Source organism: Muscardinus avellanarius, assembly GCF_963383645.1.
Source record: "Muscardinus avellanarius genome assembly, chromosome: 1".
Taxonomy (NCBI): domain Eukaryota; kingdom Metazoa; phylum Chordata; class Mammalia; order Rodentia; family Gliridae; genus Muscardinus; species Muscardinus avellanarius.
In genome coordinates this window covers 223,122,324-223,266,502 of record NC_137786.1, presented here as the reverse complement: position 1 = coordinate 223,266,502, position 144,179 = coordinate 223,122,324, and the positions used below count along the sequence as shown (strand labels likewise).

Genomic DNA, 144,179 nt, shown 5'->3' with positions numbered 1-144,179 from the left:
TATGTTTCAATTCCAGTGTTAACAATTTTTAAAGCTGGGACTTTGGAACAGTTAGTTAAATTTCCCAACCTTACATTTATAAAGGAATGAGGGGATGATAATGGTTTCCTCATATAACTGAGGAAGATTTAAAGGAGATGCTATACACAAAGTGCTTTGCACATTGTCATGTAACATATATGCGGTATGTAAATAATGATGTTACACATTTGCAGAGCATTGGTAATACCTTGCCATGAAAAACACTGACCACAGTGGGTAAAATCTGTGTTTAATACCACACTGCTCACCCCTTGTAGGCAAACTACAGTTTACCCTTCTATTGGCATTTTCTTCTATTCCTCATGACCCTACCTTTGCATAATAGTCCTCTCAATGAAAATAACCATTCATGGAGAAGCCCAGGGAGATGCTCCATCCCTTTTATTCTGTCATACCTCTATTTAAGTTTTCTCCTTTTAGGTATATTAGAATAGATAATTAACTTGTATTGAGTTCCAGTTCCTTTGAGACTTATAAAATCTATGAAATTCTTATCACTTGAAAAACAAAACCTGAACAACAACAACAACAACAACAACAACAACAACAACAGTGCTTTTAACTTACCCAGAGCCACACAGAGAAAGACAGGGTACACACTGACATGGTGTTTCCCCTGGAGCTCACACTGGAAACCAGGAAGAAGACTACCTCAAAGAACTGAATTTAACACTTGTTAATCAGAACAAGAAAATCACATCATCTGGTAGTACCTGTTCTAACAAAGGTTATTTTTTTTATAATAAACTAAAAACAATTTTCCATTCAAGATAATTTAAAGACACCTTTTTCTGTTGAGAGATAAGCTTCATTGTCAGAGGTCTTCTCAGAAATATCATATGCCTCACACTTTCTCTAAGAATATCATACTGGATAAATTAAACTTTTTCTTCCTTTCTTCCTTTTTTCTTCCTTCCTTCTTTCCCTCTTTTTTTATTTTGCTATTTAGGATTGAACTCATGGATATTTTTTCTCTGAGCTGCACATTAGCCCTTTTTATTTTTTATATTTAAAAAGAGTCTGTATCTCCAGCCATTTTTCACATTTCTTATTTTGGAAGAGAGTTTTGTTAAGTTGCCAAGGCTAGCCTCAAACTTGTGATCCTCCTGTCTCAGCCTCACAAGTGCTGGCTCAAGCCTGCACCACTGTGCACAACTGAAAATGTAAACTTTTCTTGGTGTCTTTTATCCCTTAGAATAATATTCTTTGCTAATTCATTCTCTTGCCTCAGCTACTCTTGAGATATTAACAGAGACTGTTTCTTTTGATAGTAGTTGCTTGTTTATTTGATTTAGGTTTTTTCCTTTTGTATATTTTGAATTCTTAATGGATCTTTTGTCACTAATACTATGAAATTATACTCTTCTCAGTGAACTCTCAGTAGTTTCAGAAATTGAAATAGAAAGATGATAAAGATATTTCAAGGGATGCTCTTTCTTTAACACTTATGCATTATAATGTAGAAGGCTATTGGATTCATTATAAAAAAGAAATAAAATTTCCTATCCTTAATATCGGATTTATTTTATTTTATTGGTACTGGGTTGGAACCCAGGGGTTTTTCTACCTCCAGGTTATACTCCCAGACCTATTTTATACTATATTTGGAAACAGGGTCTCGCTAAGTTGCTGAGAGCCTCACTAAGTAGCTGATGGTGGCCTCAAACCTGTGCGATCCTTCTGTCTCAGCCTCCCAGGTGCTGGGATTACAAGCATGTGCCACCATGCCCAGCTTTTTAGGATTTAAAGCAACTTACCTAAGAATTTCAGCAACAACATCTTGAAAGAATTCAAATTTCTCTGTTCCAGAATTTTTTATATCAATTCTGGATTCCCAGAGTTATAGGTTGCTGAAACCCCTCAGGATTTCATAGCTTGGGGAGAACCTAACAAGACAATTAAACAAATTGTGTGTTGAAAAATCAGGTATTTTTAAATAAGAGAGAGAAACTTTTTGGAGACTCCCATGAGAAAAATAATAATGTTCATTCTCATTCTGTCTTGAGAATAGAAAGAAATTTGCTTTTACTACCCATCCTGACAGTGACAATGACTAAAAAAATTCATCAAGTAGACAGCAAAGAGCCCACTGGCATCATTAATATAGCTGAGCATGCTGAAGCAGAGGAATAAATGAAAAATAGCCAACATACACAGAAATAGCAGTATGGAAGGACATGTGTGCTTTAATATACAAATAGTTACAGCATGTACAAATAGCATACTAAGCTAAATTATAGGTACATATACATTATGTATTCTATAATGATTCATATGTGTACATCTATATATTAAAGCAAATATATCCTTCCATGCTACTATTTCTGTTACATTTTGGCTGTTTATTATTTGTCTAACCAAGTCCAGTCCGCAGTCTTCTAACCTTTTCTTAGCGTATGCTATTTGTACATGCTGTAACTATTTGTATATTAAAGCACACATGTCCTTCCATACTGCTATTTCTGTGTATGTTGGCTATTTTTCAGTTATTTCTCTGCTTCAGCATGCTCAGCTATATTAATGATGCCAGTGGGCTCTTTGCTCTCTGTCTACTTGATTAATTTTTTTAGTGGTTGTCACTGTCAGGAAGGGTAGTAAGGGGAAATTTCTTTCTATGCTCCATATCTACATAGATAGCACAACATGTACTTAGACAATGGCTCTTGATAAGTCTCTCTCTCTCTCTCTCTCTCTCTCTCTCTCTCTCTCTCTCTTTCTCTAACCACTCCCTTTTCTTGTACCATCAGGGTTAACAGCGGTCACAGCCCTCATAATTCTTAGGATTGTTATATAATTCCTTGAAATTGTATTATACATATTCATTAGTACTTATCCTTGAATTAAACAGTCCTTAAATGACCCACTGTAGATGGCCATATCCTACCTGGTAGAGTCATGAATGACACTGGTTCTTGGAGTAGTCCCAGTAAATAAGCACTCAAAAGAAATTGGATGTTTATATATTTGAAGAAACATGAATGGTGAGAAATGAGACACTGATAATTGATGTATCTAGGGGCATTAAGCCTGCCTAAAAATGATAGCTAGTGGTATTGTAATATGATGGCAGATGTAAGGCAGTGAGAGATCAATTTTCTATGACAAAAGGCATAAATATAGAGATTATAAATATCATGCAGTGAATCATCAGTATTGAGATGTAGGCCTATGGCTATCCAACTAAAAGGCCAACATAGTTCTCATTTATGTGCTTTTGGAAAAAAAACATAGTTGAAAGACAATGCTGTGGCCTGATTTCTTGCATTGCAGAGTTGCAGATCAGTTAAATGCTTGACCGTAGTGAATAAAGGATAAACATCCTTTGATAGAAAATCCAAAATCCAAAATGCTCTAAAGTCTGAACCTTTCTGAGTACTGACATGACACTACATTGCAAAATTCCACACTTTGCTTCATGTGATAGGTACTTATGAAAAACCATGGTATATGTACACAATGGAATTTTACTTAGCCATAAAGAAGAACAAAATTATATCATTTTCAGGGAAATGAATAGAACTGGATAAGATTTTGTACGTGAGGTTAGTCAGTCAGTCACCAAAAGCAATTAAAAAACAATCAGATGGTCTCCCTAATACGCAAAAGCGAGGGAGAAAAAGGGTCTAGATGAAGAAGGAGAAACTTTAGAGCAAATAAGCCATGTAACTTAGGGGGGTGGAAAGGGGAGGAGGGAAATTCTCTAATGTGCATGATGTACATTCATAAACATATCAAATTAAAATAAGCCAAACATGAGAAGGAAGGAGGGCGGAGGGGATGGGGTGCAAATTGAGGAAGGGCTAAATGAGTGATGTGTGCATGTATACCTCTACCATCTCGTATCCCATTAAGATGTATCACTACCATGCACCAATAAAAATGCAGAGAATATTACAAATATTGTATAAAATTACCTTCTGCTATGTGTATAAAATAGATAATTTCATGTTTAGAATGAGTCTCTTCCTCAAGGTGTTTCATTATGTATATGAAGATATTACAAGTAAAAAAAATAAATTACAAAACACTTTTGATCCAAAACATTTCAAATAAAGGATACTCAATCTAAATTTAATGGGATGAGGAGAAAACTAATCAGAAAATGTGAGGTCCTGAGACACAGGAGGGGAAAATTTGAAAATAGGAAGACAACGCTGAGAATTTTAAATTCCAAATACTACTGAGCTGCATTTTAGAAACAATTTTTTCCCATTATCTGAGAGAATATTTCTGTTTGAAAATGTCTTTTATTGACTGTACTTAGTAGGTTTGCTCACATGCTGATACTATTCACTACAATGCCCAATCTTAATCCCATGTTGCTTTGAGGTTTCTGGTAATACTTAAAATGTAATATGTCCCAGTTTGATGTGGAGGTATACACTTGTAATCTCAGTACTTGGGAGGCTGACAAAGGAGGATCTTAGGTTCAAATTTAGCCTCAATAACTTAGTGAGACTCTCAGAAAGAACCAAATCCTGTTCATGTCCTCCAGACATGTGTTGAAACAAACTGGTGAAATATTGTAAATGAAATATTAATTTTAATGTGGTTACATTTATTTACAAGGACCATATTCATCAGAGATTTGGAATTTAATTTGACAGACTTAATTCCTGGGGAAATGGTAAACTTTTCTAGACTGTTAGCTAAATATTGAATTTAAAGGGCCTACAGTCTTTGGGATCAAAACATCAGACCAATATGACATATTATTGAAAAAGAAGTCTGAAGGCACAAGAAAGCAGACATGTTGTAAACTGATGTATTTTGTGTATTGGGATATAACACTACCTAACCATCATCCTTCCCACCTCTTAGTTTTCTTATCCTAAGATTTCAGGGACATTCACTGTTCTAAGGTATTACAAAATGCAGTTAGGGAAGTCACCAGTATCCTTTTAAAGCTCTGAAGAGGATGCCATCAGTAGGCTAGAGATGCTGGTAAGAGAATCTACAAAGAAGTGAGATTCCCAGAACAAGAAAAACCGATTGATTACAGTACACAATTGTCAGAAACAAGAGAGGTGGAAGTATTATTTAAATACACCACAAACTTCATGTGGCAATCTGTGTTTTTTTTTTTTTTTTGAGGACATCTATGGCATTTCCTAAGTTTAAAGTTTCTTCAGGAATGCAGTAGATGGAAGAAGAAAAGGCACGATTTTTCTTGTGAACAAGAAACATGTTATTTATACTTGGAGAGAACACAGCTCAAGTTGTCTTAATATGGAAATACAATCTCAAATAATCATCTGACCTAAGTCAGTTTAGAGCCACTGAAGCTGTTCATTGAGGGGGAAGCCAGTTTGTCTTGTTGGCAAAGGCATAGGCATTTCATCTCATCAATTTGATTCCATTTGATTCCAACTTGGTGTGTGCTTCTTGGGGGATCCGGGAGAATGTGATCTCTTTCACATGAACGAGGCCAGTAGAATCTAATTTATTTGCCCATAAAGTGCAGAATGTAAGCCCGTAAGTGGGTCTGCATCAAAGTCTTAAAGTCTTCCTTTTTGAGGAAGAAACTATGTGGTATTTATGATTCTTACTTTTGAGCCACATTTTGTATTAAAGTTTTAGATCATGGTAAGGAGTTTGAATTTTATTTTGATTTTAATACTTGAAGAGTAGAAGGAAGAATATATGTTATGTGATTTAAAGTCACTTTGGCTGTCATGAGGATAATATATTCCAGGGAACAAAAACCTGGGCAGTGGTACTAGTGAGGTCATAGAGCTGTGGTGGTGCCTCTGAAATTGTCTTGAAGATGGTTGCAAGTGGAAGACAAAAGGGAAGAGACACCAAGTTTGTTGACTGCAAACATAGTTTCCATCGTTGCTGCAGGGGCTTTTTATAATGAGAATAGTATTTTATTTTAATAATCTGGGGAAGCAAAGAAGTTTGCCATCATCCTCGGTGTGAGTCAGTTTATGGACTTGATTACTGAGTAATTTCTCTGTAATTGAGTTTCAGGAGTAGACATTGAAATGGGACATAATTGTCTTCACACTGTTCATTACTCAAGATCTACTTATTTTTCTAAGACTGATTTTTCAGTCTTATTCTAAATTTCTGATCAGGCAGTTAGTTTCTGCTCAAAAACTGTGCAGTCATATCTGAAACCACAATTCCTTTTATATTCAAAGAAGACAATCCAGAATACATCCTGGTAGTCTTCACCTGTACACTTTAGACCTAAATTTGTATCCCTAATTCTACTGCCCAGAAGAAATAATCAAGCTACAGTAGTGAGGTAGTGAGAAGAGACAATAAATGGATTACTTCATTTTGAAAGTTTTTAATAAATAGTAATGTACACACAGTGATTAGAATTTTAAAAATAAAAGATTGTTCATAATTTATTGACATGAGAAGAAATAAATGTAAAGAATTATGCTTTCCAATTAGTCCCAGCAAAATTCGAATTTCTACACAGAACAGGAAGGGATAATTAACACTGATGACACAGGACACTGATATATTCCAATAAAGGAAAAATAAGGTATCCAGTGAAGAATAAAAGTTTATCTTTTCTGATAACAGCAAATGTCCACTCAATTTGGACAATTTAAGGAGGATGTAAAAAAGACATCTTAAAGAGATGTCAAACAGAAAATGGGATACTACAAAGAATAGATTAGAGCTTTAAGACATCCATATGTAGAAGAGTGAAATTAGACTCTTACTTCTCATCTTGCACAAAAAGTCAACTCAAGATGAATCTAAAATCTAAAAATTAAGAAACTTTTGCACTTACCAGGAGAAAATATAACACCAACTTTCCAACAGACAGAAACAGTAGAGATTTGCTCAATATGATTTCTAAAACTCAGAAAATAAAATTAAGGATCAACGAATGGGATGGAATCAAATTAAAAAGATTCCATGTGGCAAAGGAAACAATCAGAGTCTGAGGACAAAGGCTACAGAATGGGAGAAATCTTTTTTAGCTACTCCTCTGAGAAGAGAACCAAAATCTAGACTATAAAGAACTAAACACACACACATACACACACACACACACACACACACACACACACCCACCTCCAATTGGTAATTGAACTGTATTCAATACTTCTCAAAAGAGGAAATACAAATGGCCACCAAATATATTAAAAATGTTCAATTATACATCAGAAAAATACAAATCAAAACTAAACTGTGATTCTACATCACTCCAGTTAAAATGGCAATCATGAAGAATACAACCAATAGTAAATTCTGGAGATGAGGTAGGAAATAGAAACTCATAAACTATTGGTGGGATTATAAATTAGCACAGCCACTATGGAGATCAGTAGAAAGGTTTCTTAAAAAACTTTGAGTTGAATCACTAAATGACCCAGTTATACCACTCCTTAGTCTTTTTCCAAAAGAATTAAAGTCAGCTACAATAGTGATGCATACATACCCATGTTTATTGCAGCATAATTCATAATAGCCAAATTATGGAAACAACCCAGGAATCCATCAGCGGATGAGTGGATAAAGAAAAATGTGATATGTAGATACAATGGAGCCTTTCTTGATCATAAAGAACAAAATTATGTCAGTGGAAGAAAAATGGATAAAATTTGAATACATTATGCCAAGTGAGATGATACAATTGCAGAAATTTAAGTGCTGTATGTTTTCTCTCATATGGGAAAGCTAGAGAGAAAGTAAGAAACATAAGGGGCTTTAAATGATGTGGTGAGAGAACTATAGACTAGTGAAGAAAGGCTATGGGCTGGAGCTGGGCAGGAGAAAACGGAGGTGAGCAAGGAGGATTGAGGGAAAAAACCAGTTCAAGTAATACTATGGCAGTACATGAAGGGATTACTATAAACTTAACTGACATTTTCAGGGAGAAAGACCCCAGTGCTTTATTTATGCATGCTTGTATTGGACCTCACCGATTGTAGTGCACTCACAGAATTTATTTATTTATTTATTTATTTATTTATTTATTTATTTATTTATTTATTTTGTGGTACTGGGGTTCCTGGAAACCCTTCTACCTCCGGGCTATACTCCCAGACCTATTTTTTATATTTTTATTTGGAAACAGGGTCTCTTAAGCCAGTGAGGCTGCCTTCGAACCTGTGTGATCCTCCTGTCTCCGCCTCCCAAGCACAAGTGTGCATCACCATGCTCCGCTACAGAACTAATTTTATAGCCCTGAAAATGTCAGCTAAGGAGGGAGGGGGGAGCAAATGGGGAAAATTGGGTAAGGGTTAAGTGGGTGATATGTGCATGTATGCCTCTACCATCTTGAACTCCATTAAGATGTATGACTACAATGCACTAATAAAAAAATTTAAAAAATAAAACAGTAAAAAAAAAAAGAAAGGCATCAGAGAACACCTTATTGTGATTATTAAGTTGATATAGCCATTGGCCCAAAAAAAGCTGCTAGTTTTTTAAAGTCAAATTACCCATGGCCTAAATTTGCTGACTAAACCTCAAGAGAAAGACTGTGAAAATGTTGGTGCTGTTTTGATTCCTTGCATTATAAATTTGAGAATTTTCTTTTGTGAAGATCCAGAGAGTACAGGTTCTCAAAGGCATTGGAGGTCCCCCTGGAATTTTATAATTATTTTAAAACAAAAGAATACAAGCCAGAAATAAAGAAACCAAGAGAAGATAGGGGTGGGACCATAATGAGCAATTTGTAGTTATTATAAAAACGTGTTCAGCCTATAGAGTGTACATTTGAAAAGTAAAGGGAAATATCAAAAGTGGCAGTTTTACAGTTTTCACTTGACTACAAAACATTACAATAGCAACAATCCCATTCCTCTACAATAATATAACATTAATAACCTACACAATATTGAATGTTCAACGTATAATAAATAACAAAAGATGCCAGACATTCCTCTAAGATCCTTAAATCCAGTATCTTTATCAAATCTAATCACAATCTTATTAGTAATCTATTCTTACAGCTGAGACAGTCATTGTATTACAGATGAGGAAATTGATTCTTATTCTAGCTCCCTCTGGAGTAGAGGACAAAGTTCCTCGGAGTGCTTCAACATAAAACACAATTTGCTGCTCCAATGGGAACTTCCTCCCTCATAAATATACTCTGTTTTCAAATGATTTATTTTCTGTGTATGTATTTGTGGTCAAACTGAATTTTGTGACTCTTCCTCTTGATGTTTCTTGTTCCTGCCAGTGAAGAGTACAGGTCAGCCATGGACCTCTAGGTAGGGGGAGAAGTATAGGGCAAGAATCAGTCCTCTTAGGGTTCAGTGCCATCAGTAGAGCAGGCCAGTGTGTGGATTTTGTTGCCTTGCCTCTTGAGGGTCATGGCAGTATGTCCATCCACACATTCAGCAGGTGTATAGAGTCTGCTGCTATGTGACAGACAGTCCTGAGCACTGCTAGCCATCAGAGGCTCCGCAATCAGCACAGCATGCCCCTCTTGACTGCCATGTTCTAGGCCACAGACAGCAAACGAGGTGTTTAAGTGAGCTATGTGGTGAGCCATTCAGTAAGTGCTCTGCAGAAGGATAAAGCAGGGCAGGATGGCAGGGAATGCTGGAAGTGTAGAAGGATGGGTCTGGATACCCAGGTACTCACACAATCACTCCATATAAACTAAACTCAGCAAGCACGATTCCATAATCTTCATGTCTATTCCATATGCCCCCTATTAAAGAATAAATAGCTCACGAGTCCCTACACATGATTTATGACTCATGATGTGACTCTCTGTGCTCTTTTTCATAATAGTAATCTTCCAGGGACTTCCACATATAAATTGTGACATTCTAAGTATGAAAACACAATTATTATAATAAAAATAATATGGGGTCATGTAACATGGTATATGCCTTTAATCCCACTACTTGTGAGGCTGAGAAAGGAGGATTCTAGCTTCAAGGCTAACCTTAGCAACTCAGCAAGCTCTTCAGCAACTTAGGGAGATCCTGTTTCAAAATAAACTATAAAATAAGAAGGGTTGAGGGTGTAACTCAGAGGTAGAACACTCTGGGTTCCAACCCCGGGACCAAATAATAACAACAACAATAACAATAAACATTATATGGTTAAGAAATAATAACTGATAATAATTAACTGGTAATAATATTATTTTGTTTAAGTAAAACAACTTAAAGAATACAAGTCTATACACACATTAGTGGAAAGAGAAAATTTTATGTAAAGAATATACACATAAAATGAAAAACTATGTTGCATTTTATTTTGTTTAACATTTCATATATGATGACAATGCATGTTTAATAATAATAAATCTGTTTATTTGCATCAATTTCAGCATTCAAAGAATTTTGAAGAAACTGGGAGTTGAGTTCAAGTAGCCCTAGAAAATATGAGAGTTCCTCACAGAGCAGAAAAGCCTAGTCTATACTCATCATGCAGGTTAACTTGGAACCTGGAAAAAGGATGCAGTCAATATTAGTCATAACACACAGTAATCTAGTAGAAAAGGGATCCAACAGGATAATTCCAGCATTCTTGGTTCAGTCAGTGTGCCACAAAATAAAGTTATGCAAACTCTTCCTTTTGTGCTGACAAGCAATTTCCCACTAGTCAGAATTTTTAAAATACATTTAGTAATGTGTGTGTATGTGTGTGTGTGTGTGTGTATTTATTATATACATGTACACATATGTAACAAAATAGTTACATAAAATCAGCTGTTTCATGTTAGTTTAATAGAAGTAGTAAATCATCTTTCCAAAGAGAAACTTTGATTGCAAATGGTAAAATTGATAGGACAAATTTATGTTTAAAATATCTTCAATTCACAAAACCTGAACTGTAACTATAGAAAAGAAATAAAACTTCTGTTTGAAGTTTTCTATTCTAGTTCTTATAGAAAAAGCAACCAACTTCCATACCCAGATAGTGTAGACCTGGCTGGCCCAAATGTAAATTTTATTTTATATTATGGACATGAAAGTTGTCTCAACTTTATTTGGTTGTCTGAAGTTCTGCAACATGGTATTTTTCCTTTTGACATTCTCCAATATTTCATAAAAATTATTCTCTTGGTTTTCTTTGGGAGGAACTGGAAAGATAAAATGGAACCAATTTTTTTTTTTTGTATTTAGTCAGACTGTGACATTTGGTGAGCACATTACCAGATAAGCAAGTGATATAAAATGGTTAAATTAATGGAAATTTTCTTAAGATGTTACAAATATTTGTTTTTGTGAGGTGTCCCTTCCAAGTTTATTTCAAGAGATCTAAATGAACATAAAGAATATATATACATATATATATATACACACACATACAGAATATATATATATATATATATATATATATATATATACACACACACACACACACACACACACCACACATACTTTTTACCTGCTACATTATAGAATATCTAAGTGTCTAAGAATTGTTTAGATTTACAGAAAAAAGTACTTTGTAAATTCATAGTGAAGGATATCTATCAAAAGTGCTCTATCAACCTAAATGAGATTGAGCATCCCATAGTACTCTCCCTGAGCTCACACACTGTGAACTTGAGAGGGTAGATAACAACTTAAGTGAAACAAAATCCAACAAACTAACAAATACCCCACTAGGAATTACTAGACTCCATAAGTGTTTAGTTCCACTGGGTGACTATGTGGGGAAGCTAACAGCTCTGTATTTATCACATTTGTTAATCCCAGTAGAAGCATAAAAAATGGCCTTCATGCTTGTGGTCGTATGCTCAGTATGGCTTTTCTAAAGGCCTCTTTGACATCTTTGTTTCTCACGCTGTAGATGAGAGGGTTGAGCAACGGGTTGATGATGGTGTAGAACAGGGCGGCTACTTTGTCTCTGTCCAGCGAGTAGCTAGAACTGGGCCTTGAATATACAAAGAGCAGGGATCCATAGAAGAGCGTGACAGAGACCAGGTGGGAGGCACAGGTGGAGAATGCCTTGCGCCTTCCTGAGGCTGAGCGGATCCTCAGGATAGCCAGGAGGATGTTGCAATAAGAAATGAGGATAGCCAGCAGGCAGGAGAGGACTGTGAAGCCCACCAAACTGGAAAGGATTTGCACGTAGACCCGGGTGTCTGTACAGGACATTTTTACCAATGGTAGTACATCACAAAGAAAGTGGTTAATGACATTGTTACCACAGAAACTCAACCGGAAAGTGTTAGCTGTGTGGGCGATGGCATTCAAAATCCCTCCTATATAGGAGCTGGCCACTAGCCCAGTGCAGAGAGAAGTGGACATTGTGCTTGAATAAAGCAGCGGGTTACAAATGGCCACGTGGCGGTCGTAGGCCATGGCTGCCAGGAGATAGCACTCAGTGTAAGCTGCCAGGCAGGAGAAGAAAAACTGCGCCCCACATCCAGCCAAGGAAATGCGCTTGTCTTCTGAAACACAGTTGGCCAGGATTTTAGGGGTATACACAGAGGTGTACCAGAAATCCAAGAAGGACAGACTGCCAATGAAAAAGTACATAGGTGTATGCAGCCGGGAATCAATCCGGATTAAGATGACCAGGGTCATGTTTCCTGACATGGTTGCCAAATAGAGCATCAGAAATATTCCAAATAGGATGGGCTGCCAGCGGGGGTCTGTGGAGATGCCCAGCAATATGAATTCAGTCAGGACAGTGCGATTTCCAACCTCCATGTCCACAAAGGGGAAATCCTGATTATCATTAAAAGGAAAAAGACATGACTTAGAAAAACAGCGTGTCAATTGAGTCCTGTGGACATTTATTTTGTACTTTCTAAAATTAGTAGATTTTTTTTTTGGTGGTACTGGGGTTCCTGGAAGCCCTTCTACCTCCGGGCTACACTCCCAGACCTATTTTTACATTTTTATTTGGAAACAGGGTCTCTTAAGACAGCGCGCGCGCTGGCTTCGAACCTGCGGGATCCTCCTGTCTCTGCCTCCCAAGCGCGGGGATTACAAGCGTGCGCCACCATGCCTGGCTAAAATTAGTAGATTTTATTTGTGACTTTGGAAGCCCACTGGAATTGGAATGAAGATCTGATTTTAAAATGAAGGCTTCTATTTATTAACTGTTTACTGCAGGTCCAGTTCCTTATGATACAGGTGAGAAAAATAAAGTTCACAGAAAGTAATAGTTTCCTACAAGTTTTTCTGTAAAAAAAAAAAAAAAGGTTTTGTGTTGAGTAGAGAAGACACACATGAGAACACCCAGATCAGTTTGGTACATATTATGTATAATTTCCATAAGCTAAAGAAAACTTCTTGTGTGCCAAAAATTGTGATGGTATTTATAAGAATATCAATAGGTTGTTCTTATATTTCTAACATATCTTAACACACAGAGAGATCAGGAATCTTCATGTGCATATTCTGAGGCTCCAAAATCTCAGAAGAAAGCTAAAAAGAAGTCTTCAGTTAAAAACATGAGTTGTTTTTTTAAAAAATGTAATTTTTCAAGTAAATGTTTAAAAAAATTACCTTTTGGGCCTTTGACCTAGTATCCAGTAGATGACTCTGCCTCTTAACTATTAAAACAGATAAAGAAAGTTAAAACCAAGAGAGGATTATTATTTATATCAGAGTTATCTAAACATTTATCTCCCACTGTTTGGTCTATCATTCAAAAACTTGCCAGACAAATATTTTAAAAAGACCTAAAAAAATGAAAAAAATTTAAGAAAATAAATGATTTCCTGATCTGATACAAAAGATGAAAAAAAAAGAACACTCATATCATAATAAAAGTATCAGAGTTGTCACTTGCAGAGAGCCCAGTGAGGTAAAGGATGGATGCTACAGGATCTCATGCAGATCTTGAGAAAGCTCGATCAGGGGACCCACAAAGGCATAGATCTCCCATGATGTATGTTTAGCATTTCCTTCTTTAAAAAATTATTTTAGGATTATTTGGATCAATATGTATAATTGGTATTTTATGTATAAGCATTATAACTAAAACTGATGGGCAGCGGCTTGTGAGAGACTCAGACAGCAAAGATTTTTTCCCAAGGATAAAGTTTGGGCCAAAGATTAAGTTCAAACTGACCTTAGTTTGGGCCAATGTATAAGATTAAGTTCGAGTCAGCCTTGTGAAGTGAGACAAGGCATACTTTTTATGATTATTTAAATGTCTGGCACCCTGCCCTGAACTCTGTAAAAGTAAAACTTTTCCTGTCCTTGGGGGTCCTGCTCGCATGGCTATCTGTGCCTTTGCTTTCTGCCAAAAAAGAAAATATAAAAATTGTAACAAATCCTGAATAAAGCGGAGAAGCTTGAACCTGGTCTCGTGTGACAGATCTTCTCTCATTTGACCTTGGCTCTCCTCTCACCAACACACGAACCTCGACTCATGCTAGGGCTGGACCCCAGCAGATGAAAGAGTGGTTAACAAAGAAGCTGGGTGCCCTCGTACATGCTTGTAATCCCAGCATGTGGGAGGCTGAGACAGGAGGATCTCAGTTTGTGGACAGCCTCAGCTACTTAATGAGGCCTTTTGCAAATCAGTGAGATCCTGTTTCAAACTAAAGAATAAAAAATAGGGCTGTGGGTGTAGCTCAGAGGTAAAATGCCCCGGATTCCATCCCCAGAATCGCAGAAAAAATAATAATTTTATGTAGATCTAGGAAAGATGTTTCAAAATGCATCTTTGTGCTGGAGGAAAGGATTAAGGCCAAGAGTCTTAATCTCTCTTCTAAACAAGAATTTCTATTTGCATGACAATTTATCTTCACTGGGAAGTCCAAAGGCAAGAACTTTTCAAAATATGTATTGGGTAGGGCCCCAGGCCGGACTGTGCGTAGCACGCCAGACTCCTGGAGAAACCGGGCCCAGTACCCTGAGTCCCGGGCAGGGGTCACGTGGGGCACGCCAGCCGGGTCCCGGGTCGCGGGATCTGGGCTCCAGGCCGGACCCCTGGAGAAACCGGGGCCAGTAAGACCCTGGGTCCTGGGCAGGGGTCGGGCGGGGCACACTGGACCCCGGAACAGCTGAGGCCTGGGTCGCAGGACTCTGGGCCCCAGGTGGAGTAGTGTGGAGCACGCTGGACCCATGGGAAAACTGACCGGGTCACAGTGCTACTGACTGCCTGATCCCACTACCTCCTCAAACCACATATACTGTCTTCTCTTATTTAAAAAAAAAAAAAAAAGGAAAAGAAAAAGAAAAAGGAAAAATCTCGGAGAGGGGTTAAGAAGGCCGTGGCGGATGCCAGGACACTGGAGATGCAGACAAAACTTATCCAAATGCACTGGAACTTATGGAAAAATTCCCCATGAAGGAGGACTGCTGTTTCTCTACATTGTTAAGAATCTTGGACATCAACTGTAAGGAGAGAGTTTAGTGGAGACCAAGGAGAAAGGTGGTGTTGAAAGTGGTCTCCGCAATGGCAGGGGAGACTTGTATTCAGGAGAAGCAGAAATTGGATCCTACCAACCTTATTTTTTTGGAGAAATTACACCAAATGTCGCATGCTACCGTCACGCATGCTTAGGAACACTGGACAACATTCAGAGTGGAAAAAGAGCTTGGGAAAGATTTGAAATGGTGGAGGCAGTGGCAATGGCAGTGGCCAGTACTCAGGGGAGGCAGAGATCTGATACATTACACCTGGAACCTTTGAAATAATAACCCCAGAGGCAGAACCCTACCACCACGCACCCTTGAGAACGTGGGACAATTGGTTGGGCGAAGAGGGTGCTCGGATTGGAGCCTGCCGAGGGGTGAGGCTGGTGATGGACACAGCAAAGCTGGGATTGGAGCATGCTGTGAGGCAAGGCCTGTGCTGGAGCCTCTGAGGCTGGGATCAGAGCCTGCCAAGGGGTTAAGCCAGTGCTGGGGCCAGTCAGGACAGGATCGGAGCCTGCCGTGAGGCAAGGCCAGTGCTGGGGCCTTCGAGGCCAGGATTGGAGCCTGCTGAGGGGTTAGGCTGGTGCCGGGCCAGCAAGGCCGGGATCAGAGCCTGCTGTGAGGCAAGGCCGGTGCTGGAGCTTCGAGAGAGTGATCGGAGCCTGCTGAGGGGTTAAGCTGGTGCTGGGGCCAATGGCTAACATTGGAGCCTGCCGTGAGGCAAGGCCGGTGCTTGGGCCTCCGAGGCTGGGATAAGAGTCTGCTGAGGGGTTAGGCCGGTGCTGGGGCCAGCGAGGCCAGCATCAGAGTATGCCATGGGGCAAGGCCGGTGCTGGGGCCTTTGAGGCCAGGATAAGAGCCTGCTGAAGGGTTAGGCCGGTGCTGGGATCAGCAGCCAGCATTGGAGCCTTCCGTGAGGCAAGGCCGCTACTGAGGCCTCCAAGGCCAGGATCAGAGCCTGCCGAAGGGTTAGACTGAGGCTGGGGCCAGCGAGGCAGTCATCAGAGCCTGCCGTGAGGCAAGGCTGGTGTTGGGACCTCCAAGGCCGGGATCAGAGCCTGCTGAGGGGTTAGGCCAGTGCTGGGGCCAGCAAGGCTGGGATCGGAGCTCACCGTGAGGCATGCCGGTGCTGTGGCTCCCGAGGCCGGGATTGGAGCCTGCTGAGGGTTTAGGCTGGTGCTGGGGCCTCTGAGGCCAGGATCGGAGCCTGCCTAGAGATTAGGCCAGTGCCAGGGCCAATGGCCGGCATTGGAGCCTGCCATGAGGCAAGGCTGCTACTGGGGCCTCCGAGGCCGGGATCAGAGCCAGCTGAGGGGTTAGGCTGGTGTTGGGGCCAGCGAGACCAGAATCGGGGCCTCCCATGAGGCAAGGCCACTGCTTGAGTCAGCGAGGTCTGAATAAGTCCACCGGGTAGCCAGGCCACTACTGGGGCCATCAAGAGTGGGATCGGTACTTGCAACGCGGCATGCACAGAGAAATATCACAGAAAATAAAAATCAGATGCTTCCCCTAATCAGCAAAAACTAGGAGGAAAGGGGCAACAGGAAGAGGTCGAGCTATAGAAAGGGCCCTATAGTGAAGCAACTAAGGTGACCAATCAGACGGTATGGAATAGGTGAGGATGGAGCCTCTTTAAAACGCAGGAGTTACATAAACAAATGTATCAAAGTTAATCACCAAACAAGCATGGGATGGAGGGAGGGGGAGGGAATGGAATGGGGGCTGGATGAGGGCTAATTGGATGATGTGTGCTTGTATATCCTCTCAATTCTTGTACTCCAATGTGATATATGATTACAATGCACCAATTAAAAAAAATAAAAAAAATAAAAAGACTAAAAGAAATATGTATTGGGTAATAAAAGTTTCCTATCTCTATTTTAACACAAAAGTTAAGAGAAAGTTTGGAAAGGGTAGGTAAATACCTTAGATGAAAACTAAAACACTCCATTAATAGATGCAAATATTTTAGTCAGGGTTCACTTCTGTGCACAATAATTAGATCACATTATATGTTAGTATCCATGTTCCTGTATTTAAAACAGAGAGAAAATTTCATTCACTATTCAGTGATCTATAAATTATTGTGCTCCAAATTTCCTCAGAAGACTTGGAATGGAACTATCATATGAACCAAATATACCATTTTTGGTGAATTACCAGCCTAGAGATCTGTCAACCTATTAATGGATTACAGAACTGGTATATATACACAATGAGATCCTATTCAGTCAGAAAGAATAACAAAATTATGAAATTTACAAGAAAATGATGAAACTGTAGAATATTATGCTAAGTGAGATTAGCCAGTCTCAAAAAGTAAAGAGTTGTATATTTTTTCTTTCTTATGTGGGAGCTAGGTAGAAACTGGGAAGCACAAGGTATTTCAGATAAAGGAGAGATTCTCATGGAATGGTGGAAGGTCTTTGGAAAAAGGAGGGGACTTGATGCATGAAAACAGTTAAAATAATGCTAGATGTGTATCCAAAATTATCAACAACAATCTCCATAACGTGTGCTAGGCAGAGGGGTTGGGAGAGGGGGCGGGATGAAACCCATAGGAAAACACAAGGGCTGTTTGCATACATGTTGCTCTCACTCTGAGATTTATTATGAAATATAATTACAGTGTAATTATATATAAATATGCTTTTATTATGTATGGTACATAAGTATCATTATGCATAATAAAAATACGCAATATATAATTATATAATATATAATAAGTATATATAATTACACTGTAATTATATATAAATATGCTTTTATTATGTATGGTATGTATTATTATGCATAATAAAAGTATACTCAAAAAGAGCCATAATTCCTTTCTGACTTCAAGGTGGATTCTGGTTTTCATTCTTGAGTTCTGCATCATCCGGTGGTTGGTTCTCAGGAATTGGTTTTGGTAGGCAGTGAATTAGAAGCTTAGATTTCATAGTTGTCTCTAACTTTTGGAATCCTGCTGCTCTCATGTAAAGAAGCCTGTGTTAGTTTTCTGGTTGATGAGACATCTAGTCTCTGTGTCACCCTAGGTGACATGGAGCTGGCCCCCTAACTTGAGGAGCAACACCCAATGAGGTAAGAAATAATCAGACATAGGAGCAAGCCCAGATGAGGGTGTGCAGGTCTGGAGCAGGCAGAATTGTATAAATGCAGTGGTGTTTGGGTTCTAATTCTCATTCTAGTACATGTTAGCCTTGTATCTTGAAAAAAAAATCTCTTAACTTCTCAACCTACAATCTTTACTTTCAAAGAAGAAAGGAATCTTTAAAATTGTATACATAAGATACATAGCTCTGCCAATACCTAACAAATGGTAGCTGTTTTTATTCCAAAGGAGAAAAATGATGGCTGACTAATTAATGAAATTAGTAAAGAAAGAAGGCCGAGCTTCCACAGAAAGGAAGAAAAAAAAAAAAAGCCAGATGGTGATGTCATTAAGAATCCTGGTTTACATGTTTTTGCCAACTTTTTGTTAATAAAATACTTAAAACTATGTTTGTATAATTTAAATATGCAATAGAGTATTGTTATCTATAGCTTTCTTGGTGTACATTCAATTCCCAGTATTTATCTTTCTCTGAGCATCTGGGCTTTTCAACAGTCTTCCCATTTACAAAATCCCCAGCTTCTGGAAATCACCAATTTACTTTCCATCTCTATGATTTCACAGTTAAGTGAAATAAAACAGTATATTTCATTTTAGTCTGACATATTTTATTTAGAAAATTCTCTACATGTTCATCTATGTTGAAATGTTTTGTTTTTTGTTTTACTGGGGATTGAACTCATGGTCATTATACCACTGATATACATTTTTATTTTTGAAACAGGGTCTTGCTAAATTACCACATTTGTTTAATTTATCATGTTTAAAGCTGAATATTCAATCTTTATTTCCAAAACAGTGATTTGTTCATTTTCTGTATCAGTTATTGAAATTCTAGCATTTCAATTTGTCCAAGCCCCAAATTGGAAAGAAACCTACTGTATTTATCACCTATTTGCTCTGCAATAATTCAAGAAATCCCTGTAGCCCTACATCTGAATTATAGCCTGATCTGGACTCTTTTAATCACTTGCACTATTTCTAGTCTGATTTAAACCAACATTTTTTTGCTCGAAATATTGCAATAGCTTTCTAACAGAAATACACCCTTGCTCTCTACAGTCTAAATACATATAGCATATGGGATGATACTGAAAACAGAAAGTATTACGGTTGTGTCACTCTGGTATTTAAAGTCTTGTATAACTCTGAATTTATTCTAAGTAAACATCATGTTCCTTATAATGACTGAGAAGTCATTATAAGGCTTATCGTACAAGTTCTTATGTTCTAAGATTCTTCTTAATTCTATTCTAGACTTGCTGGTATTACCACAGTTCCACAAACATGGCAACTCTACCCCAGTGTCAAAGACTATCAGCTGACTTATTCTACCTGAAATATTACTCTCCAGATATTTGTAAAGCTTATCTCCTCTTCTCCTTTAAGTCTTTTTCAAATGTCATTTTTTCTGACCAAAGTTCATGCTAATAATTCCATTTTAAGCATCATACACTTTCTATTTCCAATCTTCACACTTTTTCTCTACTTATATAGCACTTTCTGTATACAGCACTCTCTTTTTTTATCTTTGGTTGTCTTCTAGGTCTTATTGAATTGACTACTTCTTCTGACCACGATGCAACTTTTCTCAGGTAGAAGAGTTGTCTGTTTCGTTTTCTGCTTTAATCCAGCATATAGAACCATTCCTTATATCTAAGAGACCCTCAATCAGTATTTCCATAAGAAATAATTGGGGAAGTTTCTTTATATCTTGAAATTGTTTGTCTGAAATATTATCTACTTCTAATCTACCTCAAAATACTTTAATTAAATATCTACCAGACAATGGCCTTCTTCACACAGTGTACTGTATGACAGTACAGTACTTCCTAAGCAGGAAGGATAAATAGAAGTGGTCAGGTTCTCTCCCCCGACCCCATATTCTTCCACTGCCTACGTGAATATGAATGATTTAGCATAGCTACTATATTGAATTTTAAATTGTAGATGAGGATAAGCTAAGCCATTAGATGGAATCTGATTTAGAATGGAGTGTGTGTGTGTTTATGTGTGTCCATGTGTGGGTGAAAAGCCAGACTCCATTTCCCTTCTAATTGCAACTGAGAATATAGAGAGGCTAAACTGCTCTGCTGAGCCTGACCCTGGGTGCTTACCTTTGGTCAGAAAGGCCGGTTCCTAGAAGTGACACCTGTTCTCTGCTCTCTGGAGTTTCGGCATGCATTTGTTGTTCTCAATATGTTTTGCCTCAACAGCCCTTGGAGAGTTCTATCACATAGCTGTGTGAAGTGTTGTACCTCAGTCTCTAAAGACTCAATTAGAGTTCACCAAGAATTTGAAAAATTATATAATAATTAGGATATGACAAAATAAGCAATACTTTAAAAAAAAAGTTGACCCAATGGATATAACTCACAATATAATCATTAAGTATGTCTTATGATAGAAATTCTCCAAGTGATAGTAATTAGATTTTTCTTGAATTTGTCTGTGGTCTGTACTTCTATTCCTTGTTATATGGTTTTCTCTCTCTACAGGCTACAATTCCTTGTCTCACCCATTGGGAAATTCTTATCTATCCTTGGTGCTGTGGGCTAAGGTATACCCCCTTCCAAGGGGCACTAAACTCAAATGCATAGTTCCTATAAATGTGACTATGTTTGTATACAGAACTTTTAAAAAGACGACCAAGTTAAAATGAGGTGGTTGCACTGGGCACAGAGCAAATATCTTTTTTTTTTTTTTTTGGTGGTACTGGTACTGGGGTTCCTGGAAGCCCTTCTACCTCTGGGCTACACTTGCAGACATATTTTATACTTTTTTATTTTTGGAAACAGGGTCTCTTAAGCCAGCATGGCTGGCTTTGAAACTGCATGATCCTCCTGTCTCCGCCTCCCAAGCGCAGGGATAGAACAAATATCTTGATGTCCTACTTAGAAGAGAATATTTTGGCATACACGGGGAAATCAGGTGTGTGAGCACTCAGCGGAAAAGAGCATCTTAGGATGTAGCAAACAAGAAGCACTGGAAAATCAAGGAGAGAGAGGTCAGAGGGTTCCACCCCTGCAGGTTCTTGACTTGGACTTCTAGTCTCCAGAAAGAAATTCATTTCTACTCTTCATGCCACACAGTTGCAGTGTTTTATTATGTCAGCTTGAGCAAACTAATACATTTGATTACCAACATTAGAGTCTTATATACTGATACAATCTTATTATATGGAAAATAGTGCTAAAAATAGAAAATGTGATGTAACCTATCAATGTTTCTAGTATTTAGTTAATTCTTACATAAAACTGAACAAGCATATAAATAGTCACAGAATCTTACTTGACATGAATAATTTTCAGCCAATAAAGATATTCACAATTAATCTTACCTTAAATAGAGAGGTTATTGAAATCTTTTTGTCTATTTTTCTGTATCTATTTTTTATGTTACATCTCCAGTTCTGTCTGTTTCGTCCAACTGTTATATTATTTTCTTGATTATTCAATTATTGGGAGAAATGTTCTTGAAATTTAATAGAGACTCTGAGTAAAATATTTTTTTCCTGCCTCTTTTGTTAGGGAAACAATATCTTTGAGTTACAGCAAGTATAGAAAGTAGAAAAAATAAGCAATACTTGTTGGAAGGGGCACTTTTATGTATGTTCACTGGGTACTCATTACCAACTTGTCCTGGGTTTAGTGGGACAGAACACTCACCCACCTGCACACACAATAGTTTACAAAAGTGGTCTTACAAATTGTCTAAAAGGAACAACAGAAGCCAAGTTTTTGTTGCTGGATGATCCTTCAAGGCTAGGAAATCTGCACAGGGTCTATGGAGGTTGCAGTGTATTTGTCCTCCATAGCAGAGGAGGGACAATACAAATATGCCTGTGCTTTTTGTTTTTATACCTTTGTTCTACACGAGCCACTAAGATGAACTATTGATAGATATTTTGGACCCATAAGGGACTTAAAAGAGCTGGGATGTTTTGCACAATTCCTTCATATATTACCATGTTGCATTTCTAGTGTGTTTACTGTTGTTCTCAAAAACTTAAAGCAAGGAAGGGAGAACCAAGGCCACTCTGAGACTTTGTTATATTACTTAATTTTTTTTAATGATTTCCTCTCTTTCCTAACAAGAGGAATAAATATTCATAGAGTTGAAAGTTCTGGGTTTCAAAAATTTCAGAGTTCTTGGGTTTCTCAAAGTTCTGGGTTTGTCAAGTCCCATGGGGAAATATCCTTCTTCTTGTAGCTTCATTCCTCATTGGCTTTGTAAGCTTGATTATCATTGTTAGTGAGACATTTACTCTGAGCTCCTTTAGTAGAACAATGGTGTTGATGATGTCTTTCCTGAATATTTCCACTTGAGAAGTTGGCATGTGATAGGCAATAGAGCTACCACTCTTGCTGTTTTTTATACTTGTCTTCAATATCCTCGCCCCACTCTGCTTACTCTGCCTCCTCGTCCTTTATCACTGTGCCATGTTGTGCCCATGGAGGGCCACCTTAATGCCGTCTGTACATGTGGATATGTGGTGACAGCTGTCACCTTGTGCTATGGCTAATTTCTCTTCATTTACTCCTGACTAAGCACTGTATGTGCCCTCAAATGAAATAAAGTGGTGCTGGTGTTCTTGTTGTGATGATCCTAGTGTTAGACCCCCGATATATGGCCAAAGAAACAAAATAGCAAGGATTCTCTGAGAAAAATGTTAGAGCAATGTTTTCTTTAATAAAACATTGACAATCAATTATATTTAACATTACAGATTCTCCTTAAATCATTATCAGGCTGTAGTTTCAGAAATTAATAAAATAAAACCATAAAATAATTATAATGTGGGGACCAATCTTTTGCTTTTTAAATCAGCACTTGCATATTTTAATAAGTTTTAAAATAATAGCTAATGGAGTACTTAGAAAAAAGAAGATTTGTTGAGATGATAAGCTAATTCAATAAAGTAGCCAGATTCAAAATCGACTTATAAAAATTATTAACTTTTCTATATTCCAATCATGAATCTTTTGGGGAAAAAATCAGAAGAATATTCCACTCAAAATAGCCTAAAATATTTAGGAATAAATCTAACCAAGGAAATAAGAGACCTCTACAATGAAAATTATAGAACATGAAAGAAAAAAAAATGAAGATCATAGATGGAAAGAGCTTCCATGTTCTTGGATAGACATAATTAATGTTATAAAAATGGCCATACTAACAAAAGCTGTCTACAGATGCCACACAATCTCTATTAATATACAAATGTCATTCTTCAAAGAGATAGTAAAAATGGTCCTAAAATTCATGTGGAAGAATAAAATACCCAGAATAGCCAAAGCAATCCTGAGCAACAAGAACTATGGAGAAGGTGTTACAAGACCTGATTTGAAATTATGCTACAGAGCTATAATAATAAAAAAAACATGATACTGGCATAAAACAGATACATAGACCAATAAAATAGAATAGAATATATAGAAACAAATCCTCTCACTTATAGACAGTTGAATTTTTACAGTGCAATTAAAATCATATGCTGGAGCTGAGCGTGGTGGCTCTCGCTTGTAATCCCAGCATTTGGGAGGTTGAGACCTGAGGATTGGTCCACGGACAGCCTCAGCTACTTAGTGAGGCCCTCCACAACTTAGTGAGACCCTATTTCAAAATAAAGAATAAAAAATAGGGCAAGGGGTGTAGCTCAGAGGTCAAAGTCCCCTGGGTTCCATCCCTAGACCCACAAAAAAATTAAAAAAATAAAATTAAATTAAAAAAAAAGGAAAATCATATGCTGGAGAAAAGACAGCCTTTTCAACAAAGGGTGCTGGGAAACTTGATTATCCACATATAGAAGAATGGAATTAGATTCTGATTTTTCCCATTGCACAAGTATCAACTGAAGATGAATAAAAGACCTAGAAATTAGACCATAAGAGTTTTTAATTATTAGAAGAGGACATTGGGCCATCTCTCCAACATATAAACACTTATAGAGACTTCCCCACTTAGACCCCCCAAAGATCGGGAAATAAAAAAAATTAATAAATAAGATGGCATTAAACTAACAAGCTTCTGTGCAGCAAACAAAACAATAAAGTTTCTGTAAAAAAGAGTCACAGAATGGAAAAAATCTTTGCCACATTTCTCAGATAGAGGACTTATATCTAGAATATACAAAGAATTTGAAAATCTAACATTAAACAACAAAGAACACAGAAAAAATAGACAATTTGACTGAATAGACACTTCTAAAAAGAAGAAATCCGAATAGCCAGTTAATATATGAAAAAGAATTTAACATCATTAGCAATCAGGGAAGTGCAAATCAAACCATACCGAGAGCCCATCTAGCTTTAGTTAGAATAACAATTATCAATCAAGAACACTTATTGGTTGGAACGATAAATGAAAGTGAGATTATGTGAATGAATGTGAGGATGTGGGGAAATAGGAACCCTTATAAAATGTTGATGGGACTGCACACTAATATAGACACCATAGAGCTCATTGTGGAGAGTCCTCAGAAGACTGGTATGAATCCACCATGTGATTCAGCTACAGCTCCTGGGTAGATTTAAAAGAAATTGAAGTCAGACTATTACAGAAATGTGTGGCTATTATGTTTATAGTATCACAATTCACAATAAACTATGCAATGTACACAAGTGAATTAAAAACTGTGGGGATGTAGATTGAAAAAGAAAGTAGAGATTTCAATAATCTCTTTAGGAGAAGACTGAAAATCCTTATCGGTTGAAAACTATAAATGAAAAGTGAGATTATGTGAATGAATTTCTATGCTTGTTCAGCTAGAAGACTTACTTGTGTTATATTTTCTATGTTTAGCACTCTTTCATATGAAATAAAGTTGCATCAATATAAAAGGCTCTAATGTTGGTAATGAAGTGTATTAGTTTTCCAGAATTTCTGCAACAAAATAGAACGAAACCACATACCAGGTTGCCTTACCAATAGAATTATTTTCCTTGCAGTTCTGGAGGCCAGAAATCCAAGTGAAGGGGCTTGTTACCGGGATTGTTGCAATATCATTAGCAATCAGGGAAGTGCAAATCAAACTAAACATCTAACTTTAGTTCAGTGACAGTTATCAAAAATATACCCAATAATAAATGCAGGGGTTGTCGCTTCTGAGTCCTCTCTCATTGACTTGCAGCTGTCTGCTGTCTTGCTGCATCCAAAGATGCTTTTGTTCATGAGTACTCACACAACTGTTGTCTCACTGTGTGCCCTAAAATTCTCTTTTATTTAGCTCCAATAGTTTATATATCTGCCTTTAGAACAGTACTACACTGTTTCAATTATTGTAGCTTTATATGGTTTGAAATCAGAAAATATACATCTTCTAACTTTGTTCTTTTTCGAGATCGTTTTGGGTATCTAGAGTCCATATTCCATATTAGGATAGATTTTTTTCTGAAAAATAAATATATAAATATATGGTAGTTTCACCTAAAAAAAAAAAGAAAAAATATTCTCTGGTAAGAAAGAAAGCAAAAAGAAATATTGAAATGTTATCTTTAAGTTATCAAGCGCTTGGTATCAGACAAATGAAACTGTTATGTGAGATTATCATTTTTAATTTTGGATAAATTGCTATAATACTAGATGTCAACCACTAAGCCAAGCATGGGAGGGAGGGATGGGGAGAGAATGGGGTGGGGATCGGGTGGGGGTTGACTGGCAATGTGTGCATATATGTCTACAAAAGTTTTCTTTGTATCCCACTATGATGTATGAATACAGTGCACCAATAAAACATTTTAAAAAAAAGAACATCCAGATATTTGATTTAGGCCTGCTCAACCACCTCATTTTAATATAATCATATCTTTAAAAGTTCTGTCTCTGAATATAGTCACACTTATAGGAACTAGGCATTAGAGCTTAGCTGAGATTTGGAAGGGGGCACACTTCAGCCCACAACACCAAGGATAGATAGAAATTTCCTAACGTGTGAGACAAGTAATTATAGATAGAATTGCTATCATTTCAAGAATTTCTATTATAAGACACACAATGATTATATTGTGAATTAGAGCCTTGTGTCTACTTTCGATGGAATGCTACTCATCCAACTATATCTTAATTAATATATCATCCTACAGTTCAAGGAGAACTCTAATTAAGTCTTTGGAGACTGCTGCACAGATGCCATACAGGTATGTGGGAAGACTCTCAAAGGGCTAATGAAGAAATGCATATATCGAGTCCAACACAGGCATGTCTAAGTACCAGAGAACAGGGAAAGAATGTCACTTCCAGGAACTGGCCTTTCTGACCAAAGGTAAGCACATGGGTTCAGGCTTAGCAAAGCTGTTTGGCCTGTCTGTATCCTCAGCTGAAATGGAAGAGAGATAGAGACTGGCTTGGCTTTAATGGATCATTGTGTGTGTGTGCACACACACCATTGTAAATAAGACTCCATCCAGTCATCTGTCTTGTCCTCATCTATAATTTAAAAGCCTATCTGATGTTATGTTGAACCATCCACACTCACTTCGGAAGTGTAAAAATCAGGAGAACAGATAGTGACCATGACATGCTTTTGGCTCTAGTGCTCATTCCGCTCTGTTTTTCAGACCTCGAGGGTATGATGTTCTCATTTCTTGGTACTTATTTTCAGGTGCCCAAGGGTCACATTATTTCCATAGTATTTTGAGTGCTCTTGTGAGAAAATAGGAGAGGACTGCCATGGGGCAGGATACATCTTGATAAACCAAGGTATGTAAGAGGCTTTAGCATAATAAAATTGGACACTTTTATGCCTATTATTTAATTCATATGTTAATTGAAGCTTTTTATTCAAATTCTAGATGATTTGAGAACTTGAAAATGAATCATTTTATTTATTCTTTTTTCTTAATAGTGATACACTATATGGTGCTAGGGAAATCTATGGGGTAGAAATTTTTTAACCAAAGTAGTTTGAGATGGGATAGAAGTAAACAATAGTTTAGACAAAGAACTTCAAGATATAGAAGAAATCACCTATTATTTCATTGCAGAAAAAAATATGCAGTGATTAGAGAATCTGTATAAGCTTTTTGTTTCCTATGACTTTATTTTTTTAGGGAAACAACACTGAGTACACAAATCTTGATATGATATATGGTGCTACTTCTTATATTATGTAAAAATATATGTGAATATAAACATTCCTAATCTGCTCTACTACACGATACTGTATCATGATGCTATCTATTCTTTTATAATAGATTCTATAAGATATGTTAATAAATTGCAATCAGAGAAGTTTGGTGCTTCAAAAAGGTTCAGTAATTTCTATATGCTTAAAGTTTGTTCTGGGAAATGATTCTCCTAAAATTACACAAATGTTGGCACCAGTATCCCAATTACAGGACTTCTTTATCCAAGGCAATGAACTTTGCATTGCTAGGTCTATCACTACTTTGTCAAATTTATAAGAAAAAGTTGATGTTGTCACATGCATTTAAGGTTAGCTTTTGTGAGACAGGGATCCAATCTCATTCCTCTGCATAAGGATATCGAGTTTTTCCAAGACCACATATCAAGTAGACTCTGCTTTTCCCATTAGTTATTGGTGATTTGTTAAGGATTATGTGCATTGCCGGGGTCCAGCCCTAGCAAGAGTCGAGGTTCGTGTGTTATTGAGAGGAGAGTCTTTGGCTTTTACCAGTATTTTAAATATAAATAGATTTGCAAATAAAAATTTATCTTTAGAGGGGAGATTGAGAGCAATGGCCTTAAGGCCTGTTCTCCAGGAAGGCTGAATTTGGCACAATCTTTCCTATCTCAATGTAGCATTTTTTTTTATTTTTATTTTTGTGGCACTGGGGTTCCTGGAAACCCTACTACCTCTGGGCTACACTCCCAGACCTATATTTTTATATTTTTATTTGGAAATAGGGTCTCTTAAACCAGAGCAGCTGGCTTCGAACCTGCGCAATCCTCCTGTCTCCGCCTCCCAAGCGCGGGGATTACAAGTGTGTGCCACCACGCCCGGCAATGTAGCATTTTTAATGTTTCTCATTTCCCTCTTCATTTGAAGACTGGTTGCAACAGGTGACACAAGAATGAGTGATTCCATAATTTATTCTTTGATCACATTAATTATTCACCAGTTAAAGCTTAAAATTCTGTAGGTATAAAAGCTAAAATCATCGCCGGGCGTGGTGGCGCATGTTTGTAATCCCAGCATTTGGGAGGCTGAGACCTGGAGGATCGCAGTTCCCGGACAGCCCCAGCTACTTAGTGAGGCCCTCTGCAACTCAGTGAGACCCGGTTTCAAAATAAAGAATAAAAAATAGGGCAGGGGGTGTAGCTCGGAGGTCAAATGCCCCTAGGTTCCATCCCCAGACCCGCAAAAAATAAAGAATAATAATTAAAAAAATAAAAGCTAAAATCAATATATCCTCTCCCCAATTTTGTGATCTGGTGATGCATTCAGCTTTATCAAGGTACCTGTCTCCACCTGTCTTTATTTAACCTCTCTTATATCCTTTAGCTCACCAGCTTCTCTGCATGTGACAACTCTGATACTTTTATTATAACAGAATTGCTTGCCCCTCTCTCTTTATATGAAATTGGTATATTATTTTGTTAAATGTTCCTCCTCTTTTAGGGTTTATTTAAACATTTATTCTTCTTGGAAGCATTTGAATAGCAGATCAGATAATACATTCTATTCGTTATTTACTTTTTAAAAAATGAATCTAAAAAGCATAATATTTTACTTTGTCCACTTATTTTCATTTTCCTTGACTTACATAAAATAACCTTGATAAGCACCTTAATAAGATTTGTGTCCTTGATGGAGTTGTGGTAACATAGCAGAGAAAGTTTAATCACTGAGGTGATGGTTATAACTCAGTATTTTACAAGTTATTGCATAAAACCTTAACGTCACAAAATAATTCTACTCAGGCTAAAGCAAACTCTGAAAATAAAATTCATATTGTGCACATGTATGACATCAAAGCAGTATATATGTACTGTGGGGCTCCTCAGATTTGTAGGATTATTGTAATGAAATAAATATATGATTATTGTGGTTTTATTGAAGCCCTAAAATGATGTTGAGAAGTGTGGAGAGAAAGGTCATATAGCTATTGTAAAGGCAGCTTCCAGAGGTAGAGGGCAAAGTCTTTATACAGCTCATGTTAATAAGAAGAGATCTATTATGTAATAATGGTTAGAAAAATGCAAGACTCTTCACTACTTCAATTTGATTTGATTATAATGTCATACTATTCCTTCCTGAATAGTATCACTTACGTTTGAAAGATAAGGATACATAAATCTCACTTTTTAACAAACAACAACACTAGATATAGAGGTAGCGGTCTTGATTCGGCATGCTAGCTATAATGTTCACTTTGGTTTAGTTGGAAGGTAAATGTTTATAACATTGAAATAACAATCATCAGCTGGGTGTGGTAAGTGATCAATTTCATCCTTTTGATGACTGAGTAAAATTTCAATTTGAGAATATTTAACAGTTTTGTGATCCATTTATCTGTTGACAGGCATCTAGGCTGGTTCCATAGTTTGGCTATTGTGAATTTTGCTGCTGTAAACATGAGTCTTCCTGTGTCACTATAATATTATGACTTCAAGACTTTTGGAAAGATGCCCAGGAGTGGTATAGCTGGGTCAAATGGTGGTTCCATCTCCAGTCTTCTAAGGAACCTCCACACTGATCTCCACAGTAGTTGTACTAATTTGCAATCCCACCAACAGTGTATAAGAGTTTCTATTTCCCTACATCTTCACCAGGACTTATTGTTGTTTGTATTCTTTTCAGCTGCCATTTTAACTAGAATTAGGTGGAATCTCAGTGTAGTTTTGAATTATATTTCCCTGATTGCTAATGATTTTGAACTTTTTTTATATTTATTGGCCATTTGTATTTCTTCTTTTCAGATGAGTCTGTTCAGTTTAATTTGATGGCACTAAATTAAAAAGCTTCTCTTTTGCAAAGTTAAGTATAAAGAGTCTAAGGAGAAAGAATATAGAATGAGAGAAAATCTTTGCCAGATAATTATCTAATAAGAGGATAAAAACTATAATACACAAAAAACTTAAAAAAAAATTAACACCAAAGAAACAAGTTACCCATTGGACAAATGGACAATTGAACTGAAGAGATCCTTCCTAAGGAAATAATTCAAATGTCAATGCTTTAAACACATATTAGGAAAATCATATATTTAAAAATGACTAGTATATTTCATTGTATATCTCCTTTAGCTTTCTTCTAAGATTGTTTTGTTCCTTCAGCATATGAACTTGAAGGATTTGTAATGTCACTGCATTAACATTAAAAATTGGAATCTTTTCAATGTTTGGCATCCACATACCAAAAACATGTCCTAATCATGTATATAATCTCATATAACCTGGAGGAAAGTTAGAAACAAAGCTCTCTTAAGAAAAATATATTTAAAACTGAAAATTTTTTCTTGAGAATTGAACATAGAGGCATTCTACCTCTAAGCTCCATCTTTTTTTTCCTATTTTATTTGTTTATTTTGAAAAAGATTCTGGCTAAGTTACGGGTGAGGCATCTCACTAAATTGCGGAGCTAGCTCTGAACTTGTGAGCCTTTAATTTTGGCTTCTGTAATACTAGGATTACAGTTATGCACCAAAACACCTGGTTTTAACTTTTTGATTCAAAAATTATTGTTAGAGAGCTACAGCATTTCTGTAGTTAGCAGAAAATGGAGGAAAACAATTCAGACAGTGGTAATAGATTTGCTGGAAGCATGTTCCTTCAATTAAGAAAGTGATGTGTGCATGTATGTTTTTATCACATTGAATCTCATTATGTTATATAACTACATTGCGCGCACACACACATATGTATGTATATATATGATAATTCTGGCATAAATTATGAGCTACACTATTCACCACCCCTATTAATTTGAACATGCTACTTACGTGCTTTTTATTTCAGTGTCATCAATGGTAACAAGAGGATCATAATGACACCAATTTTGTATAGATTTGATGAGAACTGAAATGAGTAAGTAGAGAACTTGAATAGTGACTGGCATATGTCAGGTATCATGCCATATGTAATTTTTATAATTGAACATATAGCATCAGGAGAAGTATTTTGGTGTTCATATATATGCCATCATAATTCTTGATATGTAAATAGTTTTCATTAACTTATGGAATGCTGCTAAATTTTTTGTATGATGACCTTGTACCAAACATCATGCTTAATGTTCTCATGTGTTTCTTCATTTTTAACCAGACAATCTATAATAAAATATTAGCAATATTTCTTTTTTTGCTATTAATAATTTTTGCTGTTTAAAACCTGTCTAATAAGGGCCTGTCCTGTATTAAATAGTAAATGGACACCCTCATTTTAAAGTAGGTCTGACATCAATTACAATATTTTTCCAAAGTCAGAGATGAAGTTGTATTATTATAGAGGGAAAAAATAAATATCTACATGCCTCCCAGTAGTTATTAACTTAATTGATACGCTATTTATTTCTCTTAATAGAAAATATTACTAAATTATTTCTTTTTTTTTCTGAATGGTATTCAGGCTTTCTCCTTTGAGGACATGGAAGTCGGAAATCACACCTTCCTAACTGAATTCATCTTGCTGGGTATCTCAGCAGACCCTCGGTGGCAGTTAACCATATTTGGAATATTTCTGACACTGTATTTGCTAACCTTGTCAGGAAACATGACCCTGGTGATCTTAATCCGGATTGATTCCCAGCTGCATACACCTATGTATTACCTGATAGGCAGTCTGTCTTTCTTGGATTTCTGGTACACATTTGTGTATACACCTAAAATTTTGGCCAATTGTTTCTCAGAAGACAAGCGCATTTCCTTGGCTGAGTGTGGGGCACAGTTTTTCTTTTCTGCTTTTGTGACCTTTACCGAGTGCTATCTGTTAGTAGCCATGGCCTATGACCGCTACAATGCCATTTGTAACCCACTGCTTTATTCAGGTATCATGTCTGCTTCTCGTTGCATCTGGCTTGTTGCTGGCTCCTACATAGGAGGGATTTTGAATGCCACAGCCCACACAGCTAACACTTTCCGGTTGAGTTTCTGTGGTAACAATGTCATTGACCACTTTCTTTGTGATGTACTACCATTGGTAAAAATGTCCTGTACAGACACCCGGGTCTATGTACAAATCCTTTCCAGTTTGGTGGGCTTCACAGTCCTCTCCTGCCTGCTGGCCATTCTCATTTCTTATTGCAACATCCTCCTGGCTATCCTGAGGATCCGCTCAGCCTCAGGAAGGCACAAGGCATTCTCCACCTGTGCCTCGCACCTGGTCTCTGTCACGCTCTTCTATGGATCCCTGCTCTTTGTATATTCAAGGCCCAGTTCTAGCTACTCGCTGGACAGAGACAAAGTGGCCGCCCTGTTCTACACCATCGTTAATCCATTCCTCAATCCTCTCATCTATAGCGTGAGAAACAAAGATGTCAAAGAGGCCTTTAGAAAAGCCATACTGAGGATACGAGCATGACAATGAAAGTTACCTTGGGTACATACTGCAATTTACAAATTATTGACTTGGAGGCATATTTGTACACATTTCTTTATTTCATCTAAACATGAAAACTTAGATTTTGTTGGTATTATTTTCTTGTGGGCTAAACTTTTTTTAAATTGCCCTATTGTAATCATACATCTCGTTGAAGTTCAGAGTAATAGGGAGATGCATGCACATAGCACTCATTGAGCCTTTCCCGGGTTCCCAACACATTCAATCTCTCTCCCCTCCTTCCAGTGGTCAGAAAAGTGACTGGTTTTGATACATTTGTGTATGTACTCATGTCCATTTCCTCCTTCAAGTCTTCCTCCACTCGCCCACCTTCCTCAGTTAAGTGTTCTCCTTCACTTCACTCAGGTTTCCTTTATGTCCCAATTTTTCCCTAGCCTTAGCACATGAGGGAGAAATCTAACCTTTCACTTTTAGTGACTGACTAATCTCACTTAGTAGAGTATTCTCCAGTGCCATCCATTTTACTTTTGCTCTTCTTTATGGTTGAATAGATTTCCATTGTGTACATATCCCATAATTTCGTAATCCATTCATCTAGGTTGATGGACATCTCGGCTGATTTTATAACTGGGCAATTGTGAATTGTTCAGCTATAAATATAGATACGGTAGTTTGGTTTTTAATCCTTTTGGGTAGATACTCAGGAGTTTTATAGTTGGGTTATAGGATAGGTTCATTCCCATTCTTCTGAGGATTCTCTACACTTTTTTCAAAAGTGGGTACACTAATTTGCAAACCAACCAGCACTGTATTACAGTTTCTAGTTCTTCACATCTTTCCCAAAATTTTGTTACTGTTATTTTTTTAATGATTGACATTCTAATTGGGGTTAAATGAAATCTCAGAGTAGTTTTGATTTGAATCTCTCTGCTAATAATATTGAACACTTTTAATATTTATTGGCCATATATATTTCTATTTAGTTTACTTGCCCATATTTATTTATTTATTTTGGTGGTATTAGGGTTCCTGGAAGCCCTTCTACCTCTGGGCTACACTCTCATACCTATTTTATATTTTTATTTGGAAACAGGGTCTCTTAAGCCAGCACGGCTAGCTTCGAACCTGCGCAATCCTCCTGTCTCCGCCTCCCATGCGTGGGGATTACAAGTGTGCGCCACCATGCCCAGCTACTTGCCCATATTTTGATTGGATTATTTATTTTGCTGGTGGTGAATTTCTTAAGTTCTCTGTATACTCTAGATAGTAGTCCTTTATCCAAGTATTAGCTGTAAAGTATCTTCCTTTTTTTTTTTTTTTTTTTTTTCGATTCTGGGGATGGAACCCAAGGGCATTTGACCTCCGAGCTACAGTCCCTGCCCTGATTTTTTTTTTCTTTATTTTGAAACGGGGTCTCACTAAGTTAGGGAGGGCCTCACTAAGTAGCTGAGGCTGTCCATAAGCTGTGATCTTCTGGTCTCAGCCTCCCAAATGCTGGGATTACAAGTGTGCACCACCATGCCCGGCTGTAAAATATCTTCATTTATTCGGTCAGTTTTCTCTTAATGTTCTTTATATTTGCTGCACAGAAGCTCTTAATTTTAATGAAATCCCACATATTAATCCCCACTTTAATTTACTGTGCATTTGGGGTCTCATTCAGAAAGTTTTAGCTATGCTTATATGTTGGATAATTGATCCTATGCCCTCTTCAAGTAACTGCAAGGTCTCTGATCTAATTTTCAGGTCTTTGATCCATTTTGAATTGACTCTAGTGCAGGGTGAGAAAGTAGGGTTTATTTATATTTTCTGCACATGGATAACCAGTTTTGTTAACATCATTTGTTGAAGAGGCTTTTTTCCAGTGTATGTTTTTGGCCCCTTTGTCAAAAATTAATTGACTCTAAGGATGTAGATTTGTTTCTTTTTTATTTATTTATTTATTTATATTTTATTATTGGTGCATTATATTCATATATCATATTGGGGTAAAAAACTTTGTGCGTACATACATGTACACATCACCAATTTAACCCCTACCCAATCCCCACCCCATTCCCTCCCCGTCCCTCCTTCCCTTGCTTGGCTTAGTGGTTGACTTCGATATGTTTAAGTACTTTGTGTGTTTTAGAGAATTTCCTTCTCCCCCCCTCCCATCCCCTCATTTAGGTTGTCTTGTTTGCTCCTCTATAGGATTTCCTTTTCATCTATAGTTCCTCCTATGGCCCATTTCTCCTTAGGGAAAGCATCTGATTTCTTATTTTTTGTGACTGCTATGTGCCTGCTTTCATGCCAATATCATTCTGTTTTTATTACTATGGCTTTGTAGTATTGGTTGAAGTCAGGTATTGTGATGCCTCCTGTATGGCTCTTATTGCTGAGAACTATTCAAACAATTCTATGGTTTTTGTTGTTTCAAATAAACGTAGGAACTGATTTATTTCTATATCTGTGATGATTGACCATGGTATTTTTTAATGAGGATTGCACTGAATCTGTAGATCACTTTTGGAAGAATGGCCATTTTATGTTTATTCTACCGTTCTAAGAGTATGAGAAGTCCTTCTACCTTTTAAGGTTTTCTTCAAAAATTTTTAACTTTAATTTTTATTGGTGCATTGTAGTTGTATATTTTAATGGAGTACAAGATAATAGAAGCACACATGTACAAATCACTTATTTAGCTCTTGCCCAGTTACCACCCCATTCCTTCCCCCTTCTCTTCTCATGTTTGGCTTAGTAATTGACTTCAATATTTTTGTGAGTGTACATCATGTACATTAGGAAATTTCCCTCCTCTCCTCTCCTTGTTTGCTCATTATAGTTTCTCCTATGACCTGTCTTCTCCCTAGATTTCACATATTAAGGAGAACATCCCATTTTTTACTTTTTGTGACTGACTAGTCTCACTGTAACATTCTCCAGTTTCATCCATTTCACTGTAAATGACATCATTTTGTTCTTCTTTATGGCTGAGTAAAATTCCATTGTGTACGTATCCCATAGTTTTGTAAGCCATTCATCTGTTGATGGACATTTTGATTGGTTCCATAGTTTGGCAATTGTGAATTGTGTGGCTACGAACATAGACACATATGCATGCATTAGTTTGATAATTTGGTTTCCATTCTTTTTGGTAGATACACAGAAGTGGTATTGCTGGATCAATGGTAAGTTCATTTCCAATTTTCGGAAGATCCTCCACACTGTTTTTTAAAGTGTTTGCGCTAATTTGCAATCCCACCAACAATGTATTCCAGTTCTCACTTCTCCACATCCTCACCAGATTTGTTGTTTTTTGTGTTTTAAATTATTGCCATTCTAGTTGGAGTTAGGTCACATCTCAGGGTAGTTTTGATTTGCATTTTTTGAATGCTAATGATGTTGAACATTTTTACATACATTTATTGGCCATTTGGATTTCTTCTTTTGTGAAGTGTCTATTTAGTTCACTTGCCCATTTTTTGATTGGGTTATTTGTTTTAGCAGTGAGTTTCTTGAGTTCTCTGTATATTTTATTTATTTTTTTAAATTTTATTTTCTTTTTATTTTTTGTGGTACTGGGGTTCCTGGAAGCCCTTCTACCTCCGGGCTACACTCCCAGACCTATTTTTATATTTTTGAAACAGGGTCTCTTATGCCAGCGTGGCTGGCTTCGAACCTGCATGATCCTCTTGTCTCCGCCTCCCAAGCGTGGGGATTACAAGCGTGTGCCACCACGCCCGGCTTCTCTGTATATTTTAGATATTAGTGCTCTGTCGGATAAATAGTTGGCAAAAATTTTCTCCCATTCTGTGGGAAGCTCTATGTTGAGGTTCTTGATAGTTTCCTTTTCTGTAAAGAAGCTCTTTATTTTAATGCAAATCCACATATTAATTCACCTTTAGTTTCTTGTGCCTTTGGGATCGTGTTGAGAAAGTTTTTACCTGAACTTACGTGTTGAACTCTTGTACCTATGCCCTCTTTAAGAAGCTTCAAGGTCTCTGGTCTTATTTCCAACTCTTTAATCCATCCTGAATTGACTTTTGTGCAGGGTGAGAGAGCATGGTTCATGTCCATTTTTCTGTATATGGTTAACCAGTTTTGCCGACACCATTTGTTGAAAAGGCTATCTTTTTTCCAGCATATATTTTTGGATCCTTTGTAAAAAAAAATAAATTGTCTATAAGTATGTAGGTTTGTTCTGTGTCTTCTACTTCACTGGTCTATGTGTCTGTTTTTGTGCCAGAACCGTACTGTTTTTATTATTATGGTTTTGAAGTATAGTTTGAAGTTATGTATTGTGATGCCTTCTGCATGGTTCTTGTTGCTGAAAACTACTTTGGCTATTCTGGGCTTTTTGTTGTCCCAAGTGAAATTAAGGATTTTTTTCTTTCTTTGGTTAAGCTGGATAATGGCTTATCTATCCTGTTTGTATTTTTGAGAAACTAGCTTTTGGTTTGGTTGATTATTTTTTATATTTGTTGTTGTTTTTCTCTACTTCACTAATTTCTGCTCTAATTTTAATGATTTCTCTATTATACTGTCTTTGCTATTAGAATTTTCTTGCTTTTCAAAGGCTTTGAGGTGTGTCATTAGGTTGTTTATTTGGTGATTTTTTTTGTCCTTATGTGAACACTCAGTGCTGTGCATTTTTCTCTTAATACTGCCTTCAGAGCGTCCCATAGATTTGGACATATAGTTTCTATTTTCATTTGTTTCTAGGAATCTCTTAATTTCTCCTATGACCCATTTCTCATTCAGCAGTGTGATATTCAGTCTTCATGGATTTATAAAGTTTTTCTGGTTCATCTTATAGTTGATTTATAATATCATTACATTATGCTTAGAAGAGATATGAAAACTACACCAAAGCTCTTGTTCAAGCCTTCCTCTCTGCCCACTGTGTTTACTACTTTGCTAATGGGACAGAGTTGGATAGAGGTACAGGGAGGGATAGTCATAGTTGCTGGATTTGGGAAGAGGTATTCTAGGCTGGGAGTTGGGCGTGTGGCCTGGCAGGCATACTCACCCACTGTTCAGTAGGAATCTAAGCTTGATCTCCTGCATAACCCCACATACCCTCCCCACACACACCATAAAATAAAATAAAATAAAAACAGAGAAGAAAGAGACTAGAAAGGAAAGCAAGAAAACATGGAGAAGAGAAAAACCACTTTAAGACACACTAGTACAGAGCAGCAACAAAAAGAAAGAAAGAAAACAAAAAAGAAAAGAGAAAAAATAGAACAATTAAAAAAAAAAATTCTCACACATGGCCTCTCCAGCCTTCCTGGGTAGGTGCAGATGTTTCCAGCCCTTTAAGTTCCACTTCATACTGTAGTTTCCTGAGCACATTTCAAGCATTTTTGCTTGTTTGGACACCTGTAAAATGATGTTAGTCTGCAGCCCCAGTGCTACGGGCCCCAGCTGCAAGACCCTAGCCTGGTGTCTCTCTATGCAGATGTGAGCACCAGGCCCCAGGAGCAGGGTCCATTCCAAAGCAAGCTCATGGAGTTTATGCTTTCTACAGAAAAGGCTGGGTTGGTCTATGCCTTCCAAGTACAATATTTTGCTCAAAATTTCTAGTTCAGTATGCAGTCAATGTCTGCACATATTCCCACCCTCTTATTTTGGTCTTTTTCAGTTATCCTATTGTGGGCCTACACTTGCTTCTCTTTTGACCTCTCACCTACTTCTGTCACTGGGCATGCAGTGTGTCCAGGGGAATTGAGGAAGGATGGGCTCATGGGTTTGGTCACCTCTTCCTCTTCTGTGCCTTCACAGGACCTCTCTTCTGTGCAATTTTGTGGCTGGTATCCTTGGTGTATGTGAAGTAAGTCTCAGGATGTTAGATATGAGATTTTCTGGGGTTTCCAAAGTTCACGCCAGTCTGCGGTGTGTGTTATTGTTCTCACATTTCTGTTTGTTCAGAGACTTGTTGCTTCTTCTTCCTTTTTCAGTCTTGATATTTAGAAGCTCCTTGTAGATGTTTTCAAGTTTCTCTGTCTTTAGTTCCCCCCTCTGGTGAAGGTGGTCTGGGATGTGGTATACTGCTCAAATTGGAAGTTCTGAAGATGAATTAGTGACAAGTTCATCTTGGACTCTGAATTTATTGCCATCTTCCTCCTTCCTCTGGCCTAAACTTTCAGAAGATATATGATATTTTTAAATTTCTGAAATATGATATTTTTCTACTTTGCAGTAGTACAATTGTTTTCCAAAATTGTTTTGTGGAGGTCATATACAGCAAAAATAAGTAGCCTTATGGTTTTCCTGTGTACAGTTTGACTTTCATGTTTACTGACTAAACTGTATTGGGTAAGTAAACTATGTGAAAGTTTAGACTGCTAAAAGTTTGCTCAATTTTACAAGTATTTATTTTTAGTAGTTACCCCTGCCAAATTTCTTCCTTAAGCTTTAGTTAAATATAAAGAATATATTTGTGCAAACCTTGTACCTTCTGCACTAACAATAAAAAAAAAACTGGCAAATTGTGTAAGAGCTGTTTAAAGAAAGAACATTCTAAGTTCACAATATAATATGTGACTTTCAGATCTTATATCAACCTAAAAATGTTCTTTCCCATAGAGAGTGAGCCCTCCACAGTGCTCTTCCTGAGGTCACACCATATAAACTCCAGTAGGGAAAACAATAGCTCACGTGGAATGCTATAAAACTGACTGTAACTGTTTGGAAATAGAATGCCTCCTTAGCCCTTGTCTTGGAAGTGGGGCTTGGTTGTAATCTTAGTTCATTGTAAATACCATTACAATAGATTTGTATAGATGGTGTCCTTGGCTGGTAGGGTGTAGTTGGAGAAGGTGGGTCCTTGAGGCTGCAGTCTTGACAATCATATATGATTCCTCCCCTCTTGCTTACTCTTTTGCTTCTGGACTTTATGCTGTGAGAGCAAAACCTTGTGATTTCTGTGGTCCCCTGACTCACATGGACTGAACATCAGTATCTCCAAGGTAAACAGTGGGCAAATAAATCTTTTTATTCTTTAAGTTACTTAGTCTTTGAGATGAGAGTAGTAAGAATACTGACTAAAACAAAACTGGTCCAAGAGAAGTGTGGTCATCACGGCTATATCTAAGTGTGACTATGTGGCTTGTAAGTCTTTGGAAATGTTTTGTGAGAGGAAATTTGAAGGGCCAAAATGTAACTAGAAAGGCAGACAGGGAAGACTGCAGAGGAGATTGGGAGGGTAAAGATGGCTCTCTTGGGAAATGCAATAGAGGCTGTATGGGTTATGCTTTGACAAATAACTTATCATCATGTTGTTCATGTCCTGAAACTTTGTGTGAAACCAAATTTAAAGCTGACACACAAATTAATAAACTGGTAAAGGAAATATCAGGCAGCAAAATATCCAAACTGCATTATAGATATTGATGTCTGTGTTCAGCAAATTGTACGCTGAATTTGGGGAGTGGAAGGTAAAGCGGAAAGACTTTACCTACAGATGTTTTGTTTGACCAGAAAGACATGTATAAAACTGGGGCCTAGAGAGGTGATGTTGTAGAAGAAAGAAAGATGGATGAAAAGAAGGAGGAAGTGGTATCCATGAGTGGTGAGGCCAGCAACAGCCATGATGCGGGTGACAGATGAAGCTGGGGCCTGGGGTGGCCCAGATAGACTTGGGCCTGTAGCAGGCACACCAGATGGAGTGATCCCAGTGGCAGGGATTGAAAAAGCCCCAGCAGCCGTGACTGGACAGGGCATGACTACCTTTTCTGTTGGCTGTTCATTTCAGTGCTCACCTAAACCTGGCTTTGTTGCAACAAAAAGGTGTCATAAAAGCTTCCCCTAGATTTAAAAAGAAGGCTCTTGAAGCCAGGAAATGTGTGGCAGGGTTGGAGTCCTTGCAAGCAGGCCCAAATGGGGAAATTTTGTGAAGCTGTGAGGGTGAAGCCAAAATTGCAATAAAAACAAAAACAAAAACAAAAAAACTGCAAGGTTTAGAAATGTCAGAAACAAGGGGCAGATGTGAGGAAAAGCTGCAAGCTACATACCATGGAGTCAGGCTGGAAGAGTTAATACACCAGCCATTGCAATCAACCAGGCCACAGGGGTGGGGCTGCAAAGGCCTTTGGAGAGCTCACCTCACCACCATGTGCACTGGATATCAGAAGTGGAGCTGCAGCATCAAATGTTTGCCATCCTGTTTCCATACTGTTGTGATCCCATTCCTTTTTTTCCTCCCGTATTCCTCCACTTTGGAATGCAAATGCTTGCTTTTTACCATTGTATAATAGATGCATTAACTTTATTTTTATTTTCTTTAACAAGTACTCAGAAGAGTTAACATTAAATATCTTTGAACTTTGGGACTATTGAATGATGTTGGAAGTGTTAAGACTTCAGGTACTACTGGAGATGGACTAAATGCATTCTGCATCATGAGGTGATCTTGAAGTCTAGGAGGCCAAGAAGAATATAATGGTTTGGAAATGAAATTCCCCTCTAGGCTTCATGCTGGAAGCAGGGCTTGTTTGTAATCCTATGCTCACCATTACAATGAATTTATCTGGGTGGTATTCGTCTAGTAGTAGCTGGAGAAGGTGAGTTCTTGGATCTGCAATCTTGGGGGTTATATATAATTTCTCTTCACCTCACTTGGTCTCTTGCTTCTGGCCTTTATAATGCGAACATGAAGCCCACTGTGGTGTCTGTCTCTCTCTCTCTCTCTCTCTCTCTCTCTCTCTCTCTCTCTCTCTCTCTCTCACTCCTTTCCCCATCATACCCTGAGATGCATGGTCCCTTGCTTCACCTAGAGTGCATTCATATCTCCTAACTATGAGCAAATGAATCTTCCTTTCTCTAAGTTGTATGACTAAGTCTTTGAATTATATCGGTGAGAATGACGACTAAGACACTAACAAACACTTCACTGTGTTCCACCCAGTGTTTCTTTCTTTCAGCAGAAGACTGCATATGGAAACTTACAGTTCAATGTTATGGGCACACATATATTTAGATATATTTTACTCAATGTTTTCTGTAACATTGTAATAAAGGCTTATACATTAGTTTTTACATAAGGGAAGATTGAAACTCAGAAGTTTGAAGTCTGTACTGAGAAATTATAACTATTGTTCAAATGAATGCATGTAAATTATGAGCTTACACTTAAAAAATAAAGCAAATCATTGTAGCTGTTTAACCATTTCTGGTAGTTCTGAGATTCTGATTTTTTTTTTTTACCAGTACTTATTTCCCTCACTTTTCAGCAAAATATTAGTTACCTTCCTTATTTTTTTTATCACTAAAGAATTCCTTTTTGTACCTGACAATGATGAATTCTTTTTCTAAAATTCTTCTGATATTATATTCATGTTCTTGTAATCTTCACCATATAACAGAAAAAGAAGTTGGATCAATTTTGGAGAAAAGAGTTAAGTAAAGTTAAAGTTTTTTGGATTCAAGAAATATTGTACCTTATTTTAAAAATAGACCTAAATTATTATTCTTAAAATTATATTATTATTTAGTAGAAACTTTATTCTATCATTTATAGTAAAATCATTAAAATAAAACAAGTTAATATAAAGAAAATATTTCTTTTTAAATTTATTTTTCTTAAAATGATCATTAAAGTGAAATTTTCTAACCATCTTCTGAAGCACTGAGCTAACAATTAGCATGGATTTGTTGATTTGATTATAAAGTTGGAATAACAGGAGTAGGATATAGAATGGTAATTGCCAGAGGCTGTGGGTTGGGGTGGGTGGATAAGGAAAAAAGACAGGTTGGTCAAAGGCAACAGGGATCAATTAGAGAAATAAGTTCTATTGATCTATTGCAGAGCAAGGTATCTGTACTTAATAATAATGTATTGGTTATTCAAAATTGCTAAAACAGATTTTAAATGTACTTGCTACAAAGAAATGATGAGTTAATGAGGTAATGATATATTACCTAGCCTAATTTAATCATACCATGATGTATAACATCATACTTACTCCATATATATTTATCAATAAAATAAAATTAAAAATAGAAATAAGTTACAAACAGAAAAAATATCATCCTAGGTATAGTCATGAATTTTATATAGAAAAAAGAAAAGATCCAGAATAGCCAAAGCAATTCTTAGTAATATGAACCATGCAGGATGCCAGTTGTGGTGGCACACGCTTGTAATCCCAGCATTCGGGAGGCAGAGACAGGAGGATCACAGTTCATGGACAGACTCAGCTACTTAGCGGGGCCCTTTGCAGCTCAGTGAGACCCTGTTTCAAAAATAAAAAAGACTAAAAAATAGGGCTGAGCATGTAGCTTGGAGGTTCAATGCCCCTGGTTTCTATCCCTGGTACCACACACACACACACACACACAACTATGCAGGAGGCATCACAATCTCTGACTTCAAATTATACTACAAAGCAATAGTAGTAAAATAGCATGGTACTGGCAAAACAACAGGCATACAGACCAATGGAACAGAAGATGCAGAAACAAATTCACACACTTATAGTCAATTGATCTTTGATAAAGGAACCAAACTCATACACTGGAGAAAAGATAGCCTTTTCAACAAATGATGCTAGGAGAACTGGCTATCCATTTGTAGAAATATGGAACGAAATCCTTACCTCTCACCATGCACAGAAATCAACTCAAGATGTTTCAAAGACTTGGCAAATAAACTGGAGACTGTGAAGCTATTAGAGGAGTGCATAGGCCCAACACTTCAACATATAGGCACAGATAGTAACTTTCTCAAGAAGACTTCCAAACCACAGAAAATTAATACAAGAATAAACAAGTGGGATGGCATCAAATTAAAAAGTTTCTGCTCATCAAAGGAAACCCAAAAACCAAAATAGAAAACCTATAGAATGGGAGAAGATCTTTACCAGCCACCACTCTGATAGAGGGCTAATATCCAGAATATACAAAGAGCTCAAAAGACTCTGACCTAGCAAAACAAATAACTCAATCAAGAAACGGGCAACTGAATTGAATAGTCACTTCACAAAAGAAGAGATCCAAATGGTCAATAGATTCATGAAAAAATGTTCAACATCATTATCCATCAGGGAGTTGCAAATCAAAACTACACTGAGAACCCATCTACCCCCAATCAAAGTGGTTGCATAAAGATCTAAAATAACAACAAATGCTGGTGAAGATGTGGGGAAAAAGGAAGTCTATTACACTGTTGGTGGGAGTGCAAACTAGCTCAGCTGCTACGGAGATCAGTGTGGAGATTCCTTAAAAACTAGGAATAGATCCACCATATGATACGGCTATACCACTCTTGGGTATCTTTCCAAAGGGGTTGAAATCAGAGAACTACAGTAACATATGCATACTCATGTTCATAGCAGCACAATTCGTAATAGCCAAAATATGGATCCAAACTAGGTCTCCATCAACAGATGAATGGATTGCAAAATTTTGAGAAACGCATGCAGTGGTATTTTACTCAGCAGTAAAGAAGAAAAAAATCATGCCATTTGTACGGAGATGAAAAGCCCTGGAGAACATTATGTTAAGTGAGATCAGCCAAGCACAGAAAGAGAAAGAACATATGTTTTCTCTAATATGCCCAAACTAGGGAGTATTAGGGATACCAGATAATGAAGGGGAAACCTCAGCAAAGCTAGAAAAGGAAGGATAGAAGAAGAAGGCTGAGGTTGATTTATGGAGGAGCTACATTTAAATATGTGCATAGATGTGAATGTAGCAAGGTCAACCTGAACACTCGTTTTTGGTTAGGGGAGAGGAAGTGGGGGGAGGGCACCAAGTACTGTGTAAATGTATGTCATTGTCAATATGATCTACATTATGATGTGAATTGATAGCATACCAATAAATATTTATAATAAATAAAATAAATAAAATTGCTATTTGAATAATTTAAAAAACAGTAGAATCACCTCTCCCTATTTCTCTCTCTCTCTCTCATCTTGCTCTTTGGTAAATGTGGTTGAACACAGTGGCATTCTATGTCTGAGGTACACACCCAGCTATATTTTTTATTTTGAAGCAGGGTCTCACTAATTTGCTGAGGCTGGTATTAAACATGTGATTCTTCTGTCTCAGCCTTCTAAGTACTGGGGTTACAGGCATGTAACACCATGCCTGGCTGGATAATTGCCACCTCTAAATTTCTGTCGACTCTGTGTGTGGACCCATGAAGCTTCCTTTTTAGGTTTTGTGGTTTTTGTGATAAATGTACCCATTTTCACAACTAGAAGTGTTAAGCAATAAAGCAGAACATGAACATTGTTCATTTGGAAAGCACGCCACATTTAAATTATGAGAAACATTCATAGCCAGGGGAGGCAGACTGGAAGGAAGAAAGCACAAAACACCTCAACCACAAATTCTTCAGAACAAATAATTCAAATTTAATTACTGGTCTGGGACATTGTCCCTCTAGAATTTAAAATTCAGCCTGAGGCCCTAAAGTGGAAAAAAAAAACTCAGATGATTTAGAGATTTTATTTTACATGATCATCTTCTTTATTTTCAATATAAAAAGGACAGAGTTGGATTCTAGCAATATATTGTTTGTTGTTATCATAAGGGAAGATCTCTTTTTACTTCTTTGTAATTATATATATTTTTTGCACATGGATAACACTTGCTTTATCTTTGCTTTGGTTTGCATGCATAAGTGGCGAGGACAGGTATGAAGTAGATTATATCCATCTGTTACTTATGACTTTAGGGTATGCTTTATCTGTGTGCCTCTATTATAACTAGCTTATTGAGATGGAAAATAAAATTAATATTCATAATAATAATGATAGAAAAAGTCAGCAGTTGTTTGACTAAGGAACATACTGTAATTAATCAGACTTGAGTACCAGTTATGATTCTACTAAATACTGTGAGAAAGTTGCAGAACCTCTTTTACCTTCAGCATTTTCATGATTAAAGTGGGTGTAATCACATTTCAGAGGTCCTGTGAAGATGAAGTTTACTGTATACAAGACAGCTAGTGAAATGCCAGCTACGTAATACAGAATCGCCATAGGCACCAATTAATGTCAGCTATTTTTGTGAGTTTCTTTTTTTCTCCTGTTCATAGCTAAAGTTTTGCTGGGGAAAAGGTGATCCATTTGCTGCCACCAAACTTCACGAATTGCTAACACTTACTACAGTGCTTCCCAGAAGGTCATTCTTTCTGACTTAGGGTTGGCTTTCTCTAAGAGAACGGCCTTCTCAGAGTCCTTGCTCCCATGCCTCCTCCTTCTCTACACCGTAACTAAACCAGATCACAATGATTTATTAAGGAGTATTTGTGACACCAACTCAGGCTGAGTGGTAAATTATCAGCTCCAGTATGATTTTTAAGCTCTATGCATAGTGTTTTTAATTTATCAACTGATGATTCCTTTTCCAGAATATTTTGCCCAACTCAGATGAAATCACTGGGAAGGTTTCTGCTGTATTGACTGATAAACCTTTCTAACATTCTTACTTTAATTAGAATAATACCATCATGTAATATTTGCTATCATTAGTCCTTAAACCTTTTAGCTTATAAGTTTATTTTAATAATAAATTTTGTTGTTGATCAACAATTTCCCTTAAAGGGGCTTCACAAATTTTATCAATAGAGTGTGTGGGTTTAAGCGGGCTCTAAATATCTCTATGGAGGTTTGTCAAGTACTAACATGGTTAGGTTTACAGTTCATTCACCTTTAGAACATAGCTGAATTTGTAACAAATTGAAGTCTTTATAATACTATTCGCTATAATTTATATTTACAATACTTAAGACATTATGCTATAGCTGCTAGATGCACTTTGCAAAATAGTCAGTCATTAAGATACTCCTATGAATTAAGGGTTATCTAGATTTTAATTATCATAGAAGGAATGTGGACTTAGAGAGGTCTATAAACTTGTCTGAGTGATCCAGCATAGGAGTGATACAGTCGGAATTCATATTCTGATTGTCTTTTCTGGTTTATGTTCTAACTCTTATGCTATATATTGCTTGGCAACCTTATTGCTGAATAATGATTCATTTCAAAAAACAAAAATATCATGCTATCAAATAGCCAAGTAAATATAGGCAAATAAACAATATAATTTTGTCACTCTTAGTATGAACTACATTGGAGAAATTAATGTTTTCCATTCAATGGGATTATTTTAATATTTATTTATTTATTTAATGCAGGGGATTGAACCCAGGGGTATTTTACATCTGAGCTATACCTCAGCCCTATTTTATTTTTTGTATTGAAACACAGTCTTACTAAGTTACTGAGGGTCTTTATAATTTGCTGAGGGGATTCTCAAATCTGCAATCCACCCATCTCAGTCTCCCAAAATCCTGGGATTACAGGCATGTGCCAACATACCAGGCTCAATTGGTTTATATTACAAAGATGAAAGTTATAGCTTTTATTTTTGCAAATACTGAAATGATCACAGAAAAGTAAACTTTCACAGTTTAGTGTAAAATATATTTTAGGTTGCTTTTTGTAATTTATAAAATGAAAGACCTGTCAATGTTATGTAATACATAAAATGTTTAATGTGCTGTGTCTCTAAGATGCCAAATAATCTGATATAGAGTGAGGCATAAATTATATATCATGCCTATTTGAATCAGAGCTACATCAATTATTTTCTTTACAAACAAAATTTGATGGATTTTAGCATTAGGAAATTTTGCTTAGAAAAAGAAATAGTGAGGGAGTAAATGACTTTCATTGACTATTTTCTTTGCCTAAAATCCTGGCTACCATGAGACTGAATTTATTCTTCATGTAAACTCAAGACAATACTAAGAAATAGGAAGAGTTCGTTTCAATTTTAGCAGCATTTAATAGTGTTTAGTACGTGCTATGGTGTTATGGGCTGAAGAATCATGAACAAACAACATGACAGGGTACTTAGAAACCCAAATTCAAATGGTGAGAAAGAGTGATAAGGTTTAATTTACACACACACACACACACACACACACACACACACACACACGTATATTTAAATAATGGAAATAGTTTGGCAGAAGAGATTTCCAAATTCACCTGTTGTGTGAGTGAATGAAATTTGGGACAGTCTCAAAAAGGATGCCATGGGTACCTGGTTTATAAAGAGTTAGTAGGCATCTTCCAGGCAGACAAGATGGAAGAGGAATTTGTCAACAGTAGCCTTAGCCTTGTGAGATAAATTGAAGGTGTACAGTTTCCATGGTGATTGCACATTTGATATAGATGCATGATAGTATCTGCAGGTAATTACAAGTTGTTCAGGTTTCTTGGAAATCTATGTTTAACTTGGTAAATTTGCACGACAGTGTATTAATTTTATTTCACAAAATGTCTTATTATTCTTCCTTATAAAGGAAATGAAGCTGTGTATTATGAAAGGGATGGAACAAATTTAAATCCTTAAAAAATGCACAGTTGCATGAGCTCTAGGTGACTTTCAGCAGTTGGAACCACAAACAGACTAAAGATGCTCTTGGAAGCAACTGTGCAGTCAGAAAAATATTTTCTGAATGTTGAAAGCATAGACAGTGCTTGAAAGTTGGCCCCAAACATAGAGGTTCTATTATATTTGCACAATTGTTCTTGTAAACCCATGCCTATAGAACCAAGAGTATAATTTGAGATGTGTTCTTTTTACTATATACTGATTATACAGTTGGGTTTAGTAGGGCATGCCTGTAATCCCAGTTTTTGAGAGGCTGATACAGGAGGATCACAGGTTTGCAGCCAGCCTCAGCAACTTACTAAGTCCATCTGCAACTTAGTGAGACTCTATTTCAAGATAACAAAAAATAAAATAAAGTATGGCCGAGAGTGTAGCTCAGAGACAGAATGCATTTAGATTCAATCCACAGTACCATAAGTAAACAAACAAACAAACAAATAAATAAATAAATAAATAGAATTAGGGTGTAGCTCAGAGGTAGAATGCCCATAGATTCAATACCCAAAACAAAAAAAAAATATTATCAAAATGAGTAACTATATGAACTATATACATGTGTGTTATAAGTGCTAGTGTACATGTTAATTAATTATTCCACTTCACATATTAACTTCACAAATTTCACATGCATCATTTCACTCAGCTCCTCCATCAACTCTATGGGTCGATGCTACTTTGGGTCCATTCTACAGATGATAAAAATGAGGTACAGTATGGTGGTGTGAATTGTGCAGGGCTTCTATGCTGCAAGTGGTGGAGCCAGGCATGTGATACACTTTGGTGACAGACAATAGTCATGTGGTCTCTTGATTGTATGGCACATGCTGTAAATACAGAGACTAATGCTGGTTGATATTGTCATGATGATGATGATGATGATGATGATGATGATGATGATGATGTGTGTGTGTGTGTTTCTGAGGATTGAACCAGGGACATTTTACTTCTGAGCTAATTCCCAAGCCCTACTTTATTTTGAAACAGGGTCTCACTAATTTGTGGAGGGTCACTAGTTGCTGAGGCTGGCTTTGAACCTGTGATTCTCCTGTCTAAGCCTCCCAAATATAAGGAATATAGACATGCGCTATAATTCCCTGCTCCTTGTCACTCCTTGAAAGCAGACATTCATTATTAGCAGCAGAATTTCTTGGGTGGGGGGCATAGATGAGATCTCTGCGGTTTCTTTTTGCCACTCTCCTTCCTGCTGCCCTTCCTTCTTTCTTTTCTTCATTTCTCTCTCCCTACTTTCCTCTTTCCTTCTCTTTCTCCTTTCCTTTTCCTATTTTTTGTTACTGGAAATTGAACTAAGGTGCATTCTACCTCTGAACTATACCTCCCTCCTTTTTTAAATCTTTTGTTTTGAAAGAGGGTCTTACTAGGTTGCTGAGAGTCTTGCTATGGTGCTGAAGCTGGCCTCGAACTTGTGATTTTTTTGTTTCAGCTTCACAAGTACTGGGATTACTGTTGTGCACCACCATACATGACTTCACCTGCTGTTTTTGATGAAAACAAGACTATGACTTGACTTCTCTCTTCTCCTTCCAGGTCTATCCTTTATCTCTGGATTTCATAAATTAGATAATTTATCAATTCATAGAATTTTTCAAAAACTCTGATATAATGCAAATTATTTGAAACCTCTAAAATATACTATGGGCCAATATTATTTGAAATAAAGAGTCTGCATGATGTGTTCGTTTTCTGACCTGTCGCTACTTGTTTCTTAGGAGTCTCCTTGAGCAAGATGCCCCACGGGCTCAGGAACCAGTTTATTTCTTTCCTTGCAAGCTTCCATGGATGGTGAGCTCTGTGAGAGCATTCAGAAAGTCTTCTGTGTTTAATAGAGTGCACCCAGCATCTGGTACATATGATAATATTGGAAACATAACTTTAAAAGACGGAAAAAATTAAAAGAAAGAAAAATAAATGAACAAATGGATGGATGAAGACTGACAGCTACTTCTTGCCTTTGTGACTGCTTAACTTTCAGTGCTTGCAACTTAGAAAGATGGGACATAGTCTTTTTTTCCCATATTTTCTAAGTGGACTAGAAAATATTTGACCAAACATACTAATGCTGTGTATAAACTCAGAACAAATACAAATAGAGAGGGTGTTAATGAGCTCTCAGTATATAGAACTAATAATTTTAACTTGTCTGCACCCCTTTTTATTAGAATTATTTTTCTGAAATGACTACTTTCTCAAATTTCAGATAGCATCAGATGCTATTTCTGGATTGCTTCTTATATATAGACATTGTCTTAAATTTTTGAACACATTATTTCATTTATTTTTTAAAATATTCACAAAATTAAATGTCTTATTCTCATTTTATTTTTATTCCTAGAAAGATCTTTAGAAATCTCTTATTTTGGTTAGAGAGAAGATCATGAATTTGTTGTCTCAAGATATTTGATGTCCTTAAATTATGGGGAAAATTAATCTGATTTGTTCAGCATTATGCAAGTGAAAGTAAACTTGTACATTTTGAAATTATTTTATTAGTGCACTGCAATAATAGTGCATTGTACATCAGAGTGAGGTTCAATGTGGCAAGACATATACACACAGCTCATGGTGTATTTCCCTCCACGTTCCACTCTGCTCACCCCTTCTCCCTTCCCACAAGTGTTAGTGAAATTGGTAATGAAATAGTGACATATTACCTTAATATTATTTGAACCATTTTCTTCTTCAATCCTCCTTCTTCCCCTCTCTAACTCCCTCCTCCAATTCCCTTCCACTACTCTCTGCATTATTTAAAGTTTCTTTTGTTTTCTATCTTCTTTCTACCTTTCACTTATAAAAGAACTCATACAACCGTTGACTTTCTGAGACTGGCTGATCTCACTTAGCCTTAGATTCTTGAGTTCCATCCATTTTTTCTGCAAATCAAACCTTTCCATATCATGAAGCATGGATGTGGCGAAACTGCGGGAGTATGCCCACAGTGTGTCTCTTTTCTATTTCTGCTGATGTGGTCATTGTTCTTCTGGATATCAGGGTGCCTATACACAAGCAGGTGCCTCTGGGTGACACTGAGCTAGTGCAGGCCTCTGCCTTGTTTTTACTTATTATTAGTGAGTTGGCCCACCATGCAATGGTTTTCATTTCTGTTTCCTTGAATACTTCATTTTCTATTGTTAGGTGAAGAACAAAACCAGAATCAGATTTTTTTTTTGTAGTGCTGAGGATTGAACAAAGGGATATTCTACTTATGAGCTACACCTCCCGATTTATTTTATTTTTTAATATGGAAATGGAATCTCACTGAGCTGCTGAGAACCTTGCTAAAATTGCCAAAGCTATCATTGAACCTGCAATCATCCAGTCCAAGCCTGTCAAGTATGGGGATTACAGGCATGCACCACCATGCCTGGCTGAATCAGATCTTTTTGAGGTGAGGTCTGAGTAAGGCTTCAAAGATGAAGTAGGGCTTGGAATGATTATGAACAGGCCAAAGAAAATTCTTTTTTGGAAAAGACAAAAATTGCAGGCTTGCTTCTGTTGATAATTGAACTTGATATTCTTATCTCACCAGAATATTGCCTCCAAAAGATGAAGAAACACTTTCCATTTATAACAAAACTCAGACACTCAGGAGACAATTCCTGACCAAGATGTCTCCTTCATTTCTTCAGTCTTTAGTATTCACAGCTCTGACATATGGGACACTTGATTTTGTTTTCAGCTAAGTGTGTGATTCTCCGAAAGGAAGGTGGAATGAAAATGGATAAAATGAAAACAAACTTCACTGTGACTGAATTCGTGTTCCTGGGGCTTTCGTCTGAGCCACAGACACGGCTCATTCTTTTTGTTATATTCTTATTCTTCTACTTATTAACAGTGGCTGGGAATATTATCATCATCACCGTTATTCAGATAGAACCTCGTCTCCACACCCCCATGTACTTCTTCCTCACTAATCTGTCCTTTCTAGACATTTGCTACACCTCTACCAATGTCCCTCAAATGCTGTCCAACATGGTGGGCAGAAAGAGGACCATCCCTTTCTCCAGCTGTGCCACTCAGATGTACTTCTCTCTCTCTTTTGGAATGATTGAGTGCGTCCTCCTTGGCGTCATGGCTTATGACAGGTACGTAGCCATTTGCCATCCTCTTCATTATACTGTCATTATGGACCAGAACATCTGCATCCAACTGGCAGCCATTTCTTGGGCCAGTAGCTTCCTGAGTTCCATGGTGATCAATGTCCTCACCTTGAGCCTGCCCTACTGTGGGCCCAATGTCCTGAATCACTTTTTCTGCGAGGTCCCGTCCGTCCTGAGGCTGGCTTGCACGGACACCTCGCTCACCGAGCTCGTCGTTTTTGTCTTCAGTATCATCATCGTCTTCATCCCTTTCCTGCTCATTGTTGTCTCCTATGCCCGCATCCTTCTGTCAGTTCTCAGAATGCGCTCAGCCTCCGGGAGGTACAAGGCCCTGTCCACCTGTGCCTCTCATCTGACCGTGGTGGCCTTATTCTATGGTACTGCCATCTTCATGTATATGAGACCCCAGTCGAAGTCCTCCAGGACTGGGGGAAAAATCATTGCCGTGTTCTACACCGTGATCACACCCATGCTGAACCCCTTGATCTATAGCCTGAGGAACCAAGATGTGAAGGGAGCGTTGAGGAGAGCAATTGTCAAACAGAGGACGTGAGTGTCATGAGTGGAACACCAAGCTCAACTGTTCATCTTATGACCCTCTGAGAACCAAGTGCAAGAGTAAGATGTACTCCCCCTGTCAACATCACAAAAGACAGATTAAGTCCAGCTGCAGACTAAACAGGAAAGATAATGTTTCCCCAAAGGACACATGAGAACTTCAATGTATCAAAACAATTGCCTTCATGGAGTAAATACTGTTTTGTTAACTCACTGAAAACATTTGTTTGTATAAAATCATTGACTCTTTAATTACACCAAATTATATCAGAAAGATGAAATATCTTAACTCTGCCCAGAGAGTCTGAGTCACTTTGATCAAAAAGTCTCAATTTCCTATCCAAGTGTAGAACTTTTATGTGTTACTAAAGGTAACTCATCATATCTGTGTTAGTGTTGTAGTTTCCTAAGAAATAGGACTCTGCATCTACAATTTTTTGGTTTAGATTTGATATTGATTCCTCCACAGATAATCCTGCTTTGCAGTGGGTCTATTAAAATATTGCTTAATTTAAATTTGACTTACACTCTATCCACCTTTCCCAATTCTATGATAGCTCCATTTCTTCATAGTTTGATGAGACACCATAGTGTTCTCTGGCATATGTTCCCTTTTTGCAATGGATAAAGAAACTTATTGTATCAAACTACCAGTTTGTTCTTGGTTGTTTTATACTGAGTCTATGAAGAGAAGCATCGTAAAAATTGCAGGCAGTTTTGGTAAAATTTTAAATTAAGAGATTCACTTATTCCTTCATAACATTTTATCAAATACAAAAATATATTTTGTATTATAAACAAAATATAAGTGTTTTTAGTCCTTGTAGACACATACCTAACACATTTATATACTGATGACTATTTATAATAGACATAATATAGAAACATACACTAACTGCCTTTTCAAAGGAAATAATCATCAGAGGCATCAACATGTAGAACATTTCTAAGAAGGCTGCATACAAAGACCAGAAGAAGGGAGAAGAGGAAGGATGAGCAGAACTTTATTAGTAGAGGGATTATCAACAGAGGCTGTGGAGATATGAAGGGTTGAGCTTCAGTGGGGAAGTAAGCAATCCACTGAGAAACAGCGGGAGTGTCTGGGAGGCAAGGTGCCTGCCAGGCCATGCAAGGCTGAACTAACTGTCATAAGTACTGGAGTTTATTCTTAGTAAAATATAAGTATTCTGAGGAGAATGGCTTTAAGAGTTTATGTTTTGGGGATTTTTTATGATATGTACAGGACAGACCAGACAGATACATAAACACACACCATGAATTTGTGAAAAGGCATGTCTGATATTATTTGGAGCTTTTCAATTACCTGTGTCTTTACAGAAAATTATTCTTTGAATTAAAAGAATAGCCAAATATAATTTAGTATTATTATAATTAATAAGTTTAAAGAGATCAACAATTAACACAGTATAGAATTACAGATAAACATGTTGTTTTTCATTTGTTTACAGTTTAGAGTCAAAAGTATAATACATTTTTCAAAGATATTCAACACCTATAACACAACTATTCTTCTATGAAAGGTTAAAGGTCAGGTACAGACAGTACATAAAGCAGCTTTGGTAGTATAGGTAAAGTAGGGATCATTGTCAGAAAGTTTAAAAATTTAGAAAGAAAAAGTGATGGACATGATGGTGCAGGCCTATAATTCCAATACTTGAGAGGCTGAGATGGGAAGATCAGAGGCTTGAGACCGGCATCAGCAACTTAGTGAGACCCTGTTTCAAAATAAAAAATAAAAATAAAAAAGGAAAAAAAGGGGTGGTTCAAATTTGAATATCCCTGAGTTCAATTTCTAGTTAACCCACCCCCAAAACACACATAAAGTAAAAAGAAAATGCAAAGCCACCAACCAAATAGTCAAATTCATTGTAAGTCATTTTTATGGTGATTTTAAAATATATTTACCTTGGTATTCAAATGACTAGGTATATTATACGTTTGTTTAACACATGAAGTAAGATTAGAAATATATTTTCAAATAATATGGGCATACTTAGATTATTGTTTGTACCTTAGAAACATAGATTTGCATTAATTTCGAAAAAGAAATACAAAATTCCTTAATAGGTATACACTTGACATTTTTTATTTGCAAAGATTATTTATCTATTGCCTCTAAAATGAATGATTAAAACTCTCAAAAAAGCAAAACCATTATTACATGGTTACATTTAGTGACAACATGTAAAAATTAAAGTGATGCATCCATACATGCACACAGCACTCGGTATCCCCATGTATGTTAGTGAGATTGGTAGTGATACTTTCATGTAGGGACAGAACCTTAATTGTTCTATTTTTCTTCCTCAATGTTCCTTTTTCTCCTCCCCACATCCCTCTATTAATCCCCTTTCATTAGTCTACTTATATCCTCAATTTTGTGAAGTCCCTTTCATTTTCCAGTTTTGGCTAAAACCCAAACTGCCTTGAACAAGATGGACATTGCTTTGCTTGGTCTTCATAGCAGCCCCACAGTGTCTGCATTATTACACTGATCTACACATACAGAATCCTGTAGGTTGAGTCCAAGAATTATTTGTAGAAGTCATGACGATTGTTTTTTTAATATAAAAGAGAGGTTTGTGTTTCACAAGTGAATTAGTGGAGTTTGCTATATAGGGACTAGTATAAGCAAAAGTACACACAGGGAAGACATTCATATTGAGTTCAGTGTGGCTTGAAATTCTGGGAGAGAATCACTTACATGAAGCTGAGAATTGGGTATTTTTGGTGTTATCCCTGGGTGTCATTTACAGTCTTGGTTCCATGATGACTCTGGTCCAGTCTTGTAAAGCCAGGTCTGGGAAAGACTAATTGTTCTCATAAATACTTGATCTAAAAGAGTTAAATACATATATACCACATATTATTTCCACAGATTCTCACAGGGCTGCACAATTTTATTGAGTGCATGGAGCTGTTTGAAGAAGTGTAACCAACAAACTTTTTCACTCTGTTCTTTCTTCAAGCAGTTTTTAAGTGTCATATGAGCTTGTTATTGTGATGAGGTAAACCTAGATACACCAAATAGAATATTTACCATTAGAACAGTCATGAATAAATTTATATATATATATATATATATATATATATATATATATCATATACTCACATGCTGATGAGAATTTTAGACATTAAAGTATTGGGCTGCTCCAACCAGTATTTTCTGCCAGCTCAGAAGTCCAGAGAAAAGAGTTTCTGAGGAGTGGTATTTAAACTGGTCCTTAAAGGAAGAGAAGAAGTTTTTTTGTTCTGAATGATGGCATTGAGACTACAAATAAAGCATGAATTGAGGAGAAAAGAGAATTGATAGATATATAGGGGTAGGAAAAGATAAGAGCCACTCAGGGCATAGTTTTACAGGAGCCATGCATGGGGCACATATCTGTCATCCCAGTGCTTGGGAGGATGAGGAAGGAGAATCAAAAGTTTGAGGCCAGCCTAGGGCTCAAATGAGACCTCATCTCAAAAAATAAAAATAAAAATGACTGGAGGTGTAGCTTAGTGTTAGAGTGTTCCTGGTTTCAATCTGCAGAACCTAACAGATCTATACATGTGTACACACAGACACACACACACACACACACACACACACACACACACACACTCACACAGCACACATGAGAGAGAGAGAGAGAGAGAGAGAGAGAGAGAGAGAGAGAGAGAGAGAGCTTTAAAAATAACTTTATAGGAAAATATGGGGTGGGGGAATGAAGAGGGGCAGGGAGAAAGTGTGATGGTTAAAGGGAAGAGAACTTTGAATGTCAAGAAAAGAATTTTAACAGTTTTAGTTCTTCTGAGTTAGATAATAAGGATAACTATGGAATATATCTATCTATCTATCTATCTAATTTAAACTTTAATAATTTCAGGGATTCTCTATAAAGAAAAGACTGAAGGAAGAAATTCCATCCTGAAATCTTCCTTTGGGACAAAAATCAGACCTGAGGGAACTCTGTATTTCTTGAAAGTCCCTTGTGGAAAGCATGTTATCTATGTCATTAAACCTGCGTCGAGTAGCCAGTGTCTACTCAGATTAACCAGATGAATGGTTATGTAGCTACGCTGCTTTTCCTAAATTTGCTCTGCTGATGGATCTGTGACAGAATTTGAGAGAAAACAGTTTACACAGATAAACTTCTCATTCAAGGTGTATCTCCTGTGACCTTAATTGGTTCCAGCTCATTGAGCTATATTTCAGCTTCCCCACCAAACCCTCCCACTGGACATGCAACCCAGATGGCCTGCAGATATGCCTCTTTTTTTTAACCTTTGTTTATTGAATTTCCTTCTTCTGGTATTTATTCCCTACCACATTCACTTCCCTTTTTAATTTTTATCTCATACTTCAAAGTCAGCTCAGAAATCCCATCCTCCATAAATCTCTTTCTTTCCCAAGAAGATGTGTTATTCTCCTTGTATGCTACCATAACAATTTATCTGTGATTCTTTTTTAACATATTATTATGTTATTCTGTGATGTGGGATATACACATTTATCTTAACTCTCTACAGAGGTAAATGCCTTGAGATTAGGCCTACATTATTACCTGAAATTATATAGCTCAAGAATAGAGAAAATAGAACTGGATCTCAGGTTTGTCTCCCCCTGAAGTCTTCAGTCTTAATTACTACTGCATTTATTTTTGCCTTCACAGCTGCTAATACAGTGATACCAACTCTTTGTTGACTTAAAAAATCACCAATTAATATGAGCTCTGTAATTTATTATAGAGAACACAATGGCCATATTTACTTTTTATTTGTGGATCTGGGGATGAAACCCAAGGACATTTGACCTTCAAGCTACACCCCCTACCCTATTTTTAATTCTTTATTCTGAAACAGTCTCACCAAGTTATGGAAGGCCTCACTAAGTAGCTAAGGCTGTCCACGAACCAATGTCCTCTAGTCTCAGCCTCTCAAATGCTGGGATGACAAGCGTGCACCACCATGCCCAGATTTTCATATTTACCATTGTTATGTTAGTATTATTATGAAAAATTTTTCATGTTTGAAAGGGAAGCAGGCCTTTTCAAACAGAAGGCATTTCTCAATCTCTTAATCATGCAAACTAATAGTATAAATGAGATATAAAAATAGTCCTCATTTAATTGATGGAAAACTAAAGTTCAAAGAAATTAAGGGCTTTATTTGACAAAGTTATCAGTAGAATTGGGATTAATTCTAAGATGATTCAATTTACATACTTTTGTGATTATAAGTTTATGCAAATATTCCACCACCAGTGACATAGTAGAGAGAGAGCATTTGGTGTCTCCACTTTATTATATCAAATTGATAACATGATTTTATATATATAATCATGTTGCCTATTCAAATATATATGTGAATATATATGAATATATGTGTGTGTGTATATAATGAGCTGTATATATGGATAGGTAACATATAAATGAAAATAGTAGAAGGAATTAATGTTTTTAGGCATCTTTTATGTGACAGAAACCTTACAAAGACTGTAGGACTATAGTATATCCTTTGTAAAATGTTAAAAGATGAGCATTATTATTTCCATTTAGTGGATAAAGAAACTGGAGCTTATAGAAATCAAGGAATTTGGCCAAGATAGCATAGCTAGAAAATGTCCTCATGCTATTTTGAGTGTCCTTATGTTGGCTCTTTTCTAAGTAGTCCAAAAATATGCCTTAGCATGATGATTTCTTTCATCAATAAAGTCCTGCCTCAATTTCAAATCAAATCAATATATATTCAAATTTAAATGAACAAAAACACTGGTACAACTTGCTGAGACTGTCTTTTCAAACTATTAGCCTAATTTATATTTCTTTTAGGTTACAGAATTAAGAGTTATAGAAACCCCTTTAGAATTTATTCTCAATAAGAAGATAGAAACTTGGGTAATACTTATCAAAAAGTTAATTGAATTTTCTCTCTCCTGCCACCATTTTTATTTCACCATTATTTACCTTTGGTGAAAATACATTCTCATATTTTTGTTATCATTGAGATGTTTTTCCAATTAATTTTTTTTTTTGGTGGTGGTACTGGGGTTCCCGGAAACCCTTCTACCTCCTGGCTACACTCCCACACCCATTTTATACTTTTATATTTGGAAACAGGGTCTCTTATGCCAGCGCAGCTGGCTTCAAACCTGCACAATCCTCCTGTCTCCTTTTCCCAAGTGTGGGGATTACAAGTGTGCGCCACCACGCCCGATTTTCCAATTAGTTTTTTGAAAGCTGCTTTCACATCCTTTTTCTGCAAACTATAGATCAAGAGATTCAACATGGGGATGATAATAGTGTAGATCACAGATGCCCACTTGTCTTGGACCAGGGAGTAGGTGGATGTTGGCCTCAGGTACATGAACATGACTGTGCCATAGAAGAGAGTGACACCAGTCAGGTGAGACCCACAGGTGGAGAAAACCTTCAGGTGGCCTTCAGTTGAGTACATCCTAATAATAACGATGAGGATGAGGGCATAGAAGATGAAGATGATGAGGATGGTGCTGAACTCAGTGAAGCCACACAAACTGAACAGCAGTATCTCACTGATGTAGGTGTCAGAGCAGCCAAGAGCGGTGGGATTTCACAGAAGAAATGGTTGATGATATTGGAACCACAGTAGTCAAGGCTGAAAGTGAGGGAGGTGTGGGCTACTAAACTGACTAGACCAGCCAGGTCAGAGCCCAGCATGAGAGCCAAGCAGACTTTCCTAGACATGAGAGTGCTGTAGTGCAAAGGCTGACAGATGGCCACAAAGTGGTCATAGGCCATGACAGCCAGGACATAACACTCAGCATCCACAAAACCTAGAAAGAAAGCAAGATGAGTGGCACAACTGGAGAAAGAGATCACTTTGTGTTTCATTAGGAAATCTGCCAGAATCCTGGGGGCAGTGGTTGAAGAGTAGCCCACATCAACAAAGGAGAAATTGCAGAGAAAAAATACATGGGTGTGTGAAGCTGAGCATCCGTTACAATCAGGATAATCATACTGGTGTTCTCCACCACGTTGACCACGCAGATGATGAGGAAGACCACGAATGCCGGGGTCCAGCCCTAGCAAGAGTTGAGGTTCATGTGTTGGTGAGAGGAGAGTTCGAGTGAGAGAAGTTGTTGTCACACAAGATCAGCTTCAAGCTTCTCCAATTTTATTCTGATGGAAGCTTCTCCAGCTTCTCTCTTACTTCTTTCTTACTTCTTTCTTACTCTCTGGGAACTCACCTCCCCACGCTCAGGAAGGGCCCTGTTAGGGCCACTGCTTGAACCTGGTCTCGTGTGACAGCATCTTCTCTCATGCAACCCCGACTCTCCTCTCACCAACACACAAACTTCAACTCTTGCTAGGGCTGGACCCTGGCACACGAAGAAGATGATCTGCAGCTTAGGGTCTTGAGTGACACCCCAAAAGATAAACTCAGTCACCATTGAGTGGTTTTCTTTATCTTTTTCCCTGGATTTGGCTTATTGCTGAATGTAGTCAATTTCCTGTCCCTGGAAATATTGACATTAAAAGTAAGCAATCATATGCCAGAGACTGTATATGTCTTTATAATAAATGAAATTTTTGGGGGGATGATTCCAAAAAATCTTCTAACATTAGATTTGGTGACTAGTAGGGTGATTCAAATGACTCTTGTGAAAGTGGTAGCTTTATGTCCTTTTCAGTTGTCCACACAGGATGGGAGGAAATATTTCCTTCTTGATAGTGGTGACTTCTGAATTTTTTTAATCTTGGTGAATTGTTGCCTCCATTGCAATTTCCCCATCGGAGAACTGGATGATGTGGAGAATACAAAGTGTATAGAACCCTCCAATGCTAACATTTTCTGAATTTGGATTTATGATGAGATAAATAAAAGCCAAGCCTACGGCTTATGCCTCTTTTTGAGACTTTAAAATGGTAGGAACCTGCTGCCAAGCAGAATCTGTGCTCAAAGAAGCACCAGAGAAGTAGAGTGCTCGCCTCGAGTAGGTCACATCAGTTTCCCCTTTTGTCCCACATACTATCTGACCTGTTTATTCACATGTTGGTGAGAAGTTGAACGTGTCTCTTAATCTTTGATGGGTTAAACTGTACAAATGTTCTGAGAATATTACATAGATGGAAAATTGCCCTGATTTCAGAACAACTTACTCATCCCACGCTTGCTCCTGTGTACAGAGGGCATTTAAATCTTAGAGTCACAAGTAATTTCCAGAAGAAATATGATGAAAAAATTTTTCTGCACTCACAGGAGACATGGATTTAATGAACTGCCATCCCCTCAGGAATTTTACTCTCTAGGCTCTCCACTTTAGGATAAAATAAGAAAACACAGGGGATAGTTTTGATAGAATCCATCATAAGCACTGCATGAACTCTTATACAGGCTAAAGATTCCCACGCGGTGGGATTTGGGGAATAACTGAGTAAAGATATTTTGCTGATGTCTGAGAGCATTTTTGATGAGGATGATATAGTTCATGTTCTACAGAATAACATTAATGTATTCCTATACTGATTGAAGAAAAGTAAATAAAAAGTTGTTTCCAATTAGAAAAAACAACAACAAAAAAACCAAATGCACACAAGAAATCTCTTGGAAGTGTTGTACGTGCCCATCAACTCAATATGCAATTTGTAGTACATCAATTAAAAATACAGATTATTAAAACACATTTGATGTGGCATCGAGAAGCTGCCATCAACAAAGACTTAAAGAAGATCTTGGAAAAATCAGCTTTTACTTATGAAAAAAGTGAAGAAGCATACATTTAAGAGCACTCATTCAGAGTTCTACACATCTTTCCCTGTTGACTTCCTAATGGGTCTCTGGTAACATTCATTATAAAAAAAAATTTATATCTCCTTCCCATTTTTACATGAAACTTTGGCTACTGTATTCTTTAGCAAGATGGCATGAAGTACGATTGAGTTCCATGACCAAGTAGACTGCAGAGCTTTCTTTCCTTATTTTTATTCAATAAAATCAAATAATGCTTATTTTTTATAACTGGTCAGGTACAACTACAATACGACAAAGGCAGATGACTGCACATGATGTAAAAATTTTCATAAATGTAAATTTTAAAATGTAAATTAATGTAAATGTTTTATATTTCACACATTTTTTCAATTCTATTACTTTTATTTCTAATAAGTGATGTCAAAATATTACTAAATAAATTTCTATATAAATGTTACTTTTACATGGATGTATGTATTCTATCTGCTGTGTTTTTCTTCTCTTAATATATTTCCACTGGCATATTATAATTATTATTACTACGTAGTGTTTCATCTAAGCTCCATCCATACTCCAATTACACAACCCTAATTTCATTAGAGTTATCTACATTTTTCTCCTATAACTACTAATCTGCACTTAGATGGGGGTTATTTAGTTTTTTAAGCAACTCATCACTATTTGCCAGTTAGGTTTCAGCCTCTGCATTGGTAGGAAATTACAATATTTTTCATATTTTTCCCTCCAATATATCAAGAAAAAAACATCTCAGGATTTAAACTTAACCATATAATGCAAATATTTCCTGTCTGATTTTCTAGAAATAAACAATTTATCTTTTTGACTCTTTGTGATCTCCAAGATTTAGTGAAAATTGCATTAATTAGTTAATGCAGACAAATAAATTATTGTGTCTTCTCAAAGTAACACAAATAATGTAAATGAATATCATTAGATATTGATCAATTGATTTCAGACTCTATATCTTTTATGCAGAAGATATATTTGGACAGTGGAACATCTCTTGAATTTCAGCCTAGGCTACCGATAACTATTTCTTACTCTGAAGAGTAGGAAAAAGTGTCACAGTGAGAAAAACATTTATTTATTGATTTTATATATATATGTATTATATTCAGCAATTCAAATTTATCATTGTCTCTCCAAATAATATTGGTATTAGAAATTAAAAGGGTAAGGCACAGGGAGATTTAGCAAAATAGCTCTCACCCTCTCAGTGTCTCTACCATTGAATTCTTTAAGCATTATCTAAGTAGTCTAACTTATTTTATTTTATTTTATTTTATTTTATTTTATTTTATTTTTAGGGAAAGGACCTACAACCCAGGGTCTTGGGCATATCACATCACATAAGTTGTCTATTATTGAGCTCCATTCCCAATTCAAAACAAAATATTTAATATGTACACAATCTCTTCATAGGAAGTGGGGTCAGAGGTACAGTGTAGTTGCTATTTTGTTTACTCATTTAACTATTCCCTAGAGGACAAAACCTCCAGCAATTGGAGGAGACAAAATAAAGACATCATATACTGATTAACAATATGAAGGGACTCAAAATGTATTCTCCACTGAGCTCAGGTATCCCAAGGGTGAAGGAGAGAGATATGAAAGAGAAATGTTATTTTCTTAAGTAGATTACAATGAGGTGACGTGAGAGATACAGTCCCTGGGCACCACAGCACAAGAAGTATATCCTGCTGAAAGTAAGTTAGGATGCTTCAGAGTCTGCTCTGAAGACTCTGTAATTGGAAATGATGGTAAACCACATTACAGCTGCTCGGCTATGATATACTCTATGTTTTTAAAGGTACTTCATTTTGAAATGGTAAATTGGATTATTTATCTTTAAGAAAAAGTAGGAAAAAGAAAGGCCTAACCTCTGTCCAATGCATAATGGAGTTTCAGTTTTCCACCCTCTGTAAAGAAGGTCTCCAAATCCCTTCTGATGATGGTTCCTGCTTTCCTGGGACAGTTAGAGTGAGTGCCTCTGCTAAGAAGGGTGTGTGGTCTGTTTCTCATTTTTAAAAATATAGATATAGAACAGAAAAAAGCAAAGAATCAAATAGAAGTAAAGACGTCAAAAAAGGTAAGGAAAATATAAAATAGTGTTCTGTTCATTTAACTTACTGACCTTAAGAAAAATCATGATGCTGGTAGTTTGTTCAACCATCCTTTGGATATTGAATCTTCAAAGCACTGAGAGCCTACAAGAACATATTAAATATATACTACAGATTTTTATCATTAAGAGATTTGAAGGTCATTAGGAGAGGTACAATAAACAACAATAATAGGATTTTAGGGCCTTTTACACACTAGATATACTTCAGAAAATATTGCTATTATTTTCAGATACTTAGATATGTAAAATTTAGAGCAGTTATCTCTGTGCTAGAAATTTGACTGAAAAACCTTATGAACATGGGGGGAATATTTCAGAGAAATAAAAACATATCTTTCTGTATAGAGAAAAGGATGGAGTAAGTCACACAATGGGATGCAAAACCTTTTGTTGCTTAAAGTATAGTAATGAATGTAAATTCTAAGATGATTATCAGCAATTAGAGAGTTTCTTATCAGGAAGCATGGCATTTCAGTGTAACTAAGTGTATTCTGAGGCCTTAGTGAAGCTCTGAGAATCACACTAACAAGCATTCTGTGTAGTAGTACTCAATCTATTATCGACAGGTCATCCTATGGGTATCAAATGTAAGGAAATAAGAACTGCATTGGCTGAGTATGCATTTAGATTCCATTAGGCAAACTTTGTGATTCATCAAAAGTTAATCTTTTGAACTTTACAGATTTCCTCTGACAAGAGGAGATAATAGCACTGCCTACTCTGCAGAATGTAAATAAAATGATGTAGACAAAAAAATTAACAGTGACCATAGTGCATAGGAAATCATCTACAAAATTTAGCATATTCAAGTACCAGGGCTTTTAAACAAACATTGTTTGTATGGTCATAAATTTATATGACCAAATGTGTTTCTTTATCTTCTTTCCTATTGCAGCTCAAAATGATCCGCTACATGGAAAAGGACCAGAGCAAAAATCAAACAGAAGTGACAGAATTTGTCCTCCTGGGACTCTCAGACAATCCGCATCTACAAGGCACCCTCTTTGCACTCTTTCTCTCCATCTACATGGCAACGATGGTGGGAAATTTGGGGATGATTACTCTGATTAAAGTTGATCCTCGTCTTCACACACCTATGTACTTCTTCCTCAGCAGCCTGTCCTTTGTGGATGCCTCTTGCTCCTCTTCCATCACTCCTAAGATGCTGGTGAACCTGGTGGCTGAGAATAAGGCCATTTCCTTCAATGGGTGCGCCGCCCAGTTCTACTTCTTTGGCTCCTTCCTGGGCACTGAGTGCTTCCTGCTGGCCATGATGGCATATGACCGCTATGCGGCCATTTGGAACCCCCTGCTCTACCCAGTTCTCATGTCTGGGAGAATTTGTTTCTCCTTAGTGACTACTTCCTTCCTAGCAGGCTTTGGGAATGCAGCCATCCACACAGGGATGACCTTCAGGCTGTCCTTTTGTGGGTCAAACAGGATCAACCATTTCTACTGTGACACCCCACCCCTGCTCAAGCTCTCTTGCTCTGACATCAACATCAATGGCATTGTGATCATGGCTTTCTCCAGTTTCACTGTCATTAGCTGTGTTATGATGGTTCTTGTTTCCTACCTGTGTATCCTCATTGCCATATTGAAGATGCCCTCAGTAGAGGGGAGGAGCAAAGCCTTCTCCACCTGTGCCTCCCACCTTGTGGCTGTCACTATTTTCTTTGGGACAATTCTCTTCATGTATTTGCGACCTACAACTAGCTACTCAATGGAGCAGGACAAGATTGTCTCTGTGTTTTACACTGTAGTGATTCCCATGTTAAATCCCCTCATCTATAGTTTGAAAAATAAAGATGTGAAAGAGGCCATGAAAAAAATATTACAGAAATACATAATGTAATGCCACTTTATCTGACAGAAATATATATATTCACATTAATTTTATTATATGATTGCTTAAGTTTTTTGTGTTAAAGTAGATGATTCAAAACAAGATATATTTCTTAATCTGAGTGTCTTAAATATGTCTATGTGGAACCAGATTTGATGGCACATGCCTATAATCTTAGTACTTGAGAGGCTAAGATAGGAGAATCACAGATTTGAAGCCAGTGTCAGAAACTTAGCCAGGCTCTCAGTAACTTCATGAAACCATGTTTAAAAGTAAGAAATAAAATACTGCTTGAGATGTAGCTCAGAGGTAGAATGCCCCTGAGTTCAATCTCCAGTACCACAAAATAAATAGACAGTAAATATGCCTCCACGGACCCATCTGATGAATCATCACAAGACATGAAGGAGATGTCTTATAAAACTATAGGAATACTTGGATTTGACTGTATAAGAATTTAGCTGACCTCTGTCTTAGCTTTATCATATATACATAGGTGTCTTGTTTAGATTCAAGTCAATCTGTGAAGTAGATACTTACTTATAGAAAGTATATTTAAGTGTGTTCTCAGAATAAATACCTGTGTTGTAAGGGATACAGAGTTAGCTAAACAAGATGCATTGTGATGAATCTCCAAAGAGGGCTCAGCCATCCCACAAGCAGTTCTGGAGCTGAGATGGTCCTTCCGAGATGTCTGAAGCTTTTAACTCCACGGTCGCTATTTGGGATGTTGTTACTCAGTAGGACAGGTATAGTCTTGTGCAAGGCAATTCTTTTTCAACATGAGCAGTTCTTAGAGAGGAAGTTAGCTTCCAAAATACCTGGAACCTGGGAAAATAAGTACTTCAACCCCAAGAGGCACTACTGGTGGCATACCATAGCACACACTACAAATAATATTACTATTCTACTCATATGGTTATCAGGAATACCAAATAAGATATACAAGAGCCTCATTAGATATTGTGATAATATGGAAACCACAGAAATAATAAGAGTATTTTATAGACTTTGTCTATAAAATAAATTGAAATAGTTTGAAGAGTATATGTCAATGCAGTTAAACTTTATCAGTACTCCTTCCAAAGCTTCATGTAATTTTTTCAATAAAGTTTTGTCAAATTAAATCATCTGACACTGATTTTACTTTCAAGGGAAGTGCCAATGGTGTAGCAACAGGACTCAAGTCAGTCAATTCCAAGTATTCTTATAGTTTTATAAGACACTTCTTTCATCTATTGTGATAATTCATCAGATGGGCACATGAAGGCATATTTACTATTTATTTATTTATTTATTTATTTATTTATTTATTTTTTATTTTTGTGGTACTGGGGTTCCTGGAAACCCTTCTACCTCCGGGATACACTCCCAGACCTGCTGGCTTCGAACCTGTGAGATCCTCCTGTCTCCACCTTCCAAGTGCGGGGATTACAAGCATGCCCACCACACCAGGCTTATTTACTTATTTATCTATTTATTAATTTATTAATTTATTTATTGGTACTGGGGATTGAACTTGGAGTCATTGTACCTCTTAGCTACATCTCTAGCAGTATTTTATTATTTATTTATTTATTTATTTATTTGCGGTACTGGGGTTCCTGGAAGCCCTTCTACCTCCGGGCTACACTCCCAGACCTATTTTATTCTTTTTTATTTTTGGAAACAGGGTCTCTTAAGCCAGCGCGGCTGGCTTCGAACCTGCGTGATCCTCCTGTCTCTGCCTCCCAAGTGGGGGGATTACAAGCATGCGCCACCACGCCCAGCTCTATTTCTTACTTTGAAACATGGTCTTATGGAGTTACTGAGGGCCTGGCTAAATTGCTGAGGCTGCCTTCAAATCTGTGATTCTCCTATCTTAGCCTCTCAAGTACTGAGATTATTGGTGTGTACCATCAAGTCTGGTTCCACATCGACATATTTTAGACACTCAGAGATTGAGAAATATAACTTGTTTTGAATCATTTTATACTTTATTGTGATTTATATTTTTCTTCACTCTTTCTTTAAGCCTAGTTAGTGTACTATGATATCCCTCTTCGAATATCTTCTTATTTAATAACTAAAGTTAATTGGCACGTTATCATCATTCATCTCTGCCCTTCTATGTTTCACTTATTATCCACTAAAATATCAAGATAAAAAAATAACAAAGGCCAATGGTATACATGTGTCTTCAAACTCTTCATTAGTGTAACTGTTAAAGATGGAGACTAATGTAAATTTACTTTATAGGTACCTCAAATAGTCTTGTAGCATTCTAGTTTATGACATAAATTTCCAAAATTATGAAAGCCTTGGTAAATTTCTAAGCCACTTCTTCCTTGAGTTAGATTATTAAATGCATTCATAATTTTTTCTACAAAATATAGTCAATCATAATCCACATTTATATTTACAATTTTTTATAATTAAACTGGTGATATATTTAAGGTTTAGATAATAATTTTAAGTACATATTCACCTAAGGATATATTTCTAAATCCTACAGGGTATGAATGATTCTTTGTCCTGCACCTTGCATTTTGTATATGTGACCCCTCATACACTAAGTTTTATAGTTATTCTCTATCACTGAGATAATTATAAATTTTCATGATGTTCCTTAGGGAAAACGTCACATTTATTGAGACCTTATTTAGTTCTAGGCACTTGTTATTAGATACTTATTCTCAACTATGGATCAATTGAGTTAATAAAGTAAATTTAGCTGTTCCCCTTTCTCCTCCTAATATCTTTCAATCCCTCTTTCTCCCAGTAACCAGCATCATCAAGACTATCACACAGTTACCTAATATTACCCAACGGATAACAAATAAGGCACTAATTGTTTTAATTCATGTGCTATTCACGTTTAACAGAACAGGATATTTTTCATGTACTCTCTGCTACTTTTGGGCTACAGTAACAAATAAATAGCACTGCTAATTTTGGTTTTAAGATAAAATGCATTTGAATCCCACTTCTGATTTTTCTCAGCTATTTAGACAAGGTACATTTCCAGCCCTGGTTTAATTTTCTGTAAGGGAGATGGATGTGTGCACCAGAAAATGCAGGTATTTAGGAGAGCATTGATCAGGTACTACAGTCACAGTAAATATTAGTTGCTGCTACCACTTGGTTCTAATCTTTCTGCTTCTGAATAGGTATAGGCCTGGATGAACAGTTATTGACATCATTCATAGTTCATATTAAGGTATACATTTCTGTAGGTTGGAAATCACATTTTTATCAGCAAACATTACCTCTCTTTGTTGCTTAGTAAATATTTGTTTCTTGGTTACTATGATTTAGAATCCAATGGCTCTTCACAAAGTGTTCATTGCCACAAGGAACCCAAATTTTTTGTATTGTTCTAATGTAGCATAAATGCTCATAATTCTCATTGTAATTTAACTGTCAATGATACATACCTATGAATCCATTTCTTACAGAATCTTGTATCTAGTGTGAATTCTCCAAATGTTTCATGGAGATCATATCATGCTAACTTCTGATTGGACCTAGTGGTAAGGAGATATAGCATCATCTAATGTCTCTTTGATGACACTCAAACCAATAGTAGCAATGAGTTCTCTTCTTATTCCAAAAGTCTATGAAATTCCCTGCTTCATGGGCCATGACTAAGTCCTACCACCTATCTTGTCTTTGACCTAATCACTCCTTGATTGTCTAGCACTCTTATAGTGCTATTACCTAAGCATCTGATGTCCTGTATCTGTAACCACTGATTTTTAATTTTACATGGCATTTCTACCAGCCTCCATCTATACTATAATTTCATAAACCTTGATTTCACTGAATATGTCACCATTTTATGATGTAACAACTAATCCACACCTAGATGGGGGTTGTTTATTTTTAAGTAACTCTTCATTGTTTGCTAGTTAATTTTAGCCTTTACACTGATAGAAGCTTATTGTATTTTTCCACAAGATATTAAGGCAAAATAATGGGGATTAAACCTAACCAAATTAATGCAAATATTTATTGTCTTATTTGCCAGAGATAAACAATACACCTTTTGAATCTTTGTGGTCTTCAGCATGTAATACAAGGTGCATTAATTAAATCATACTGGGAGATAAATTATAGCATCTTCTTAAAGTAGTAGATAAGGTAATTGATCAGATATTGATCAGTTTGTTTCAGACTCTGCATCTCTTGTATAGAAGATAATATTTGGACATGAAGTATCTTATGTATTTTAGTCTAGGCTACACAGGCTGATAACTGTATCTCATTTTCAATAGTGGAAAAGAGTGTCATGTTAAGGGAAATGTTTATTTATAGGTATTGTATTAAGCAATTTAAATTTATTATTGTATATTCAGAGTCACCTTAGGCATTAGAAATAAAAGGCTAAAGCACAGCGAGATTTAGTGAAATATCCATATTTCAAATAGAGTCAACATTTCAAACCAGATGAAGCACTTGCTTTTCTACTTTCCCAGTGCCTTTTCCACTGAGCTCCATAATTATTATTTAGGTAGCCTAAATTTTCATTTTTTCCACTGCAAGTGTTTGAATCCAGCATCTTGTAATATAAGGCAAATTCTTTACCATTGAACTCCACCCCAACTCATAGCCTAACTTCTTTTATGTATATGACACAACTCTCTTATGTGGCCAGAGGTAAAACATGTATATTATTTCATGTAATAATTTAATTTCCCCAAGAGAATCAAGTCTCCAACTATCAGAGGAGACAGAAGAAAGATGTCTTATGGTGGTTAGGAATATGGGACTCAAAATTTATTCTCCACTGGGCTCAGGTATCCCAAGGGTAAACGAGAGAAATATCAAAGAGAATTGTGATTTCCTTTAAGTTCAGAGGAGCAAAACAAATTTATTACAATGAGGTGACAAGAGGGCTACAGTCTCTGGAGATCAAAGAATAAGCAGTATATTCTACTGAAGTAAGGATGCCTACTTCACCCAGAGTCTGTTTTCAATATAGCTGTGTTCTATACTGCAGTTTACTGCGATGCCATGATCTATATTTTAAAAAGCACATTATGCTGAAATAATGAAATGAGATATTTACATTTAAGGAAAAGGGAAGGAAAGTCTTAATATCTGCTGACTGCAGAGTGGAATTTCAATTTTTCTCTCTGTAATGGATAGTCTCTAAATTAATTCCAGTAATGCCTCCTGTTCACCTGGGACAATTAGAGTGAATATCTCCTTTAAGAAGAATTTACTGTTTGTTTTCCCCCTAATTTTAGAGTAGAATAGGAACATATAAAGGAATAAAATAGAAGTCAAGCAGTTGCAAAAGGTAAGAAATGTAAAATGCTGTTCATTTAATTTATGGACCAGAAGAAAAATTCTCTATGCTGTTAATTTTCTTAGTCATCCTTTGAACAAACATTCCAAAAGCACCAAATGGTGAAGAACGTATGTTAAAGTTGTGTTTTGCCTTTTTATTCCTAAGAGTTTTGCAGGTCATCAGAAGAAACATAAACAAAAGTAAATAATACAATTTTAGGGTTCTCTTTAAACATCAGCAGTATCTCAGTAAATCTTGCTGTTAATTTTAGAAACTTAGAAATATAGAATACACACAATTATATCTGGACTAGAAGTTTGATTGCAAATATCAATAATAGGAGATAGAATATTCCAGAGAAAGAAAAAATATATTTGTCTTTGCAGAAGAGGAGATACATCGTGGGCTGCAAAAATCTATTTTTGTTAATAATGCATATTAATGAGTGTGAGTTCTAAGAAAGATAATTTTCAGCAATTATTATCAGAGTTTCTTATATGCCAAGAATTTTAATGTAGCTAAGTATATTCGAAAGTCTTAGTGAAGTTCTGATAATCACACTATCAAGCATTCTGTGTACTAGGACTCAATCTATTATTGACAGGGGCATCCTAAGTGATCTCAAATATTAGGAAAATGAGAACTGCGTTGGTTGAGTATAAATTTAGACTCCATTAGACTATTTAGTGATTCTTGGGAAGTTAATCTTTTGTACCTTACATATTCCCTCTGCCAACAGGAAATAATAACATTCCTATTCTATAGAAAGTAAATGAAATGATGAAGACAAGACAACACAGTGACCGTAGCCCACAAGAGATCATCTACAAATTTTGGCACATTTTAAAACTAGTTATTTTTTTTTACAAATCATTGTTTACATGGTTATATATTCACATAACCAAATGTGTTCTTCTTTCTTCCTTCATAGTACAGCTCAAATGATCCGCTACATGGAAAAGGACCAGAGCAAAAATCAAACAGAAGTGACAGAATTTGTCCTCCTGGGACTCTCAGACAATCCGCATCTACAAGGTATCCTCTTTGCACTCTTTCTGCTCATCTATGTGACAACTATGGTTGGCAATTTGGGAATGATAGCTTTGATCAAGGTTGATCCCCGTCTCCACACACCTATGTACTTCTTCCTCAGCAGCCTGTCCTTTGTGGACGCCTCTTATTCTTCCTCTGTCACTCCTAAGATGCTGGTGAACCTGGTGGCTGAGAATAAGGCCATTTCCTTCAATGGGTGCGCCGCCCAGTTCTACTTCTTTGGCTCCTTCCTGGGCACCGAGTGCTTCCTGCTGGCCATGATGGCTTATGACCGCTATGCGGCCATTTGGAACCCCCTGCTCTACCCAGTTCTCATGTCTGGGAGAATTTGTTTCTCCTTAGTGACTACTTCCTTCCTAGCAGGCTTTGGGAATGCAGCCATCCACACAGGGATGACCTTCAGGCTGTCCTTTTGTGAGTCCAACAGGATCAACCATTTCTACTGTGACACCCCACCCCTGCTCAAACTCTCTTGCTCTGACACCCGCATCAATGGTATTGTGATCATGGCTTTCTCCAGTTTTAATGTCATTAGCTGTGTTGTCATTGTTCTCATTTCCTACCTGTGTATCCTCATTGCCATATTGAAGATGCCCTCAGTAGAGGGGAGGAGCAAAGCCTTCTCCACCTGTGCCTCCCACCTCGTGGCTGTCACCATTTTCTTTGGGACAATTCTCTTCATGTATTTGCGACCTACAACTAGCTACTCAATGGAGCAGGACAAGATTGTCTCTGTGTTTTACACCGTAGTGATTCCCATGTTAAATCCCCTCATCTATAGCTTGAAAAATAAAGATGTGAAAGAGGCCCTGAGAAAGATCTTACAGAAGCACATTCTGTAAGTCTATTTTAAGTATTCCTTTGTTAGGTGTAAATTTTCTTATCTGATTCCTTAAGCTTTTCCTCTGTATTAAGGTATATTATTTAAAATAAGGTATACTTCTTAATTTTCTAGTGTAGTACATGTGTCTACATGCCCCCTTCTGATGAGTCAACACAATAGTTGAATGAGGTATTTGGTAAAACTTTCAAAATGCTTGGAATTGGCTGAATTTGGCCCATGTTTTATTTAAATATTTATCTTTCCTTAATTTCAGGCTTATCTCATATATATTGGTGTCTTAATTTGATTCAAGGCAAGAACACTGTGAAGGAAATGTTTGTATGCAGGAAGTTTATTGAAGTATCTTGCCAAGATCAATACCTGTATTGAGCAGTAATCAGAATTGGCCAAAGAAATTGCATTGTGATGAATCTCAAAAGCTGGCTCAGACAATCGCACATGGAGGTCTGTAGCTAAGATGGCCCTTCGTAGATGTCTGAAGCTTATAACTCCTCAGCGGCCAACTGATATGTGAGTTACTGAGTAAAAACAGGTATAGTCTTGGGCAAAGCAATTTCTTTCATCAGGGATAATTCTAAGAGTAGAACTCACCTGTCAAAAATACCTGGAGACTGGGAAAATAAATATTTCAATGCTGAGAGATACTATTAGTGGTGTGCCATAACACCCACTCCAAATAATAATAATACTTACTTGGTTATCAAGAATACTAACTATGATGAATGCAATTTTATTAGATATTATAATAATATGGGAACCATATCAATAATAGGAGATATTTTAGACTTTATGAATTCATTAGAATATTTAAAGTTTATATTATCAATGTACTTATACTTTTTATCTACTTCTTCTAAAGTTTCATGTAGTTTTCAATAAACATATGTATAATTATCTGTTTAATTGTTTTAGACTTTTTAGTATTTTGCATAGACTAAATCTTAAGAGAATGATAACCACTTTAATAAGGCTGATATAACACTTTCAACATTGCATTGATGAGCCTGAATTCTATTAGAGTTAATTCTTTTTTGCCACTTGAATAATTTGTCAAAGCTATAAATCCTACTTGGAAGGAGAAAACCTGTATTCCTACAAAAACAATAAATATAACAAAAATGAAATAATAAGTTAATATTTCTTAAGAACAAAGGTGAGATGATTTAATTTATTTTATGTTCATATAAAATTTTAAAAGACTTAAAACATATTCAAAAATATTTTAGCTAAGTGTGGTGGTACAAACTCGTATTCCCAGCTAATTAGGAGGCTAAGGCAGGAGGGTCACTGACACCAAGAGTTCAAGGCCAGCCTGGACATAGTGAGACCCCCTCCTGGATATATATACTGTATGTGTATGTGTGTATTCTTGAAAATACATATAATGTGTAAATCTAAAAATATCAAATAAAATACATTTGAAACACTAAATTTAATGATACCATTCGAGTTATAAATATGCATGTTTTTAAGAAGAGAGATTAAGGTCACCGGAAGCATGCAAAATTTACAGGATCTTGAACATAGCCTTTCAAATTCATATTTGGAACTACAAATACACGTTTATATATAGAAATGTATATGTGAAAAAGAAAAAAAAATAATCAATTTTGCATGCAAAAAGTGCCAAAACATTTAATTCTTTCTGAAGGGCATTAAGTAAAATAATTCTCTGTTATGCTTGCAGGAGCTGATAAGTTGATGACAACTTTTACCATTAACTTGTAATTTAGTTGTGCTTACTCTATTATATTAAACAAGGTAATATCTCTGAGTTCAAGTACAAAAAAGTAAATTATATTCTCATCTCTATTCAGTTGGTTGTAAATCCGTATGTCCATGAGAGATGATTTATCCGATTCTCTTTTATAGTGTCTGGCAATCCCAATCTATTTCTACAAATATGGATCTAAATTATGTATATGTGGCAAGTAAAAAGAGTTACCAAAGCTAAACAAATTATATGTGCATACATACTTGCACACATAAGGTCACATGGATTATATGGGAAATGATTCATTTATGACGATTTATACATTTATTACATGTATAATGTGAATATGTTTGTATATATGTATATGGATAAGAGAAAATTTTAGAGAATCATAGATTTGCAAAAGTGCTTATTTTATAAGAGGATTTTTGCTGAATTTAGAGACAGGAAAAAGCTATTGCAGTACTCTGAATACAATAAGAGTCTTGCTTGAGACTTGATGGTAGGGATGGAGGTGGTAGAAATGGAGGTGGAAAGAGGGAGCTGATTTAAAGGCACATATCTTTCAAAATAGAGAAAATATTACCTTATAAATTGGCAATGGGATATATTAGAAATAAGGTATTTCAATTTATTACATGTTTATTTGCCAGTTTTTTATTTATTTTTTTAAGCAAATGAGCAGAGAAGGTTGTCAATGACTTGAAATGTGAAGTGTTATTTTTCTAAAAAATTAGCAGAAAGCATGATGAGCTCTGTTTCAGTTATGTTGAGTCCTCACATGATATCCATGTGTAGAGGGAAACAGTTGAATTCTAAGTCTGGGTTTGGAAAATATGTCAGGGCTGTAGATATAAATTTAGGAGGTATAAACATATAGATGATATTTAAAACCATGGGATGGGAAAAGACCATCAAGCTAGAGTGTAAATAGAAGAGAGAAGATCAACACAGAGTTCTGTACTCCAATACATTCTCTGTCAGGAAGAAAACAGAAACGAGAAAAGACTAAGACTGTGAAACCCATGTGGTAGGAAGAAAATTCAGAGTGGTATTCTATAGAATTGGATGAGAAAAGCTTCCAAGGAACTATAAGCAATTAACTCTGTTAAATTCTACTGACAGATGAAAAATGAGGAAGATGTGCGTATTTCAGGTACTGCAATCCCAATACCTGAAAGGCTAAGACAGGAGAATCACAGATTTACAACCAAACTCAGCAATTAGTGAGACCCTGTTTTAAAATTAAAAAAAATAGGCTTTGGTGTACATCTCAGAGGTAGAACACCCCTTGGTTCAATCTCTAGTAACACACACACACACACACACACACACACACACACACACACACCAGTGAACCTGAGAATTCACCACTGGATTTCACAACATAAAGACTAGTGGTGGCTAGACATGGTGGCATACTTCTGTAATCTCAGTAGATGGGAGGCTGAGACAGGAGGATCTCAGGTTGGAGGACAGCCTATGCAACTTACCAAAACTTTCTACATTCTAGTGAGACCTTGTTTCAAAACAAAATATATAAAGGGCTAGAGTTGTTGCTTGGAGTTTAAATGTTACTGAGTTAAAAACCCAGTACCACACACACAGGCAAAAGAGAAATGGTAATTTGATCGATTTACATGAAGTGGTAAAGGGAGAGTATATTATAATAAGGCTAAGAGAAAACAAGAATATCAGTACTGATATAGCCCGTATATTCAACGTGCCAATACTTTAATTGCCAAGAGACAGGTAAAGAACAGGATGTTCAGTTGTAAAAGGAACAGGACTCAGAGTGGAAGAGAGGAATTTTGAAATACTTGGCTTGCTGAGTGTCTTTTAGACAAGACAGGCTTCTGCCTTGCCACAAAGGCTGGAAGAAGGTTCATTATCTTCAGGTGTGGTTGGAAAACAAAACAATTTATTTTGGAGACCTTCATTTTCTCTGGTGGATATTTTAAGATGGAGGAAAATACATGAAGTGATATGTGCACGTATGTATGTATCACTTTGAATCTCACTAAGATGTATAATTACAATGCACTAACAAACATATAAAAAAGAATAAATTTCATGTGGATAGAATCCATACTCTGATTGGTCTTATAGACAAATTTCTTACAAGATGCATATTTTGTTGGTACTAGGGATTGAACCAGACATTCTACTTCTGAGTTCTACCCCCGACCCTATTTTATTATTATATTTGAAGCAGGGTCTCTATGCTGAAGAAAATTTCACTACTTGCTGAAGCTGTTCTCAAACCTGTGATACTCCTGTCTCAGCCTCCCAAATACTGAAATTGCAGGCATGCATCACCATGTACAGATTAGGATAGCATGTTTTTGGAAAAAACAAAATTGGCATGCCTCTCCTGTCTTGGTGAGACATCAATTTGAAGCATTAGAATTAAATAACCTGGCATTTTCTGTGCACTGGAAAATATAGAGGAATGAAACACCTTTGGCTTCCCTTTCCCCTAATGAATGTAGTGTCAAACAATATTTAGCTATTCTAAATGTTCTCTTCAACCATCATCTTAAATCGTCAACTTCCTAAATCATCACCAATTTCTGTGTGCATGTATATCACTATTTCTATGGACTGCATTATGATTTGAGACTCTAGTGAACCAATAAAACTATTTAAAAAAATGGTCCTGGTTCTCACACCTGTCTTTAACTCCTAGTACGTTAATGGCATGTACTTAGTAGGTCAGATTATTTCTAGCATAAATACATACTGTCACCCTCCAAAGACCCTCAACCCTGACCAGTACTTTCAGTTCCTTCCGCTGATTACATCCGTCCTCTGGTCTGTCAGTCCTCTCCTGTCCTGAAATCTCCACCTACCACACGTATCTTCTAGTCTCATTAAATGGCCTCACCTCAGTGTTTAGAGAGTAAAATGGCACATTATCATGAAAATAGCTTTGTCTTTACAATACTAAAAATACAAAACTCTTTCCATAGTTTTCTTCTTTCAATTTATTGGAACTAATGACTTCTCTACCTGTGCAAAAAACCTTATTCAGAAACATACCAAGCTGTGTACATAAATGTCAGGTAGAGATTTTAGTCTCAGAGGACAATCTGTCTCCTCAAAGTATCAAATTACGGTGTTTCCATTAAACACAAAAATATTTTAATTGGTTCTTTATAATTATTTTGAAAATTCCCAATGGTCTATACCAAATACATATATTATAAATCTTCCTACCTTGTTTGTAAAAAACATAATGGGTCAATATTTACAGGTAGGTGGACTTCTGCATTTTGTTAACTAAAAATACATCTTTGCTTTTTGTAGGTAGATTTTATACCATAAGTGTTGGAGAAATATTTTCATAAGTTACCCTTGATATTTCTAACCTTTTTTGAAATTTGTTTGACTCTAAAAATCCATTTTTATGTGCAAGACATTCTGAAGTAAATGTAAGAGAAAAATAATGACCTTAAGTGTAAGACTAAGGTTAATTTTTATAGCAATAACATACCTTCATGCACACACAAACTGATCATGTGGATGAAGGTAGAAACTGAGATCCTGTGCTTCCCTAAACAAATATTTTCATTAACAGGCTAGTGAGTGAATAATGGGAACCCCAAATTAACCCATTGCTCCAGATAACCTCATTGCTTGTTTACTGTGAAAATGTCACCTTTTTAGGAAGGACCTCTGTGCACTAAAAAAAATAAGCCTGGTTTCTACATAGTATTACATTGTGTAGCTTTGCCTACAAGTGAAATATATGTTCCTTCTACTTTACAATGTGTGTTCTGTGGTGGTTAAAAAAAATTTGTTCACTTTTGTAACTTCATTCCCTAGAATAGAAAAAGGAAAGTTTGGTAAATATATGAATATATAAGTGGGTAAATTTACAAAGCAGAAAGAATAGTTTTCATTTCTTAATTCTAAATAGTTTTTTTTCTGGTATAACACGTGGTAAACCTCAGACAGTTGTCTCTCTCTGAATGCAGTTAAGCCAGGCAACAATAGGTTTTACTGGAAACACATATCAAACATACATCCTTTATTTTGTAGGTAAAACAAAAGGATAGCACAGCTGGAGGGACCTGGAGGGTAAATATCTTTATTTCTATATTTGAATGAAGGACATAAGCTGCTTATATTAATTGGTTATCTTTTTGCTCTTGGCTTACTTTTTCAGAAGTTTGGAAAAATACTAAATGTAGATACCACTAAAACAAATGTACAAATACACACATATGTATAATATAAAACTTTTAAATAAAAATATACAAGGATGAAAGAAAAAAAGAAATAAAGAAGTAGCATGTGTCTGTGTTTAAAATAGAAAGACACAGAGATAACAGAAATGAGTGGTATGAAAATTTAGACATTCCGCTACATTTTGAAGAGTTATTTTCACCCAGATGATGAGATACATGAGGTAATGCTAAAAGTCTTGGAAAAAAAGTGCAAAATCTGGCTCAAAAAGAAATCTTCATCCTCTTTGTCACTTTTATTTTTCAAGATGTAAGAAAATGTCCTCTCCAAACCACACTTCACAGATGGAATTCATCCTCTTGGGGCTCACAGATGACCCAGTGCTAGAGAAGATCCTGTTTGGGGTGTTTTTGGTGGTCTACCTAATCACTCTGGCAGGAAATATGTGCATGATCCTGCTCATCAGGACCAACCCCCATCTCCAAACTCCCATGTATTTCTTCCTGGGCCACCTGTCCTTCGTGGACATTTGCTATTCTTCCAACATCACCCCAAACATGCTATATGGCTTCCTCTCAGAACAGAAGGCCATTTCCTATGCAGGATGCTTCGTACAGTGCCTTTTCTTCATTGCCCTAGTGATCACCGAGTTTTACATCCTTGCTTCCATGGCTCTGGACCGCTATGTGGCCATTTGCAGCCCTCTGCATTACAGCACCAGAATGTCCAAGAACATCTGTGTCTCTCTGGTAGCATTCCCTTATGCCTATGGCTTCCTCAATGGACTCTCTCAGGCCCTGCTGACCTTCCACCTCTCCTTCTGTGGCTCCCTTGAAATCAATCACTTCTACTGTGCGGATCCCCCTCTCCTCATGCTGGCCTGCTCAGACACCCGAGTCAAAAAGATGGCGATGTTTGTGGTTGCTGGCTTCACTCTCTCCAGCTCTCTCTTCATCATTCTTCTCTCCTACCTTTTTATTTTTGCAGCCATCCTGAGGATCCGTTCTGCAGAAGGCAGGCACAAAGCCTTCTCTACATGTGGCTCCCATCTGACCACGGTCACCATATTTTATGGAACCCTCTTCTGCATGTACTTAAGGCCCCCATCTGAGAAGTCCGTAGAGGAGTCCAAAGTAATTGCGGTCTTTTATGCCTTTTTGAGCCCAATGTTGAACCCATTGATCTATAGCTTAAGAAACAAGGATGTCATCCATGCCATGAAAAGAGTGATCAAGGGAAATTTATTTCAGAAAACTGGAGTTTAGTTCTTTGTTTATTTGTAACCACTACTGAAATTTCCCAATACCACTAGAATAATGATTTATTTATCATCATAAACCCTCAGTGGAAATTTTTTTTCTCAAAGAGAACACCTTCAAGAGCAATTTTTAAAAATAATACAATAATTTTGAAAGTGAAAACTATGTCATTTAGCTGAGAAAATGTATTGGTTAACATTAAATGATTCTGTATGATAACTTTACATCTTTACTTACTTGGAGGCTTGTGCCATAATTAACATGTCCTGATGAAAACTCTGGCAATGTATCTCCTCTGGTTTAAGTGGTCCACAGAACTACTAAAAATTTAAAGGATGATCATTATTTTTTCTTCCTATTTTCTCATCTTGAAATTATACCTGTTCTTATATCTGGCATAGAATAGTGGATCTGATGCCTGAATAATTACTTGAATAAATTGGATAAAGTTTAAATACATAGATCATCTAACCATTTACATTTTCTGTAAATATTTCAAAACCTACATTATACTTATCCTGCAAAATTTTTTCATTCATTAATTATTTATGTACTTCAGTTTTAAAATAAACTGTCAATACCTACTTACAGGTTTCCAAGCATATGCATCCAACCCAGTCATCAGGTCATCAGTATAGTCAGGTTTTTTTTTTCTTGCATAATAGCACTGACCTACAGCTAAATTATTAGGTCCAGCAGAGTTTATAGATTTTTTTATAAACAACAATCCTTTGAAAATAGAAACAAAGGAGTAGATGTGTTCATATCATTCTGGAAAAGAAATTTCAATGACACTTTGGTTCATTTAGCTGACTGTGAATCATTATTTGATAGATAAATATCCTGATTCTTTATTTTTCAAATTTGGGAATATGGTTTCATTAAGTTGCAGAGGGTCCTGATAAATTGCTGAGGCTTATCTTGAACTTGTGGTACTTCTGTCTCAGCCTCCCAAACACTAGGATAACAAGTGTGCATCACCATGTCTAGCTTATTTTACTAGCTAGAAAATTTCTAGTGGGAAAATCAATAAACATAAAGGCTATTATTAGTCAACCAGTTGGCTGCCTACTGAAAAAAATTTGTTTACCTGCATTAAATTGCCCAATATTTGGTTATTATTTTGTACCTTTATTTTAACTATCATCCTAATAGAAGATTTATAAAATGAATTAACCTACTATCTTTACTGTAAAATGCTCAATTATTTATTGTGTAGACAATAACCCAGACCTGTAGTTTTTGTATATATGTATCTTATTTTTAAGACTTGATTGATTAAATCAGATTGGTTCCATTAATATCTTGTTTAAGAAACAGTACCAAAGAAAGAGATAAGATCATTTCTGGGTTACTAGAATATATTATTTAAATTTAAGAGTCATTTGCTATTATACTTATTGGTTTTGGCTATGGCAGTAGGACACCAGGATAATGAAGACTTCAGAGACAACACTGAAGGAGAGAGACCTAGGGGTGAGTGTCAGAGAGTCCTTTTACTAGTAGAGTCCCTGGTTCTACTTTACTTGAGGACCAGTATCATTTATTTTGGGGGATGTTCTTTGATTTGAAAGAAATCTTCCTTTATTCATAACAGTGTTGTATCCATTTATAGCATCAAGAATTATTCAATACCTATATTTATAATCCTATCTGAAAAATCTATTTTACAATCAGTGCGAAAACTTTCTTTTTTCCCCTAAATGATTGTATACTTTTATTTTGTAGTCTTCTGTGGCTGGCAGCAACCTATCTGAAATCCAATATTGTTACTTTCCTTAATTCCAAAGGCTTGGACTAACTGTTGTCTTTCTTTACTCATATTGTTTATTTGTTATCTATTTGTTTGATTTTGTTGTATTTGGTTTTTAGTGAATCATAGATTCTTTAAAATAAGATAGAACATAAATAATTATGCATAAAAAGTTTAGTGAGTGATATTTAATCATGGTTTAGTATTTGTTTTAATATCATTATTTATTTTAATAATCACAAATAAAAAGTGAAGTGGGTACTGTCTTCATTTATGACATGTGGCATCTTAAAGCACAAAGAAATTAGATGAACTTTGCTCAAAATCACCCAGGCACAATGTAGCATGCAGGTTGATGCTTGAATTTCAATCTGCAGTCATTCTCCCCAACACACTGTGAATGCTTCAGGTACCCTACCAAGAGCTAATTTCTAATTCCATTGATATTTCAATGATAATTTATGTGCATTATAAGCAGAATTGTTGATCTGTTCCAAATAAAAGCAATAGCTCTATTGTCGTTCTGTTCAGAGTATACATTGATACTGGGGTTCCTGGAAGCCCTTCTACCTCCGGGCTACACTCCCAGACCTATTTTTACATTTTCATTTGGAAACAGGGTCTCCTAAGCCAGCGCACGCGGCTGGCTTCAAACCTGCGCGATCCTCCTGTCTCTGCCTCCCAAGCGCGGGGATTACAAGCATGCGCCACCGCGCCCGGCTATCTTCCTTATTTTTCTCTTACAAATTTCTCTTAGAAAGTTGTAATTTAGATGCTACAGCTGTGCAGTATTTTATACCCAGAAGTTACACGAAGGATGCCCTCTAGGAACTATACTTCAAATGTGGCCATTCATGAAGTACATAGGCATTGTAAATAATATTAAATAGATGAAATATTTTATTATTACTAACATCATTATATGAAGTTCCTTAACAGCCATCGTGATGTGAGTGGAAACAGGAAATCTGTTTCCTGATGAGAGATTGCAGATTGGTTAAGTTCATGTACTAGAAAGACAAAGAGCTGCCATTGATCAATACGGGAAGAGAAACACATTTAATTTTTGCACAAATGATGCTATGTATTTTCACAGAATTTCAAAGAAATTTATTTTTGCCTTATGCAGTGTCCCTAATGCCACATTTTAAGTGCCTAAATTTATGGGTCCAATATATGCATGAGGTGTTCATTTTATGCATACATATATTTAATGATAAAATCAGAATTATTAAAAATTTCCATCTTCTTAAATTAAATAAAATTCCAACTGACGTAAATATTTTTTTTTGATGGACACAAATTTGTTTTTGTTAGTGGTATTGGCAATCAAACCCAAGGCCTTTTGCATGCTAGGCAAATGCTTCACTAATGAGATAAACCCTCATCTTCTAACACAAATCATAGCCTTAACTGGATTGCTCTCCAGCCAGCAAGTATTCCCCAGAAGAAATCACGTGTGAACATATACTCTGAAACTGTGACTTATCCCAAACTGAAACAATCCTGCATTGACCAGAATTAAACATTATTGCTGGGCATGGTGGCACACACTTGTAATCCCTGCATTCGGGAGGCTGAGACCAGATCATGGTTCGCAGACAGCCTCAGCTACTTAGTGAGGCCCTTTGCGACTTAGCGAGACCTTGTTTCAAAATAAAGAATATAAAATAGGGCAGGGGGTGTAGCTCAGAGGTCAAATGCCCCTGGGTTTCATCCCCAGACCCGCAAAAAAAAAAAAGAAAAGAATTAAACATAATTTAGTTGTAAGATGCTGAAACCAAATTTTCATGCATATGATGGTAGCTATTAAAATAGATTGTGAATAGGCAAATATTTAAATTATATGACTAGTTGTTATCAAATTGTTTTAAGGGCAAAATTATATAAATCACCTCTGTAAAAAGGATAATTTTAAACAGGAATGGGTGTCTATTTCCCAATTAAGAATTCAATCTGAGTTGGGCATGGTGGCACACATCTCTATCCAAGTACTTGGACGGATGAGACAGGAGGATCACAGCTTTGACACCAGCCTCAGCAACTTAGTGAAACTCTCAGCAATCTATCAAGACCCTCTTTCAAAACAAATTAAAACAAAATGTAAATAAATAAAAAGGGCTGGGGTTTAGTTCAGAGGCAGAATGCTAGTACCATACACACACACATGCACAAAACAGAAATAGTAAAAACAAGTAAAAGAAAAAAAGAAAAGCAATCCGTTTTTATTCAGAAAAGTTTAATGAAAAATACTCATAATAATATTAAAAATTTTATTATTTGTTGAATTAATAAAGCATATAAGATTTTAAATTCAAAATAAATATATATAAGACTTGAAAAAAGGTGAAGAAAAACATGAAATTGGAGGTAGGAGGTGTGTGTGTGTGTGTGTGTGTGTGTGTGTGCGTGTGTCTTACTGGGAATTGAACTTAGGGACATTCTACTATGTGCTACATTTCCAGACCTTTTTATTTAGTTACTCACTTATTAATTAATTGCTACTAGGAATTGAACACCTGAGAATTCTACCTCTGAGCTATATTGCCAATCCTTTTACTTTTTATTTTTGAAGCAGGGTCTTGCTAAATATTTTAGGTCAGTTTCAAACCTGCAACCTTCCTGTGCGCACCCCCCAAGCACTGAGATTGCAAGTGTGCACCACTAAGCCTGGCTGACGTATGAGGTTCTTTTTAGGAGATAATCAGCTTTTACTAAAGGAAACCATGCAGCCAATTCCATGAACAGGAGTCAATTTCTTATTCAGGATATGTGTTGTAAATCACTTCACTTTACTACTGAGAGTATCTCAAGGATGCTCAATATCGATGGCCTAGGAAATAAAAGAAATAACTGACCTGCAAACTAATCAATTGGAAAGAGTTATCAAATAGGAATGAACACAGGACCCTGCTTGGTCATCAACAGCTGACACCTGCTGCTGTGTTTCTGCTCATTCATCCCTTTTCACCAACTTTCACATTTGTTATTTCAGCTGGATTCCCACTTAATCCCAATAAGTGCATTTTATGAGACACATTATTAGCCTGACTTGGTGGCGCGTGTATCCCAGTACTTGAAGGCTGAGACAAGAAAATCACAGGTTGAATGCCAGCCTTAGCAACTTAGCAAGACCCTGTTTCAAAATTAGAAATATAAAGGGCTGCAGGTGTAGCTTGTAGATAGAACAAGCTATACCTTCTTCTATAGATAAAACACCCCTGGGTTCAATCTTAGTACCAACACACACACACACACACACACACACACACACACACACACACACACATTCTTCCAAATAACTGCAGAGTCAGAACAAATAAGGGGCACTTTTTGATTTTTATGACTTATTTTTTAGTGGGAGATGGTTGCCATTGAACTTTTTTCTGTTTTACCAAGTTTTCTAATAAACACTCGTCTCAAAGCCTGCTTCACATCCTTGTTCCTTAGGCTATAGATAAATGGATTCAACATGGGACTCACAAAAATACAAAACACGGCCACAATTTTCCCTTGCTCAACAGACTGCTTATTTGCTGGTCTCAGATACATACAGAAGAGGGACCCATAGAACATCGTCACGGCTGTCAGGTGGGAGCCACAGGTGGAGAAGGCTTTTCTCTGCCCATCACTGGAACGGATCCTCATAATGGTGATAAAGATGAAGACGTAGGAGATGAGGATAATGAGCAGGGAACCTGTGAGATTAATCCCCGCGGACACAAACAGGGCAGTTTGCTTTATGTAAGTGTCAGAACATGTCAACATTAGCAGGGGTGGGTCAGCACAGTAGAAATGGTTGATGGTGTTAGGTCCACAAAAGGATAAGCGAGAGGTCAGTACCACCTGCATGGTACCCACCATAGAACCCCAGAGGTAGGGGAACGTGACCAGGCAGATGCAAACTGGCCTGGACATTTTGTTGCTGTAATGCAGAGGATTGCAGATTGCCATGTATCTGTCATAGGCCATGGCCCCCAGCATATAATACTCAGTAAGGAGCAGAGTCACAAAAACAAAACACTGGGCCAGGCACCCGGTGTACGTAATGGTCTTCTTCTCAGATAAGAAATTAACAAGCATCTGTGGAGAGACATTTGTGGAATAAAAGATATCCACACATGCTAAATGGGTCAGGAAAAAATACATGGGGGTTTGGAGCCGGGGAGTGAACCTGATTAGTAAAATCATTCCAAAGTTCCCAGTCATGGTAATGAGGTAAACCAGGAGAAACACCACAAAAAGGATGGGCTGCAGCTCAGGCCGACTAGTCAGTCCCAGCAGAATGAACTCAGTCGCTTCAGAGCCATTGGGTTGGGCATCCACCCTCACCTTCATATTCTGTAACAAGGAAAGAAGACCGGCATCCTATTGTTTACTGTATGTAACCCAAGGGTTGATGTGAAAGTATATATATATATATATATATATATATATATTGGTACTGAGGATTGAACCAGCTTTGTTCTACTCCTGAGCTATACTTTCAGTTGTATGTATGTATGTACATATGTATGTATGTATGTATGTATGTATATATGTATATATTTACTTAGAAACGAGGCTTCCAGAAGTTGCTGAGGGCCTTACTGAGTTGCTGAAGCTGGGCTCCATTCTGCAATCCCTCTGTTTCAATTTTCCAAGTACTGGGATTACAGGCATGCACCGCCATTCATGGCTGTGAAAGTAGAGTTTTATCTAATTATTTCAAGTTAGAAACTTGAGAAGAAGTGGAAGAAAAAGAGCGTTTGTTACCATGCCCAATATCTGTTCAGAGATTTCAGTGCCAGCACGGGGGCCTTGTGACACATGGTATCTGAGAACTTCAGTCATACATTTTATGTTATTAGCTACAATGCCATGGGTCGCCACCAAATGGACACATGCCATTGCTAAGACAATTTCTCTTCATTCAGTGGGCTCCCTCATTCAAAGAGGAAGACGAGTGAGAAAATATAAGGATGACAACATTTCAGTAAGTAAATGTATTGCTGGATGTGGTGGCCCACGCCTGTAATCCCAGTACTTGGGAGGCTGAGACAGGACGATCACAAGCTTAAGGACAGTCTTAGCAACTTGGTGAGGCCCTCAGCAATTTAGTGAGACTTTGTTTCAAAATACAAAATAAAGTAGATCTTAGGGGATGTGATTCAAAGGTAGAATTCCCCTGTGTTCAATCCCTAAATAAATAAATAAATGTATTATTTCAGTTTAAATATTAGAATTACTGAAAAAGACCCTAATCATTCTTAGGGTAAGGAAGAATTAAAACTTATTATACAATGCATGGAAGAAGATCAATACAAGTAACTTCAAGCTCTACAGAATCCTTTCTGAGAACTGTCCAAGTGGGTACTTTATCTGAAAGCTCAATAAAATCTTTAATGGTGTTGAAAAGAGTCAGAAGCACAGTATAGTTTATTCCTTTGAACAAAATGATGCTGACCTTATTTTGATGGTCATGGATACAACCAGTGCAAATTTACAATGTAGAAGCCTAAAAGAAACCACTTAAAATGAGGAAAGTTGCTTACTATTCATTTTTTCCTTCTCATCCTTTGTCTTACATTTATTTTTACCCAGATCTCTTGACAGTTTTTTTTTTTTTTTACTAATAATTGTAGAACATAATTAAAGACAAACTGAGTAGGAATATCCTTTCCTATATCAAATTCTAAGACTCTGGGTTTGGAGAAGGCAAACAATTTAATTTATATGTATGATATATGGACTGTTTCAGTTCCAAGAATTGCTAGAGTTCAACGTGTAAGCATCCTCTAAATGCTATCTGTATCATGGATCAGCAACTGAGAACAGAAATGGTTTCAGGGCCTGTCTGACTTAGAGAAAGCATGGGGTCTGTTTTCCCACGTTTTTGTCTTATTGGAGCAATTGTTATGGTCACTATTAACTCCATTTTATGTCGAAAGGATAAAATAACAAGAAATTAAACACCAAGTGCTGTGTACAGGTATGTTTGTGTCACTTTGGACCTCACTATAATCTATAATTATACCTATAAAAGTATAAACAGAAAGAAATTAAACACTATTTCCTAAAAGGTTTTGGTTTTCAGGGTTGTCAGACTTACCTGTGGAGGGATAATAATTTCTTACCTTCACCAAAGTCTCCAAAGAGGAAGAATTTATACTGAAATAGCTAATCTTGAGAGATCCATCCTTGAAACAGTATTCAAGACAGAACCCATGGTATATCATTAAGGACTCCCTCTGGAGGTGTTGGCAGAAGCCACATCTCCATGGATAAAATTGTAGTTTATGAATTTATAATTAGATGTATAGAGTGTCTTTTGATAAATATAAAAATACATGATACTAGTGTTGACATTGAGAGTAAATTTAACAGATAAAAAAGTATTTTATTTTTATAACCAAAATTTTGTATTATAGTGGTAGTACATACCAGTAATTTCAGTATTTGGAAGGCTGAGACTGGAGGATGACTGTCTTGAGCTCTGTGTGGTCATGCTTTTTCACAATAAAAGTAAGAATAGTTGGGGAATAGCTCAGTGGGAGAACATCACTGGGTTCGATCTCAATGTCACACATAGGCACAAAAGAAGTTTGCCATGAGTCCACTCATAATAGCTTCATACAGATTAATTTTTTTGTTCTTCTGAAAGTCCCAGCTGCTTTTCTATCTGTCAGTGTTTTAGTATTTGTCTCTGTCCACAACTTTCAAATGCTTTTCCTAGGTTACAAATTCCTCAATAAGATACTTAATGTTAATTTCATCTTGATATCCTCTGTGGAGATCTGCAGAACATATTGGATGCACAGTGGATGTTTAATAAACAGTCATTTGATGAATAACTAACTGATGATAATTAGCCTAATTAAGTTAGGTCAACTAGAAATGAGTGTATACATAAGTATGGGGTATTAGAAGGGACCATTTATGCAAAGATGTGTTTATGATTCCAGAGACATTGAAATTCATATCACACTTCTACATTTATGTTCCAAAATAAGAGTAAAGGCCTTATATTTTTGGCCCAATTCATAACAAGACTATTATAAATACAAAAATAATGATGTATCCTTCATATGACTATAAAAATGTTCCTCTTCTGAATGCCATTCAACCTTTAAGCTTTGACTACAAATAAAAGAAAAAAAGAATTGCTCCCTAAATCACACGGGGTTAGGGAAGCCAGCAAGGGGATGGAGCCTTCACCATGGTCGCTGTGTGGCCCGTGGTGGGGTCGGGTCAGGGACAAGAAGCTCCCAGACCCAGGGACAGGAGCTGAAGACATGGGGAGGGTCATGGGGTGAGAGACCGGCCTTTGGGGAAATGGCACTTCTCAGCAGCCCTCCCTCAGAAGTGCTGCTGGAGCTCCCCATACGGGGGCCAGGAGCCTACCGGTGACCTAAGGCCTCCTGGGCACGGAGCAGGGTGGCGTCTTACCGCAGGGCATGGTGCCCACGGCTCTAGTGGGAAGGGCAGGGCTGGGTCTTGGCTCTTGACTACCAGCCCCTGGGCCAGGGGCCCATGAGCAGCTGTCCTGATTTGCCTGTGGTCTGTGCCCCGACTGGGAAAGTCTTGGTGAAACCTGGTCCTGGGACAAAGTACTCAACTTCTCCGGGCCTCAGTTTCCCCAAATGGTTCTGGTGGAGTCACCCACCATGTGGAGTGGGGCTGGGTTTCAGCGCAGGTGTGGCCTGGGGGCAGTGTGGTCCCCTCCTGACCCCGAGGGCTTTCTCCAGTCTCTCTGCCCACTCTTCACAACCGCTGGAGTAGAGAGCCGACTCTGCCCTGTGTGACCTTGGGCGGGCACTTAACCTCTCTGAGCTCCATCTGCACTCTGAAAGTGAGAGGTTGCAGTCGGGTGGTGTCTACACAGCTCTCAGTGTGATGAGGTCTCTCCATCCAGGTCAAAAAAAGTGAGAGTAGCAAGCATAAAGAAATCAAACAACAACAAATGCTGGCGAGGATGTGGGGAAAGAGGAACTCTTTTACACTGTTGGTGGGAGTGCAAACTAGTTCAGCCACTATGGAGATCTGTGTGGAGATTCCTAAGAAAGGTGGGAATAGATCCACCATATGATCCAGCTATACCACTCCTGGGTATCTTTCCAAAAGGGTTGAATTCAGAGAAATACAGCAACATATGCATACCTATGTTCATAGCAGCACAATTTGTAATAGCCAAAATATGGATCCAACCCAGATCACCATCAACAGATGAATGGATAGCAAAACTGTGGGAAATACACACAATGGAATTCTATTCAGCCATAAAGAAGAACAAAATTTTATCATTTGCAAGAAGATGGAAAGCCCTGGAAAGCATCATGTTAAGTGAGATCAGCCAAGCACAGAAGGAGAAGATACACATGTTTCCTCTAATATGCCCAAACTAGAAAACACAAAGGATACCAGTAGGACCCCAGATATTAGAGGGGAAATACTAGCTAAGTTTTAATGGAAAGATAGGAGAGGAGAAAGGCCGATCTTGATTAAGGAGCATCTTCACCTGAACATGTGTAAAATTATGAATAAGACATGGTTAACCTGGCCAACCATTGGTGGGGGGGGGAGAAAACGGGGGCGGGGGGAGAGGGCACCAAATATAGTGTAAATGTATACTATTTATGTTCAATAAAAAAAATTGTTAAAAAAAAATAAAATAAAATAAAATTAAAAAAAAAAAAAAAAAAAAAAAAACAATATTTAGTTAAAAGATTTTTATTTCTACCACCAAATGTTCGTGGAAACCTTGTCAAAAATAACTTGACAATATAGGGAAGAATTTAGCTCTAGGCTTTTATTTAACTCCAATGGTTTATATATCTGCCTTTAGAATAGTACTACACTGTTTCAATTATTGTAGCTTTATATGGTTTGAAATCAGAAAATATATATCTTCTAGCTTTGTTCTTTTTCAAGATCGTTTTGGGTACCTAGAGTCCATATTCCATATTAGGATAGATTTTTTCTGAAAAATAAATATATAAATATATGATAGTTTCACCTAAAAAAAATAGAAAAAAATATTCTCTGGTAAGAAAGAAAGTAAAAAGAAACATTGAAATGTTATCTTTAAGTCATCAAAAGCTTGGTATCAGACAAATGAAACTGTTATGTGAGATTATCATTTTTAATTTTGGATAATTTGCTATAATACTAGATGTCAACCACTAAGCCAAGCATGGGAAGGAGGGATGGGGAGGGAACGGGGTGGGGATCGGGTGGGGGCTGACTGGGCGATGTGTGCATGTATGTCTACAAAAGTTTGTATCCCACTATGATGTATGAATACAGTGCACCAATAAAATAAATTAAAAAAAAAAAAAAAAAAAAAAAAAAAAAAAAAAAACAAGAGGCGAAAGAGAGGCCATGACTGGACCCAGCAGTCCAGCCACACTGGTCCCAGAGCCTTCTAGAATGGGGCCCTGGAAGGGAATACTTACACCCTCTGATCTGGAGGCCGGAGGCAGGTGTCGGGGGTTTCCCAGGCTGCAGTATTCAAGCCCTGAGGGTGAAGCCAGAGGGGGTGGGGGCGGGGGCGGGGAGAGCCCAGGGGGAGGGAGCTACAGCGCGGATGGTGCTGGGACTCCGGGCCTCTGAAGTGTCTCTCATGGTGTTTTTCCCTTCTAGGAGCCTAATAGTCAACAGTTATTTATCGCTTTGTTTCCTAGTGGGTAGGAAAGCCACAAATAAGTAAATTCAGGCAGCAGGGGAAAAAGAAAAAAAAAAAGAAAGAATAAAAAAAACCAACGCAGAAAATCAAAAGCACCTCCCTGGCTCTAATGGAGTTTCTCCTCCAAAACTCACCAAGTGTGGTGTGCGTGTATGTCACTATCACTTTGAAGTACATTATGTTGTAAGACTATATAGTGTATCAATAAGAATATTTTAGAAAAGCATAAAAACTGGCCCTTAAGCATGAGCACACTAATAAATAAGGAAGACAAAACAGACAAAGATTTAGACCTTTGAAATTCTCTTGAAACCAAGCTGTCCCCATCTATCTGCAGAATGCGTTGGCCTTGAATCAGCTTCTTGGGTAGCCAAAGCAAAGGCATCTTTGGGCTCAGTTTATTTAAACAGTTCCCACGTGGGCTTGAGTAAACATTCTCACATTTTTAGAGTTTCAGTGTGTGACAGATGATACTCAAATTTCCAAATTTCTAGCAAATTCTCAAAACTTAGATGGTAGCATAAAAATATCTAAGAGTTTTTGATCAGAATATGTTATATCACCAAAGTTAAGTCCTCTTTAGCAGATTCCAAGGGAGGCTCTGAAGAGATTTAAGTGGCAGAGCTATACTCCCTGTGAAGTCTAAGATGCAGCTGGGTCAGCCAGAAATACAAGCAGGTTAGGTCCAGTCAAGAGGGAGAAAGGACCTTAAAATGTACTTGTTATGGTGGATGGCAGCAGTGCAAACAGTAACAAGAGAGATTAAAGACCAGAGAGCTGCACACAGTGATGCAGACCTAATCCTCTTCACAAGCAAGAGTGATTGAAGGGAAAAAATTGTTAAATACAAATAGAAATTTTGCAATGAGAAAAATTAACCCAAAGAGATTATTTAAGTCATTGACTATTCTAATTCTCAAACTACTCTTAAAAGGAATTTCAGATTCCACAAGTCTATGTAATATATTATTATGTCTTGATATAAGGACCCAGAGGATGTAATAATTAAAGGTACTTGGTTATATTTTTCTATATATACAAGAATAATGCATATATTTATATGTCAGTTATCATCAACATGCAAAGACTAAACAAAAGCACTTGTCAATGTGGGTAAAGGTCCTGTAAATATTCTTTTATTTGGTCATTCTGAATATGTATTTCTGTCTAGTTGGGTTATTAAAATGGATGACAGTTCTATTGTCATATTATAATAATTATCTCAGATTCTGTAACAGCCATAAAGATAAGCTGCAGCCAAATATTTATTAAATATGTTGGGGAAGAAATTGTGTTTTAAGGTTTGGTAAGTAAATTGTGTTTCCTCAGTTAAAGTAATAAACTGTGTTCATTATAACACTTTTAATTTTTATTTAGAAGTTTTGACTTTAAATTGCTAGGCATTCTTACAATAGTTAAGTAATAAGATAACTGCAAATGCTTTGTTTTGTTTTGTTTTACATTCAACTGCAATGTTGCAGACTCTACACATGCTTTCACTGGGTTAAATTCTCTCTGAATTTTCTTAAATTATGGTTGCATACACTGATTAATTTTATAGCAATTTTAATGTAAAAATTGTATTCCATCTGTATTCAGCTGTATGGGTAATTGTTACATATTCAGAAGAATTACAGGGAATCAATAAACCACATTTTCACATTTTTGTACATTATTTTGTGATAAAGTACATGGATTAACAATTTATTGTGACAACTATTATAATCTCAAGAGTGTTATTAGATACCAGCAACTAGAATAATAAACATCTAAATGTGTATAACAGCTGGACATGGTTGCATGCACCTGTATTTCCAATACTTGGAAGGCTAAGAAAGGAGGACTGCAAATTCAAGGCCAGCCTTGAACTTAGCAATGGTCTTACAAACTTAGTGAGACCCTGTTTCAAACTTAAAAAAAGAGAGTTGGGCTGTAACTCAGAGGTATAATAACCCCGTGTTCATCCCCAGTACTACACACACACACACACACACACACACACACACACACACACGTGCACACACACAAAATAAAAATATGTATAACTATATACATTGACAAAGAAAAAGAGTTTAAGATTTTCAGTATGGCTGTGATACAGATATTATAATTGATTTCTTGCAAACAAAAGACTGAAATCAGAAGACTTAAATACTTTCAGACCAGACGTGGTGGTGCACACTTGTAATCTGCACGCTTGGGAGGCAGAGGCCGGAGGACTGTGTGGGTTTGAAGCCAGACTTGCTGGCTTATGAGACCCTGCTTCCAAATAAAAATATAAAAATAGGTCTGGGAGTGTAGCCCGGAGGTAGAAGGAACTCCAGTACCACCAAAAAAAAAAAAAAAAAAGAAAAAAAGAAAATACTTTCAAAGACACAGAAAGAACTATGGAACAGATCAAAATTTTATCCTCTTATTTTATCCTCTTAGATACTTCTATTTCTGAAAACACCCCCAAATATAAGGATATATCAAGATGCGTAGTAAAATTGTTTAGCTTGTGGATAATTACATTTCAGGAAATATTAAATATTTTAATATTAAAAAATACTAGTATCTTATATAAAGATTAAAGAAAATATTCAGTACGACTGTGGTTTTCACATCAAAAGTCTGAAGTCAGGCTCTAGGTTGAGAGTTCATGTGGTGATGAGCAAGATGAGCCGTCATTTGCTTTATCTTTTCATGCACTTTAAGCAACACTCCTAAAATTGTGGGTTTCGTTTTCTTTGTGGTACTGGAGGTGGAACCCAGGGGCCTTCTACCTGTGGGCTATAGCCCCAGCCCTATTTTACATTTTATTTGAAAATGGTCTCACTAAGTTGCTAAGGCGGTCCTTCAACCTTTAATCCTCCTGTCTCAGCCTCTCAAAAAATCCTGGGATTACAGGCATGCGCCACCGTGCCCAGCTTCTGGAATTGTAATTTTTTTCTTAAGGAAGCGAACTAATAAAATTCTATAAAATTTAAAGAAAAAGTATCTAACGAGATTTTCAATGACAGCCCTGCCAGCTTCTTCGAAGTTCTTTGTAACTTTTTAAAACTTTTTTTTTGTGTGTGTTTGGATTATAAGAAATTTTGATTTTTGAGATGATATTTGATTCATGGAATGATATTGGCCATAAAGAGGAATGGGAGTAAGAGGAGGAAATCAAAGTATTCTATATTATTTGGAATACATAAGTAGCTGCAAGGGAGTTTCAAGCATTATAAAAAGGACCGAGGGAGAGGACTGAATTATATTGGAGAGAATGGTTTAAGGACACACTGGATTCTTGTATTAAACTTGCCATCCACCAACCGCACTAACGGGAGTGGACATGGGGCGATTACTAAAAGTAATTGAAAAGCCAGGATGTTAGTTTAAGGCGTCTCCATTTCTATATGATTGATGTGGATACTGAAGCTGGCCTTGACTAGAAAGGGAAAGAAGGAACAAGAGTTATCCTCTATCTAAATGAGATAATTTCAAAGAAAAGGAGCAGAAAACCATGTCTAAGCCGCATTTTTAAACTAACTTACCTGCCATCTTTTTTAATAATTATAATATATGACTTCTATATGAAGTTCTCAGGATTTGGAAGGAGAGTGACTTTATGAACCCCAAAACTCTTAACAATGTAAACCCCAAACTATCACAGATCTTTAGTTGAATGACAAGTTAGAGTATTTCTGCCCTGGGTCACTCTTTTAGTCCCCTACAATTCATGTATTAAAAGCTTGTCCCCAATGCAACAAGGGTCAGAGATGAGTCATGGCTGGAGGAAAAGGGCCACTGAATACATACTTGGGATGATGTATGCCCATGGCCTCTTTCCCATTCCCTCTCTCAGCTTCCACCCAACAAAGCGTGAGAGCAATATCTCTTCATCACCCCCCTGCCACCACTATCCCTGTGGATTATGTCTTGGAGCTAGCCTCATTGACTGAAACCTTTGAAATCGGGAGTCCCAACAACCCTTTTCTAAGTATTCTTTTTGAATATATTGACCACAGGGATGGAAAAGTTAACTAAGACAGTCAGAGATGGCATAGAATGAAATTCTTCTCAGATGTTTTAGCTTGAAGGAAATCCAATAAAAATTGAGAAAACTGGTAAGACTAAAGACATCATTCAAGGACGTTAAGCAACACAGGCTAATGGCAGTCAATAATCTTCAGGCTCTGGCATGAAGAAGCAAAAGCAGTTGATACTCTTACCAAAGCCTAGGGAGAGCTGGGGCTAGAAAAATCTCTTTTCACCTTCTTCAAGATACGCTCAGAAATTCTTCCTGGATGGATGCAGGACCAGGAAATAAGGGAGAAAAATGGGGCTACTTCTCTCTCTCTCCTTTCTGCCTCTTCTCTCTCTCTCCTTTCTACCTCTTCTCTCTCCTTTCTACCTCTTCTCTCTCCTTTCTACCTTTTCTCTCTCTCTCCTTTCTACCTCTTCTCTCTGTTTCTGTACCATTGATTAAACTTATCTTTAAATTAATATCAAAGGAGCTACATAAGTGTAGCCCATAATTTCAGGTGCAAATAGGGGGAAAGAAGAAAAAATAGAAAATGTACCTACACTGGAATAGAGTAGCAAAGGAGGAATCATCTGCACACTTAAACTATCTAAAAATATACAGTGGCCCTGTAGCTATAAAATATTATTTCTATTGAAAAAATAGGTGCAAGGTTCAAAACGTGTAACTAGCCCAAGTTAAACCAAAGTAACTAGATCTTGTTTTCAAGAATCCAAAACTTTCCCCCTATACTCTTAAGCTTCTATGTTAAAAGTTGTAAACAAGAGAACTAAATATTTCCCTAGGTAAAAACAAAATACTGAAATACAGCCTAAACTAGAATAGGTAATGAGTCCCATTGCTTCCACATCCTTGGGAGAGTCAATTCCCTCAGGACAGGGGGGAGTGTATAGAAAACCCAATTTCTAAATGAGTTTCAGGATTTCAGAACAAGAAGATACCAATTATTCACACTATAACTAACTTTTCCATGAGAAATCATTGAACCAAAGGGATTTGGTCATCTGACATAATTGTACTATAAACTCTTCAGGTTCTTCATACCGATTCTGTCACTGTGAAATCACTCTCCTTTTTCAGGTAGGTCTAGACAGATTTCTTTTATATATTTGAATACAGTAATAAATATTTTAATAAATGAAAGGAAATTGAGCTCAGTCTTAATGTAATTAATTATTAACTGAATCTATTACAATGCTATTGTTCTTAACGTACTATAGTTACAAATAAATGTGCAGTGGAATGGTGTTTATATATTGGGAAGGGAACTAGACCAAAGAGAATATTTATCCCATCAAAATATTGACTGCTTCCAATCAGGAAAGCATTCATCTAGATGCTGTTATATCTAAGGACAAGAATTTTATCTAATTAGATAAAATTCTTGTCCTTAAATTGAGCATGCTTTTGATATATCTTAAAGCATAGCTTCATCTTTACCATAATACCAGTGGATATAACTTTTTTAAGTGTTTATTGTTTGACTAGGTATATATATATATAGTGGTAATGGGGTTCCTGGAAACCCTTTGACCTCCGGGCTATACTCCCAGACCTATTTTTATATTTTTTTATCATATTGTTTCAGTTACAATTTCCTGGAACAGGTGAGTCAAAAAGTTGTTTCTCCTAAAAATTTTAGTCCTTTATTTTACAATTCACCTATTTATCTTTTATTTATCATCCATTGAAAGCTCCCTGATTTTCACAGCTGAATGATTTTGGGACATGAGACTGAAGTGTGGTGTTCATCCTTATAAACTAGAATCTCTACCTTAACCTCTGAACCCAAGATCAATTTCAAACCGTTCCCTCAATCAAGAGCATATAAACATTTTCCCAACTCGACCTCAGGTGGCCTCCTATCACCAAACATTTTTTATTAAGACTCAGTTCAGAATCTTATTAGTTTTGAGAAATTTTCCCCAGATGAACAAATAATTGTTTGGGGAGATATAAGTAAATTTTCACCATGTTTATGATACAAGATAATTATAAATATATAGGAACCTATGTATATGCACAGTTTGTATAGAGCATACATTTGCATATGAATAAACACATACAGGTGGTATTAGATGTAAATAATGTGGTTGTGTTTAAGGAAAATATAATGTATTAAAGGCCCATACGGGGTGGTGGTGGGGACAGCAATTAAAAAATGTTTGAGGAAGAAATCCCTAGAACATAATGATTTACTATAACTTCAATCAAATTCTCGAATAATACTTTAAAATGCTATGCCATAAGTTTAATACAACTTACTTAACGAACAAAATATATGTCCTTTATGTCATAGTGAAGTAATAATCATTAACTACATAATTGTGATCGTAGTTAAGATATGATGAAGGCCATCTCTCAATATCTGAGCACAATCAAAATTACATGGAGACCTAATGGAAAACTGACATCCTCCTTCAATGACATATACCCTGTTATGTTAATGTTATATTGATTCTTTCTCAATTAGTAAAATACCAATGATGAAAACAGGTCACTTTGTAAGGCATTTTATAAATTCATCATTTAAAGTTTTTGTCCAGCACATTATTCAATTAGTCACATGAGTAGAGGGTAAGAAAATAGAAAACCATCACCTACCTCAATGAAATCTTTATTATATTATTATTTGCTTCTTTTGCGCACAGAAGTTTGAGAATATAATTATAATAATTGTCAAATAGGCTAATACTCCTTTTGTGCTGGAATGGTAGTTTTAGTGTTTTTTATTTATTGAAATAATACTCAAAATTCAATGGAATTAGTATCTCCATTCATTTTTTTTATTATGGGGAAATGGTGTAATTCAAGCAATGAGCATACTAGATGGTTAATCTGAGTGCATTATAGTAATAGCCTTCCTTTTAAGAAGAGTACACAAGGGCCTAATGGTTTGAGTCGAGAAAAATCTGAGAGAGAAGCATCTTCAGTGAGTATGAGTGGTCGTGGGGGCATCCCAACTTTGTACTCCTGAAATTCCTCTTACTCTGAGATTCTCTCATGTAAATTCTCCCTGCCACTGCCCAGTCTACAAAGGGTCTACACCATGTGTCTTCACCTTGAGAAGGAGCAGTGTCTCAATTTGATATAGAAAAACAAACTTTGACCAGATAACTGCATGAAGCACATATTGTAATTTGATTTAAATAGCCAATTTTAATTACTAGTAACTAATTACAATCCTGAAAATAGCCATTTCTCAAACAAGGGGCTTTTAAAATCTATAACACAATGCTTGCAATTATAAAATAGCATTGTAAACTCAAAAGGAATAATGAAGATCATTTAATATCTTTTGTTATTTTGCTTCTGATCTTATGAAGCAAGCGAGAACAAGCGTGGTTCATTATTGAGAGCTGGTGGAGTGTGATGTAATGGGTACTGGGAGTTTTCATTCCCAAATTCTAGAGAAAATCTCAGTTTCTCTAGTTTTCAGGGGTATTGTCTCAGGCACATTATTAATCTCTGTTTCACTTTTCATTCATGAAATTCTATTAATAAAGAGTATCTTCTTCTACATGAAAAAGGAAATTCAGAGAAATCTTTCAAAATACGCTAGTCATGCCAGGCATTGTGGCGCATGCTTGTAATCCCTGCGCTTAGGAGGCTGAGACAGGAGGATCGCGCTGGTCCAAGCCAGCCGCTCTGGCTTAAGAGTTAAAAAATCAATCACATGTATATTAGGGTTATTCTTTATGCCATATGTACAAGTTAGAAGAGAAGAAACGTCAGAATAATAAATTCATCGCAAAAACCAGAGGCATTTTATTCTTTTTTCTAGGACTGACTTGCAACTCAGAAACTATAATGTTAAAGAAAAACTACACGATGGTGACTGAGTTCATTCTCCTGGGACTGACAGATCGAAAGGAGCTGCAGCCTGTCCTTTTCGTGGTCTTTCTAATCATCTACCTTATCACGGTAGCTGGCAACGTGAGCCTGATTTTTTTGATCAGAAGTGACTCAAAACTCCACACTCCCATGTACTTCTTCCTCAGTCACCTCTCCTTTGTAGACCTCTGCTATGCCACCAATGTCACTCCACAGATGTTGGTTAACTTCCTATCCAAGAGGAAAACCATTTCCTTCATTGGCTGTTTTATACAATTCCACTTTTTCATTGCCTTAGTGATCACTGACTATTACATGCTCACAGTGATGGCTTATGACCGCTACATGGCCATCTGCAATCCCTTGTTATATGGTAGCAAAATGTCCAGACGGCTGTGTCTCTCTCTTGTTGCTGCTACTTATATTTATGGCTTTGCAAATGGTCTGGCCCAGACCATCCTGATGCTTCGTCTGTCCTTCTGTGGACCCAATGAGATCAATCACTTTTACTGTGCTGACCCTCCTCTCTTGGTCCTCGCCTGCTCGAGTACCTATGTCAAAGAGACAGCCATGTTTGTGGTGGCCGGCTCCAACCTCACCTGCTCGCTCACCATCATCCTCATCTCCTACGTTTTCATCTTCGTGGCCATTCTGCGCATGCGCTCTGCGGAGGGCCGGCGCAAGGCCTTCTCTACCTGCGGGTCCCATCTGACGGCTGTCACAGTTTTCTATGGGACCCTGTTCTGTATGTACATGAGGCCCCCTTCAGAGACGTCTGTAGAACAGGGGAAGATTGTGGCTGTTTTTTATATCTTTGTGAGTCCCATGTTAAACCCTTTGATCTATAGCCTGAGGAATAAAGATGTTAAAAGTGCAATGCGAAAGGCTATCAAAAAGGAGCTGTTTGCTAAGTGAGGTGGACTTGGTCACAGATACTCAAGCTGTTTCTATTATCTGAACAGTTCATTAGAACTTTAAGTTAACAGGTTAGTTTCTGTCATTGATTATTTCTACATTGCATCTTTTATCATTCACATATGGGATTTGGATGTCTATGTCAAGTTAGTAGCTAGAATTTACTATGCCTTCTCAGTGAACTTTTAATGAAAGTATAGAAATTCCAGACAGACCAGAGGCATTATTATTGCTGTATAATTCAATAGAGACCCCATGTCTCATTCATAATCTTTCAAAAAGGTTCCAAGTTATAAAGACAGAGTTACCAAATGCCATAAAAAATGACAATTTAGAAGATTCTTAAGTACCTAATAACTTAGAGCTATTATTCCACAAAATATATCAACCACAGAAGGTGAAGCTATAATATCCTTTTCGCCAGTTGTGAAGCAATGAACATATTTTGGCTATGTCTCAGATCATTACTTTAAGATATATATTTTAAAATGATATTACTGATCCAATAGAATCATCATGTATGTGTTTTTTAATGGAAATACTAAATTTTCTGTCGAAGGGTTTTGTGTGTGTTTGTTTTGAGTATACATAGCCATCAGTATACAATCTCTCTTCCCATACTTTATTCTCACTGGCTGTCCTTTTTAAATAATAGATTGTATTTAATGTTTTAGCCATATAAATCTATAAGTATACATATATATGTGTGTGTGTGTAAAAGTGATTACCAAATAACCCTTTCATTTGCTTATTGCTTATTTAAATATTTATAAGTAGTCATATTTATTTTAGATTGATTTCTTAAAGATGAAACTTCTCTTATTATATATGTATATATGTATATATGTATATATAAATGCTTCCTTTTTCTATTTATTTATTTATTTATTTATTTATATTTTTGTGATAATGGAGATTGAGCCTAGGAGTATTCTAACTCCGAGCTACACCCCTAGCCATATTTTTATTTTTATCTTGAAACAGGGTCTCAATAGGTTCATAAGACTCTCAGTACTTGCTGAGACTGTCCCAGAAATTGTAATCCTCCTGTCTCTGCCTCCCAAGTACTGATAAGCATGCCCTGTCAAATCTCTTTATATTACTGCTTATTTGAAATGCTTCAATTTTATTATTTTTATCTATTTTGAAATGATTTATAATCTTATTGTTTCATTGTTTGCCCTTAAGAAATCAAATTGTTTCCCACATATGATTAAGTTGATGTTAACCTATACTTTGAAATTAGATTTAGAAATTCATTTGTTATATTTCATAATGAACTACTTCATATCTTCAGTCTAAAATAAAATGAACATAAACACCATTTTGTAAGTACAACTAAACATTACTAAATCTTATCACAATGTCTAATTTTTTTCAGATATTTCATATATTGTTATCATTCTACTTCTTTTCACATGTCCTGATGGAAACGCTACAGAATTTAATTGTTTATTACTATTATATTGAGTTATATCATTTGCTAATGTTTATAAATTATTGAATTATATACCATAGATTTTTAGACTTATAACTATATAAAGTTATTCTATCTATATTTATGCAACATGTTATTTTTGCTACCATTTTTAAATGTACCATTGTTGATTCAGGTGGCAAGGGTTATCATCGATACACTTTATACCTATTCTACTATTAATATATAATTACATTTTGTACTTTCTTGATAATATGAAAACTTCGTGACAAAGTCACTTCAGTAATTAAATATGTACCAGTAAAAGAGTTCCTCTGATGTATGTTGATAGTTTTTAGATCATAGATGTGTAAATCTTTAAATTTACTGTACATTGCCAATTGCTTTGCCAATTTGCATTTCAACATAATAGTAATAATAATAATATAATAGATGTTCTCATCATTCCACATTATTGCCCACACAGGTATTGTCAGGCACTTTAAATGTTTCTCAATCTGATGAATGAAAAGTAGATTTTCACTTCTTAAATTTGGATCATCATTATAAGAGAACTTAAATGTTTGTGAATGCACTGATGCTATTTCAAATTTTTCTCTTTTATGTAAATATTCCTTTTCCACTTTCAGCTATATTATCTTCATTTCATCCATTTGAAATAGCTCCTATGTGTTTTGTAATGGTACTAATTTTTATGTTACAGCCAATCTGAATATCTTCAACCTGTTTATTCCTTATGTTTTATTTTTGTGCATAGTATATTTGGTGGTTGTAACAATTTATTTTATCATGAATCAATAATTTGATAAACTTTCAAAAGTATTAATTAAATTTGAAATAATAGTTCTTTTATTTTGTAAAGATATTTTTTCTATATATTCTTTCAATGCTTTAGTTTTTTTTTTAAATTGATGCTGAAACTGAACTCAGGGGTATTCTATCTCTGAGCTACACACCTTGTCCTATTTTATTTCTTACTTTGAAATAAGTCCTCATTAAATTACCATACGGTGACCTGGAACCTCTCTGTCTCAGCCTTCTGAATTCTGGGATTATAGGGTATGTGTTACTTTTTTATGGATGCTTTAGGATTTGACTTGTATTTTAAGACTTTGCTCTTCCTAGTATTAAAAATTTTAGTACAAAGTAATATTCTGTTTTTAGTTAAAGTCATCATTTCTCATTTCTCAAGTACTCCCGTGTGTGTGTGTGTGTGTGTGTGTGTGTGTGTGTGTGTGTGTTATTAAGAATAAAACCCAGGGGCCTTCTACCTTTGGACTACACTCTCAGGTCTATTTTCTATATTTTGTTTGAAAATAGAGTCTCACTAAGTTGCCCAGGGCCTCACTAAGTAGCTGAATCTGGCTTCGAACCTGCATGATCCTCCTGTCTCAGCCTCCCAAGTACTGAGATTATAAACATACGCCATCACACCTGGCTACTCCTTACCTTCTTAATTGCATTTGTAGTAAAAACTCTGTCATGAACCAAGTTTTCACATATAAATCAGTCAGTACATGGATTTTTTTTTACTCCAGAATAAATTTGTCAGTCCCTTAATCAATAAAAAATGATCCTAATGCAAATAGCTTTACCACCTCAAATCTCGACTTTTGCATTATATTATTTGAAGGACTTCTTTAAAAAAGAATCTCTTTAAAATATATAGACTTGCATTCCTTCAATTCTGTCACCATAGTTCCTTTAAAAGGCTTATGAGGTCTACCAATTCTCCCAGTAGTGGTGTTGAAGGAAGTGAGAAGAGGAAAACGTTACTGTGCATTTTTACTTCTGTATCTACTTGCTTACTTTGATAGCCATTACTACCGTGGTCCCAGTCTATGGTTCACAAATACTTGGTGCTCAGCTGTCTACGGAAACACATGATATATACAAGGCTCTGAGACAAGATAGTTTTGGTCTTTTAATGTAATAAATAGCAAGGAGGCAAATATATGTGCAACCAGAATGAAAAAAATTCAAGGAAGAAAAGAACTTCAATCTGGAAGAGCTTATCCTATCACCCCACAAACTTCTCTCCCTTCAATTGCAAACTAAAAACTGCATGAAGGAATATACAACAGCATGATAAAGTGAGCCTAGGCCTGAGTTTCAGTAAGGTCATGATGTTACCCTAGGTGACCCCAAGGCGCCAATGTTCGTCAGCCTGAAAACTAATGTTCGTCACGAGGTACCTCACCCATAACTGCCTGTTTGGCTTCTGTAACTCCTACTTAGATTGCACCTGCAGGGAAACAAAGGCTGTTAGGAACTTTCTATCCTTAAAACAATAAAAATTTGGACAATAGAAGGGACAGATGTGGGTTGTTGAGCTCCTGAAAAGTGCTGTTCCTGGTTTCTGTACTTTTCGTTTGACTGGCACACCCACTGAAAAAAACTATTGAGAACCGTGCATATCTGTACTAGCCGAAACTCTTTACTCCTGAGCTTGTGATTTTGACATATAAACAGAGCCCTGAGAAACACCTTGAAGCTGCTCTAAGGGCTAAACACCCTGCAGTGTAGTCACAGGCCTGCTATTAAAGACTTTCTGTTCAGCTTCAACTAAATCTGAGTCATCTTCTCTGGTGGTCACTCTATAACAATTGAGTTTCCTACCTTCTCCACAAATACCAAGTATAGTGCTTACTCCATAAAACAAAATGATATATTATTTGTTAAATAAAGTGTTATAGATATTGAAGAGCTCATAAATTAATGTTTGAAGTCTATGTAATTGAGGCACGAGAGTTATAATACCAGCAGTTGATAAATCATAAATTTATCTTGGTGGTGGTCTGGGCCAGGAAGGTGTGGCTGATGAAGGTGGGTCCCTGGGGAAGAAACTTTGGGGATTGTACAAGGTTTCTCCTCCCCTCACTCTGCCTTGCTTTCTTCTGCCCTCCGCAATGCAAGAAGCACAGCCCATATGGCCCACATGCTCTGCCTCTCTGCTTCCTGCCCTGGACTCACACAGACTGAACCCCAAACCATAAAAAAAACAAATGTTCTTTCTCTTAAAATATGTGGTTAGTCTTTTAAGATTATAGCTGTAAGAATGCTGATAGACACATAAAGGGACAAATAAATGAATGAAGTGAGATACATATTATAACAGAGAGGAGTAGAATTCACATTTTAACTGGAATTTTCAAGGTAGGATGCAGGGTCTGGTCTTTTCTTGGACTTAATTAAATGGTGTGCTAAGTTGGGGTCTCTGAATCATGAAATACATTTTGTTCTGCTTTAGTTTCCTAAGTTACTTTACTAGTATAAGTTCATTAGAGAGAATAGAGTTTAATTACCTCACTGAGAACCAAGTGTACATTTTAATTTAAAGTAGCTTTAAACATTTAACCACAGACATAAAAACTGATTTAAACAAATCGTGTTATATGAATATATACATGCTTCTTTGGATATGCATTTGTGTGTTTTGTAAGTCTTTGTGTGAATAAAAGCATAGAGTTTTTCTATTTAATTTTTTATTGGTGCATTTAAATTTTTATGAATGTATATCTGTAGTTGTTATGTCTGTTTTTCCACTATATGCACAAAATATATCTCTTTAATTTTATTTTTAACCTTTTATTGGTACATTGTAGTCATATATTTTAGGAGTACAAGATGACACATACACAATTGCTGCCCCATTTCCTCTACCCTCCCTCTTTCTTATACTTGGCTTAGTAATTGACTTTGATATGTTTGGTAATGTACATTATGCACAGTAGGGAATTTTCCTCTTCTTTCTCCTCCCATCTTTTTTAGTTAGATCACCTTATTTGTTTATCAAGAGTTTCTTCTTTCATCTAGATCTCCTCCTATGAACCATTTTCTCCCTAGTTTCCGCATACTAGGTAGAGAATCCCATTTCCTTTTTCTTTTCTTTTCTTCTTGTTTTTTTTTTTTTTTTTTTGGTGGTACTGGGGTTCCTGGAAGCCCTTTTACCTCCGGGCTACACTCCCAGACCTATTTTTACATTTTTATTTGGAAACAGGGTCTCCTAAGCCAGCGCGCACGGCTGGCTTCGAACCTGCGCAATACTCCTGTCTCAGCCTCCCAAGCGCGGGGATTACAAGCGTGCGCCACCACGCCCGGCCTCTCTTTTTTTTTTTTTTTTTGACTGACTATTCTCACTTAGCATAATGTTCCATTCATTTCCCTGCAAATTATGTAACTGTGTTTTTCTTTATGGCTGAGTAAATTTCCATCGTGTATATATCCCATAGTTTTGTAATCCATTCATCTGTTGATGGACATATTGGTTAGTTCCACTTCCCATTCTTCTGAGGATCCTCCATATACAGAAAAATGGAAACGAACCCCATTTTCTTACCCTGCACAAGTGTCAACTCAAGATGAATCAAAGACTTGAAAATTAGATCAGAGACCTTGAGGCTCTTAGATGACATAGGTCCAACACTGCAATAAATAGGCACAGATAAATACTTTCTCAAAAGACCCCAAAGGCATAAGAAACTAAAAGGGAAATCAATACATGGGATTGCATGAAACCAAAGAGCTTCTGTACAGCAAAGGAAATTATCAAGAACCTCAACCAGGAGCCAACAGAATGATTTTTGCCAAATAATCCTCCAGTAGGGGATTAATATCTAGAATATACAGAAAACTCAAGAAACTCAGCACTAAGAAAACAAATAATCCAATCAAAAATGGGCAAGGGAACTAAATAGACACCTCATGAAAGAGGAAATTCAAAAGGCCAATACAAGCATGAAAAAATGCTCAACATCATTAGTAATCAGAGAGATGTAAATCAAAACTGCCCTGTGATTTCACCTAACTCCAACTAGAATGGCAATCATTTCAAACACAAACAACAATAAATGTTGGTGAGGATACTGAGAAATGGGAATTCTAACACATTGTTGTTGGGATTACAAATTAGTGCAACCACTTTGGAAAACATTATGGAGGATCCCCAGAAGAATGGGAATGAATTTACCATATGATCCAGCAATACCACTTCTGGGTATCTACCCAGAAGAATAGAATACAAACTACCAAACTAATGAATGTATATCTATATTTTTATATCTGTTTTTCCACTATATGCACAAAATATATAATTTAGGTGTATATTAAGTTAAAATATTTAAGCGTATATATGCATATATAGTATAGCATATACATATAAGTGTGCATAATATATTAAATATGCATAAATATATACAAAAATACATCATACATATATAGCATTAAAGAATGATTTCAGATTTTTAAAAAGTATAATTTTACATGTAAAAATTTAGCAAACTTTAGAGAAAGATCAGACTAAACCAAAATTTCCATAATCTACATTAAAGATAATATTGAGAATTGACAGCAGAAACAGAATTAGCAAGAGCTTGCTGTCTCTTATGGATATAACCATTTTGAAGGTGAAGTAACAGAAGTACCTGATGGAGTGCTTATGAAGTATGTGAGAACGATGGAAGATCATTTCTCCAATATTTTAGTTATTTAATTTCATAAGAGCAAATGAACATGTAGAGCACTCATTGACTTAAGATGGGAAATAAAATGTTGGGAGAAAATTGGGGGAGGGCACAAGGAGTTCCCATTTGGTCCCATTTGGTTGCTATTTGATACCACTCTGGAGAGGCAAGCAGTTGAATGATAAATTTAAAGTTTGGAAAAGAGGTCAGTGCTGGAGATATAAATTCAACAAATACTATTTAGGTAGTCTTCAAAGCATGAAAATGAAAAGGTTGTCAAAATAGGGTGAAACCAGAACAGACAAGAGGACCTAGGATGGAGCTTTGTGCAACTCCAAAATTAAAAGTGATGGACTAACCTAGAAGAAGGATAAACCCATGTGGTAAGTAGAATTGTAGATTCTCTTGTCTTAAATATAAGAGAAGAAAGCCATTCAAGAAAAATTAAACTATAAAGGATGTCAACTGCTACCAATGCATCAAGAAAAAGGAAGATGGAGACCTGGCCAGTGGATTTAGAAATGTAAAAACCACTGAAAACTTCCACAAAAGTAGATAATATGAAATGATGAAGGGAAATTGTCATTCAGTGGGCTTAAAAATAGCAAAGTAGAGTAGATAGATTTAATGTGGTGAAGGGAGAAGGATCAAGGGAGGAAGAGAAAAAAGTCAGGGGAGAGTGTGGGATATGTTAAAGATTCTTATCACCTTAACAATGAAAAATGCAAAAAAAAAACCCCTTATATCTTCAATAGATCTGGTAGGGGAAACACTAATACACTTGACGTGATAGGAAATATTACCGAGAAAGATGATTAGCATCCTATTCCCAGAATGTTCCAATTAAAAGTAAAAGGGACAATTCCCATGTAACACTCATTACTGCTGTACTTCAGTCCCTTTGAGAACTACTTTAACAGTAATTCTGCATCCACCACATGTTGGTATAAATAGGACTACAGTTTAGTTTATTAGGGCATCCAGAAATGTCCATAATCAGAAGTTGAAAAAGAAGATGTATGTCAGAACCAGAAGTAAGTTCATGTGCTTTACTTCCTTTTAATTGAGTAAAGAGGAAATTATACTAAAGTCTCAAAATGAGGCTTCAGAAGTATAAACATATCACCATCCTTAAAACATCAGATATTTTGGGGCTTTGCAAATCAGGAGGACAGTGATATTTTTTTCTTTAGCTCTAAAAGAAAACATGCTTTATCTCAGTGGTAGTGTACAAAAAAATTAGAGAGGGGGGTCAGCTATGAAGAGTATTAATTATATTTCTAATAGGAGTCATAACATGCTCATTCAGATTACAAGTCAACTTGAAGGTTATTTGTTAAAAAGCAAACAGTTGTTATGTTTCTACTGCTGTTCTCAAATTTGCTGATTCTACCTTTCCTAGCCTAAATAGAGAAAAATCATCCTTTCCCACTTCAGATCTCTAAAACAAATTTAACTTAGGTGCACCATTTCTTGAAAATATATTCATGGAGACTCTGCTGTGGTTAACAGCAGACTTTGAACTTCAGTTAATTTCTCTGACAATAGGCTTACTTATATTTCCTCGGGATCTTCAATGCTGGTATTTTATAGAACTATTATGGGTGCAAAACCATCAGGAAAAAATACTCCCCCTACTACATGAAATGTAAAGGGATTGTCAATGTTGGAAAGGCTTATTGTAGTAGAAGAGTTTGTAGTTTTAGGTCCATATGATCTGTGAACTCTCTATACAGCATATAAGTCAAATTTGTTTAAAACACCACAGGCATGAAGCAAATTATTTGTCTTGAAAGAACTCAAGTAGAATTCCTGTCTGTTTCTTATTTTATTTTTTTGGTACTAGGGAATAAACTCTGGGCATTCTACCTCTGAGCTATTCCCTCAGTGCTTTTAATTGTTTTTTTTTTTATTGTGAGAGTCTCATCAAGTTACTGAGGGTCTCACTATATTGCCTATGCTGGCCTTGATCCTGTGATCCTTCTTTCCCAGTCTTCCAAGTATTGGGATTACAGGTGTACATCACCATGCCCATCTATTTTTTTTAATCCTTACACCTTGCTTCTTTTCTTCCCTTTTTCTCTGTTCTAGTAACCATTGCATATTCTTTCTGGAGCCTCCTGGGTATAGAAGACTATGAAAACATCTATGCCTCTTGCTGCGGTCACACAAATAAATACACATTTTTTCTCCCTGAATAATTTCTGCTTGATTCTTATTGAAGAGTAGCTGGAAATAATCACTGGCCTCTGTTCTCCAGTAAAGACTGCAAATATTTTTCATGGGAAAGCTTTAGCTAGATAAAAATCAGACTTTCCATGAAATAAACTCTTGTGTGTTGGGGAAACTCTCAGCTGGAGTTTTGGTGGCTTGTCTGCATGATATATGTGTATATTGCACATAATCACCAACACTCCCAAACAGAGATCTCATAGTTTGTGTGTGCATCTATGTTTTATTCTTCTTAGAAAACCCTTCTTTAAAATAGCCTTATATCTTCCTCTTTCAGTTTATTGCTTAAAGGTGAGATCTTCCTACTTGATACTTGAAGGATCATTTATTTACTTGAAATTCTGTGTCCTAGAAGGAATGCAAGAGCACAAATTTTAAATGTGTACATTTCTGTGTCAACAATGGAAAATCACATAATATCATGATTCTCAAAAAGGCTTGTTTTTCTAAGTTTTTAGTAGAGAGGTCTGCATTGGTTTGAGAGGCAGGCAGGATGAACATTATTGCCTCCAATTTTATTTTATTTTATTTTGTTTTATTTTATTTTATTTTTTGCCTCCAATTTTAAATGGGAAAATGTAGTGACACATCCAACTGCAAAACTTTTAAGCTGCAGAAACACCACTATCTCCAGGACTCCTGACAGATTTCTATACCAAGATATGCTATTGCTTCTAAGTGTGAGATTCCCAGGACACATGAGCTGCACATGATCCATGGGTGTGAGTCAGCCCGAGCTAGAACATGCCTATGTGTAAGGGGAGGTTGTGACACTGCTCAGCTCTCCACGCTGCACTATGTAAAGATGTCAGGAGTGTCCCTGTCCCCAGCTCTCTCATATTTTAACTGAAGGCCTCCCATGTTCATGTAGGGAGTTTCATTATACGGTCAGATTCAGGGAGATGATATTTTATTGCAGCATCCAATAAAGGAGGTTCTCAAATCAGATCCACTGAGTTGATGTCTCCTATCCAATACCCACTATCAGTATGAACTTTACCTAGTTATTTACATTTTCTCTACTTTATTTTCCTCAGTAGTAAGAGTACGATAAGGGGTAGTACCTACCAAAGGTAGTGTTGTGAGTATTAACTCTTTAATTGCATATAAAAGTGATTTATATATGCCACCAATAACAGTGCATTTTAAAATGTTTCTTAAGTACTTATTAAATTACGTAAAGGGATAGAGCAGCCAAAGGAGGCTTAGTTGCTTGTCTGCTTTCCAAAATGCGCGGCACCTCATTTTGAACAAAGTTAAAAATTAGAAAAAAAAGTTAGTTACTTATGAAAGAAAGTGTGAAAAATTAAATCAGCTCAAGAGAAAGTAAGAGTCAATTCAGTACTGACTAGAAGTGATTTGAGAAGAAATAAAAAGCCAGAAGGAATTATACTACCTGTAGTTTACTACAAAGAATGTAAAATAGGTTAGATGAAAACTACACAGCTCTTAGTCTATGGTGTGTGAGTGTGTGTGTGTGTGTGTGTGTGTGTGTGTGTGTGTGAACTCAGGGTTATTCTACCTCCAAGCTATACCCCCTGTCCTTTTTATGTTTTGTTTTGAAACAAGGTCTCTATAGGTTGTTGAGGATGTCTGTGAACCCGTAATCTTCCTGTCTGGGCCTCCCAAATACTAGGATTATAGGCATGTGCCACCATGCCTGGATCAACACTTGAATTAGAATCCTGTGCATAATTATCAAAAAAGAAGACCATAGTATTCCATATTAGATGCTCTAAAACAAAATGAACTTACTTAAAAGGCTTATGGAGAAATTTCTTTGCAATCAAACTGCAAGAAACACATTTCTCCTTATGATATGACATCACGCAATACTCTGATAAATAGAGATAAGAGTAAACTACAACAAATAAGACATTATCCCACCAGCATTTTTCTTTCTTTTTTCCTTATTAAAAATCCAGTATTGCCAGGCGTGGTGACGCATGCTTGTAATCCCCGCACTTGAGAGGCAGAGACAGGAGGATCACGCAGGTTCGAAGCCAGCAGCGCTGGCTTTAGAGACCCTGTTTTCAAATAAAATATATATTAAAAAAAAAGGTCTGGGAGTGTATCCTGGAGGTAGAAGGGCTTCCAGGAACCCCAGTACCACCAAAAAACAAAAAAAATTCAGTATGTAAATGTGTGGCAGACAGATATGATAAAGTATTAACTGGCTGTTGATAAATGAAGACTAGGTAAATAATGTCTTGGTAGAAATATAAAATTATAATATAAAAATTAATTTGGAAATACATCTTTGAGGTGCTAGGGTTTGAACGAGGGATGTTGTATCTCTGAACTATACCCCTAGCCCATGGATTTATATACTTACTGGTTTGCTTACTTATTTACTTACTCATTTTGAAACAGAGTCTTCTTGTTAAATTATCACCTGCTAGCCTTGAAAGTGGGAGTCGCCTGCCTCAGCCTCTTAAGTACTGGAATTACAGATGGGCACCACTGCACCTGGCTGAGAGAGTACATTTTTAAGAAAAATGTAATTTCAGCAGTCACTACTTTTTACCTTCTTGTTGGCTAGACTTTTGTGGTTCCAATAACAAGACCCTGACTCTCAGGAAATGTCCTTCACAAACAGCACTGCGGTAGTAACAGAATTTGTTTTACTGGGGTTCACAGATCGCCCTGAACTCCAGGCTGTCCTCTTTGTGCTGTTCCTGGTTGTTTACCTTGTCACCCTCACAGGCAACCTGGGCATGGTGGCCTTGATCAGACTGGACTCCCGTCTGCACACGCCCATGTACTTCTTCCTCACCAACTTAGCCTTTGTGGACCTGTGTTACACATCAAATGCAACCCCTCAGATGCTGGCCACCTTCCTCTCTGAGAAGAAGACCATTTCCTTCGTGGGCTGTTTCACTCAGTGTTACCTCTTCATTGCTCTTCTCCTGACCGAGTTTTACCTGCTGGCCGCCATGGCCTATGACCGCTACGTGGCCATCTGTGATCCTCTGCGCTACAGTGTGCGCATGTCCCGCCGAGTCTGCGTCTGCTTGGCCACGTTTCCTTATGTCTATGGATTCTCGGATGGGCTGTTCCAGGCCATCCTGACCTTCCGCCTGACCTTCTGTAGATCAAACATCATCAACCACTTCTACTGTGCCGACCCACCGCTCATTAAGCTTTCCTGCTCCAATGCCTACGTCAAAGAGCTTGCCATGCTCATCTCGGCATCCCTCAACCTCTCGCTGTCCCTCACCATCATCCTGGTGTCCTACATCTTCATCATCGTTGCCATCCTCCGCATCAGATCAGCAGAAGGAAGGCGCAAGGCGTTCTCCACCTGTGGTTCCCACGTGGCAGCTGTCACCTTGTTTTATGGGACCCTCTTCTGCATGTATGTAAGACCACCGACAGAGAAGACTGTGGAGCAATCCAAAATAATAGCTGTCTTCTACACTTTTGTGAGCCCAGTGCTGAATCCGCTCATCTACAGCTTGCGGAACAAAGACGTGAAGCAGGCCTTGAGGAATGTCCTCAGGAGAAACAGCATCAGGACCCGGTTCATGACCCTATTTTCCAGTAAAGGGTAATGCTGTCATTTTGGCTCAAATGCCTTTGTATTTTAATAATGGATTTGAGTATTCTCTATGGATCTGTTTTGAATGTCCAACTGAAATTCTCCTATTTGGTGAACAGTTTGCACTTAGTTTCCAAGGCCTTGCTCATCAGTATGTATTTTATGGACTGGCAGTCTATCGGCACTATATGAGAGGTTATTTGAAATGTAGAAATACAAGTCAAGACAGCTTCAGCAGCACAGCAAGACTAGACTGTCATCAACCTAGTGACACCCTGTTTCAAAACAAAACAATAAATGGCTGGGGGTGTATCTTGAAGGTAGAGTGCATGCGTCTGGGCTCAGTTCCCAGTAACATACAGAAGCACACACACACACACACACACACACACAATTTCAAAAATTGTATATGTGTTTATAAGTATATATTAAATATTAGCATGTACATTCAATATGTTAATAAGATCTCTTTTTGCTATTGTTTGGCTTTTGTTTATTTGCTGTTTATTTTTCTATTGGTTGGTGGGTTGGTTTAAAAGAAAAACACTCCCAGGTAGCTAAGGCAGTAGGCTAGCCCTAAAGCTAATCCTAACCCTTTATTTATTATAAACTAATAAACATCCAAAGATTTCCAAGTCTTCTCAGAACATACAAGTGTAGATTATAGCAGGATCTCAGAAATCAACTAAAATTCAGGACTCAAAGGCCATGAACACTTGCTGTCTCATCATGTATTTGATATCTATTTATTAATATATAAGTATTGAGTTTAAATATGAGTCTCATATCTCACAACCTTGATATTTTTTAGAATAAACTTAATTTCTCAATATCAGTTGTCAATTTGGTATTTTTCTTAAAAGACTGGGGCCAGGGTAACATCCAATCCATAATGTTTTGGTAATCAAGGCAAATAATAGTAGTTGTTTATTGTTCTAATAGCTGTGGTTTGATCGAAAGAACTTAAAACTTTCAGTTAATTTGATTGGTATTTTTAGTACTATTATTTCCCAAGGTATTATTTTATTTTCTTTTTCTCTTTTTTGTCTTTTCTTTTTTCTTCTTCCCTCCTCCTTCCCTTTCTTCCTTTTTTTCTTCTTTCCTTCTTTCTTTTTTGTGGTACCTAGTGTTGAATTCTGAGTCATACTAACTCAGAGTTATGCCCCCAGTCCTTTTTTTTTTTTAATGCCTTATTTTGAAACAGGATCTTGGCAGTTTGCTGAAGGTCTCACTGAGTTGCTGAGACCAATCTTGATCCACGAGCTTCCTGTTTCAGCTTCCCAAGTACTGAGATTACAGGTATGAACCATGACACCTGGTTGGGTTTTCTTTTTTTTTTTCTTTTTTTAAAATTTTTTATTGGTGAATTGTATTCATACATCATAGTGGTATACAAAAAAAAACTTTTGTAGACTTACATGCACACATCGCCAGTCAACCCCCACCCGATCCCCACCCCATTCCCTCCCCATCCCTCCTTCCCATACTTGGCTTAGTGGTTGACATCTAGTATTATAGCAATTTATCTAAAATTAAAAATGATAATCTCACATAACAGTTTCATTTGTCTGATACCAAGTGCTTGATAACTTAAAGATAACATTTCAATATTTCTTTTTGCTTTCTTTCTTACCAGAGAATATTTTTTCTTTTTTTTTTTAGGTGAAACTATCATATATTTATATATCTATTTTTCAGAAAAAATCTATCCTAATATGGAATATGGACTCTAGATACCCAAAACAATCTCGAAAAAGAACAAAGTTAGAAGATGTATATTTCCTGATTTCAAACCATATAAAGCTACAATAATTAAAACAGTGTAGTACTGTTCTAAAGGCAGATATATAAACTATAGGAGCTAAATAAAAGCCTAGAGCTAAATTCTTCCATATATTGTCAAGTTATATTTGACAAGGTTTCCACGAACATTTGGTGGAGGAAATAATAATCTTTTAACTAAATATTGTTGAAAAATTAAAATTACATGAAAAAGAATAAAATTGGACCCTTACCTAATCCCATATACAAATATTAACTCAAAATAGATAAAAGACCTAAATAGAAATCTTAAGACTATAAACTTTTAGAAGGAAATCTGGGTCATAAACCTCACAACATTGAAATTGGCAGTGATTTCTTGGATATGATTTCAATGGCACAGGCAACAGAAGGGGTAAACAAACTCCCTAAAAAATAAAAAATATTGTATATCCAAAGACAATGTAAACAGAGTTAAAAGTTACTGATAGAATGGGATAAAATATTTCCAAATGCTATATCTGAAGGTATATTAATGTTCCAACTAGAAATCCTAAAAATTAACAACAATAATAGCAAACAATACAATTTAGAGATAGGTAAAAGACTAACATAAATAATGAATCTCCACAGATAACCAATCTTAGTTGTCTGTTGGATGGAAAATCTTGTTTTTCTCCCTCCCTGTCCCTCCCTCCCTTGCTTGGCTTAGTGATTGACTTTGATATGTTTAAGTACTTTATGTGTTTTAGAGATTTTCCTCTTCCCCCTCCTTTCTGTCTTTACAGATAATTAACACTGAAATATAAGCATAAAAAAAGGTTTTGAAGAAATTATAATGCTTGTACATGGTACTTAGGAATGTGAAATGGTGTAGCAGCCATGGAAAATACATAGAGTTTCCTTAAATATTAAAAATACAACTACTTTTTGATTGATTGGCAATTCTAATTTCTGGGTACAGGTTCAAAAATTTAAATTGAGATCTATATTTTCTTGTGCATTATATTATTATTATTATTATTAATTATTATAATATTAAAAAGGCAAATAGCTCAATAATCTACTGATGGATGAGTAAAAGAAAAATATGGTAAGTAAATACAACAGATTATTCACTAGCCTTTAAAAGGAAAGTGCTTCTGCTCCATGTAACAACATGGATGAACAAGGAAAACTTTATAATAAGTAGATTAAATCAGTCACAGAACGATGCAATTTATAAGAAGCTACTTTGTGAAGTGTATTTAGTAGTCAACTCTCAGAAGCCCAGAGTAGAAAGGTAACTACCACAGTGTGGAAATAGATACACAAGGAATTCTTGCCCAAGGTTTTATTTTATTTTATTTGTGCAAGATACCAGGTTTTACAAATCAGTTGGAAAACCTACTGCATATATAGTTAATAGTACTGTGCCATGCATTAGAAATCATCAAGAAGATAGATTTTATGTTAAGGATCCTTATGACCTTAACAAAGAAAATTTAAATAAAACTTTATGTGTTCAGCAGAACTGGTATGGTAAACGCTGATATACTTAAAATGATAGGAAATATGACTGAGACAGATGATCAGCTTCCTGTTCCCAGAATGTTCCAATTAAAAGTAAGAGTGGTGATTCCCATGTGACACTCACTGGTGCTGTACTTTAGTCCCTCTGAGAATTGCTTTAACAGTGACTCTGCACCCACCACACACTGGTATAAAGAGGACTACATTTTAGTTTATTAGGGCATCCAGAAATGTCCATAATCAGAAGTTGAGAAAGGAGACGTAAGTCAGAACCACGAGTAAGTGCTTGTGCTTTTACCTCTTTTTAATTTAGTAAAGAAGAAATTATACTATAATCTCAAAATGAGGGTATAGAATGGTATACAGTCACCATCTTTAAAAATCATGTGTATTTGGCTTGGCAAATTAGGAGAAACAGTAATCTTTTTTTTTTCTTTAGCTTTAAAAAATGCTTTTTCTCACCACCTGTGTATAAAATATTAGCAAGGGGGATCAGATATGAAGAGTATAAATAATATTTCTAATAGAATTCATGCTCATTTAATTCAGATTATAAGTCAACTTGACGGTTATTTGTTTAAAAGCAACCAGCTATTATGTTTCTATTGCCGCTCTCAAACTTACTGATTCTACCTTTCCTAGCCCAACTAGACAAAAATCATACTTTCCCCCTTCAGATCTCTAAGACAAATTTAACTTAAGTGCACCATTTCTTGAAAACATGTTCATGGAGACTCTGCTGTGGTTACCAGCAGATGTTGAACTTCAATTAATTTCTCCGACAATAGGCTTATTTATATTTCTTTTTTTTTGTTGTTTTGGTACTGGGGATGGAACCCAGGGGCATTCTATCTCCAAGCTACATCCCAGCCCTATTTTTTATTCTTTATTTTGAAACAGGATCTCAGTGAGTTGTAAAATAGTGAGTAGCTCACTAAGTACCCGAGGCTGCCCATGAACTGTGATCCTCCTGTCTCAGTTTCCCAAATGCTGGGATTACAAGCGTGCACCATCATGCCCGGCTCTTATTTATATTGTTTAGGATATTCTATGCCGGTATTTTACGAAACTATTATGGGTGTAAAACCACCAGAAAAAGCAAATCTCCCCTCTGCTACATGAAATGTAAATGGATTGTCAGTGTGGGGCGGGCTTATTCTAGTAGAAAAGTTCATAGTGTTAGGTCCACATAATCTGTGAACTCTTTTACAGTTTATATACTCAAATTTGTTTAAAATACCACAGGCATGAAGCAAATTATTATTCTTGCAAAGAACTCAAGTATGATTCCTGCCTGTGTCTTAATTTATTTTTTGGATACTGGGGAATAAACCCTGATCATTCTACCTCTGAGCTACAACCTCAGCACTTCTTAAATTTTATTGTGAAAGAGATACTCGTCAAGTTTCTGAGGGTCTTACTATATTGCTAAGGCTAGCTTTGATCTTGTGATCCTCCTGTCTTAGCCTTCCAAGTGCTGGGATTACAGGTGTACATCACCATGCCCCCAGCTTTTTTTTTTTTTTCTTACATCTTTTTTTTTTTTTCCCCTCCTCTTTTACTCTGTTCTAGTAAGCTTTGCCTATTCTCCTTTTGGGGCCAACTGAGTGTAGAAGACTAGGAAAAAAATCTCTTTTTTATTCTTTATTTTGAAACAAGGTCTCACTAAGTTGTGAGGGCCTCAATAAGTAGCTGAGGCTGTCTGCGAACCGCGATCCTCTGGTCTCAGCCTCCCGAATGCAGGGATTACAAGTGTGTGCCACCACGCCCAGCGGCTTTTAACATATTTCATGGGAAAGTTTTAGCTAAAGATGAAACAGACTTTCCATGAAGTAAACTCTTGTACCTTGGGGGAAACTCTCAGCTGGAATTTTGGGGGCTTGTCTGCATTATATATGTTCATATTACACATAATCACCATCACTCCCAAACAGAGAATCATGGTATCTATGCATCTACTTTTTAATCCTTACTAAAAAAATCATTTTTAAAAATAGCCTTATATCTTCCTCCTTCAATTTATTGCTATAGAAAAATATCATCTTAAAGGTGAGATCTTCCTCTTTGATACTTGAAGCATCATTTATTTACTTGAAATTCTATGCCCTAGAAGGAATGCAAAAGAGCAAATAATTTTTAAGACGTGCCTACTTATGTATCAAAAATGCATAATCACACAATATGTTGATTTTCAAAAAGTATTTTTTCCTAACTCTCTAATTTGAATTCCTGAATGGCTTGAGAGGCGGGCAGGAAAGACATTACTGCCACCAATTTTAAGTGGTGAAAATGTAGTCACACATCCAACTGTACAACTTTTAAGCTGCAGAAACAACACTATCTCCAGGGCTCCTGACTGACGTCTACTGCCAAGATACACTATTTCTTTCTAGGTATGAGATTCCCTGGAGACATGAGCTGCACATGATCCAGGGGTGTGAGTCAGCCCGAGCTAGAACATGCCTATGTGTAAGTGAGGTTGTGACACTGCTCAGCTCTCCACGCTGCACCATGTAAAGATGTCAGGAGTGTCCCTGTCCCCAGCTCTATCAACGTTTACCTCAAGGCCTCCCATGTCCATGTAGGGAGTTTCATTACACAGTCAGGTTCAGGGAGATGTTATTTTATTGCGACATTAAATAAAGAAGGTTCTCAAATAAGATACGTTGAGTTCATATCTCCTATCCAATACCCACTATCAGTGTGAACTTTACCTACTTATTTACATTTTCTCTATAGAGAAAATCAATAGTAAGAGTATGATAAAGGGTAGTACCTATCAAAGGTAGTGTTGTGAGTATTAACTCTTTAATTGCATATAAAAGTGATCTATATATGCCACCAATAGCAGTGCATTTTAAAATGTTTCTTAAGTACTTACTACATTACATAAAGGGATACAGCAGCCAAAGGAGGCTTCTTTGATTACCAGCCTCCCAAAATGTGTGCCAAGTCATTTTGAACAGAGTTAAAAATTAGAAAACTTGTTTAAAAAGTTGCTTATGAAAGGAAGTATGAAAAATAAAACAGCTGGAAAGAAAGTAAGAGAGCATTCAGTATTCACTGGTTGATTTGAGGAGAAATAACAAGCCAGAGGGAATTATACTACCTGTAGTTTGCTACAAAGAATGTATAATACCTTAGATGCAAATAACACAGGTGTGTGTGCGTGTGTGTGTGTGTGTGTGTGTGTGTGTGTGTGTGTGTGTGAATGTGGACTAGTGGGGATTGAACTAGTGGGGATTGAATTCTACCTCCAATCTATACCTCCAGCCCTTTTTATATTTTGTATTTTGTTTTGAAACAAGGTTTCTATAGGTTGTTGGGGATGTCTATGAAACTGTAATCTTCCTATTTGGACCTCCCAAATACTAGGATTATAGGTATGTGTCACCATGGCTAGCTAAACACTTGAGTTAGAATCCTGTACATAATTATTAACCATGAAGATCCTATATTTCATATTAGATGCTCTGAAACAAACTTAATTTATCTAAAAGCTTCCAAAGAAATTTGTTTCCAATCAAACTGCAAGGAGCACTTATTTCTCCTTAATATATATATATATATATATGTATATATATATATGTATATATGTATATGCATATATACATATATGTATATAAATATATATGTATATATGTATATGTATATATATATATGACATCATGCAATACTCTGAGAAATACAGATATAAGTAAAGTACAACAAATAAGTCATTAACCAAACATCATTATTTCTTTCTTTTTTTATTATTAAAACACAGTATGTAAATGTTTGGTGGAGAGACATGATACAGTAATCAACTGGCCTTTGACACTGAAGACTAAGGCAATAATGGCTTGGTAGAAATACAAAATAATATAATGATTCATATTGGAAATATATTTTTTGTGGTGCTAGAGACTGAACCCAGGGATGTTGTATCTCTGCACTATAACCCAGGCCCTTTGTACTTATTTATTTACTTATTTATTTGCTTATTTACTTATTTTGAAACAGAATCTTCTTTTTAAATTGTCTCCTACTGACTTTGAAACTGGGAGCCTCCTGCCTCAGCAGTATAAGTACTGGAATTACAGATGGGCACCACTGCACCTGGCTGAGAGAGTACATTTTTAAGAAAAATGTAATTTCAGCAGTCACTACTTTTTACCTTCTTGTTGGCTAGACTTTTGTGGTTCCAATAACAAGACCCTGACTCTCAGGAAATGTCCTTCACAAACAGCACTGCGGTAGTAACAGAATTTGTTTTACTGGGGTTCACAGATCGCCCTGAACTCCAGGCTGTCCTCTTTGTGCTGTTCCTGGTTGTTTACCTTGTCACCCTCACAGGCAACCTGGGCATGGTGGCCTTGATCAGACTGGACTCCCGTCTGCACACGCCCATGTACTTCTTCCTCACCAACTTAGCCTTTGTGGACCTGTGTTACACATCAAATGCAACCCCTCAGATGCTGGCCACCTTCCTCTCTGAGAAGAAGACCATTTCCTTCGTGGGCTGTTTCACTCAGTGTTACCTCTTCATTGCTCTTCTCCTGACCGAGTTTTACTTGCTGGCCGCCATGGCCTATGACCGCTACGTGGCCATCTGTGATCCTCTGCGCTACAGTGTGCGCATGTCCCGCCGAGTCTGCGTCTGCTTGGCCACGTTTCCTTATATCTATGGATTCTCGGATGGGCTGTTCCAGGCCATCCTGACCTTCCGCCTGACCTTCTGTAGATCAAACATCATCAACCACTTCTACTGTGCCGACCCACCACTCATTAAGCTTTCCTGCTCCAATGCCTACGTCAAAGAGCTTGCCATGCTCATCTCGGCATCCCTCAACCTCTCGCTGTCCCTCACCATCATCCTGGTGTCCTACATCTTCATCATCGTTGCCATCCTCCGCATCAGATCAGCAGAGGGAAGGCGCAAGGCGTTCTCCACCTGTGGTTCCCACGTGGCAGCTGTCACCTTGTTTTATGGGACCCTCTTCTGCATGTATGTAAGACCACCGACAGAGAAGACTGTGGAGCAATCCAAAATAATAGCTGTCTTCTACACTTTTGTGAGCCCAGTGCTGAATCCACTCATCTACAGCTTGCGGAACAAAGATGTGAAGCAGGCCTTGAGGAATGTCCTCAGGAGAAACAGCATCAGGACCCGGTTCATGACCCTATTTTCCAGTAAAGGGTAATGCTGTCATTTTGGCTCAAATGCCTTTGTATTTTAATAATGGATTTGAGTATTCTCTATGGATCTGTTTTGAATGTCCAACTGAAATTCTCATATTTGGAGAACAGTTTGCACTTTTTATTCTATGTTTTGCCCTTAAAATTGTATTTTATGTACGGGCAGCCTATGGGCATTATATGAGAGGTTATTTGAAACTTAAAAACACAAGTCAAGACAGCTTCAGCAACACAGCAAGACTAGACTGTCAACAACCTATTAAGATTCTGTTTCAAAACCAAAAAATAAAAATGGGTAGGAGTTTATCTTGAAGGTAGAGTGTGTCTGGGCTTAATTCCCAGTAACATACAGAAACAAACACATACACAATTGCATGAATTGTATATGTGTTTATAAGTATATATTAAATATTAGCATGTACATTCAATATGTTAATAAGATCTCTTTTTTTTAACTGTTGTTTGGCTTTTATTTGCTGTTTATTTTTCTATTGGTTGGTTGGTTGGTTTTACAAGAAAATATCCTCTCAATTAGCGAAGGCAATATGCTAGCCTTTACCCTAACCCTAACCCTTTATTTATTATAAAGAGACAAGCATCCAAAGACTTCCAATACTTCTCAAAGCATACAAAAGTAGATTACAGCAAGATCTAAGATATCACCTAAAATTCAGGACTCAAAGGCTGTAAACAACTTGATGTCTCATAATATATTTGATATTTATTTATTAAGATGATAAATAAATATTGAGTTTAAATATGAGTCTCATATTTTGCAACCTTGATATTTTTTCTAAATGACTCTTGTAAGGTATTTTGCTTGTTTTATAGATTTCTTAATATTTATCACATGCCATCTGTGAATTAAGAAATTTAAATTTTTGCCCTGTGTGGTGGCCCACACTTTTAATCCTTGCACTTGGGAAGCTGAGACAGGAGGATCACACAGGTTCAAAGCCAGCTGCGCTGGGTTAAGAGACCCTGTTTCCAAATAAAAATATAAAATAGGTCTGGGAGTGTAGCCCGGAGGTAGAAGGGCTTCCAGGAACCCCAATACCACCAAAAAAAAAAAAAAAAAAAAAAAGGAATGAAAGAAAGAGAGGAAGAAAGAAAGAAAATTTAATTTTTTTAAATATTTGAGGTTACTTTTTTCCTTCCTTAGTGCACTGCCTTAGAGAGTGGATGATGAATAAAGTGGTGAGAACATATATCTGTTCCTTCTTACCCATCTTAGGGGATATATTTACTGCATCACCACTTTACATCAAATTACCTATAGACTTTTTATGAGTGTGCTATATAAACAAGTTCCCTATTATTTCTTTCTTGCTAATATACTTCATTATAAAAGGTATTGAGGATCATTAAAGATGGCCACCAAAGAAAGCAGCATTTACGAGTCCTGCTAACACTCGATCTCTATTGCCACAAAATCAGTGTTTTTCATAGCCAGAAAACACTATCCGCAGAGAAATAAAAAATGAAAACACAAGGGAAAGAGAAAAAGAAGACTAGAAGAACAACCAGAGACCAGAAAAGAAACCAGCCCCATTGTGGTGGCAGAGCTGCACTGGCACCATTTTGCCTCACAGCACCAGGCGCCAGAGAGGAAAGGTAAACAAGAAGCTGAAGTGAGCAGCTACAGATCATTTGAGTGTAATTCAGCAGTTCTTTCAACGCAAAGAACGTCTAAAACTCCCAGTGGCAAAGCTCATCACGCCTTCCACTGACTCAGAACGGAGTTCAAAACCAGAAAAGAAATATGCCAGCCTCATGGCTGAGGGTGTGGCAGCGGTGCCATATTGCCAGCAGCAGTGGTGAGTTCCACAATGGCTCCAGATCAGCACGCACAATAACCATAAGTGAAATTGCAGTTCCTAAAGGAGAAATCCCAGCACTGCACCCCCAGGGACTTGTGCAGCTTTGATAATCTCCCTAGGTCTGAGATTTTGCAGTCCAACCCAGTGAAGAAGTAGTGGTTGCAGAGATACCACACCCTAGTCGCAGCTTCCCATGGGAAAATGCCCAGCCCGGTACCCCCCATGGTCTCACACAGCCTCGATTAACTCCCTGGGTCTGAGACTTTGCGATACAGCCCAGTAAAGGAGTAGTGGCTGCTGAGGTTACCACAAACTCGAGATCCAGAGCACCCTAAGTGAAGTTTCAGTGACCCGGGGAAGAACCCAGAGAAGGCACAAACTTCTGAAATCAAGGGAGAGAGGAACAACAATAGATCAATGAATGACCACAACACCATAATATCAGAACCTGATAACACAGAAATTCAGAGATATCCAGAAGACCAAATCAGGAATATAACTATAGGAATAATACAGGACCTTTGAAAAAAATTTAGAGAGAGTCTAAAAGGAATAATGGATGCAATAATTGAAGTAAAGGCATCAATTCAAACTATAAACAATCAATTAGACCACATGGAGACTAGAATCTTGCTCCTAGAAGATGATCACTCCAAAAATGAATGCATAATTTATAACTTAGAAAAAAAAATCAGAGAGCAGGAATCTGACATTGAAGAAATATGGGCCCATTTTTAGAGAGTTAACCTAAGAATAATTGGAATAGAGGAGGGAAAAGAAGGTGAAACCAAAGGGATCAATAATCTCTTCAAAGAAGTAATAGCAGTCCAAACATAGAGCAAGAGAGCAATACACAGGCCCTGGAAACTTATAGAACTCCCTTTAGACAGGATTAGAGAAAAGGTTCCCCATGCCACATAATTGTCAAAATGACCAATGTAGAAGCCAATAAGAGAATCTGAAAGGCAACAAAAACAAAAGGCCAAGTGACATTTAGAGGCAAAACAATTAGAATCACTCCAGACTTCCCAAACCATGTCATGAAAGCCAGAAAGGCTTGGAGTAACATATTCCAAACTCTGAAAGAAAACAACTTCCAGCCAAAAATTTCCTACCCAGAAAAATTATCTATCAAATTAGATGGGGAAATAAGACAAACAGAAACTGAAGGAATTTATGTCTTCAAAACCAGCGCTAGAGAAAATACTCAAAGATATAAACTACAAAGAAGAAATAAGTAACACACACTAGAACCAGAGAAACAAGTTTTTCCATCCAGCAGAAGAATAAACAGTATTTCAAAGAAGAATAAACAGTATTTCAAATGGAAATAAAATATTAACATGTTAGAAATTAAAAGTTCTCTCTCAATAATCACACTGAGTGGAAATGGCCTCAATTCCCCAATAAAAAGACTTAAGATGGCAAAATGGATTAAAAACCAGAATAAATCCATCTGCTGCTTACAAGAAACACACTTTCCAAGTAAAAATAGTAATAAACTCAAGGTAAAGGGCTGGAGCAAGTTAATTTATGTTAAGTAGCTGTCCTAACAATTGTGAAGTGGTATTTTACTATAGTTTTTATTTGTATTTTCTTAATGATTAGTTATATTATGATAATGATGAGTGATATTCATGTGTTTATTGGTCATATAAAAATATTTGGAGATTCAAAAAATAAATAAGTAAAAGGTATTGAAATTGTAAAATGTAGTTTCTACATCCGTAAGTTGGTTTTATAATTTGACTCATTTATTTATTTAATGTGAAACTTGTTAAATATAGCTTGCTGTCCTGAGACAAATCAAATTGGTGGTGGTACTAATTTATAGATGAATTAGATTTCTTGAGATATTAATGCAAATGATATTAATGTATGTTTAGAAAGTATATTTGACCTATAAATATTTTGTTATAACACTTAGCATGTTTTAATATTATGGCTCAGTAATCTTATAAATTGAGACATATTCTTTCTTCCACCACTTTTCTGAGAGTTTGTATAAAATTAGTATTATTTCTTCTTTAAACAGGTATTAAGATGTAAAAAGTACAGTCATTGTGGTATAGCATTTTTCTTCTAGATAGATTTTTATTGTGAATTCAGTATATTTAACAAATATTTCTCTATTTAGATGTTCTGATTTATTGGTTTTATGTTTTATGTTTTTGAGAAATTTTTCTGTGGAGATTCCTCTCCTGGATTTGGGAGGGAAAGACCTGAATTAACGACTCGGACAATTGCCTCTTCTCTTGCAACTGAGAAAATTTATTCTCTAAAATAAGTTTTTTATACCCTTCTCCAGTTAGGTTAATTATCAAATCCTCATAGGAAAGAGTAAATACCAAAACACAATGGGGGGTAAATTGCTAAGATGCAATCATAAGCAAGACAAAAAGACCTCTAGAGACATTATAGGTCTTGTGATTAAGATCAGCCCCCTGCTCTCACGGGTGGGCCTTAGAGGGCAAATTCCAAAGAGAACAGGAGTCACACCCAGAGTTTTTGGATGATTTGACCTTTTGTAGAATCCCCTTTTAACTTCTTTGGAACCTTTTTTTCCTCAGGCTTCATCCATGTCCTCCATCATTTTTCCATTTTATTTGTGTGGCTATATTTACTAATAGAAATAGTTTTATAACCTTTATTATCTTTTCACCTCTCAATAGCCTTTATAAGTAACTCTTTTTCAATTCTTTAAATAATTTTTATTTTCTCATATTTTTCTTTTCTTAACTATTCTGATAGGATTATCAATTTAATTTTTTCAAAAAACAGCTATTAAATTTGGGTCACTTAATTGCTTATTTGTTTTCAATTTCATTGATTAATGTTTTATTTTCTTGTTTTAAATTTCTTGGTATTTACTCTTTCTTTCTTTCCTTCTTTCTTTCTTTTTTTTTTGTGGTACTGAGATTTCTGGAAACCCTTCTACTTCTGGGCTACACTCCCAGACCTATTTTATCCTGTTTTTTTTTTTTTTTTTTTTTTTTTGAAACAGGGTCTCTTAAGCCGGCGTGGCTTGCTTCGAACCTGTGCGATCCTTCTGTCTCCACCTCCCATGCACAGGGATTACAAGCATGCCACCACGCCCAGCTTTTCTTATGTTTTTTAAATGAAAGTTAAGATTATTGATTTGAGACTTTCCTTTTTCTTATATAAATTTTTCATGTGTGCATGATACAGGGGATTGAACCCAGGTACATTATACTTCTGAGATAGACACCCAGCCCTGTTGTTATTACGATGATGATAATTTACTGGTCATTACAATGATGATTATTTACTGGTGCACTGTAGTCATACATCTTAATGGGATAAAAGATGGTGGAGGTATGCATGCACACATCTACCAATTAGTGCTTATTTAATTCCAGTCCCCTCGTTTGATTTAGTGATTGACTTTGATATGTTTGTTAAAGTACATCATATGCAACAGAAAATTTTCCTGTCGCCCACTCCCATCTCCTCATTTAATATGATGTTGGTTGTAGGCCTATTGTAGATTGCCTTTGTGATGTTGAGATATGTTCCTTCTATTCCAATTCTTGGCAGTGTTTTTAGTATAAGTGGATATTGGGTTTTTTCAAAGTCCTTTTCAGCATCTATTGAAATGATCATGTGATTTTAGTCTTTGGTTCTGTTTATGTAATGAATTAGATGAATTGATTTTTGTATGCTGAATCAACCTTGTATCCATGGGATGAACCCTACCTGGTTATGCTGTATGATTTTCTTGATGTAGTTTTGAATGTGTTGCTAGTAATTTGTTTAGCAGTTTTGCATTCAAGTTCATCGAAGATATAGGCTTGTAGTTTTCCCTCTTTGAGCTGTCTTGATTTTATTTTTGTATTAATGGGATGTTGGCTTCATAGAATGTATTTGGGAGAGTCCTGTTTTTTTTTTTTTTCTTTTTTCTATTTCATGAAATAAATTGAGGAGTATTAAGATTAACTCTTCCCTTTATAAAGGTTTTATAAAATTCATTTGGAAAACCATCTGATCTTGGCTGTTCTTTGATGCTAGGCTCTTTATTTCTGTTTCAATTTCTTTGATTGCTATTGGTTGGTTTGCATTTGTTTTTATATCTTCCTGACTTAGTTTAGGCAGGTTGTATTTATCTAGAAGTTTGTCAATTTTTTCCAGATTTTCCATTTTGTTAAAGAGTATAGTTTTTCAAAGTAGTTTCAGATACTCTTTTGGATTTCTACACTGTCAATTTAATATTCCCTTTTTCATCTCTTATCTTCATAATTTGAGTTTATTCTTTTTTGTTAAGTTGGATAGTAGTTTATCCATCTTGTTAATTATTTCAAGAAATCAGCTTTTGGTTTTGTAGATTTTCTGTATTGTTTTTTGATTCTCGACTTTGTTAATTTCTGCTCTGATCTTAATAATTTCCTGTTTTCTACTGGCTTTGGGGTTAGACTGTTCCTGTTTATCAAGGGCTTTGAGGCATGTCATTAGTTTATTTATTTGGTGTTGATTATAGAGCAGTGTTTAAGTCTTCCAGTATCATTGTATTGGGGCTTATCTGTGATGTAATATCACAAAGAGTTTGTTTTATGAAAGTAGCTGCACCTGTGTTTGGGAATAATGTTGATAGGCCATTATTTCCTCTTGCTGGAATATTCCTTTTACCAGTAAAATATGACCTGCTTTGTCTTTTCTAATCAGTTTGGGCTTGAAGTCTAACTTGTCTGATATTATAGTTACTATTCTTGCTTGTCTTCAAGTTCTGTTGGCTTTAGCCCTTTACCTTTATTATTATTTTTTACTATCTTTACTTGTAAAGTGTGTTTCTTGCAGGCATCAGATAGATGGATTCTGGTTTTTAATCCTTTTTGCCACCTTATGTCTATATTGGGAAGTTGAGGCCATTTGTTTTCAGTGTCATTATTGAGAGGTGGTTTTTCATTCCTAGAAAATTGATATTTAACTTTTCTTTGAGGTCATTTTTTATTTTTGCTTAGTTGTTTAATGGGCTTCTCTACTTTGGGCATGCATTATTTTTTCTTCTTTGCAATGAATCTCTTTAAGTATTTTCTCTAGTGCTGGTTTAGAAGAAAGAAATTCCTTCAGCTTCTGTTTGTTGTGGAAGAGTTTATTTCCCAATCTAATTTTACAGATGGATTTGCTGGGCAGAGAATTTGGGCTTCAAATTGTTGTCTTACAGAGTTTGTAATATTCTGCTCCAGGCACTTCTTGCTTTTCTGGCTTGGGGTGTAAAGTCTGGAGAGATTCTAATTGGTTTGTCTCTAAATGTCACCTGTTCTTTTGTTTTTGTTGCTTTACATAAGAGTCTCTCCTTTGCTTCTATGTTGGTCAGTTGGACTAATAAGTGGCATGGTGACCCTTTTGTCTGACTTTTCACCTTTAATTCTCTCTTTTATGCCAATTATTCTTAGGTTAGCTATTTTAAAATGGGCCCATATTTCTTCAATGTCCAATTCATGTTGTTGAATTGATTTTTCTATATTATAGATTATATGTTTACTTTTGGAGTGATCATCTTTTTTTTTTTTTTTTTTTTTGGTGGTACTGGGGTTCCTGAAAGCCCTTCTACCTCTGGGCTACACTCCCAGACCCATTTTATACTTTTTTATTTGGAAACAGGGTCTCTTAAGCAGTGCGGCTGGCTTCAAACTTGCACGATTCTCCTGTCTCTGCCTCCCAAGCACCGGGATTACAAGCGTGGCACCACCACGCCCAGCTGGACTGATCATCTTTTAGGAGCAAAATTCTATTCTCCATGTGGTCTATCCTTCTTTTTTTTTTTTTCTTTCAGACTCTCTCTAAATTCCTTTTGGAAGTACTGTATTATTTTTATAGCTATATGCCTGATTTGTCTTTTAAAGATTTCTGCAATTCTGTGTTGTCAGGTTCTGTTATTGTGGTATTGTGGGAGATCATTGCTTCCTTGTTATTCCTCCTTCTCATGATTTTAGAAATTTGTATCTGTTGATTTGGTAGATTTCTCTCATTTTCTAGGTGTCATCTGGTATATCAAAGGGAAAATCGTATTGTATTCAACAGTTAAGGTTGAGTAAGGAAGGAAGTGAAGGAGTAAATGAATAGTGTAAAGTCTCAGGGTCAAATAGAATGAGAGTTTGAGTTTGGTAAGGTAGATTGTGGTAGAGATTAGAGATAGTAAATATGTTGTAGTATTGTAGTAACCAATGTAAAGTTTTAGTATAATGTTATAAAGTGGTTTTAGTACAAGACAACAAAGAGAAAAAAAGAAAGAAAAGTAAGAAAAAGGATGGAGAGAAGAGAGTAGGTATGTACAAGGGAAGAAGTTTTGGAGAGGCTTTGAGAAGAGAGCAAACAAAACTCATATATACTCACACACAAAAAAACACAAAACAAAAAACAAAACAACAACTACAAATTAATGCAACTCTATAAATAAATTAATATTTATTTGACTGGACCTTTCCAGTCTCTCTCTGGGCAGACACCAAGTGCCACTGATAGCTTTTCTGTTGCAAGCCTGGTTCTCTGAGTCTTTCTTTGTCTATGCTGATAGCTGGTATCAATGGGGGTGAATATAGTGTTAAGTGCAACTATTTTTGTATCATTATGTCTTAGCAGCCTCTGTATACCAATCCACAATGCATTTCAATTTTGCTAGTGTTTGATTTTCCTTCTTTCTTTCTTCCTTTCTCTCTTTCTTTCTTTCTTTTTTCTTTTTTTCTTTTTTCTTTTTTGGTGGTACTGAGGTTCCTAGAAAACCTTCTACTTCTGGGCTACACTCCCAGACCCATTTTTATATTTTTATTTGGAAACAGGATCTCTTAAATCAGTGAGGCTGGCTTTGAACCTGTGGTTAATTGAGTAATAAATATACTCAATGAATTTTTATAGATCATTAAGCATATTTTAGGCACTGTATTAAATTCTATGCCCACTGTGTTTATAAAACATCAGTTTTCTTTTCTCTTGGATAATAGGAGGGACAAAACAGCTCACATAAATTAAATTGCATTTAAAATTAACTTAAACCTAATGTAAAGCTATACTACAAGGGTTATAAAGACACATGTATCAAGATGAAAGGGGGCCATGATGGTGGTGTTATATAAGTCTGATATAGGTAGGAGTGGTCTTCTCTTAGGGATTGATGATTAAGATGGCATCTAAAAGATGGACAATAACTGAAAAATGTCTGGAAGAAATAGAATTCAAAGAGGTGGATCTGTGTTTGAGAGAAGTTGGCAGAAATCAGTGAGTGAAAGAGAAGAGGGTGAAGGTGAAGATCATGTAAGAAATTGGATTTCAATATAAAATTTAGAGACTGTGTTTCCAATGAAATACTTACATATCTCTTTGCCTTTATAATTAGGCACAATACTATTTGAGTACATGTACCTAATATTGTTTGGATTCAGATCTTTTGGATGAGTTGAAATTGAATAGTTGGTAAAAGTGGAAAAAAGGTAGACAGACTATTTTGATCATATTTCTGCTTGTTTTCATGTGCTGTCAAATAAATATTACTGAATTACATGCTTACAAGGTTATCTAGAAAATACTACTTCCCGACATCTGACCCTAATACCTTGAATTAACTCTGCTATAATTCATTATGTGGTCTTGTCCAAATGGTTTTATTCACTGAATTTTATAATTTATTTGTGTTATACAGGCAATTTTCTGGAAAGTGTTGGATAATTCAGGCTATGAAAAAAATCACAGAAACATCAACATCTATGAATATCATTATGTTATACCTTATTAATTATTCTATTGATCCAATTATAATCAATGGTGGTCCATAATGCAAAAATCCTAAGAGAACTGAAAATAGACTCTTGATTGCCCAAAACAATCAGTTCAGATTGGGGACAAATTGATAACATTACTCAAATCTCAAGACTCTAGGGAGTATTCGGTCTAGACCAATTGCTAAGTATTTCCCTGGGGTTAGCTTCTGCAGTAACATTGTAATTATGTCTTGAGGGTGAAAAATACTTTAGGGATAAGAGCTGCAAATTGAAAGTTGGGTATAAGTCAAATTCACATACCCCTTGGATTGCTAGTTTCTCTGAGCGAATCTTTCCTGGGGTCAGGTAGGAATAAAAAAGCCAACTTCTATACTTGCACCTTTTTCTTATTTCATTTGTGAATCTTCATCAGTAGGAATCAGGTGGCAGCCAAAACAGTTTTTTAATGTCAGCTTAGTTCCTTAACTAGTTAAAATAGATCAGTATGATCTATTAGTTAAAATAGATCATTTAGATTGGTTACTAAAAGATATAAAAATATTGGTAGTATATTGATAAGAAATCATTTCACTTTACAAATAGCAGTCACTATTTGTTCTAATATTGAGTGTACAGAGAAGACCATATTGGAATAAACACTTGAATTGAAAATGCTATTACTATGTTTAGAATAATGCCTGTTGAAAGAACAATACCCTGAACTCTTCTATAATTTATTCATAAAAATTCAAAGAGAGATAAATTAAGTAGGAATTATATTTGTTTTAGCAAAAGCAAAGCTCTCTTTTTTTGTGTGGGTCTGGGGATGGAACCCAGAGGCATTTCACCTCAAAGCTACACCCCCTGCCCGATTTTTTTTTTCCTTTATTTTGAAAGAGGGTCTCACTGAGTTGTGAAGGGACAGCTGAGGCTGTCCACGAACCGTGATTCTCAGGTCTCAGCCTCTCGAATGCTGGGATTACAAGCGTGCACTACCACGCCTGGCTGCAAAGCTCTTATAGAACATTTAAAACCCTCTTCTTAAATTATTGAAAAAAAAGCTGGACATGATGGTGATTTCTGTAATTCTAATATTTGGGAAGCAGACACAGAAGGATCACAGGTCTGAGACCAGCCTCGGCAATTTATTAAGGCCCTTGGCAACTTAGTGAGACCTTGTTTCCAAATAAAAAATAAAATAGGGCTGAAGTATAGCTCAGAGGTAGTATATCCCTGGGTTTACTCTTTAGTACCACAAAATAAATTATTGGAAAGAGAAAATTGGGGAGCAAAATTAACATTAAATAAGAAGGACATTGTTACTAATGATTATGGAACTGGTAAACTCATGAGTGAAAAATCTGTTAGATAGAGATGCTGGGCACTTTGGAAACTAGTCAAAGTCTGACCCTAAGTAGGTGAGGCCTCTAAATTTTATGGACACAGCAGAGTCACCATATCTAGGTAAAGAGACTGTTTTCTAAGTGAAGACACAAAATAGTTTTTTTTGTTGTTGTTGTTTCTGAGAACAAAAACAAGTATGAAGTCACAGTGCACAGTAGGACTTACAATGGAGGTGCGTGCACTATAGCCAGGTTCCTTGGATTTATATTTGTGAGACCCTGGAATGGAAAACTAAGAGATAGGGAAGGTGATAGAGACCATTATGGGAGAGCAGACAAGAAAAGAGCTCCTTCTTTGGAAATTAGTATTTGTGTAGCTTTCGCCAACTATATGACGTATCCACCTTTGTCTTCATTTTCTATTGTAAAATGTCATTATCTGCCCAGCTATTTTTGCAAACTTATTTTCTCTTATTGCCCTGTGGAGGAGGTACTTTTGGGATTCAGTAACTGAAACTGAACTTTGAAAAGTAATTTTTCTCTGGCCTCTTCCTTTGCTTCTGTCTTCTCTAGGTTTCCACTTAATCCACTGTATAGAGCTACATAAAACCATGTGCACATGTAACCTTTTGCCACAGAGTCTTGGTGACTGTAACAACTGTCCCCAGCTAGCTGTTTGGACATCTGAATTTTTACCACTCTGAAAGAGGGAAAACTTAGAAAATACTACTTTCAAGAAGTAGTATTTCAGGCACTAATGACACTTGCAGAGGTGAATTCTGCTGATAGAGTATTTGATTATTTTTAGGGTAATTTTTTTTTTTGAGTTGGGGTAACTAGAAATTCCTAGGACCTGAATTTATCCTAAATATTTATTATGTTTACCAGTTCATCATAGATTACATCTATTGTTGTTTGTTTCATGATAGAAATAAAAAAAAACTTACTAAATGACAAATGATGCAGGTTAATTTTTGCATCTTCCACATAATTAAAAAAAAGAGCATCTCTATTAAATAGGAGTTTAAATTGTAAATTGGAAAATGGTAAGGGTTGTGGTTCATGACAAGTAAATTTTGCTACTGCTTGGCTAGTTGTTAAACAAATGAGCAATCTTTATAAGAGAAACTATGAAGAGTAAGCTAGTTGGAGACTTGAGTTTGGCTGACTACTAATTTTTAATTTTCCTATTTGTTAGAATAAATTAAGTCCTGTTTATATTTGGAATATCTTGATTTCTCTAAGATTCTTCTGAGAAAAAAAATATCTGCACATGCAGTTCATGTTATCAGAAACTTTACCACACTCTTGTTCTTCTAAATAATTCTTTGTTACTTTTCAAGGTCTAGTTAAAGGATATTGTCTTTTGATGTCTCTTCTGATTCCTGAAAACATCTAGATGCTTTGTTCAAATCTTTATTATTGAAATAATCACATCCAACTATAATTTTCTTCTTTCAATGGCAAGGTTGTCATAAAAATCATAAAGACACTAATTGGTTTTTTCAGCACATTTGTAGTGACCGATTATTTTTAATTTCCAAGCAAAACAGCTCACCTGTATGCCATCTACAATGCTGTTTGTGTACAAAGGTCATCTTATTTAATGATTAAGTCATATGTAATTTTGAAATTGCTCTAATGGAAGTAAAATATTTATCCAGGTACTCGATTCAACTTCCAGGAACTACTCACACACTGGAAGTATATAGCTGGTGACATTGGTTTTATATGAAATTATTATTTGTATCATAGTAGATCACGCTTACATGTTTTAATATAGGTTATCAAATAAAATTAATTGTCAACATTGCAATATATTTAAACATGCCATGTTTAAAGATAGGTTATCAAATAAAATAATTGCTAATACTGTTTTAGTAGATTTTACATAAGAATAAATTATGATACTTAAAATTGGAATCTCTTAAGATCTTAAAACATGAAGGCTCATATTCTTATATAGAAAAAATTATATTACATATTTAGAGTGGCTACTAATTTTTCAAACTGGGAACTATTATCTACTTTACTTGAATCTCATACCAACCACTTCACTCATTCATATTATCTAAATGGCTCTGGTAGGCAAGTGAGATTTAGTCCCTATCTCATTTAGTGTATCACTTATAAAATAATAAAATATATCATTGACAATAAATTCCCTAGACTCTCAGCACAATAATTTCCAATCTTATTTTCATTACGTTTGGTACTATCTGAATTTGTAATATTATCTCAAAGTATAAACTCATTATAGCTAGTATTTTCTGAACTCTGTACTAATAATAATTCTTGTTTTATTAGTCTTTGTTTTATCATTCTAGTCATTATGATACCATAAGAAAGAGGGTCAACTTACTTCTACATGCTACTAGGAAGCTTGCATTCAAATTTGTATTCCACTAACAACATAGATTTCCCAAATTTTGTTATGTGCTGTAACACCCTCAAATTTTGGGAGGGATTAAAAAATAACAACAACAACAAAGTAAATGAGCAGGACATGATGGTGTATGACTATATTCTCAGTAACTGAGAGGCTAAGACAGGAGGGTCACGGGTTCAAGGCTAGACTTAGCAACTTAGGGAGACCGTGTTTCTAAATGCATGCATGCATACGTACATACATACGTACAGAGCTGGTGGTATAGCTCAGAGGTAGAATGTTCCAGTGTTCAGTCCCCAGTACAGAATAAAAGTAAATGGATAAGCAAATGGACCTATGATCTAAAATTTGGTGAATTCGCTTTATCTATTCGTCATGGTTATATTTATACAAACTTCTTTACTATAAATTACTTTCTTAGCAATTTATTGTTCCTTTATTAGTCCAAAGGTGGTAATTTTATCTTTGCTGTTTTTCATAGAATGAAATTCTATGAAATTCTTAAATATTATGGATACAGCACTCAAACAGACCCCAGGAAATTTCATTCAAGCCTCTCTAATTCTAGGCTCTCCAACACAGCACATAGGGAGTTAAATTCTCAAAGGTGAAGTTTTTAAATATGCACACACTTAGTGCCTGTAAAGATGTTTTCTAATGCCGGGCATGGTGGTGCATGCTTGTAATCCCCTCTCTTGGGAGGTGGAAACAGGAGGGTCACACAGGTTCAAAGCCAACCTCGCTGGTTTAAGAGACCCTGTTTCCAAATAAAAAATATAAAAATAGGTCTGGGAATGTAGCCTGGAAGTAGAAGGTTTCCATCCCCAGTACCACACACACACACACACACACAAAAGTTTTCTAAACAAATATTATCATTTTGTTAAGAACTAGGTCTGTACACCAATTTTAGAAGAAGCCCATAATTCTATAGTAAACTAAAAAAGTGAAGTTGGAATTTCAATTGATTTGAATGCAAACATTAGGTTATAACTTTCCCATTCTAAAGGAAGTTGGTGGCTCAGGAGGCACTCTGTTTAGGAATAATCTGTACTTGCCCTTCAGTAAGTTGAGGCCATAACTTTCTCAAGACAACCAGTCCCAACTTACACAGACTTTCTCTAACAACATGTGAGGGCGAATAAGAAAGGAAGACAAGGAGTGAGGGAGAAGAAGAGAAAGAGAGAGAAACCTAAACATCTGATAGACATCTATTTCAATTTCTTAATTTATTTTAATTCATCTAAGTGAACATTCTGGTCCCTAAGAAAATGGTCGGAAGAAATTCCACCTTGGTGACTGAATTCATTCTCTTGGGACTAACGGATCGCCCGGAGCTTCAACCCATTCTCTTTCTGCTGTTCCTGGTGATATACCTGATCACTGTCGGGGGGAACCTGGGGATGATGGTGCTCATCAGGGTGGACTCATGCCTACACACACCCATGTACTACTTCCTTGCCAGTCTGTCCTGCCTGGATTTGTGCTATTCTACTAATGTGACTCCCAAGATGCTGGTGAACTTTTTATCAGAGAAGAAAACCATATCCTATGCTGCCTGTTTAGTTCAGTGTTATTTTTTCATTGCCATGGTGATTACTGAATATTACATGCTGGCTGTGATGGCCTATGACAGGTACGTGGCCATCTGTAACCCCTTGCTGTACAGCAGCAAGATGTCCAAAGGAGTCTGTATTCGCCTGATTGCAGGCCCATACATCTATGGCTTTCTTAGTGGCCTGATGGAAACCATGTGGACCTACCAACTGACCTTCTGTGGCTCCAATGTCATTAACCACTTCTATTGCGCGGATCCACCCCTCATCAGACTCTCCTGCTCTGACACTTTCATTAAAGAGACTTCCATGTTTGTGGTAGCAGGGCTTAACCTCTCCAGTTCCCTCCTCATAATCCTTGTCTCCTACCTCTTCATTCTCATTGCCATCCTGAAGATGCGTTCCGCCGAAGGCAGGCGCAAAGCTTTTTCCACCTGTGGATCCCACCTGGTGGCAGTGACTGTGTTTTATGGGACCTTGTTCTGTATGTATGTTAGACCACCCACTGACAAGTCAGTGGAACAGTCCAAAATCATTGCTGTGTTCTACACCTTTGTAAGTCCCATGTTAAATCCCATCATTTATAGTCTTAGAAACAGGGATGTGCGGCAAGCTTTTAGGAAACTGATCAGAAGAAATATGCTTGCTAAGTAAAACTACAGTGTCTTTACTTATAAATCAAGTAATCAAGGTCTATTTGTGAGGACTAAATTTAAGTCAATTTTCCATCCATAATGCAAAATTATAATCCAAAAACAAAACATAAAAGATGTACAAAAGATTAATAGCTTACATGTAACAAATAATCAAATGGAAATGTATATGTCTATATCTATAGATAGAGATACGGAAAATAATTACTCTTCTTTTGTATACTTACATATTTTTAACTTAATACACTAATTTTATATTATGAAAGTTATACATTTTATAGTGAAAAACATAGTCTCTCTAGAGTAGTATAAAGAGAAATTCTAAAATATTTTCCTCAACATGATTTTAGCATCTAGTAACTTCCAGAATTACTAGTCTTAACAGTTTAAGTTTCCAGAAAATATTTATGCATCTACAAACAAATGTGTGATTATATGTGTGCATATATACCAAATTGTTGAAATATGTATAGATTATTATGAGTTTATTTTTAGTAACTTATAATTCTGTACGCATATGCAGTACTTAGATCCCGTGTTTCAGAGAACTGTTCCACAACTGCGAATGATAGTTGTCATCTCTGGAAAGAAAATTTATAATAACTCCTTTATGACCATGCATACCATCCACTTATTTCTTCCCAACTGTGAGCATCACATCCAATAAGACATCTTCTTCTTTCTGCCAAAACAGAATACAGTAACCTTCAAACAATTGGTTTTTTATATATTAACTACTAGAGCAGGCAAAGAATGGCTTTTACAAAGGTGTATGGCTGTTCCTAAGTAATGTTACTTCTCTAGTGCTTCTTAGTGACATTTCATAGTTCAAGATCCAGAAATAATTTGTACCTGCCTTCATTTCTCTTTTATTAATTTGTTTCCAGAAGTGTAAATATTTGATATCTATACTATAGTTCCAATTTTACCCAAGGTTGTTCTTTGATTACATATCTTCAATATGTCAGTTTACTAGTATTTTAATGATTACAAGTTATTATCAAACTTATTTTGTATTTTAAAAAAGGAAGAGAATTACAATACTTTTCTTAAAGATGCATTTCTGTGACTTCCCAGTTGCATATTTTTTTATTATTTTTTTATTTTTTTTTGGAGATTTAAAGAAGTTTATTAAAAAGATAGAAATACAGAAGATAGTTACAGCTGAATGTCCCACCACCAAAGATGCAACATGTGGACCAGACCTTTTATACCCATGACCTCCATCTTGTTTAAATAGTAAATGTCACTGTAAGGTTCCTCCCCAGGCAAGATGTTTCCTTTCACGAAGGTCCATCCTTCCTCCCATCCTAGCTATATTATCCAATTATTATGTAAACCTGTCATTAGAATGAGGAGGAGGAAGTCCTAGTTCCCCTCTCCTATAGACTTGCTAATTAGCTTTAGCTAGGTTAATTTAAGTTTCAATAGCTGTTTGCTTCCTGACTGAAACCAAAACCAAGTCTTTCCCTAGGTCTGCCACCATTTTGACACAATTATTTTTGAAATATACCTATTAATAATCAGAGCTTTCTCAAATCTTCCTAGGCCATTCCCAATACTGGTACATTTTTCCAGTTGCATATTATCAGCAAGAAATATTTACTAAATATTTCTATAAGCCATACATGTTCCAGAAGGTTTCCCAGGAGCTTGATGATGGCATTATGTTTTAAGGGTTGTGAAACCAAAGATGACAATCAATACAATCAGTTACATGTTGTAATGAAAGAATATATAATTTGTGCAATGGAAGAAAATCCGATTAATTCTGAGTAAATTGAAGCTGGTCCTATGATTGCACATGACACAAACATATGCATCCTTTATTCAACCCCCAAAGACACCCATAGCTCCTAGTACAATGTTATGTCAGATCAGACAGGATTTGAGCAAAACATCTGTCAAAACCAACTGAAGTCAGATATGTAGATGAGGCTGTCAATGAAAAATGGAAAAAGACATAAAATGGAATTAGTCATTTTCTCCATTAGACCTGTTTTTTCTTCAGTTGTATTTCAAACTTTCTTTCTACCTTAGAGTTGGTTTTTGCTTAATATTTCTTATGGGGTAACATATTCAGATTAAATTATTCTGCATTGTTTCTATCAGATGTTGCTACTTAAATATTTTTATTTGGAAAGTCAAATTGCCTAAAAATCTGTTAAAACACATATAAACAAAGAAATATTTTTTCTGTTTTGCATTTAATAAATACTTCTTTGTACTCACCTAAACACACACTTGGATGTATTACTATTTAAGCACATACATACTTAGTTTTGCAAAAGCAAAAGCTATATTATTCAAATTTTTTGACCTCAGAGTCCATGCCTCTATCTTTCCCATCTCACTAAAGGATCATCAATTTAATTAATATTTATTTCCAAAAAATTATCCAAATATGTTAAAATCGTTCTAGGCAATTATAATTTTATAAGCCTAACATTTTTACTCTCTACCCATGAGTAGAATAGACAATAAAATATTCTAGACAGCCTCATATATTCACATGAAAGAAATGATAATTTGGATCAAAGTTTAAGCACTATTTTATTATATGTTGTTTTTACCTACTCTTATCAACACTGTGGGATCAGTATTGCAATCTGATCTTTAAAGATGAGGAAAAAGAGACTCAGATACCCATTACTAACCTAAAAATCACATAAATCTGAACAAAGTTCAAATTTGTCTGGCTTCAAAGTCTATTCCCTGCTTATATATACTTTCCAATTATGTTTTATTTAACAAAAGTCATGTAATGAATAGTAAAATCAAAACATTTTTTTCAAAAGTTTTGTTATCCAGGTATTTGGCGCCTGCATGCACACAAAATGATATAGTCCATTATAAGAAAGTGCCCTATTTTAAAATGGATAGACAAATTCAACTTTTCAATAAATTTAAATTTGTAGCCTGATCTTGACTCCATAATTTATCTGCTAAAGTAAAAGCTAAGCACATGAACCCTGGGATCAAACTTACTTGGCAAATTACCCATCTCTCCTTCTTTTTCCTTCCCTTTAAAATAAAGGTACAATACTTTCTCATAGGAATGCTGAGTAGAATGCATGAATTAATGCAAATAAATTGCTTAAGGCAGCCTGGATACATAACATTCACTCCATAAATGTTGGTTCTCTGTTGACTAGAAAATTTACTTATCTTATACTTTTCTATCTTTTCCTGTGACACATTTATCTGAAGATATAACCAATGCCTGTATTTTCTATGACATTATAAATGCCACAAGGTCAGAAACGATGATCCAGAAGTAACTCTTTTCTATTGCATAGCTTGGTGTGTAGTTTGTGCTCCCTAAGAACATTATCAAATGATAAATAAAAATGGAGATTGCAATATTATTCATGTAAGATGATGAGATGTTCCATGGAACATCTAAAATATATGGATGAACTCTTAAATGAGTATCATTTATTCATGTCTGCTTGTATTTCCTTAACCAGAAGAATTCATCTGGAAATGTTCAGGATAAATGAGACAGGAGAGGAGGAATTCAGCTTCCTGATGTTGACGATTCCTCCAGTGCTGCGGCCTATCTTCTTCCTCTTGTTTCTAGTAACATTCATACTCTTTGCAGCAGAAAATTTGAGCACACATCTGAAGATTACACCCTCATTCTCTCCTCTCCCCAGTCTACCAGGACCACAGATTCTGATTAACTTTTTATTGGAAAAGTTCCCTTTCATAGCCAATTTATTTCAACAGTTCAACATGATTGTCTCCCTGTGGACTCAGTGTTTTTTCCCCACTGCTAACTGTGGCATCGCACTCACCTGGTCACCTACCTCAGAGGCACTAAATCTTGAGAGCTCCACATGCATATGGCTGCCTGTGCCAGTGTGTGTGGTCACACGTAGACCTGTGTAACATCACAGCTCTTTTCTCCAGAGATGGCAACATGGAACATCATTGTGCTTTGCTGCTTTGGTTACTCAAAACAAATACAACTAGATTTTAATGTAAATCATGTTGGACCTCCAGAATATGCTTAGGAATATATAGAAATTCGAACTTTACACTTTATCAACAAATTTGAACTCTTTGAGCTAGAAGAAAAGCTATCTGTTTTTTGGTTCTAATCTTATAAATATGGTGAGGTGGGGGATTTTAATAGTAAAATTAAAATAGTGCCTGCTATCTATGATTTTGGCTTTTATTTACACAACAAATAAATTAAAATGGCAGAACTCAATGTTTGAAAAAAGTATGAATAAAATGGTTTATTTTATGTGTGAATTTGAGTGGGCTAAAACCTACCCAGATAGGTGGTAAAATAGTATTTCTGGATGTGTTTACAAGTGTGTTTCTGGAAGAGATTAATTGGTAGCAGAGTGAACAGCACTGTCATCATTCATGTGTGCCAGCATCAACCAATATTTAGAGGAACTTCACAGAAAAAAAGCAAAAGAAGGTGAATATTTTAACTTTGATCTGAGACATCCATCCTCTGACCTGGAATAGTGGTACTCCCAGACCCTCGGACAGGCATCAGGACTTACACTACCAGCTGCCATAGTTTTTAGGCCTTTAAGTTATACCACAGGCGTTCCTGGTTTTCCAGTTTTAAGACTGTAGGCACTGGCTTGTCAAGTTATGAAGGTCAAGAACTCCCTTAATCTACATGTCGGTGATACTGGTAGTAGTAATGCCTTCATGTACGGACATAGCATTCTTTGAACTATTCCCTTCTTATCCCCTTCCCACCTTTCTCCTCCAATCCCCTTTCACTATTTAACTGGTATCTCTCCTCATTTATCTGAGATGTTTTTTGTTTTCTATTTTCTCCTTAGCTTCCACATCTGAGAAACACCTAAGACCCTTGACCTTCTGAGACTGGCTGAACGCAGCATAATAATCTCTAGTCCCATCCATTTTCCTTTGGATGACCTGATTTGTTCTTATATTTTAAAGATGAGGCAGTTGAAGAAGGTGACCTGCCTGTAACTAATGGAGTAGCCTGTGAAAACAGAATTACTCAGGGGTTCCCAAACCACTTTCTTTATTTGGCTAAATGCTGTGATGGATATGTCAGACATTGCTTATGCCCTGAGAATTTGTAATTGTTGTAAAAATTAAAAAGAGGAGGAAGAAACTAAAATTTCCTGTGAGGCTTTCTGTGCTTCACATATTGTTCAAACTTAATATATATTACAACTTTTAACCTCAAAGAAAACGCAAACCCCTGCAATAATAGTTTATAATAAGAAAAATTAAGGTTTATTTAAGTGAATAAGCTATCTACAGTCAGAAATATAATGTAGCAGAGCTGTCATTTTTAAAGTTAAATATTCCAAGTTCCAAAGCTTTGAATTGATCTTGCAAGATGAATATCGATATTGAGGTAGTGGAAAACATATTAGGTTGAAATGAATTAAAATTTTTGGACATTACCAAGATATCTTGGTAAACCTTTTTAAATTTATTTTTTGGGGAGTTCAAGGGATAAAACTCAGGACCATTCTATCTTTGAGCTATACCCCAAGTCCTATTTTATTTTTTTAGTTTTAAACAGAGCTTCACTAAGTTGTTGAAGGCCTCATTAAGTTGTTGAGACTGACCTTGAGCCTGTGGTCTTCCTGTCTTATTTTACCAGTTACTGAGAACACAGGTATGAGCTCCCATATCCAACTTGGTAGACCTTCTTTAAGGAAGGTGATGTAAAAACAAGGACACAGAAAAGACTGCAGCATAATGTTTTCTAGTGGGAAATGAGAAAAAGGTAGGGAAGTATTTCAGTATCTCAGCCTCATGAACATATTCATACACCACTCTGAAACAATTTAAAATTCTCTCTCTTTCAAAGAGATGTTCATACATACATGCATACTCATATGTATGCATGAACCCATTTATATATCTGTGTGAATGCAGACATTATGCATCATTAGGGAGACTTTGCATACAAAGTCAAAGGCAGAGAAGAGAGGAAATATTTCACTATCCTTCTAAAGATGATGGCTCCTATTATATGAAAACCTTTTTCATTTTGGAAGACATCTTAATGTGCACACAATAAAAGATGGACACGGAGGAACTGAACTTGAGATTAAGAGCTAGTAAAATGTAGGTGGCTCAGAATAATACGGAAAATGTACAGGAAGTTTTTGAGATAGTTTCAGGAATAAAATGAGGTTAAGAAATAGCAATAAAAAATAAATAAGAGAAACCAGAGAGGCATTATAAAGCTGGGGCTTAAATATAAAGTTACCAGTAGAAAAGTTGGGACAATTTGAAACATATGCTTGTCTAATATTTCATCTTAATTTTTATTCATTTTTTTGCGGTACTGGGGATGAAACCCAGGGACATTGTACCTCCGAGCTGTACTCCCAGCCCTATTTTTAGTCTTTTTTTATTTTTGAAACAGGGTCTCATGGAGTTTCAAAGGCCTCACTAAGTAGCTGGGGCGAACCGTGATCTTCCTTGGTCTCTTCCTCCTGAATGCTGAAATTTCCAGTGTGTGTCACCATGCCTGCCCTTAACTTTTACTTTTTTGCGACAAATATGCATCTTTTGTTTACTTTCCACATAGTTGCAATATTATATGTGTTTATGTATCTGTGAATACTCTGGATTTCTAAATTTGTAAAATAGATGAAAAAGTTTAAGGCAATTTTTAAAACTGTCTATTGGTGCATAATAGTCATATATTTGCATTGCAGTCATATAATGGAGTACAAGATGGTGGAGGCATACATGTGCACATCACCCAATTAGCCTTTACCAATTCCCTCTCCATTCCTCCACCTTTCTCCTTCTCATGCTTGGCTTAGTGATTGACTTTGATATGTCTGTTAAAATACATCATAAACATTAGAGAATTTCCCTCTTCCCCCTCCTATCCCCTCAGTTAGGTCACCTTATTTGTCCATCTATAGCATCCCCTTCTTTGTCTAGAGTTTCTCCTATGACCCCTTCTCTCCCTAGCTTTCACATATTAGAAAGAGCATCTGATTTTTTATTTTTTGTGACTGGCTAATCTCACTTAACATGATGTTCTCCAGTTCCATCCATTTCCCTGTGAATGATGCAAAATTGTGTTTTTCTTTATGGCTTAGTAAAATTCCATTGTGTACATATCCCACACATTAGGTTTATCTTAGCATTAACATCACACTTCTTACATCATGCTATAATCCTGGCATAACCTCCTCGGGATCAATTTAGTTCTAACTAATAATGATCCCTTCCTGTTGTAACCTAAGTGGGAGTCAGCCTCATAGTAAGTAACCTTGAACACTGTTCCTGCGGTGTTTCTACCCGCTATACAATGGTTCAATTTGGGTGAAAGCAAAACAAAGTAACAGTCACTGAAACAAATAAGAAATTTATTTTTCATTTATATCAAA

General features: G+C 36.3%; 10 protein-coding genes across 10 annotated transcripts; 8 read left to right on the top strand and 2 right to left on the bottom strand.

Annotated features, from left to right (window-relative positions):
* Positions 1-11,711: 11,711 nt before the first annotated feature.
* LOC308260073 (olfactory receptor 9G4-like) lies at positions 11,712-12,650 on the bottom strand (the record flags this gene model as incomplete). The annotated part of the gene is made up of 1 exon (XM_080691406.1): positions 11,712-12,650. The coding sequence occupies one exon, from the start codon at positions 12,648-12,650 to the stop codon at positions 11,712-11,714; it is 939 nt and encodes a 312-aa protein (XP_080547532.1).
* Positions 12,651-31,980: 19,330 nt separating this feature from the next.
* Positions 31,981-32,913, top strand: LOC308260062 (olfactory receptor 9G4-like; the record flags this gene model as incomplete). Its single annotated transcript, XM_080691396.1, has 1 exon — positions 31,981-32,913. One exon carries the CDS (start codon positions 31,981-31,983, stop codon positions 32,911-32,913), a length of 933 nt encoding a protein of 310 aa, XP_080547522.1.
* Positions 32,914-52,023: 19,110 nt separating this feature from the next.
* Positions 52,024-52,959, top strand: LOC308265539 (putative olfactory receptor 2B8; the record flags this gene model as incomplete). Its single annotated transcript, XM_080699336.1, has 1 exon — positions 52,024-52,959. The coding sequence occupies one exon, from the start codon at positions 52,024-52,026 to the stop codon at positions 52,957-52,959; it is 936 nt and encodes a 311-aa protein (XP_080555462.1).
* Positions 52,960-57,037: 4,078 nt separating this feature from the next.
* On the bottom strand, positions 57,038-63,897 carry LOC308260051 (olfactory receptor 5AR1-like; the record flags this gene model as incomplete). The annotated part of the gene is given in 6 exon segments (XM_080691385.1): positions 57,038-57,082; positions 59,178-59,545; positions 59,548-59,913; positions 59,916-60,033; positions 60,340-60,419; positions 63,855-63,897. Coding segments are annotated over 6 exon segments (1,020 nt in total).
* Positions 63,898-64,750: 853 nt separating this feature from the next.
* On the top strand, positions 64,751-65,704 carry LOC308260040 (olfactory receptor 5AP2-like; the record flags this gene model as incomplete). The annotated part of the gene is made up of 1 exon (XM_080691376.1): positions 64,751-65,704. One exon carries the CDS (start codon positions 64,751-64,753, stop codon positions 65,702-65,704), a length of 954 nt encoding a protein of 317 aa, XP_080547502.1.
* Positions 65,705-71,911: 6,207 nt separating this feature from the next.
* Positions 71,912-72,865, top strand: LOC308265337 (olfactory receptor 5AP2; the record flags this gene model as incomplete). The annotated part of the gene is made up of 1 exon (XM_080698979.1): positions 71,912-72,865. The coding sequence occupies one exon, from the start codon at positions 71,912-71,914 to the stop codon at positions 72,863-72,865; it is 954 nt and encodes a 317-aa protein (XP_080555105.1).
* Positions 72,866-79,089: 6,224 nt separating this feature from the next.
* LOC308260029 (uncharacterized protein) lies at positions 79,090-100,209 on the top strand (the record flags this gene model as incomplete). The annotated part of the gene is made up of 5 exons (XM_080691366.1): positions 79,090-80,031; positions 85,331-85,484; positions 96,494-96,540; positions 97,049-97,067; positions 99,245-100,209. The coding sequence occupies 5 exons, from the start codon at positions 79,090-79,092 to the stop codon at positions 100,207-100,209; spliced, it is 2,127 nt and encodes a 708-aa protein (XP_080547492.1).
* An 11,714-nt stretch (positions 100,210-111,923) lies between these two features.
* LOC308260018 (olfactory receptor 5M11-like) lies at positions 111,924-112,895 on the top strand (the record flags this gene model as incomplete). Its single annotated transcript, XM_080691358.1, has 1 exon — positions 111,924-112,895. One exon carries the CDS (start codon positions 111,924-111,926, stop codon positions 112,893-112,895), a length of 972 nt encoding a protein of 323 aa, XP_080547484.1.
* A 7,471-nt stretch (positions 112,896-120,366) lies between these two features.
* Positions 120,367-121,338, top strand: LOC308260007 (olfactory receptor 5M11-like; the record flags this gene model as incomplete). Its single annotated transcript, XM_080691348.1, has 1 exon — positions 120,367-121,338. The coding sequence occupies one exon, from the start codon at positions 120,367-120,369 to the stop codon at positions 121,336-121,338; it is 972 nt and encodes a 323-aa protein (XP_080547474.1).
* A 14,518-nt stretch (positions 121,339-135,856) lies between these two features.
* On the top strand, positions 135,857-136,804 carry LOC308265818 (olfactory receptor 5M5; the record flags this gene model as incomplete). The annotated part of the gene is made up of 1 exon (XM_080699736.1): positions 135,857-136,804. Exon 1 carries the CDS (start codon positions 135,866-135,868, stop codon positions 136,802-136,804), a length of 939 nt encoding a protein of 312 aa, XP_080555862.1. The 5' UTR covers positions 135,857-135,865.
* Between the last annotated feature and the right edge of the window lie 7,375 nt (positions 136,805-144,179).